The sequence below is a fragment of the Orcinus orca genome, chromosome 4 (genome assembly GCF_937001465.1).
Source record: "Orcinus orca chromosome 4, mOrcOrc1.1, whole genome shotgun sequence".
Lineage (NCBI taxonomy): Eukaryota > Metazoa > Chordata > Mammalia > Artiodactyla > Delphinidae > Orcinus > Orcinus orca.
In genome coordinates this window covers 3,704,085-3,848,263 of record NC_064562.1, presented here as the reverse complement: position 1 = coordinate 3,848,263, position 144,179 = coordinate 3,704,085, and the positions used below count along the sequence as shown (strand labels likewise).

The following is a 144,179-nucleotide window of genomic DNA, read 5'->3' as shown; positions in this document are numbered from 1 at the left end:
AGGAGAGGCCACAGCAGTGAGAGGCCCGCGTACTGCAAAAATAAAAAAAAAATAAAAATAAATAAAGGAGAATAAATCACCACCAGATAACAAACTAAAAGACAATTTTTTCTGTGTTCTGCTGATAAGCTCTATTAGCATTTATCAGTTGTTGTGTTGCTAAATCATCTCAGGAACCCCAAGCAGGAGATAAAGTTTATTACGACTCTCATAAATTCAAACCCTAGTAGTATGTTCCACATTACATATTTTTAGCTACAGCGTTTTCTGAAACTTTTCTGTCAATGTTTTACCGAGAACGACTCTTTTAACCAGCCTAGAATGATAAAGTGCCTGAAAGTGGTGTTTTTGCCTATGAGGGATCCAGAATGTTTCTTTTCTTTCTTTTCTCCCTCTGGAAGTAGTTAATAGTATCTAACAAATTCTACCTATCAAAAGTAATATTATGATAAGAAGTCAGTGTTTTATAGTAGCTCAATGTTAGTGTAGAAGCCTGACTGCAGCCATGCAAACTAAGCAAACACCAGGTCAACGAGAAGCTTAAACAGAAAGAGAGAGAAAAGGAAAAACTTCCCAGTTCCAAATTCCAACTCCTCTGCCTAGTACACCCAGTTACACTGCCTCTTGGAATGTTTCCTGTTTGTCCACAGTTCCCTTCTGACACATTAAGAAATCTTGCAATTTCAATCTACAACAAAGGATTTTTTTTTCCTTTTGGCGTGAAAATAATTATTTCAAAATGCTCATTCTATCCTTTTATTCTTGCATAAACAATAAAAAATACATAATCACATATTGCTGACATATTCTTACTGCAGTGGACCCAATACTTATGCAAGGGAAATTGTAAAATGAATACTAATTCTGAAAGAGTATTTTAATGCAAAGTCTTAGTATCAGCTGCAAAAGGTTTAAGGGCTGAGAAAACCTTTTTTTTTATCAAGTTATATAACATGAGCTTCAATTAATTTTATGCTGAAGTTAGAAATGATTGACCAAGGCCATATTATGTTGTAGCGATGAAGAATTAGGTAACACTTCTCTATGCTTTCATAACAAGCATAGATACACTCAGTTTATATAAACATATTTCTATCACTTCAATCAGTATCACTGGGTTTTTATAAAGATTAGACGGAAAATATTTGCATCGAAGGGACACCTTCTGAGGTACTGAAATTTGATCAGAGTACAAGTATCAGAGCAGCATAAAGTGAATACCATAGTATTTATAGTTTGAAATTAACTTTACACAAAGGGTAAATAGCTCAGTAGAAATATGATGCCCTGTTCAGAGGACTGTAGACAAACTAGAATTCAGGCATTTCTCAATTCAATTCAGTTTGGGCTCATACTGTACATACTAAAATAAAATCAGGAAAAAAATGTAGATATTAACATAACTAAAACTATAAAGTGAAATTCTGAATAACAATTTAAATAGTAAAACTGTGACGGGTATATGTCATTTCTTTAAGAAATGTTGAGGTGAAAAGTAAAACAATCTAAGAAACTATCTCCTCATAAATCCCCTTCTATAATGAACCCTTATCTCCCAAACCTACTTGTTCTATTCAGTTGAAGACTCTTATAATTGTCAAGGTTCTACATTTTAAAACTGTCTTTAATCTTAAGCTACACATTAGTACTAAGCATTTTGGATGATTTTTTGCAATATTATGTTAATTAACATATGAAAAATAAAACTATAATTACAAGTTGGGTTTTATTTTTGCTGAAGCAAGCTATCAATAGGATAAAAATAGCTAAATTACTGGAAAACAAATTCTAAGGATAAACTGCCAATACAAAAAAAAAAAAAGGCACGCATATAAAATTATCACACCCATTAGTGCAAATATTAAAGCACCTGGTCCGTAGGAAACTGTGTCTATAAATTTCTCATTCTCAAATATCTCTAAAAAAATATATTTTTGTAATTCGGTGCTTTGTAAAAATTTTGCTATGGTTACCAAGGGGGAAAGGAGGTAGGGAGGAATAAATTGGGAGATTGGGATTGACACTACTATATATGAAATATAAGGACCTGCTGTATAGCACAGGGAACTCTACTCAATACTCTGTAATGACCTATATGGGAAAAGAATTTTAAAAAGAGTGGATACATGTATATGTATAACTAATTCACTTTGTTGTACAGCAGAAACTAACACAACATTGTAAATCAACTATACGCCAGTAAAAATTAATTAAAAATAAAATAAAATAAATATTGGAGTTTTTTTAATTTAAATAAAAAATGAAGAAATTCACAGAAAATTGTGGTATATAATATCCTGGGGATGGGGGGATGGGGGGGATAAGACAATTTTGTGGCTATTCGAGATATATGAACAGTCACTTTTTGTGGAAAGTCCAAAACACAAATGGAAGTGGGGCACACCCATAATCCTCAGGGCCCTGAGAAAGGATCCCTGTATTCTAACCACTGCAACATGGCTTCTGCATCACCCCAACAGCATTTATTTCAGCAAAGCATTTTAACACAGAGCAATGTAGCTTTAGGGATAAATATAATAACTTTGAACATATCTAAGTTGTAGATGAAAATGAAAAATGTGTCACACCTCTATCTAAATAGGATCGGAGGCAGATTTTACCAAATAAATTCTTTCTTCTGAAATCCAAAAGTAGCGTGAGAGCAAAATTCTGACTTAAACAAGTATAATTCTATAACAAGACATTCCGCTATATGCAGTCTGCGTAACAGATTAAAAAATCGTGAAGGATACAAAGCCAGCAGTAGCATGACCCTGCCATTAAGAAAAGCATGTTTTCATTCTCCACGTTAATTTTTAAATGCCTTCATTCTATAAATTAACATTATCAAAAATGACAAAATACTTTAAATTGAAGAGTAACCAAAAATAATAGGTATTAGACTACTAATGGACACCTCTGTAAGAATCACATTCATTTTTCTCCCAAATTAGTGAAACCTGCTTTGAGAAACCTTTTAGTTTGGGGAAATTTTTAAATCGTGGGTGATTTTGAGGTTCGAAAAAAAATCGTGGGTAACCTTGAATTCAGCAACTAATTTTCCTATTGTATTGACGAGGCATAGTTACTTATGACATTTGGCAATGAGTTATTTAGAACATTAGAGAAAACCTCAGAAAATCTGAATGAAAATTGCTGGAATAAAAGAGCTAGGATTTTAATCATGTCTGGGGAATCTTCAGTAGAATTCAGTTAAAGAAGAAAAATATAATTTACTCAGTGGCCACTAACATCCCAATAAAATGTTTAAATCTAATACAAGATTTTAGCTCTGTGGAGTATATCCTCTGCTTACCTAAAAAAAAAAAAAAAAGCTTTTTCAATTTAAGTTTATTTCCTGTAATAGCATCTGCTCTGCAGATTAAGCACTTTCAGTGACTTTTTTTAAAAGGGAGGAGAACAGAGGAAGAGGAGGGAAAACACCCCACGCTCTTTGAAAAGTCAACCATACGGCAACACCTGATGGAATAACCAGGGAACAACTGGTCCTCTACAGCCTTCCTTAACATCGTCAGGGCTCCAGAACGTCTGAAAGTGTGAGTGTTTTTGGAAGAGATTCCGAGAGAATCTGGGCTCTGGCATGAATCAGCATTTTACGGTCCTAATGTCAAGGTGCAATGACCCCATCACTTTAAAGGCTTGACATGAAAGGGAAACCTCTTGAGTCAGCAGGCTGAAGTCTGCAAGACCTCAGAAAGGAATAGCACAGGAATAAATTCCTGTTACTATGAAGCTTCTATACAGTAACTTTTATTTAAATACTCAGTTTCTCACATCCTAAATAGAATATTTCAACCAAAGCCATTCTTTGATTTGTTTGGTATAATGTCTTTTCTTGAAATTCTCTTGTGATATACATGGAGTATGAAAGCTTAACTACAAAAAATCCAATGATAAATTAATTATTCTCACGTATTAAGAGCTACTTCACTCTTTGTAACTTCCAATTGCTTATAATCGAAGATTTACACCCCAGGTTGTAAGGTAGTGTGTTCTGGTACATTTGTCCCCAGTTTTCTTCACACCACAAATTCTCATAATTGCTTAAGAGCAACCAAGTTTATGAAATTTTGGCATACATTAAAGTGGGTAACTCCAGGCTCTCGTAATTACCTCGACAAAATGACAAAACATGAGAGCCCAGCCCATCTATAATTACTCAAAATCTATAATTATAATATAACTATACAAACACACACACACACATTCATGCAAAGTGTAATAAAGGTTTACCAAGCACCAATTAATGTGATGAACACAGATACACAATCTCAGTAATTCATGACTAAAATTCAATGATAATAAATATACCTTAAAATAATATCTGAAGGACCTACTGGATAGCACAGGGAACGCTACTCAAAATTTTGTAGTAATCAATAAAGGAAAATTATATATATATATATATGAGTCGCTTTGCTGCGCACCTGAAACTAACACCACATTGTAAATCAACTCTACTCCCATAAAATAAGTAAATAAATAAGATCTGAAGAGTCAAGGTTAAAGAGCCTTGATTCTCTCTCCAAGGAAAAAGTGTACTTTTAGAATTCTCTCTCGTCCAAGAGCATTTATAATCAACGATGTTCCTGCATTTCCTTCCAAATCAAAGTCACAAGAAGATTGAAGAGAATCTATTTTTAAAATAAAATCGAAGGCACTCTTTTTAAAAGGAATTCGGAGTTATTTTTCAAACACATCATTTTAAGTGAGTTTTTCCAAAATAGATGCCATTTACACATATTTCTTCCATCTCTCTAAAGGAATGGGTTTACGTTGCTTCAAAAGGCAGTGTGCGCAGCAGTTTTACAAAAGAACAGTATTTCTCCAACATCTCCATCTGCTGGCTTAGAGGAAAAGTAGATTTTATCTGGTGTTTCTTGAAATATAGTATTTTTATAATTTATTGTTATGAAATTGAAATATGAAACTATTAAATTATTTTTAAATAGCCTAATAGCTATTTGTCAAAGTCTTTCAGTAAAAAATAGGAAAGATTTTGAAGAGGACATTTACTATTTAATATTTTTAATTCCAAAGCCCTATGTGATCAAATACTCATGTTCATAGCCCTTTTATGTTGTTTAAAATAAAACAAATTTACCAAAACAAAGTTTTAGTAAATAGTACATTAAACTTTATTAAAACATTTTAGAATGTAAACATATGTAGTATTCGCCTAAAACCTGCTGTTGATTTTGTTAACCTAGACACAATGTGTGGTGTACACACATATGCCAATATCACATTTATTATTGTCACAAAAATGTTGAGTTACAGTAATAAATTGCTTTTGCAGAAAAACTACTACAATATCTCCACATCCTCAGGCTAAACTTCTTAGACAAGACCCAGCAGACAGTGCACAGGAAAGGCGTCCAGGCCAATAAGGATTTGAAAACTATTTGAAAGAGCATTGAGGGGAAAGGTTAGGAAAAAATGAATCACTCTAGGAACAGCATTCATTTATTCTCTGACATCTAGAAGACACTCAGCAAATACTGAAGGGAGCAGCGGGGAAAGAAGGAAGGAAAGAATTCTTGAGGTCCATTACTGATTCAACTGTTGAATATCAGATGCTAATTTATTTATTTTTCTGATTTCATGGATTTTCTCATATTGAAGTCTTATGTTTGAGCAACCTTCAGGGAAAAAAAAAAACACCTCACTTTAGTAGGCTCTCTAGCTAATCAGAAAGAAGGAAGAAAGGAAGTGGGGAGGGAGGGGAAAATAAAAGGAGAAAGTAAGAAATTGGAAATCTGTCTTTATTTCCTCAGGTACCCATGGAAACAAATGGGAACAAGTAGGTTCTTCCATTATTCCCACTGTGACTGTGAAAGAGGGAGTGGGAGGGAGTTCAGAGCCTGCACAGTCACTTACCCAGTTCAGAATATAATGACTTCATTTCGTTTGCATAACTTTAACCCATTCCATGGATCCTGCTGGACCCTGAAAGCCCCATCGGCCTTGAAAGCCCCATCGGCCTCAGCAGTTCCAAAGAAGTCCCTCCATCTCAGGAATACAACCAAAATTAGCAGACTAATATCTTTTCTATTTTGAAATTATATTATTAAGGTTTACAACTCTGCTTTCTTAATATATTAAATTTATACGTTACATTTAGGGTTAAATTTACCCTATGGGATTTTTACGGTTTAACTCGGAGGAAGGACAAGCTACTTTATGAACACTGATTGATGATACACATTTTAATACTGGAGTGAAGAAGCAGAATTCCTTAGATTTCTGGAGGAAATGGAAGAAAGTCGGTTGGGTTTCTATCAACAGATTTGACATTGCTGCTTCCACTTCATATAGGAAAGAATCATGGACTCCCCTGTCTGAGAAGACAAGGAAACAAAGGCTAAGGAGAAAAAGGCTTGAGCACGATTTAAGTGATCAAGACTCATCTTAATAAATTTGATATTAGAGATCTCCATTCATTTCTTGACTGCTAACTTTGTGAGTGTAGTTTATACAAGCATCTCTCTCTCTCTCTCTCTGAAAAGAGGTAAACTAATTTTACATTTTCTATTGCTCTTGGGAAAAAAAAAAAAAGGATACAAACACTCCATTTCATTTTGCAAACTCTAGATTGTAAAATTCCCAAAGGAATGAAGAAATTGAGTGCCTGGTCGATGAGTTAATGTCAACTCCAGAAAATTCTATTCAATGAGTCTCTCTTCCATACCAGGGCCTCAACTAGCTCTGCTCAGCAATCAGTAAGACTACTTATAACACGGGAGAACCAGAGACCATGGCTCTGAATTCCCGTGTCGGAAACTTGAAAATGCATTCAATTCTTCACCATCATTTGTTTTACTGTCCTAGAATAATCCATGGAGGAGAAAATTTGGGACCTGGACACATGTAACTTTTTATCTCAGCTCCATTTTCTAAGTAAAACAACAAGAAAAAAATCTGTGCAAAATGAAGATCTGATTTTCCCATTTTCTCAGAATTATGGTCAAGCAAATTAAATTGTTTTTTTTAAATGAAATCTATCTCATATTACATGGATATACTCATTCTGTGGAAATGTATGGATTTATATATGTGTTGAATATATGTACAGTTTCTGTCTACATATCTTATTTCAATTAAATTTATATTAAATAAATCTATCCAAAAATACTGAGACTGAGGACCTAAACTAGTCACCTAACCTTACCTAACCATTACTTTTTAGTCTTTACAAAGGCCCAGCACAGTCATTCAGCATTTGGAATGAAGACATATTCATTGCTTTCAGGGGACCTATCTCCTGTGCTCTCAGTCAGGCCCTGGCATGATTTTCACCAATGAGTGAACTTCTCTGTCATTGACCATATTCAAATTCTTTTCACCTTGTTTTAAAAATCTAGATCCTTCCAATAATCATAGTCTTGCCTTAGGTTCATTACTTTTCCACAGCATTTTCACACTAGTATACAATTACATACAGTCAGATACTTAGCACAATTGTGTGTCAAACTCACAATTCAGGGGAAAAAAATGGAAACCTGATATCAAATAAAATGAATAATCAAAATCTGATAGGTAAACAGGTCAAGCATAAAAAGCCTTCAAAACTTAAACTACAGCCCGTTTCTTTGTATACATACATGTATATATATAAATTTTCCAAGATATATATTATTATATTCTTCTATGGAGTTTTTTTTTTAACTGCAAATCCACTTAAGCCTCTCTCTCTCTCTCTTTCCCTCTCTCCCTCTTTCCCTCTCTCCCTCTTTCTCTCTCTCTCCTCCCCACCATGCCCAGTTGCTTTTCTCACTTAGAACCAACATCTGAAGAAAACACACAACACTGAAATCCTCTTAAACAGGTTTTCATAAACAGTTGACTTCTAAGCATCTAACAGGACCGTGATGACGACCCCCGCTCTATCGGTCAAAGCCGGTGGTTCCGTTCCTTCATCCATTCGGTGGACGGGAGCTTCAAACCGAGCGGATGCTGTTTCTGACACTACAGTCAAGCTAACCCATGGGCTCTACGATTAAGGCTTATCACGGAGCAGCGGGACGGCCACCATCTGCCTGTCTACCGTGGGGACTCCGCGGTCGGCCTTTCTCTGCGGTCATGTTCCGCGGGCTCCTTTGCAAGTAGCCAGAGTGGGAGGGGAGCCATCTGCAAGTCCCCCCGCGAGACTGTCAACTGTGCAGTAAACACTGAGAACGTCAAGTCCGAAAAGAGTCCCCGCAACCCAGCCGGCAGGAAAGGATGCCAGCCGCTGGCAGAGGGCAGGGGGTCCGGGGGCGGCCGCGCCTGGACTCGGGCCCGCCGGCCTTCCCACGGAACCGCGCGGGGACTTAATTGCTTGGGTCCCAGCACTCTGAGGCCTGGATGGAGCTCCGCGGCCGGTCCCCGGACACCGCGCGCCGCGCCGGGACTAGCAGGACGGCTGAGAAGACTAAAATGGCTGGTCGGCGGCTTCTCCACCTTCCGAACTCGGCGCATCCCGCCGCTTTCGGGTCCTTCTCCTCCCGCTGCCTCGGCGGGAGCCCCGCGACCTGCGAACCAGCGCCCCGGCCGGCGAGGGCCCGCGGCGCCCCGGGCACGCTCGCCGCTGCGCTCGGGCCGCAGCTCCCGGGGCCGCGATCCCCGGCCTGCGTCAGCCGCGCCGCGCCCCTCGGGGGGCCTCGGGTGCCGAGCGCACTGCGGGACCGCTGTGACAACGTGTCCCGTCTCGCGGGAGCATACAGGCTCACGGGGTCCGCACGGGGACCCCGAGGGGGGCCTGCAGATTTCAACCCGGGGCCGTGGCGTCTACCCAGCAGCCCGACGGCGCGCCCCGGGGCACCGCGTGCTCGCGGGGCACAGGGGTGAAGGGCTCGCCTTGAAGACTCCAGCTACGCCGGTAGCCCTGCACCCAAGGGCGTCCCCTCACCTCCGACACCCACCCCACCCAAGCCCCTGAGCGCACACTCCCCACCGCCTTTCGCTGGCTCTTCACCGCCCCCCAGGCCCCAGCCAGCGGGCGTCCGCGCGATCGCCGACACCTTCCCCCGACGCTGCCACACGCACGCGCGCGTGCAGTCACTGCGCCCCGACACCGACACGCAGGAACAGACACACACACCAGCCCGCTTTCCGCGTGCGGCCCCCTGAAAGGACATAAATATTCCTTACTCACAAGCATTGGTGACTGCGAAGCTGTTGGCTACCTCCAAATTGTCGATGTGGGGTGTCAGTCTGAACTCCGAAGTGGAGAACTGAACCATCCCTACCCGAAATGCACTGTATTCCTGATCGGCGCCCCTGGGAAACAGCCCCCCTGCAAAGAACAAACACCAAGCGGGAGGACAGTGTCAGCGCCCGGCGGAAAGCAGGGGAGCCCGCTAGCGCCCGACTGCCCCGGAGCCCCTCGTTCACACTAGCAGGCCGAATAAACACATCCACGGACCCGGGAGCCGGTGTGTGTGTGCGTGTGCGTGTGCGGGGGGGCGGCAGCATCCTAGGCCGAGGGTCAAGGCACAGGGGGGCCCGAGGGCAAGGTGGGTGGCCAGAAACGTCCTCCCTCCCTAGTGATCACAAGCTGTGCGTTCAGAACCCCTACAGAACCTGAACAAACCGGAAGATGCTGTGACGGCAGAAGGAATAAAAATCTGGGGGTCATTAATGAGAAGCCCTTTCCCTCTCTTGTATCAGAGGCATAGTCTTCTGCCCTTGCCTCATCTTAAGAAAAACATATATATTCCAGGCAGTTTAAGTCTGGAATGCAGTCAAGGTATGACATAAGTCTACATGACATGAATTAATTTGTCCACCGTGAACAAAGATTACCACCAAATTATGCACAATTCAAAAGCAGAGCACAAAGGGTACCTACCTATCTGTATGCTGTTAGAAGAGACACCAAAAATCAGTCCCCACAAAACAGGAGAAAGGAGGACAGATATATGCATAATCTTTTGCATTTCCAAGAAAAGTAGAGCATCCACAAAATACCCTTTTTTTCCCCCCTTTTCCTCCTCTTCCTTCTTTGGCCGTTCTCCTCGGCAAATTAGATCCTCTGCATTTTGAGACAGCAATGTAGCACCGAGCTGCTAGAAACCCGACGTGGTGGCAGAGGAATCCCTATTTCCAAGGTCCTGCGGGTGGCTGCCTTCCTGCGCCCGGTCCCCGCTCGCGAAGTCCGGAGACTGGCTGGATGCAGCTTCCAGCAGGCTGCCGCTGTGGTCCCAGCGCCTCGGCACACTCAGCACCCTCCCATGCACTCACACACTCACCCTCGCGCGCTTCTCCCTCTCCCCGCTCTCACACGCGCGCGCGCGCGCACACACACACACGCACACACGCGCACAAGCGCACACACACACACACACGCACGCACGCGAGTCTCAGAGACGGGTCCGGCGCGCGTGCGCGAGTCGCGGCAGGCGGGTGGGCTGCCGGGGCGCCCCTCCCCCCGCGCGCCCCGCGCGCCACGGCGTCGCGCGCGCGGAGCTGGGAGCGCGGCTCGGAGCCGGGGTGCCGCGGCCCCCGGGCGAGACCTCGGGTCTCGCGAGCTGTCGCGCCCACCGGCGCTCGCCTTTCAGCACCGCGGACAGCGCCCCCGCTCCCGCCTGCGCGGCGCGGCGCTACCTTTGTGCCGCCGCGGCAGCTGCGGCGCCGCGAGCTGCTCCAGCACGGACCGGACGCAGCAAAGCCCGTTTCCGGCTGCCGTGCGAAGCCGAGTGGCTCCGTGCTGCTGGCGGTGAAGTGTTCTCTCACCAGGCCCTGCTGCTGTACGATACAAGCAATTCTGATTTTTATCTTCCAGAGCCTGTAAAACCCTCCTAGCAATAGAGAAACGCTGCCTCCCACCGCACCTGATCCACCAGGAAAGCAAGCGAGCAAACAAAACACCCATGAGGAGGGGTTCCAAAACTGTCAACTTTATCTAAATGGGAGGTAGCCAGGATCCAGGGAAAACCCCGAGGTCTATCTTTAAAGGCCAAAGCCGCACAGGAGAAGATCGAGACTGAACCTTTGAAATACTTTGCATGGAAATCCCATCTTTACACTGTGCCCAGCCTGCTGCGTGCGGGTCCCTCTCGCAGCTTTCACTGCAGACTTCCCCCCCTTCCCCCCCAACCCCGTCGTAGAGACATGTGTAGTCTTGGCTCCGTAGAAGTATGTCTTTACACAGCTTGAAAGCAGAGGACTCCATTTCAAGGAAAGCTTCGTAGGATAAAGAAATTAAAAGATGAAGCAAGTCTGGAAAGGCCGCTGAGCTGCACACCCTTTCCCAGAGACTGAGTTAGAAACCGGCTGCTGTATCGCGTTTCGGTCGTGAGTTTTGAAAATATCACCGCCCAAAGAAAGTAAACTAAGCTCTCACCCCTTTGAACCCGCGAACTGGAGACCACTGGAGAAGAAAGATGACGCAAGGGATTAGAAGTTTGTGGGGAGGGGGATGGTGGGCAGGATGGAAGCCTGGACTTAACTGTGGGAACTTACGGGCCTCACACTGCCTGCCAAACTGATGCCTGGGACCTGCTGTGGCAGAAATTCCTCACTCCGTCTATGGCTTTTGCGGTTTAAACGAAGAAATCAAGGACGACTGAGTACAAGTGACTGTTTCCAGAAGGCGGGAGATCGGAGCCCACGATACGGAAGGCGTAGCCTGGTAATATGTCAGAACGCCAAGAGTTAGTCTATCGTGCTGCTATCCTGGGCACTCGTCCCATGAGTATCATTCGTACAGCCTCCTTGTTGACCTTGTAGGGTCTCATACTTGACCCTTAATCACTTTGGGCCTCAATTTTTTTAAAAAATGAGAAGATGAGCAAAGCGGCCTCTATGGCTCTCTAATCCTGTAATCCTGATTTCAAATCATGGTCTTTCCCTGTTTTTGATTTTCGGTATGTTTTCCTAAGCCAGGAAGTAAAAATATCCATAATCAATTATTAAGTTTTTTTATACTACAGGTAAAAATACCTCCCAATTTTGTCACCAAGAATTTATTTTAGTCCGTTAATAAACACTTCTCTGCATATAACAGGTGTTGTGAGTCAAAATGCATTTAGCCTTTTAAAAAATTAAAAAAGAATAAAAATGGAAAGGAAGACATAAATAAATATATATCCAAGTTTACAATATAAACAATAATTAAATACATCTTATCTATTCAATCACTAGTTCTGATGGAAGGCACCAAAATGATTTGAATTATTCTCTAAAATATTTTTAATACGTAAAAGGATGAATAACAGCTCAGGGCAAAATAAAAAATACTTTTTTCAGCCATATTTTTTCTTCATTCTATTTTTTTCCACAAGAAAAACTTCAACTTCATGCCAAGTAACTAGGAATGAAAGAAGAGAGAGAGAGAGAAAGTTAAATGTGGATAATTGGTCATGGTTGAAGTATGGATCAATGTAAATTAATTTTTTTTTTAAAGAGGACTTTTAAAAAACTATTTTCATCTTAATCTATTTTAAAGTCAGGGGAAAAGATGGACTTAAAATTGACTGAGTTACATTCTATAAAAACAAACAATATAAAATAAGAATTTGCTGAATCATAGAAGCACCTTTCCTAGTAAATAATATGTAATAACTCAAGGCAAGTATTACTGTTTAGTAACCAATTATAATTCATGTATAAAATGGAAATAATTTTAGTAGGCATGACTTGTAATTCAACTGTTTTTCTGTTAATGTGCCTTTCACAAGGCATGTACGTTTGGCATCATATATAGATAACATCTCCTGCAGTATTAGCATCACTGTACTTATATTATCATTCATGGAACTTTTTCAAATTCACTATAACATTTATTACATAACATTTTTCAGGCATAGAATACTGTCAGTATCAATGTGATAAATTTAAATTGGCTGAAGGAAGTGGTTATGCAAATAAATGAAAAATACTGCAATTTATTTTTAATACTTAGACACTCTGTTTCAAGAAAATACCTCAAGTTGATCAGTAATAAAATCAAATTTGAAAATTTCAAAACTACCAGGAATACAATTGAATATAAAAGCGTGCTCAAAGAAACAGTTTGCTATTTTCTGCCCTCTGCTGTTCAATTTTGGTAATTATCTAAAATGTAAGCGTTTCTGAAGCAAGGATAAAATTACAGTAAAAACGGAAGAAATAAAAATATTATCCATTCTGTCATTTGTTCGTTTGCTCAGTCGCTTTGACTGTTGCTGTTTTGTGTGTATGTTTAAATATAACTTTAGCATTAAGGCTAGAAATAAATATTATACATAAAATCTTCATTTCTGTTTTACTCAGTCTTTGTTTCAATATAGGAAATAATAATTTTCTTTTTAAATCTGGTTTGCAATGCTTAAGATGTTATATATGCGTACATATTCTGTGAAGTTTCAATTTGTGTTCCGTAATGAAAAAGCATCAAGGAAAGTCGTTATATGTGTGAGAGGGTGGGACAGGGGCAGGGGGGTGACAGCTTTGAAATGACTGGCAGAGCCTATTTTAGCTGAATTCGTTACCGAAATTGGATTATAAATGTCAATGCCCTAGTTTCCCGTGATGAAGCTTCAGTAAGGTGAAGATCATCACCTGCCTTCCTATCGATCCCCTGGAACCGTGAACATGTAGGCTATCGGAAAGGCTTGCATGCAGATGCTGCAGAAGGATCCAGGTTCCAAACCGGAGACGTTATTGGCTGAGACATAGAAAATAAAAAGAAGAAAAAACACGAGGATTTTAATCACTCAGGACAGTAAATAGAAAAAGATATTCATTCCGGGGAGTTTCAGTTCTTCAATTAAAGATAAAGAATAATATTGATATAAATAGTTATTCAGATGGAAACAATATTGATTATTCTTTTCTTTTGTGACACACTTGATCATTGATTGAATAAAATCAATTTATATGACTCAAAACATATATCTAAAGTTAAGCTTTTGTATATTTTTAAAAATGAACTTAGAATGAAGTCCAAAAATGGAAAGAATAAGTGAAGGTTTCATTTTGTTTTCTTTAAGGGCTCTGATTACATGGATTTTAATTAATTTTACCCCAATTAATAGCAATCCTATAGCAGAAATATTTATTGGAAAAGTGTTTCAATCCATTAATTAATTCAACAAATTAAACGGGACAAGGATATTCTAAATAATGAGCTTGACGTAACAGTGGATAAAACATGGGTACAACAGAAGCTTTCCTCAAGAAGTTTCCAGACTTCATTCAAGTAAGCAAATGGTTAGGACCATGTGAGAAGGGCAGTCAGAAATGAAATAAATAGGCATATGATTAATAAATATAACAAGGCAAAAGCAAAACTTATTATGCACGTTATATCTTGGAGCTCAGGGCAGAGGAAAACACTAAAGGCTGACACCTAAATTGAGTCAAGTAGAGATTAACCAGATGAAGGTTGAGATGTAGGTAAACAGAACACTTCTTTTTTTCATTATTTTTTAGCTTTATTTAAGTATAATTAACAAATAAAATAGAAATTAAAGTATAAAATGTGATTATTTGATACACGTATACATCATTGTGCAAGGATTATCCCCATCAAGTTAATTAACACATTCATCGCCTCACAGTTTTACCCTTGTTTGTTTGTAGGAACATTTCAGTTCTATTCGCTTACTAAATTTCAATTATACAATACTGTGTTATCAACAATAGTCACCGTGTTATACACTAGATCCTCAAACCTTATTCACCTTACACCTAAAAGTTTGAACCCTTTTACCAACTTCTCCCTTCCCTGACCCCCACCTCAGGCAACCACTTTTCTATTCTCTGTTTCTGTAAGTATGACTTTTTTTAAAAATTTTTCACATACAAGTGACACCATGCGCTATTTGTCTTTCTCTTCCTGGCTTATTTCACTTAACATAATGCCCTGCATGTCCATGTATATTGAGGCTGAATAATATTCCACAGTGGAATACATATATATATATATATATAATATACATAGTACATAATATATATTTTTTATATATATATATATATATATCACATTTTCTTAATCAATTCATGCATTGACAGAGATTTAGGTTGTTTCCATACCTTGACTCTTATGAATAATGCTGCAGTGAACATAGGAGTACAGATATCTCTTGGAGATGATGCTTTCATTTCCTTTGAGTAGAACCCAGAGGTGGGATTGCTGGATCATATGGTAGTTCTATTTTTAATTTCTTGAGTAAACTCCATACTGTTTTCCATAGTGGCTGCACCAACTTGCATTCCCACCAACAGTATACAGTAATTCACTTTTCTCCACATCCTTGCCAGCATTTGCTATCTCTTGTCTTTTTAATAATAGCCATCCTGAAAGGAGAAGTAATATCTCATTGTGATTTTTGATTTGCATCTTTTTGATAATTAATGATATTGAGCACCTTTTCATGTACCAGTTGGCCATTTGTGTGTCTTCTTTGGAAAAATGTCTATTCAGTTCCTTTGCCCATTTTTAATTCAAGTTATTTGTTTTTATGCTATTGTGATAAATTCCTTATATATTTCAGATATGACCCCTTATCAAATATAAGAATTGCAAATATTTTCTGCCATTCCATAGGTTGCCTTTTCATTCTGTTGGTGGTTTTCTTTGATGCACAGAAGCTTTTTAGTTTGATATGAGCCTACTGGTTTATTTTCGCTTTTGGTGTCAAATCCAAAAAAAATCATTGCCAAGACCCATGTCAGGGGGCTTACCCCCTATGTTTTCTTCTAGGATTTTTATGGTTTCAGGTTCTATGTTCAAGTCTTTAATTCATTTTGAGTTGATTTTTGTGTATGGTGTAAAATTGGGGTCCAATTTCATTCTTTTGCATGTGACAATCTGGTTTTCTCAACACCATTTATTGAAGAAACTATCATTTCCTGATTGTATAATCTTGGCTCCTTTATCAAAAACTAATTTGTCATATATACATGGGTTTATTTCTCTATTCTGTTCCATGGATTTGTCTGTTTTTAATGTCAATAACACACTGTTTTGGTTTCTAAAGCCTTGTAATATAGTTGGAAAGCAGAGAGTCTGCCTCTAGCTTATTTCTTCTTTTTCAAAATTGTTTTGGCTATTTGTGGTCTTTTGTGATTTCATACAAATTTTAGGATTTTTTTTTCTATTTCTGTGAAAAATGCTATTGGAATTTTGATAGGGATTGCACTGACTCTGTAGATGGCTTTGAGTAGTATGGACATTTTGACAATATTAATTCTTCTATCCATAAATGCAGAATAACTTTCCATTTATTTGGGTCTTCTTCAATTTCTTTCATCAATATCTTATAGGATTCAGTGTATAGTATTTTATTCTTTTTGATCCTATTGTAAATGTATTGTGTTCTCAATTTCTTTTTCAGATAGTTCATTGTTGGTGTACAGAAATGCAACTGATTTTTGTATGTTGATTTTTTATTCTGACACTTTAATGAGTTTATTAGTTCTAACAGTTTTTTGGTGAAGTCTTTGGGGTTTGCTATATACAGTAACTTGTCATCTGCAAAGAGAGACAATTTTACTTCTTCCTTTCCAGTTTGGATGTCATTTATTGCTTTTTCTTACTTAATTGCTCAGGCTAGGATTTCCAGTACTATGCTGAATAGAAATGGTGAGAGTGTGCATCCCTGTCTTGTTCCTGATCTTAGAGAAAAAGCTATCGGCTTTTCACCATTGAGTATGATGTTAGATGTGGGCTTGCCATATATGGCCTTTATTATGTTGAGGAACATTCCCTCTATACCCAATTTGTTGAGAGTTTTTATCATGAAAAGAATTGAATTTTGTCAAACGTTTTTCTATATCTATTGATAATTTTTTATCCTTCCATTTGTTAATGTGGTATTTCATACTGATTGATTTGCAGATGTTGAATCATCCTCACATCCTTGAAATAAATCCTGCTTGATTATGGTGTATGATCCTTTTAATGTACTATTTAATTAGCTTTGCTAATATTTTGTTGAATTTTTAAAATTTTAATTTTATTTATTTTTTTTATAAATAAGCATGTTCTTATTAGTTATCTATTTTATACATATTAGTGTATATATGTCAATCCGAATCTCGGGGCAGGAGGTGGTGGTGGGATGAATTGTTGAATATTTTTTAATGAATGTTCACCTGGAATATTGGTCTGAAATGTTCTTTTCTTGTAGTGTCCTTGTCTGGATTTGATATGTGGCCTCATTAAATGAGTTTGGAAGTGTTCCGTCCTCTTCTGATTTTTAGAAGAGTTTGAGAAAAAATTGGTATTAACTCTTCTTTAAATATTTGGTAGAATTCACCAGAGAAGCCATCTTATCTTGTACTTTTCTTTGTTGGTTCAACCTCTTTACTAGTAATTGACTAGCCTCTTACTAGTAATTGGTCTGTTCGGATCCTCTATTTCTTCATGGTTCCATCTTTATGCCCACTATCTTGAACTCTCTGTCGGGTAAGTCGCATATCTGCATTTCACTAAGATCTGTTTCTGGAGATTTATCCTGTTCTTTCGTTGGGAATGTATTCCTGTTTCTTCATTTTCCTTGACTCTGTGTGTTGGTCTCTGCACATTAGATAAAACGGCCGCCTCTCCCAGTCTTGACAGAGTGGTCTCGTGTGGAAGATAAACCTTGTCAATCAGCCTGGCCCGAGCTCCGGTTTGTCTCTGAAATGTTTGTGATTGTCCAAGCCACCGTCTTCATTCTTATTTGTTCTAGCAGTTGAGAACATGCCAAGACCTGTCAGTGTCCCAAAGGGGAGAATTGTAGTTGCACCTAGAGATGCAGGCTGATTGGAAGGTGGGTCCTCAGACAGCAGCTGGCATAGTAAGTAATTAAGCCCCTTCCAGGGGTAAACTTGGAGATGGGTGTTTTTCCTGCTCTCCCTCTGTGCTGGCCCCGATGTAAAGCCACAGAGGAATGGGGAGGGTGCTCCTGTACCCATTAAGACCTGCTTCTTTATGAATGCAAGCTTCTGATAGCAAGGCTGTCAGAGCTGGTGCTCTTGGGGCCTGTCCCTTAGGCAGCAGCCCCAAAGCTGGGGGTCCAGACGTGTACAAGATCCTTCTAGGGGGATACTGGCAACTTAGCAACTTAGAGAGGTCTAGAGGGATAAAACAGGGGAGGTGTCTGCTTAGCTTCCCCAGTCTCCAGGGAGGACGTTGGCCAACCCCTAGATGCGTGCTAAGTCAGAAGCCTAGTCCTCAGATAGCAGCTTTTTTTAAATTGCAGTGTCATTGATTTGCAATATTTTATTAGCTTCAGGTGTGCAACATAGTGATTCAATATTTTTATAGATTATAATCCATTTAAAATAATTATAAAATCTTGGCTATATTCTCTGTTGCTGTACAGTATATCCTTGAGGACTCAGTGGGTCCCTTTCATTTTTGCCTGCTTCCGCTGTGCGGAGCCCTGAGGGGGAGAACCACAGAGGCCTCCTATGTTGCCATCTTGCTTGACCCCAAGAACACCTCATTTAAGTGCAGTCCCATCAGGACAGGCATAAGTGCGATCCAGGAATTACACACAGTGCAGTGTTTGTAGGATGGGAAGTGTGAGACAAGGGGAAACAGGAATAAGCCAGACCATGGCAAGAAATATGTAGCTTATCCAATAGGAAAGGGGAATCATTTGAGAGTTTTAAGTAGAGAGGTGAGTTCTTAAGATTTGCATTTAAATGGAACACTCTGGAGGCTGTGGGGAGAATGTATTTACGGGGAAACATTGAATGTAGGGGAGTGGGTAAATGGCTGTATTCCTGGTGGGGCTGACTGGATTAAGAGAGTGAGACGTGCAGAGAGGAAGGAAAGGTTGGTTTCAGGAAGTATTTAGGATGGAAACTCAGTAGAACTCGTCAGTGAACTTGTACGTGCTGGAGATACAGGTGATGCAGAGACGAAGCCGACTCCCAGGACAGGAGGCTGAGGGCCCAGGAAAATGCTGCCTCATCTCAGGACGAGCTGTGGAGAATCCGGGAAGCAGGCAAGGTGGTCTGTTTACTCTCTAATGTGTTGGGTTCACAGGGTCTGTGGGACACGCCCTCTCCAGGTGTTGTGTCAGCACTTGCCAATGATTCTGGAACTCGGGGAAGAGGTCTCACACAGAGGTTAATGTTGAGAAGTATCAGCATTTGGTGTTTCATATGATAGCTACTATTTCTTTAAAAAGGCAGTTAAAGTAAAATATCTAAAACAGAGAAGACATAGGCATACCTTAAAAATCCTGCTTTCGTTTCATACGGATAAACATAAAACCTTCCTCTTACTTGAAGAGGGACCAGGCCGTTACCTTGAACATGGCTCTACTGAATAGTTTCCCATTTCAGTCTGTTTAAAGTGGGACAAGAATTTAAGAATATCTGTGGGGAAATCTTAACACTAAATCTTTTTCCACTTTTAGGGTTTTTCTAATATTATATGGTAGTCTCACTCACTCCTAACCAGAATCAAATGTTGTGCCTGTTTGCATGACTGACCCTTTCCAGAACATTCGACAGAGTTTTCAACAATTCTCCTTTCACATGGTGTCAATTTAGAAGGTATTTTAACTAAATTATGTAATCACAATATCAAATTCAACTGTCATAAAATGTTTTCTTTTTTTTTTTTTAATACATTTGGCTTTCAGTCAATGGGTGACAGCAGAAATTAGAAGGGCAAGCTGCTAGCCAAAAGTATTCAGCAGGCCTCCCCTGTGGTTCTCCTATCATGTAAGAGGGGACAAAAAGGAGAAGAAAAGAAACAAATAAATAGCTTACACCATAGCCACAACCATTTTCCAACCTGCAGATGGTTACAAGATTTAAATATGTGACCGCAGCCACCTTCTTCAAGCACTGGCTCCATTTCCACATTATTTTGTCAGCACTTCAGCTAGACGGAAGTCTTTCCTTGGTGTATGGGATCCAAACCTTCATGCCTGCAGGATCTGAGTCCCTCGTGGTCTTTTCTTTTGGGGATTTCTAGAGTTGTGTCTTGCCTGAATACTGGACAAGAGAAGACAAGAAGCAATGGATTGTTAATCACGTCTCCTCCGTCGCATGTCCATCTCCTCTCCCCTGGTTCGGGTCACGCCGTTTCTACTTCACAGTGGTGCGCTGCTGTGCGCGGACAACCTCGTGGTTCAGTGGGTCACATGACGTCACTTCTTTAGGATGGGGATAGTGGGTCATAGAATCATGTCAAATCCTCTGGACAGAAGCCCAGTCCCAGTGCCCAGTGGAAAGTCAGAAGCTACTTTTGAAATGGAAAGTAGTTGGCAGCAGCGGGGAGCAAGGTTTTACTTCAAACCCTAGGCATCTGTGCTGTGATTCCCTTATTAGAGTTTGCCACAGTCTGTGTCAGCAGCCGTCTGCCCCAGACACTTCAAATACCACTGGGTCTACTAGGTCTCAAGACTCAGGTGTCAGCCTCCTCTGCAGCCTGAAACTGCTGCTGTAGTTTATTTCTTTGGATCCAACCGGCAGCCTCGTAGGTGAGCACCAATAAACGTGACAGGGCAGCAATCCCAAATGTGGTGCACATTGCCTGCAGAATGCAAACAGGTCTACCAGACTTTGTTTCTTTCTGTGTGATAGGTGCTGAAAGGTACAGCCAACCTCAGAGCAATGATAAAAAACTCTACCTGGGGCTTCCCTGGTGGCGCAGTGGTTGGGAGTCTACCTGCCGATGCAGGCGACGCGGGTTCGAGCCCCGGTCCGGGAAGATCCCACATGCCGCAGAGCGGCTGGGCCCGTGAGCCATGGCTGCTGAGCCTGCGCGTCCGGAGCCTGTGCTCTGCAACGGGAGAGGCCACAGCGGTGAGAGGCCCGCGTACAGCAAAAAAACAAAACAAAAACAAACAAAAAAAACCTACCCAATTAACAGCCTGAGGAGACCTGGGGAAACAGTGTTTACACTGTTGAGATCAGTTTTTAGGGGACTGGTTCCCTTGCTACCTTTCCAATGTGACCAAACTAGAAATTAGTCTGATCTTCTGAAATTAATTTCTTAGACGTAACTTTATTAACAGGTGTACAATCCTAGCTTAGTACTTAGACATGAATTTGCTGTTGTTTTCAACACTGACTAATAAGAAGTGTAAAAAACATTACCCTCTGGTAGCTTTTCTTTTTTCTGGAATATAACGAACATAATCTATGCAAAGCTTTTTAAATGGGGCAGTTATCCTAAGGAGTTCTAATTCAAATAATATTAAAGAATGAATAGTCTAAATTTAGAAACTATCACATGGAGAGTAATAAGAGGATATAGTACCTGAATGGGATTGTGCAAATGCCCACGTCTGATTATCAGGTTGACTTAAATTATTTATATATTCAAAGTTTTATTTTTATTGCTCAGTTACCTTTTAATACATTCAACAAATATTTATTGGTCATGTAAATGCTGAGTACTAGAGAAATTGAGGTTTTTTTAAAAAATTAATTAATTAATTTATCTTTGGCTGCGTTTGGTCTTTGTTGCTGCGCGCAGGCTTTCTCTAGTTGCGGCGAGCGGGGGCTACTCTTCGTTGCGGTGCATGGGCTTCTCATTGCAGTGGTTTCTCTTGCAGAGCACGGGCTCTAGGCGTGTGGGCTTCAGTAGTTGTGGCACATGGGCTCAGTAGTTGTGGCTCATGGGCTCTAGAGCACAGGCTTAGTAGTTGTGGTGCACAGGCTCAGTAGTTGTGGCTCATGGGCTCTAGACTGCAGGCTCGGTAGTTGTAGCTCACGGGCTTAGTTGCTCTGCGGCATGTGGGATCTTCCTGGACCAGGGCTCAAACCCGTGTCCCCTGCATTGGCAGGCATATTCTTAACCACTGCGCCACCAGGGAAGTCCCGAGAAATTGAGGTTAATGTGATAGTTTTTGCCTTCAGAAATCACACATTCTAGTGAGAGAGAGAGACTCCTGCATTGAGTGGATAAGGTGTTATGGAAAAAAAGGGGAGGCATGATTCTCATGACAGGGAAGATAAATCTGTTTTTCCACAGAGACCTGTAGAAGTGGATCTACAGCTAAGGAAAGGCAGAGACAGCTAGATTACACTTATTTTTTTTTAAAGGAGGAGAATTGAATTTCCAGAAGCCACCCAATATAAGTGGCCCAGAAAACAGACGCAAAGAAACACAGCACAGCAGGAATCAGGATCCTACAGAGGAGATGGTCAGAAATTCATGGGAAAAAGGACATAAAGTACTTACTAAGAAATGAAGATCTAATATTCCAAGTTAGCTTGTCTTGCTAGGCTGTAACCCTCTTCCTTACCCTAACATTCCATGACACCTTGCTGTGAGGAAAAGTTCCACTTCTGCATCAGCAGAGAGCAGAGCAAAGTTACTGCAAGGATTTTGGATATTCAGAGGAATATCTACAGCCCTGTCCCACATTTTAGAAAAAATATTTTTTCAAAGGGGAAAAAATTTAAATAACTATTGGAGACTGAAGGCTACAGAAAATTTTAATCAATTTTAATATGGCAGTACTTAAGTTCTTATTATACCTGAATGGGATGGGAAGGAATAAAAGTTTCCTTTTCTACAAAGAGTTATTTGGTTGCTAAGTACATGAAGTTTTATGCAAATAGCAACAACAAAAATTCAGTTCCAACTGTCTTAAAAATAAGCTAAATATATCAATTCATAGAACTATAATCCCAGAGTTACAGTAGGATTTGATTGACCCAATCACTCTGATTTTCTTTCAATCAGTTTTAGTCTAAGATTAAGATGAAGTCTCCTCTCTCTCTCTCTCTCTCTCTCTTCTTTTTTAGATTCCTTATATAAGTGACACCATATGACATTTGTCTTTCTCATTCTGAATTACTTCACTTTGTTTAATAATCTCTAAATCCACCCACGTTGCTGCAGATGACATTATTTCATTATTTCTTATGGCTCAGCAATATTCCATTTTATGTATGTACCATATCTTCTTTATCCACTCATCTGTCGATGGACAGTTTAGTTGCTTCCATGTCTTAGTTATTATAAATAGTGCTGCTATGAACATAGGGGTGCATGTACATTTTCAAATTAGAGTTTTCTCCAGATATATTCCGTGGAGTGGAATTGCAGCATCATATGGCAATTCTATTTTTAGATTTCTGTGGAAACTCCGTACTGTTCTCCATAGTGGCTGTATCAATTTACATTCCCACCAACAGTGCAAGAGGGTTCCCTTTTCTCCACACCCTCTCCAGCATTTATTGTTTGTAGATTTTTTGATGATGGCCATTCTGACCAGAGTGTGAACTTATTTACAAAACAGAAATAGACCCACCCACATAGAAAACAAACTTATGATTACCAAAGGGGAAAGGCGGGGCGGGGGGTGGGGAGGACTAAATAAGGAGCTTGGGATTAACATACACACACTACTATACATAAAATAGACAACCAACAAGGACCTACTGTATAGCACAGAGAAGTATACTCAATATTTTGTAATAAGCTATAAGGGAAGAAAATCTGAAAAATAACCATATATATATATGTCACATTCCTTCACACCAGAAACTAACACAACATTGTATATCAACTATACTTCAGTTAAGAAAAAAAAATGAATTCTTCTCATGGAGGTAGCAACTGGTGTTTCCAGCTGAAAAGAAAGCAGTTTCCTTGCCGCTTTCCAAAAAGACATGCTAAGATTTGAGGTTTATCCTAACCAGCTTGCTGAGGTCACATTCCAGCTTTAACCCAATGCCTGTGTCTGGAAGGAAGAAATAACAGAGGTTGGATCTGGGACCCACCATTACAGCCAGGAGTTAGTGGATCTGTGGGTGCCATTACCAGTGGGAAGGAGGGAGAAAGGAGAGCTGGCGCAGAGACCAGCCTGTCCATCAGAGAGCATAAATATGGGAGAATAAGGGTAATTCTAATCAAGGAGAAATTTTATGACTTTATACAGAAACATGCTTTCTCTCATCTTAGAAACATTTACACTGATTCGATCACTTAAGTAGGATGTGCTATGACTATAGCCTTCTGTTCACTTCAAAGGCTATTCCTTCAACATTGTATAAATTCCAGTAACACTATAAACTCCTTTGAAACAGCATCATTTGCTACCACATGTACAGCTTGAGAAAAGTTCAAGGCCGTGAAAGTGCTTTGAGGCACAAATTAACCCTCAACTGCCCTGAATGCCCTCTCTGTTCCCAGCAGTTTTATAACATCATAAATATTTATGTATCTGATACCACTAATGAGTTCCATAAAAGAATTTCTGGCCCACAAACATACTAGTTCAGACTCCTTTGGGCAGCACTAATTAGGTATTTTATGTGACTGTACTAAAACACATCGTAGTTGGATAGCTATGTTTAAAAATTAAAAAACAAAATTTTATACAGTCATAACAGAAAGACAGAGTTTTGTTTTTGTTGTCGGTTAGTTTTTGTCTGTTTGCTTCCCCTCACCCGGCATGAAAACAGAGCCATGTCTGACTGGTTTAGTACCAATGACAGATTTTTGCTGCTCTATATCCTGTATGGAGGAACACATTAAATTTGCAACCAAAAAACGTTTTTCAGATGGTGACATGAAAGCAAACATTCCAGTTCGAGTACACTTCATTTCACCTATGGATCAAAGCTACTCACTGAAATAAGGAAACCAACCACCTGAAGTTTTGAAAGTTAATTGTAAATTTGCACAATCTGTCTAGTTCATTATTAATTTTGGAAAAGTACTTCTGCCAGGTTAGACACAAAAGCCTCATTCAGATGTGCCGTTAACCTTCCTTTTCACTGGAAGGCATCGCAGAGCGGACGTTAATGACAAGAAGTCTTTTGTTCTCGTCTTATAGAAGAATCCTGAAGAATGAGAACTATTTTCTTTCTCTCCCCGCCAACCCCCTTTGAAATGTTTTGCTGGGTTTTGAGTCCTAGAGGCAGATGGATGCCTTTACCCTAGGGTCAGGTTTAATGGGTTTGGGATTAAATTGTTATACGCTGAAGGGTGGAAAATTAAGGCTGAAAATGTCTAAACCACTAGACAATTTCTCTGACGTGAGGGATAGAGATGGGTGTTTTGTTTGCTTTGGACTTGATTATTTTTCATGAGAGTTGTGGAGAATGCGGTTCTTCAGAAGACATGGAAAAATATGGAAGAACTTGAGAGCTGATAGAAGCCCAAACGGGGTGGCATGTGGACACTTGGAGAGATGGAGAACCCTAGCACGACCGCCTTGGTGTTGAGCAAACATTCTGTGCTGAGGTTTGTGCAAACAGATAGAACCGCTCACACAATGTGAAGGATCACACGACTCAGAAAATGGCCTGATGCCCTGGAGACTGGAATTCTTTCTTCCATTTTCCAGGCATTGCTAAGTTCTCCAGTTTATTATGCGAAAGGGAAGGTCCCTCAAAATATGACAAAATTGAATTTCTTGCCAGCTGGCGAAGCTAGGGCATAGGCTGAGATTTAATTTAATTTATCAAAATAAGGGTACCGTGGACCTTCCTTATACTGTCTTTATGACTGTGAATGGAACTCATACCTTCTGTCTGTTGTTCTAGCTTTGGTCAGTGCTACAGTCCAACTGACACAAACCATCAAAATTTTCCTTCAGTTGCCATTTCCAAATATTAAAAGAATTTCCACCATTTGACCCTGCAATCCCACTACTGGGCATATACCCTGAGAAAACCATAATTCAGAAAGAGTCATGTACCACAATGTTCACTGCAGCTCTATTTACAATAGCCAGGACATGGAAGCAACCTAAGTGTTCATTGACAGATGAATGGATAAAGAAGATGTGGCACATATATACAATGGAATATTACTCAGCCATAAAAAGAAACGAAATTGAGTTATTTGTAGTGAGGTGGATGGACCTAGAGACTGTCATACAGAGTGAAGTAAGTCAGAAAGAGAAAAACAAATACCATATGCTAACACATATATATGGAATCTAAAAAAAAAAAAAAGGTTCTGAAGAACCTAGGGGCAGGACAGGAATAAAGATGCAGTTGTAGAGAATGGACTTGAGGACATGGGGAGGGGGAAGGGTAAGCTGGGACGAAGTGAGAGAGTGGCATAGACATATATACACTCCCAAATGTAAAATAGCTAGCTAGTGGGCAGCAGCCACACAGCACAGGGAGATCAGCTATACAGTACTGTACTGTAATAGATTTATAATACTTTTCACACAACTAATACATAAAAAACAAACACAGAAATTGAAGGAAACATTTTTAGTCTTACAGTACAGCACCTCGAAAAGTACAGCAGTGCAGCACAGCAGCTGGCCTCCAGGGGCTGGCATCAAGGGAACAGGCAGGAAGGGTTCCTGACTGGAGGAGGGATGGGAGATGGGAGGTGGTAGAGCTGAAGGATCGTCAGCGATGAGAGGCGGAGGGCAAGCTGCAATGTCACTCACGCCTGACGTTGATGGAACTCACGTTCCCACCTTTGAAAGTTCGCAAGTTGAAGGTTCATACGTAGGGGACTTGCTGTATAGGACAAGGAAGAAGAGCTTGACAATGAATGAAGCTTCTGGACTAAGTTGCCAAGCACATGCTTCCCTGCCCAGAGCCCAAAGTCATCCCCTTGGGGTTGGGGAGGGTACCCTCAAAGGCCCAAGGCTGAAAGTGGGAGGATATAAAGATGCTGAGCTAGGAAAACCAAGCTAGGGATGGGACTGCAGCCTGGAAACTGGCTGGGTGGATGAGTCTGTGGCCTCATTGCCTTTGAAGACATCATCACTGGGATAGACGTTACATGTGAATGGGACACAGGGATGATTTTCCTGAGGGGTGTAAATGAAGTCTGCCTTTGGCCAAGTTTAAATTGGCCACGATGACCGGGAACTGTGGAATCCCCTGAGCTCTCCTCAGTAGTACACGTTAAGCAAGATAAAAACCCAGAAGCGCAATGACCGATCACTGCTCTGATTAAGAACCAGTTAAAGGGTTATTTTGTTTGTCACAATCCTGTCCAGCCAGTATGTCAGGCAGGAACAAAAGGTGAACAGCAGCTGATTAAGGGTTAAATATGGTGAATCCTCTGCTTCGTTCAGTTGACTTGATATGTAAAGCAAGATCATCCTTTCATTCAGGACTCCTGTTGGCTTCTAATCACAAGGTCAACAGAAAGAAATCGAAATTTTTTAGGAGGGGATTTTTTAAAAAAAATTTTATTGAAGTATAGTTGATTTACAACATCACGTAAGTTTAAGGTGTAGAGCACAGCAACTCAGTTTTATATATACGTATATATAGTCTTTTCAGATGATTTTCTCTTATAGGTTATTACAAAATATTGGACATAGCTCCCCATGCTGTATAGTAGGTCCTGGCTGGTTATCTGTTTTAAGGAAATCTGAATTTGAATTGGGCTCTGAGCTGAAAGGAGCACTGAAGTGTTAGAGTGCTGCCCCCGCTAAGCCCTGAGGACTGAGCTGCTCCCATTACCTTGGAGTTATCTGCAGCCCAAACAGACACAGACTAGACCTTTTGGCAAGATGTGAATCAGGCTCCCCAGAGGAGGCCTCCCAGGTTTTGGATCGGAGAACTTGCTAAAACCACCGTTCATTCTCACCTGCTTGAAAGGAAAGTGTTGACTTGTTGCTGGATGCTAATCCAAACTCCCCCCACGGCAGGCAGGGTTCAAAAATCTAAGGCCAGAAATATCGATGACCACTGAGGTGACGTCATAGAAGCATCCTCACAGGGAGACAGCCACACAGCAAAGTCTTCTCATAAAATAGAAGTGGGATTAGCAGATGCACACTATTATATATAGAATGGCTACTCAAAAAGGTCCTACTGTAGAGCACAGGGAACTCTACTCAATATTTTGTAATAACCTATAAGGGAAAAGAATCTGAAAAAGAATGTGTGTGTGTGTGTGTGTGTGTGTGTATATATATATATATATATATATATATATATATATATATAACTGAATCACTTTGCTGTACAGCAGAAATTAACACAACATTGTAGATCAACTACACTTCAATAAAATTAACCTCTGCACACCAGTGGATTGCCTCAAGTTACATTTGTAAACTTTTACTTTTAAATAAATTTTTATTTACAGAAGAGTAACAAGGAAAATAGAGTTCCCTATACCTCCCCTGTAGCTTTCTCTCATGTGGACATAGAAAATAAACTCAGTATATGTATCAAAGCTAAAACAGCAACATTGGCACAGTATTGTGACTAAATTACAGCCTTCATTCTCTTTCCCCACATTTTTCGTCAATGTCCTTTTTCTGTTCCAAGATCTCGCCCAGGATACCACACTGCCTTTAGTTCTCATGTCTTTCCAGTTTCCCCCAAACCATGAGAGTTTCCTTGTTTTTTCATGACTCTGACACTTTCGAAGAAGACTGTCAAGTCTTTGGAGGAATGTCCCTCAGTTTGACTTTCTCTAATGTTTTATTATGATTAAGCCAGCGCTCAAGTTAGATTTTAAAGTAACCCATATGACATAGGCAGTTCATAAGGGACACACCTGAGGCAAAGCAACACCAAAAAGATGGAAAAATCAACAAAGAGAAAGCGACATGACAAAGTTAACATCAGGGAAAATAAAATGTAGAATTAAAGTAGAAAGGCGTGAAATGGGACTAAACGGAACCGTTCATACAAACAAATGAAGTAATTCATCAGAAAATGCCAGTCTTGCATTCAAACGTGCGCAAACTTTATATATATATGTGTGTGTGTGTGTGTATAATATATATAGAGAGAAATATTCATAAAGCCTCAAAATATAGAGAGCCAAATCTAATAGAATTATGAAAAGAAAAGGACAAATTTTAAGCATTTTTCTCATAACGTTTGGCAATCACATCTAGTAAAATAAGATATCAATAATAAAATAGATATCCCTAATGATAGCCAAACATCCATGAATTTGGATTCTAGAAGTCACACTCTTAAATAGTTTCAGGTTACAGAATAAATTAAAAATAAACTTAAAAGCATTTATAACTCTACTTCAACAAAAATGCATATAAAAATGTGTAGCATCCAGCAGTACTTAAAGAGGAATTTATAGCTTTAAATGTATTTGGAGCATATGAATGGTTGGAAAAACATGGACTAAGCATTTGAATCAAGAAGTTTAGGAAAGAACACCAAAATAAATCCAAAGAAAATAGAAGAAAGGCAACACTGAAGAGGAGAAATGAATGAAGTAGAATGCACACACATTAAATCAGAGTTGATCAATAAAAAAATAAACTGGCTCTTTGATAAGACTTACAAAATTGAAAACCTCTGTAAGTGTGATTAAGAAAAGGGAAATCACAGGAGCAGCTAAGCCCACGCGCCACAACTACTGAGCCTGCGCTCTAGAGCCTGCGAGCCACAACTACTGAAGCCCTCACATCTAGAGCCCGTGCTCTGCAGCAAGAGAAGCCTCCACAATGAGAAGCCCGCGCACCGCAACGAAGAGCAGCCCCTGCTCTGCGCAACCAGAGAAAGCCCGCGCGCAGCAACGAAGACCCAACGCAGCCAAAAATTTATTAATTTATTAATTTAAAAAGAAAGTGGTATGGATTATAACAGAGAGTTTAGATGTCCCAAGACATTATTTCATGGATAATTGTCAATAATTTAAAAACCATAAAAAATTGATAATTTCCTAGAGAGAAATGTTATCGAAATTCATCTAAGAAGGAAAGAGTCTGCATAGAACATTATGTACTTCTTTTTAATGTGCTCAGAATAATAAATGTCCCTAAATCTACCCTCAATAACAGAAGGATGGATCTGTTTTATAGGAGTTTTAGAAAACTCAAAGAACCATTAACTCCAGGCTTACTTAATTTCTTCCAGAGTCCAGAAAGAAGTAGGAAGATACACAACTCATTTTATGAGACGAATGTAACCCTGATGCAGAAACAGAATATGGATGACATGAGAACATGCTATTATTGGCCAATCTCACTTATAAATACAGACATAACCATTTACAGAACTCGAAAAACTATACTAAAACGAAAAGGAATGTACCAAAATGAATACATCACAGGCAAAACCAGTTTATCCCAGCAATTATTTCAAGTTAGAAAACCTTTTAACACAGTAACTATGTTACAGTTTATAGGAGAAAAACAACATCATGTCAATAGCTGCAAATTGAGACAATGAGTTTCTTCAGCATTTTAGCTTGGCAAAATTTCTGCATGTTAAATTCTGATTACACCACTTGTTGAATGGAGGATGGGAAATGAGTTCTTTCTTACAATCTTGCCAGGAGTGTAAATTGATACTGTTACTGTAGAAAAATTTTGTGTTATCAATTAATTTTTTAATTGCACAGGGGTTCTATCTGTAGTTATCTACTATACAGAGTCAGTCTCCCATAAATACTAGAATATACACAAGAGTGTTTATTTCAGCATTGCTTGAAATAATGAAAAATTTGAAACAATATAAATATTCTTTATTAAATAAAATGTGACACATGCATATGATGAAATAATCTGGATATCTATGTGAATAGCTCTCAAAAAACCTAATGTGAATGACACGCATAGCATTAATGTAAATTTAAAAACACTAATATTTGTACATTTTTTTCTTTAAAATATTATTAAATTTTTTGGGAAAGTACAAACAAACTGATAATCACGGTTGCCTCAAGGTATAACTGCAGAGAAGCAAGATAAAGACTTGGAGGTGATGACAATTTCAAGTTTATCTTTAAGGTTTAATATTTTTAAAAAAAGACAAAGTTATATATTACTTAATAGATAAAAAGAATAAAACTTCAATCAAATATGTCAGAAAGTTAAAGTGATTTAATTCTCAGTGTTGGAATATAGGTAATTATTATATTTCCTTCACCATTTTTCTGGCTTTTATAGACTCCCGCCCCTGTCTCTCTCCTCTCTCTCTCTCAATCTGTCTCTCTCATAGATACACACACACACACACACACACACACACACACACACACACACACACACACTTAAAAGCATAATATAGGAAGATAGTTCAAGCTCAGAAGAAAAGAGTTTTACATAGTACAATGTTGTGAATGTTTGTTACCCCCCAAATTCATACGTTGAAATGTTGACACCCTGATCCCAATGGGATGGTATTTGGAGATGGAGGTTTGGGGAGGTCATTAGATCATGAGGGTGGAGCCCTCCTGAATGGGATTTGTGCTTTTATACACGAGAGTGAGCTGGCCAGCTCTTTTCCTGCCATGCGAGGATGCCACCAGAAGACCTCTCTCTGTAAACCAGGAAGAAGCCCTCACCAAGGACCCGACCACACTGGCACCCTGATCTTGGACCACCAGCCTCCAGAACTGTGAGCAATAAATGTCTGCCGTTTAAGCCACCCAGTCTGCGGCAATTTGCGAAAGCAGCTCAGGCCAGCTAAGACACATAGGCAGAGAAATAATCTGGGAGCATAATTAGAGAGCAAGAAAAATGCTAATTCGAGTCCCACATCCCTAGATGGCGAGGGAAAATAAACAGGGGCCACTTGAAACATACACGGTTTGAGATCTAGTTCACAGTGTGAGATCTAAATTAAACAGTTCTCTGGAGCATTCTGACTAAGGTCAGGAGAGGCAGGAAAAGGAATAAAACGCTAAGGTTTTGTTTATAAGGATGGAGACCCCAGAAGTCAGAGAGGGAACGAGAGGAGGGCCGCTCCTGGGGAGGGAAGAGTGACAAGACCAGAGTAGCTGAGGTGCAGGCTGCGAACAGGCCGACGGTTCTCAGGTACTAAGATGGTACATCCCCACGAGATAGGGTATTCTGCATGCGCCAGTATGCCCTGGAGGACAGGTGTGACCTGGCGTGTGTGAAAGCTGTCAGATTCAGCCTAAACTACGTGTGAATCCAAAAGAACGAGCCCAAGTGAGCAGGGACGCACCTGGGGGTGTTTCCTTCCAGGACCGTTTGGCAAGTAGAAAAGAGGAGCTGTTCTCCATGTCTAGAAGGATGGGGCAGGAGAGGGGATGTGCCCTTTCTGAGGCGGGGCAGAGCGGACCTGGCCTATATACAAGAATGGGAGTGGTTTTCAATGATTGCTTGTAAATAAATAAATGGAACAGTCCGCTGAGGCTAAGATTTTTTCTGTGCGCCGTCTGGTTCATATCAATTAGCACACACTTCTTTGACCCTTAAATAGGCATTCCCTCCAGAGCTCCTAGTGTAACCTTCTTGTGAGACTGTTCCAGACATACATAAAATAGGTTACCCTGCAGGGCAAAAACGTAGTATGTCTTAGTCGCAGATAAAACACCAGTTAATGTTACATACTCTATGTATCCATATATACATGTACAGATATGCATATACATATACAAATATAGACCCGTATTTACCTAAACCTATTCACACACACATACATACACACATTCATATACATATACACACATATATATACACATTCATATATATATATATATGTACTTTTTAAAATCTAATATCTTCCCAGTATTATACTTAGGTTTTAAGAACAATGTTTCTTCAATAAATGGATAACTATTGTTACTATAATATAAAATATATTGCCTTAAGGAGAGTTAAATATGGTTTTATTACTTAGAGGTTGACCTCATATATTTTTAGTATGAATTCAGAATGCAATACATTTCCATTTATACAGAATTGGGTTAATTGGATATTTTGATTAATTGAGAATAACCATTATGTTCAGTAGTTGGATTACCAATCTTCAGAGAATGAGAATACAATAAACTATTTTAACATGACAATTCTATCGAAAACAATTTAGTGTTTTCTCTTTGTTTCAGGAAGAATTTCACAATCATGCAGTTTGCCAGGATGACTGTTATGAGCATTAAATATCTTTTCTTAGTACCATACACGCATGACATATAAGAGATCCTACAATACGTGCATCAGTACCATACACGCACGAGTTATAAGAGCTCCTACAATACGTGCATCAGTACCATACATGCATGAGTTATAAGAGATCCTACAACACGTGCATCAGTACCATACACGCATGAGATATAAGAGATCCTACAATACATGCATCAGTACCATACACGCACGAGATATGAGATCCTACAATACGTGCATCAGTACCATACACGCATGAGTTATAGAGATCCTACAATACGTGCATCAGTACCGTACACGCACGAGTTATAAGAGATCCTACAATACGTGCATCAGTACCATACACGCATGAGTTAATATGATCTTGATTTGTCCATGTTTAATACACCTAGGAAATTCTTTTCCTTATGTTTTTTTTTTAATTCTGAAGTATTCTCATTTATTTTTCTTTTTAAAGGATAAATGTAAAATATGACCCTTAACTAAGTGTATTCTGAATTTTGGGCATTCCATTGCCCACAACCTAATTCTTAAACTTCGGAACTCCAAGTAAATAATCTAAGGACTCCTTAACACACTCCAAGAATATTTTAATATGCAATTGATAGTTTCTGCTATTGTTCCTTAAATTATTTTATATTCAAAATTGTGTATAGCTGATTCACTTTGTTATTAAGCAGAAACTAACACACCATTGTAAAGCAATTACACTTCAATAAAGACGTTAAAAAAAAAATGAGGGTTTCCCTGGTGGCGCAGTGGTTGAGAGTCCGCCTGCCGATGCAGGGGACACGGGTTTGTGCCCCTGTCCGGGAGGATCCCACATGCTGTGGAGCGGCTGGGCCCGTGAGCCATGGCCGCTGAGCCTGCGCGTCCGGAGCCTGTGCTCCGCAACGGGAGAGGCCACGGCAGTGAGAGGCCCGCGTACCACAAAAAAAAAAAAAAAAAAAAAAAATGAGCTCAATGCAGTGCTCAATGCAGTGCAGTCAGTGCATTTTTTATTTGAAAGACAAACTTCATTAAAAGTAGTTTTAGTATTTTATTTATGATTAAAGTTTTATGTTTTAGTGGAATATTTGTATATAAATGTTTTCAACAAATTACCAAATCAGTGACAATTTATGGAACATGAAGAGCTGAATTAATAAATTCATTTGAAGAGAAAAAAAAAGTAGTTTTAGTGCTAGAAATAGTGCAGTACTAAGGGATAAAAGGACATAATAATAACCCCAATTTATTGCACAATTACTATGTGCTGGAACTCTGCTGAGCACTTTACTTAATACATTAAATCCTCACAATAATGTTATGAGGTGGTCATTATTACCATGTTTTTTTTGTTTGTTTTTTGGGTTTTTTTGCTGTACGCGGGCCTCTCACTGTTGTGGCCTCTCCCGTTGCGGAGCACAGGCTCCGGACGCGCAGGCTCAGCAGCCATGGCTCACGGGCCCCGCCGCTCCGCGGCATGTGGGATCTTCCCGGACCGAGGCACGAACCCGTGTCCCCTGCATCGACAGGCGGACTCTCAACAACTGCGCCACCAGGGAAACCCCATTACCGTGTTTCATAATTGGGGAAACTGAGGCTCAGGATGTTAAAAAAATTTGCCAAGATTTACCGTAGTAAATGGGACTCTAGCCTAGACTATGTATTTGAAAATCCTTGCTTGTAACAACTATAAAAGATAGACTTACATGTTGTAATCTGTAATTCTTAGATTATTTTTACTCCCTCTTCAGGAATAAGGTAATTGAGAAAACCGTTCTTTGACAAGGTTTGCAGGGTTGTGAAAAGCAAACCCAGAACTATAACTAAACTATAACTATAACGTATTCTTGTTCCTTCCAGCCCAAGTCTTTCTACCCTCTCCTGTTCCCTCTGTGTCTACATACTGGATTGGCTTCTGCCTTAGCGTAGCTCCTGGGATTATTTCTGTAGGATGCACCTCCCATGTAAATGCCTTAAGAAATTTCACATTTTTATTTGGACGTTTGAAATTTGAAAGCTTCCAAGATGTCAGTGGACTGATTGGAAACTCTAGAGATTTTTGAATGAAAGGGCTTTTGAGTATACAAATGAATAAACCAGAGAAGGGCAGCTGTGTTTAGAAAGAGGCTTTATAACAGTCCAAGGCAGAATTTATTAGGTATTCCCTCTAATGGGTTCCATAAAATATTCTCTCAGTTAATAAGTGAAAGATCATCTTTGTAGCTGAGAAGCCTGCAGATTCTGACTCAGATTTATTAAAAACGTTGAAGCGTGTTAGTAAGTCAGCAGATATGATGCTGCTATCGTGTGCCGAATTCTTGTCCTCCGCAGGTTTCTAAAAGCTTTACGGCACGAGGTCGTGGTCCTTGAAGAAGAGCAGCTAGAGGTTTACTATTGCTAAATGCCATGTTCCTCCTGATACGTTGCCAGCTCCATCCCTTGAGAACAGACGGTAAAGTCAGCCGAGCTTTTCAAAAGCTAAAATCCTTTGCCCCGTCATCTAGTTTACCATCTCACAAAATAGGGTTTCTCTTGCAAGTCAGCAGTGGCTTAGGGGCAAGGCAATGCTAATTGACTAATAAAATCCCTATTTGATGTGGTAATTGCTGCATTCTTGCTAAATCAAGGAGCCCAGGAGGTGACTCCTGGTCACCTCACTGTGCATAATATTAATTGAACTGCCATTGCCTCGGGCTGCAAACTGAGATTTACTGAAAATTCTTTCCAGTTATAGGATCAAGATCAGATGGGAGTTTTAGTTAAGAAACAAACAGCAGGTAAAGCGCCTTCCATCATCAGCTGTGGAAAATCTGCTTTTTCCTCTTCATTATTTCCTCAGCAATGTTAACTAGGAAATAAAATTCAAAGAGCACTTTAACTTTCCTTATGGCAATGTTTCTCCACTTTACAATTCATAATTTTTCTTTTCATTAATGTCTAGCTTCAAAATTCTATGATCTATAGTAAAATGGCTTTTATTTTACTACAGTAAAGTATACTTTACTTAATTTTCTTTAAGACGAGTCTTTTCCTTTCAAATCACTGATTTTCTTCCTTCCCTTATGCTTTTTAATGACATGCATTATGTATTCTGATTTGCATTATAGAGAATTGTATAATTAGCATACTTTTCCTTCTCACACTATTGACTATCATTTAAGAGAGCTCCCACTCTTAAATGTTTTCTTCATCTTCACGGTTTTGGGCTGACACAAGACCCTCAAAATATCAAGTACCCAAGAAGCATTTACTGATTTACATTTTTGTTGTTGTTATTTAGTATTCTACTCTGAGAGGATTTAGAAAGACCTGTTTTGGGTGTGATACATGAGATTTGGAAACTGTAAAAATACTTATGACAGTGAAAATGCACTTATTGTTTGGAGTACAGAAATTCCAACTGGAACAAAATTCACGAGTTTTCTCATTGTTCTTGCTGGTTAAGGACAAAATTTTATAATACATATGTAGGGCTTCACTGGTATCGCAGTGGTTAAGAATCCACCTGACAATGCAGGGGACACGGGTTCGAGTCCTGGTCCGGGAAGATCCCACGTGCTGCGGAGCAACTAAGCCCGTGCACCACAGCTACTGAGCCTGCGCTCTAGAGCCCACGAGCCACAACTACTGAAGCCCACGCGCCTAGAGCCCGTGCTCCACAACGAAGAGTAGCCCCCGCTCTCTGCAACTAGAGAAAGCCTGTGCAAAGCAACAAAGACCCAACACAGCCAAAAATAAATTAATTAATTAAAAAAATACCTATGTATATATGTGTGTGTATGTATGTGGAGAAAATGCAAAATGTATTAAAATACAAAATATCAAGTTTATGCATATGTGTATATAAACACCCTAAGATTATAACCAGCCTTGAATATGGCATCTATATTATCCTTTCATGTCAATCACAAGAAAGTCGGTAAAGCATATTTACTCCATTGATGCTTCCAATGCTTTGAAATAACTGGACCCTAACCTCTTAAAAGGTTACGACCAGCTTCATAAAAAAAGGTTGGGGGGAATTAGTGAATGCTAGATTATTGATAGGTTGTGTAAACATATGCACTTCATTTGAAAATATAATTGGAATAAATCTGCTTTTCTAAAACAAGATAATAAAATTTTAACAAGAAATCCTTGTTAAAGGTTATAAAAAAAGATTTCAAACTATTTCTCATCTTAGGCCTGGTACTTTAAATGTTTGTATCCAGCTATTTATGTAAACTGAAATTTTCCATGATATAGATGATGATAAATTGAATAGTTTTTAAAGCAGCTTAATTTGAACACAGCATGTGCAATGGGAAATATTTTTAATTTTATTATTCAGTAGAGACGAAACTGTATAACTGACACACGCTTAATGTTGAATAAAATCATATCAGTTAACATGAGTATGGGAAGACAAACCATCCAAGACTGACCCACTTAAAAGAAATAATGAGACGTAAAATGAAACACTAACCTAAAAGGAAAGGTACCTCGCTGAACTTAGCAATCCTGTCACTGCTAAGTGTGATAAGCAAAGGTCGGCTTCAGTTTGGTTGGAGTTTGAGATGTGAGCAATGTGAGAAACAGCTACAAGATAAGTTAAACTTTAACAAGGAGAACTTTATATGTCAGAGGGAGGACTTTTTTCCTTAGTTCGTTGGGCAATACAAAGCTCTAAAGATGTTTGAGCAGAATGCCGTGATCTCAGCTTTATTTTAAAGAAGTTAATGTCATGACAAGTAAATAAAGAATGGGATACTGGATTACATCCTGAACCAAAACAAACAAACAAGAAAAGGTGGGACAACTGGCAAATCTGAATAAGGCCTCTAGATTATAGTAATTTATCAATGTCAATTTCTTGATGCGGGTACCTGGTACTACTGTGGTTATGAAAGGATGTTCCTTGTTTAGGAAACATACATTGAAGTGTGTAAATACAAAGGGTCTTCATCATCTCTGCAACTGTATTTTAAATGTTTCAGAAAAAAAGTGTCTCATGTGAGGACACACACAGTGGGAGAGGGAAAATAAACCTAGTGTGATGAAGTACTAACCTTTGGGGCACTGGCATGAATGGCGTACAGGAATTCTTTGTAATAGTTTTGCACGTTTTTCTGGAAGTCTGAAACAAGGTAAAAAAAGTTTTTAAAAAAGAAAAGTAATACGTACACTACATACAACAGGTTAAGAGATGACCAGGCTGTGAGAGTCTGCACACAGCATCTTGGCAATCTAAAGACATTACCAGAATTTAAGATGTAGACATCTTTCAACTCAGCAACTCCACGTCTGGCATCCACTTCACGGAAATATACGCATGTGTGCACAAAAATATTTAGTACAATGCTATTTTGTATTAGAAAAGAAAAACAATCAAAATTCATGTTTAAAAAGAAGCTAAATTCAGACACATTCATGCTATAGAATAATAGGAGGCAAAAGATTTATCAGCATACAATAGATCCTCACATAGAAAGAGCTCCAAAATATAGGAGATGAAAAACAAATCGCAAAACCATACATATGGTAAAATCTCATTTACATTAAATCCCGTTACGTTATCTTTTATATTTAAAAGGTAGATAGAGGTTGTAGATGCCTAGAGGTCACTGTGGTGACCTCTGGGAAAAGAGAAAGGTTTGAAGATAGAAGGTTATGACAACGTTAAGGGCTTACGTATTTTAGACACACCTGTTTTTCTAATACGTCGAGATATTCACGTATTACTTATGCCATTACAAAATAAACATCACAAAGTAAGTTTGTAGACTGCTGTAATTGTCTGATGCATGGGAAAGGGAAACTGAATTAGGGTGGTGTCCGCAGAAATGGAGAAGCAGTGGTTGGTGTAAGGGGGGAAATTTTAGGACTTGGAACTTGACAGGGTATACCGTGTGACAAAGGAAGGCAGATGGCCCACGGGGGACTGGAATAGTGATGGCTTTACTGGAAACAGAAAATAAGAGAAGCGGCTGATTTGTAAGGAGAAGATCTTTTTTATTTTGGAAACATGGAATTTGCGATACTGACATCCAGGTAAATATACTGCAAGTTTCCTAGAAAGACATAATATGTAAAGTACACAGATCAGAACTACCCTGGGGTTAAGTGACTAAATTCTCAAGATAACAATAGAAAGCAACTGTTAGTGGACACCAATTGTACTACCTTATGATCATTGCGTAATGTTCCATTTGTAGTTATACATACACACTTAATCCTGGGATAGCTAGTTATATATATTTGGGTATTAAAATGGATCTTAAGAGGTTACAATATTGTATTACAGAAAGGAATTCATTCACATTATTTTCAAGAAATAAATTCTTATGGAATGAGAACTGTCTTCCATTTCATACATTTCCCACTTAAAACTCTATATCTAAATCAAACTCCCTAAAATGAATGAAATTGGCAAGAATGAAGAACAGAGATCATAAGCAAATATAATTATTATAACTACAAATTTAAATGGTCTAAGTATTATCCAAGACGCTTTTTCCTCTCAGAGTTTAAGATGTTATTGTCCGGGTCCTAGCAGGATGTTGAAGTCCATCAACAGGGCGACTTGTGGCATTTTTAAAGTGACTCAGGTGACTGTGCTTTTGCAACTAGAGGGTGCTGAAGGACCGCAGAGGACTAGATATATCTCGTCTTTTAAAGATTCAGTAATCAGTGACTCTTACAAATTAAAGTCTTCAATAAAATAACATCGAATTATAGATGCAATTTGCATAAACAATATGTAAACACATTTTATTATTGAATTGACAATCCAAACCCTCAGCTGCTGCAAACTCTCCAAATAATGTAAATACACTTATTTGGTCTTATGTTTATGTTACATGGATTACTGATAGTCCTAGTATCAGCTACGGAGAAATAAGAAGGTACATTGGCTCTGATATTACTAGGGAATACAAGTCTTATAGACCAGAAAGTACCTATTTTGCAAGTTGGAATAAGACCAAAGCAATTAATCCAAGTAGCCTGGACTTTTAGCAAGAAAGAAGATACAAATGGAGGTGAGATCTAACTAAGTAATCGTTTACTTAACCTTTAAATGTCTTGTAACAAAATCAAACACTATTCAAATAAGAAAAAAAGAAATTCAGGAAAAAAATTTAATTTTACTTTAAAAGATGTGAGCATTTTAATAAAATAAAGAAGTTAAAATCCTCTAATGATTATGGATTTTTCTTCCCAACTCAAGTTACTTCTAGTAAGAAGGTATTTTCCTCTTGGTTTCTTACAAATGGTATGAAATCACATATTCATTGCTATATTCCAATTCAAAATATTTATGACTCTTTTTAAGGCACAATGATTTTGTATACTCTGTATCAACAAAATAAAATCCATGAAAATATATCTAGGTTTTAAAGTGGACTAAATAGAATTTCTTTTATCAGAAATATTTAATCAATATATCTCCTTTTATTTTTATTTTATGAGAAACCAGAATTCAGCACGAATTTAGGTAAATCTAGATTTCCCTTTGTTTCAAAAATGCTCACTGGGCTTTATTATCTGGCATTTGACAACACAGGCACACTTTAAAATGAGCTGCTTTTGCAAATTAGGAATTTGTTTGAACTTTATTTCTCCACAGAGCTCATGTAGTTAGAGTTGATATACTTCTACTTATAAAGTTATACCATATGTAATATACTTTTGCTTTATCTATGATAATACCATCTAAAATTGTACAAGAATAAGATGGCTTTCTCCGAAAGTTACAAGGAAAGGGATCTGAAACACTACGTACATTGCGATGATGACAAAACAGGGTTCAGAGTGCACCCCATTTTATTATCAGAATTATCAGAATATTTGCAATTTACACTAACTGGAGAGAAATGTTCGGATTCTATTTTACGTAGTACGCTTATCCTTCATTTATTCCTAAAGCAATTATGTTTGCTTTACATAAATACATCATGATTAGAGCACAGACGTAACAAGATCATGCTGCCATTCCACATGATGAAGGCGCCATATTTGTATTACACTCCAATGGCATCCAAAATGCAATATATTGCTATGAAAGTGCAAAGAATGTTCACAGATTGGCATTAATGAACGAGGTTGTTCACAATGCAATGGGACTTGACTTTATACGAATGGAAAAGGTTTATCATAAATATATAGACCAGTAGATAATGTTGAAAAATAAGAAGCAGAAAGGAAACAACGCTCTTGCATAAAGATCGATCCTCTTCGCTGCCGTCGGAATAACGGGTTTGGCAGGAGGCGGCTTCTTGTTATTCTTGGCCTGGGATTTCCCAAGTCCGTTGTTGACCTCAATGGGTTTTCCATAGCAGTCATAATTGGACAATTCAAAATCTCTCGGTAAGCTTCCCACGATGCTGAAGTCGTTAGATCTCAGATCAGACTTGGACGTACAAACCTTTTTGCATCTGGTCTCTCCGACCTGAGAATAAAAATTAAAGACAGGATATTTAGAATTTTTCTATTTATAAAACGTCTTCAAAAAGATATTTTAAAAATCTGATGGTTTATTCAGTTGACTATTATGTCTCTTTGTCAAACAGAAATAATAGTCAACTGATTAAACCACGGAATCACCTGAACATTTAGGGCTCTAAAATGTTGCCTATACAACAAGGCTTATGTCATGGAATAAACTTTTGGTAGGTTATTTTATGTTAAGGGATCAAGGCGCAAATCATCCTTTATCTTAGGTGCTCCCAGGCTTGTGAGAGTTCTCAGTTGAAAGACTGACCAATAAATGAAAATCCAACATTTAACCATGACACAGATCATATTAGCAGAACATACAGAATACAAACGTCTTCTGGTACCTCTGACCTTTGATTTCCCCAGGGATCCTATTGCCAAATTGGGTTGTTTATAAAAGACTGAGGCATTTATCCTTGCAATGAGACAGACTGTGTCTCTAAACCACACTCACAAGTAAGAACTAAAAATGGTCACAATGATCATGAACCAAAGATTGACCAACGAAAGGCATTCCTCACTTGCCGCCTGAAGATGAATTAGCCAGAGAATCCAAACTCAGAAAATCCAAAGAAACTGTGGCTATTTCAGCCAGATCATATGCTACAGAGACTGTTCAGTTGATCATCTCTGAAGTACTACATTTGACTCAATTCCCTACAATATACAGAATAATTATTTCACACTGAACTCTCTCTGGCCGTCAGAAAAGCTCGTGGAAAAGACAGAGGCTGACCAGTGGCTTAAGGAAAGGCCACAGAAGGGGGAGCCCATGATTCCACTGCTTCATCTTTCACTGTTCTTACTCCCGACCTTTGGGATTCACCTTGGGAATCTTCACTAAAATATTTACTGTTTTACCGAAAAAGGAAACCATGTCACTGTACACTAGTACACTCTAGTTTTTGCCTTAGTTACAATAATACATTGACTACTTATGTGGATTCTATTCACATTTACTAGATTATGGCTGGGTAAAAATGATGCTTAATGTAAGACGTAAAACAAATCATTCCCCAGCAGCCCTTCAGGTACCAGGACGGTATCCTTTATCCGAACAAACACTGAGGCATAATTTCTGGGCAAAAGCCAGATGGCAGTGCTCAGAGGTGGATAGCAAAGGTAACCAACATACACTGAGTGAAAAAACGAATGAAAATGTGTCACCACATCCTCTGGCTTTATACATTTAGGTTGTTTCCTTTTTTTTTTTTTTTTTTTTCAATTTTGAACAAGTGCTGGTAATGTTATTTTTTTAAGCTGATCTATGAATGTTGGCTTTATTATTATATCTTTATGCCCCATAGATATTTGTACAATCCTATTGGGTAAGAATTTTTGAAAAAGATGTTTATGTAAATATAATTGTACAAAAGTACACAAGAAAATGTTGATAAGTAGGAATGGGGATTGAGGCACTGGAATTTCATCCTTTCTGAATGTCTTATAGGTTAAAAAAATGTGAATCACCAACATATTACAATATTTAGAAAGTGTCGATTTAGTTCCGTCCTGGTTTGACGGGACTTGGAGCTAAAGGAGGCCAGCCGGAAGAAAGAGGATTACCGTTCCCCGTTTTTTAACGTACAGTCCCAGCTTCCCCATGGTGAGGACCCATTTTGAGTGCAGCTTAAAGAGGAGCTATATCCTGACGGAGCTACCATTGGTCCGGGCTCTGGTCCACATCAATTTAACCCAGTGCCTAGGAAAATGTCTGGCAAAAAATAGGGACTGATCAATGGAATGAGACAGAACAAAGCTAGCAACGAGAATCTAAGTTATTTAAATGAGACTTTGGGAAATCGTTCATGTATATATTATATATATATATATCACGAATTGTGAAAACATATATTTAAAATTTACTTCCAGGCCTTTTATTTAAATTCCCCAATTTGAAATCTTAAAAGGTCACTTTCAGCAAGCAGTCTGTCACCTAAGCTCTGTCTCCACACACACATATACACACGTTCACACTCACATACCCTCCTGGTAAGTGTCCCAGACAGAAGACCGCATTTGAAGCTCTGGTTTTCCAGGACTGTTTGACGAATGGGTAAGTCTCAGTGTGTGTCAGCGAACTCGTGTAAAGACTGAATCACGACTTGATCGGAAGAGAAGTTGGGAATAGCCTCTCCATATCAAACCTTTGTACTATTCTCAGACTCTCAGAGCAGCCTGCAAGCTCTGGGACTCCGTGGGTGTCCCAGGCTCTCTCTCACTTAGAATCCTCTGCTCCAAGAGCACTAACTGTGCTTTAGAATCACGTATCAAAACAAAGGAGGCCTCTGGCTTCTGACAGCAACTCAGGAAGCGTGACTCCTACCAGTTCTTTTTACTTTTGCACAAAGAAGGCCATACATATTTACTACAGAAATGCATTTACTCTGAACCGTATTTTATTCATGGCTTTAGGGGTAGTTTCAGTATCTATAAGTAACTGGACAAGTAGCCCAATTTATATGATATTATAACCTAAGTCATACATATTAACACTTCAAATTTTCTAGTGTTTTGTTTACATAAACAAATTCTTAGATTCTGCCAGCAATTTTGTTCGTTTTTTGTTTGTTTGTTTGTTTTGCGGTACGTGGGCCTCTCACTGTTGTGGCCTCTCCCGTTACGGAGCACAGTCTCCGGACGCGCAGCCTCAGCGGCCATGGCTCACGGGCCCAGCCGCGCCGCGGCACGTGGGATCTTCCCGGACCGGGGCACGAACCCGCGTCCCCTGAATCGGCAGGCGGACTCTCAACCACTGTGCCACCAGGGAAGCCCTGCCAGCAATTTTAATCATTATATAATTGTACCTACACAGCTCATTCAAAATGTAGACATAGAATGTTACATTTATTCCAAGAGATTGTTTAAATTTAGGAAATAGTTAAGGGAAGAATAATTACTTCAATGTTGAAGTGATAACAGGAAAAATCACTCCAAAAACTTCAGTTTGGTTACACTAAATGCTTAATCATTTAGTTTATTGAACACTCTTCTATAAACGTATTTGCAGATTCTTATATTTGAAATGAGGTGTGTGTGTGTGTGTGTGTGTGTGTGTGTGTGTTGGTGAAGAGTAGGTCTGCTGCAGAAGTAATTTTTAATGACGTGTCAGAGCTGAATAAGCAATAAAATTAGGTTCCATACTGAGAAGTCCTCTAGTTGCTTAAACAGCTCATAATTCATCACCTCATTCGCTGGTCTCTTCTTCTGCTCATCAGAGACTTTACACAAACACAACTTTCTTTAGTTAATACTCTCCACACATCATTATCAAATCAAACATGTACATAAGAGTACAAAGAGTTTACAATATAAGTGCTATTTTAAACAATTATAATATCACATGCAGAGGGATTAAATGAGCTACTTATAAGTAAGACAGCAACCCCACTCCACACATTCTTAAAAGTGATCTTGGTTCTGCAGATCTCCCATTTATACTTTCCCCATTTTTCCTCATATGAAAATGTGTCTCATTTACTTTCATCATATAAACTTGTCACTTCTGAAAATTACTGGTAGCAAAAATGAGGTACTACGATAATGAGGCTGTCAAGGATAAAAAATGATGAAGATAAGAACTTCCAAAGGCTTCAAACTGTAGCCTCTCAGATTTTCTTTGTGGTCCTTTCCAGCTTGAATCTGCACACAGGTAAAAGCGATTCACCCGAGGCAATATTTCTGGGCCAGAAGACTTAGGTGTGACTTCACGGTGGTAACAACAGAGAACTTACTAGAAAAATGAGCAGAGCCTCACTGGTGACGTGTGGGCCTGTAACAGACAATCTAACATCTGTGTCGTCACAGTCCTAGAAGGATGGAGGAAAGGTACTCAAAGGAATAACAGCTGAAAACTTCTCCCATTTGGCAAGAAGCATGCGCCTGCATTTTTTTCTAACAAGCTGAACAAACCCCAAACTGGATGAACCCTAAAAAAAACACTCCAAAATACATAATTAAACTTCTGAACACTAAAGGCAAAAAAAAAAAAAAAATCTTGAAAGCAGCCAGAGAAAAATGACATTTTACCTAAAGGAGAAAAACAGTGTGAATGAAGCAGAGTTCTTCTCAGAAGCCACAGAGTCCAGAAGGAATGGGCACAATACTTTTTAGGTGTCAAAGGAAAAGAACTTTCAACCGAGGATCCTATTCCCAGTGAAGAGATCCTTTGGGAATGAAGGGAAACCAAGACATTCCCAGATGAAGGAAACTAGGAGGATCTGTTACCAGCAGTGCTACCCAAAATAATGGATAAAGGCAATTCTCTAAAAGGAAAGAAACAATAAAAGATAGAACCTTGGAATATCAGAATGGAAGAAAGATCAAAGTAAACAAAAATAGGCACAAATACAATAAACTTTCCTTCTCTCTCTGAGTTTTCCAAATTATGTGTGATGGTGAAGCAAAAAGTGTAACACTTTCTAATTAGGTTCTAAGAGGTATTTACAATAATTTTGTCATGTGAAGAGGAAAGCAAAAGGTGTTAAAGGGAGGTAGCATTTCTACACATCACACAAAGTGGCAACAGAGTGACATCAGGAAACTGTGATAAAGTCATGTGTATATAATGGGACACCTGGAGCAGCCTCCAAGCAAGAGAGTGACATGCTTACAAACAACACAGGAAACTCAACATGTCATTCTAGGAGCTGTTCAAGCAGTCCACATGGAAGAAGGAGAAAGAAGAAAGAGATTAAAAATAGAACAAATAGGACACAAAATATACACCCTGAGAAAACCATGATTCAAAATGACACATGCACCACAATGTTCATTGCAGCACTATTTACGATAGCCAGGTCATGGAAGCAAGCTAAGTGTCCATCGACAGATGAATGGATAAAGAAGATGTGTCACATATATACAATGGAATATTACTCAGCCATAACAAGGAACGAAATTGGGTCATTTGTAGAGACGTGAATGGACCCAGAGTCTGTCATACAGAGTGAAGTAAGTCAGAAAGAGAAAAACAAATATCATATATTAATGCATATATGTGGAATCTAGAAAAATGGTAGAGATGAACCTATTTGCAGGGCAGGAATAAAGGTGCAGACGTAGAGAATGGGCATGTGGACATGGGGGTTGGGGGATGAATTGGGAGATTGAGATGGACGTACACACACTACCACGTGTAAAACGGATAAGTAGTGGGAACCTGCTGTATAGCACAGCGAGCTCAGCTCAGTGCTCTGTGGTGACCTAGATGGGTGGGACAGGGGTGGAGAGGGGAGGCCCAAAAGGGAGGGGATATACGTACACATACAGCTGATTCACTTCGTTGTACAGCAGAAACTAACACAACATTGTAAAGCAACTATACCCCAATAAAAAATAATAATAAAATTAAAAAAAAATAGACTGAAGCCCTAAATATATCAATAAGTTCATTAAATTTAAATGATCTAAATATACAAATTAAAACGTGAGAGGGCTTCCCTGGTGGTGCGGTGGTTGAGAGTCCGCCTGCCGATGCAGGGAAGGCGGGTTCGTGCCCCGGTCCGGGAAGATCCCACATGCCGCGGAGTGGCTGGGCCTGTGAGCCATGGCCGCTGACCCTGCGTGTCCGGAGCCTGTGCTCCGCAACGGAAGAGGCCACAACAGTGAGAGGCCCGCGTACCACACACACACAAAAAAAAACAAAAAAATTAAAAAAGACCTGCAGACAGCATCACGTAAGAACAGTTTGCTTGCCTCTGTCTCTAAAACCGTGTCTAACGTTCTAGGTGTTGGTAGGAGTGGCGGTCAGCAAATGGACATGGTCTGGGGCCAGATGCAGGCAAGGTTTCCAAGGCTGTAGGATGGTCTGGACCTGTTAGTCTCTTGTGGAACTTACCATGCTACGTTCAGTGGAAATAGTCCCCTGGCCTAGGGTCTTCTCAACTAGAGGTCATCAAGTACAGGCATGCTGGAGTGAGTGGACAACTGTCCTCAATCCATGACGTGGTCTGTGGCTCCAGGATTTATCAGTACCTGAATCTAGAGGCATGGTCCGCTATTCTTAGACCCATCACCAAGTGACAAGGCAAGGTCATGGGTTTTAACTGTTCAGTTCTTCTCTAGCTACTCACTGCGCTGGACAAATCCGAAGCCATGGGCATAGTTTCCCTATGAGCCAGGCACCCAGTAAAGAAGTAGCCTGCCTGACATGAGCATTGTGAAGCTCTCCAACTTGATGGGGAATGGGTGGGAGATTGACTCAAGAACGTGGGCCCCGTAAGCCTTCAGCCCCCTGGCCATTCGCAAAGGTTTGTCAAATGAGAAAGAGTAGGAAGGTCTGTCACTTGGGCAAGGCCTCCACATTCAGTGGTGACCATCAGAGCAAAGGAATTGAAGCATCCTTAAACTCCACGGAAAGTTCTCCAGTAATTTGATAAAGTGTTGATTTTTTTCTCGGTTACTATTGGACCTAAGTGTTTTCTATTCTTTTCCAAAAAGTAGGTTGTGCTTAGTCCCTTTGCATCTGTGAGAGAAAAACGAGTGAGAACCAATTCTACCAAACCTTTCAACCCGCAGAATGCACTTTGCTGGCCGACGTCGTCCTTACCTGTAAGGTGCTGATGTGAACAGGTGTGCCCGTGCCGTTCACAGTGTTCTTCTTAGCGGCACTCCCCGCCTTCCCATCTGCTTGCTCAGCCTTGGCAATTCTGGCTTTTTCCGCTTCGACTCTCTTGGGGTTATTGAGCATCACCTGGACTACCGCGTACTCCACCAGGGACGCAAACCCGAAGAGCAGACACGCGATGAGCCACACGTCCAAAGCCTTCACGTAAGACACCTTGGGAAGTTCCGCAGCCAGGGTTGTGCACTCAGAGGCCAAGCTGAGCACTGAGAAGATTCCTGCGGGACAGGAACAGGAGTTCAAGTTGCTTTTACTCCCGTGAAATGTTCTACGATCACTGTTCTTTGATGAAATCCCCCTCCAATAACGTTCAACGCCCCTCAGGTCCCCTTAAAACTCAAAGAGTAGAAGAAATACCATGTACTTGCTTCTTATGTAAGAATTATTGAATGTGGGTGTAAACACTTAACATTTTAAAAAATAAATATTTATTTTTTATTACCCTAATAATGAAAGATGTACTTGGTTCTCTTTGCTCTTGCATTGGGAATATGGGAAACACTATATTAGTATCAATAATCATTTAAAACAGTGAAAAATATATATTCCACCAGTTGCATCATTTCAGAGGCTCCTGAAAGGTGTGGAGTTTTGGGGATTTTTTTTTTTTTAATATTGAAGAACTAAGAGACTCTCTCCTAGAAAGAAAGGCTTTTAGTAAAATATAACTTCTGCAGATTGAAACAATATTACATATATATATATATATATATACACACATATATATTATTATTATATTGTAATTATCCTCTATCCTGAAGAAAACTAATGAACAGGACTATGTTTTAAAAGTTAATATAGGTTTTAACATTTTCTAACCTGGAAGTGAAAAGTAACATAAAAATACAAGATCTTCTCAAACATTGCCCTAAACTCAGTTAATTATACCTATGGGCATTAATTTAGCAAACCATATTCCCAAGTTATTTTTTTATTCTTAATCAAATGTTATGTCAGCTTATCAATCAATCAAAAACAAGCCTTGAAGTAGCATATATTGACACCATTCTCTGTGTTTCCATAGCATTTCATGCTCATCAATAACACAGAATGTATCAAATTGTAGTAAATTTAGTAGTATACCTGAATCTTTATCCTGATATATTAGCAACTTTATGAATGAAATGGAGAATAGTGCCAGATTATAGAAGGCCTTCAAAGTCCTAGGGTGGATCTTTTATCGTATTTGGTAGAGAAATGACATTATCAAGAGAATATTTCAATAAGGTCACTCTTCTAGGGATAAAAAAATAAACTGAGAAAGAAAAATATAGGAGATGCAGAAACAAAGAATAAGAAAATGAAGGATAGGATGAATGTGAAAGGATTCTGGAGAAAACATTTTTTAAAACTTGATTACTGTTTAAAGGAAGAAGGAAAAGATTGAGACAAACTTCTAAACAGAATGACTGGGAAAATACCCATGAAATATAGGAAGAGGAGAATATAGAAAAGATGTGACTTTGGAAAGAAAACACCGAGTTAGGCCAGATAAAGGCCGAGAAACAAAGAACTGGTGACCACGACTCAGCACAGGGCACCCGGGACCTTCTTGAAGGACAGATTGGCCAGTATCGTTCAGGGGAGGTTGTGGTGGAAAGGGAGGGGACTCCAGAGAGGCTCAGGCATCAGAAAAAGGAGGTCAAAGGAGCAGAGAAAGATTCAGAATAATAGGATATTAATGGACATTTGGGAGATATTTATAATCCCAGGCGTTAAGTTAAAAACCATGGTGACCAATTCCAATAAGATCTGTATCATTTCGAAGATGTAAGAATGGAAATGGAGATCAGTTGAGAAGGAAGAGAATGTGGACCTCACTGTGTGCCTTGTCTTCAGGAAATCACATTAAAATAGGAAACGTCCACTTGTTTTTTTATCCTAAAATAAGAAATCTGAGCCAATATTTCTCCGGACAAATATTTCAGCCTTAACTTAACATGGCCTTCAGATGAGATTACATCATTGTTTAAGTAACTCATAGTGAAATGCTGCCTGAATTTTACTACATTGTGAACCAATAAAAAGAAATGTGAAACCCATCATTCAAAAAAATGGGGATATTTATAATTTCAATATTGTGTTCTTAATATATTATCCCCACTTAATGGAGCACCTCTCTAATAAATTCCAGGACTTCTTGGTATAATTTTTCTATAACGTGTTTAAAACATATAGTCCTTATCTGTCATTTGTTACTTTCTCTCCCTAATGCAAAAACAAACCAAGTCTAGATTTCAAATCAGGGAGTATGTCGTAAAATTGCTATCAACTCTGATAAACAGGCGTGAGGTCTACATCTACTAAAAGTTATGGCTAACAAATAATATAAATCAAAGTATTAATAAATTAACTACATAAAATAGTTAACCTGAAAAAAAACTTCTATAAAGAATTCAGGGTGAAGATAAAGTTGTTTAGCTCATCAATATGCAGAAAGAACTTTATAGTGATAAAATCCTTATTTAAGAGACCACTATTGATAGTGAACTCCCATTGACTATGGGATGTCCACAGATTTCTCGTTCAGACAATCTCAGAGGAAACATCTGAAAAATAATTCTTTAATAGCATATACTCTAGCAATCTATTGCCTAAAAGAGGAATACCAAAACCTAGAAGACTGAAAAAGGAAAGCAAGAAAAAGGGTGAAAAAAGAAAAGGAAAAGAAAGGGGAGGTAGAGATATTTTTTTTGTATTTCATTTATTTATTTATTTTATTTCTTTTCCTTTTGGCTGTGTTGGGTCTTCGTTGCAGCCCGCAGGCTTCTCTCTAGTTGTGGCGTGCGGGTTTTCTCTTTCTAGTGTCTCATGCAGGCTCCAGAGCGTGTGGGCTCTGTAGTTTGTGGCACGCAAGCTCAGTAGTTGTGGCGCGTGGGCTTAGCTGCCCTGCCGCACATGGGATCTCAGTCCCCCAACTAGGGATCGAACCCACGTCCCCTGCAATGCAAGGTGGATTCTTTACCACTGGACCACCAGGGAAGTCCCGGTAGTATTTTTTATTAACAACAAATAGAACCAACAGAGCAAATCAAGGAGAAATTGTGCCCAACAGCTACTGTCTAAACCTGAAATCATCTTTATCCCATACTGAGACAAACTACACTATGCAGCAAATTCTTATATGGAGTTGTGATTAATAACATGAAAATTCATTTAGAAATACTGTTAAATTATTACATCAGCATGTTATCATTGCACAGCATTCTAATCAAAGGATACTAAAAGGAAAACTACAATTACTACCATGTGGGAATCCAGAAATAATATCTGACATTTTTGAAAGAGATCCTTATAATCAAAAAGATCTTGAACCACTGTTCCAGATGATAAGAAAAGACTATAATAAGGAAGAAAGGTACTGTGTGTGACCTGCTAGAGGTCTGAATTGCGACCTGAATTATTCATCTTTTTACATTTATAATTAAAAAGTATTGTTTAAAAAAAATCCTTTTTAGCAGCAACTAAACCATTTCATGTACCAGAAAAAGAATGTGTTACAAGTAAAGTTTACATAGGGTAAAAAGTGTAAGATGTTACCTCCACAGTTACTTTTATACTTAAAGAAATAGCTGAAGACAAAGTCTACCTAAAGTTCGCAGAGGAAGCTTTGATACTTGTTAACAATGGGAAAAGTAAATCAAAAAGAGATAGGAAGAAAAATAAAACTAGAACACAAGACTGATTTTATTTTAAAAAGCAAAATGAGTCTAGGGTAAATGATATATGTTCTTCTCCTAAATTTTAGAAAATAAAAATTATAGCCCATAGAAGGAAAAGATTGGCAAATTGATTTCATAATCTTTTGGAACAATGTAGGGGAAAAAAAGTAGAAAAAGGAAAGATACACTGGGTCAAAATAGCCGTATTGACAGAATATCCTGATATTTAATCTGTCAGTAATATTATTTCTTTTTTCTTTTTAGATAAAATTATATATATGTGTGGGTCTAATCACAGAGTTTCAAAATACCTGAAGCATAATTCCATAATTAGAGTTGGGGATTTTAACAACTTTCTCATCAATAACTATAATAACTAGAAAAAAGACATAAAAGATTTTAACAGTACTATCAACCAACCTGACTCCACTCATATCTACAGAATTCTACACCCAAGAGTGACAAATATACAGTGCAAGTGACATGGGATGTTTGCCAGGAGACATATGCTGGGCTGGACCATTAACAAACTCTCAGTAAACATAAAAGGATTGAAATCATAGAGTATGTTCCCTGACGAAATTAAAAACAAATCATATCTGAGTACTCATGAAAACGCTAAATATTTGGAATCCAAACTACACATATATAAAGAATCCGTGGGCCAAAGAAGAAATCACAAGGGAAATTAGAGAATATTTTTTTAATGAAGGAAGATGAAAATACAGTATACCAAAATTTGTGCACTGCAGCTAAAGCAGGACTTACAAGGGAAATTTGTAACTTTAAATGCCCATGTTAGAAAAGAAGAAGGGTCTAAAATTGGATATCTGAGTTTCCACTTCAATCATCAAAAAGAGATCAAATAAAATCCAGACTGAGTAAAAAGAAAAAGATAAGAGCCAAAATCAATGAAAAAGAAAAATAAACAAATAGATAGAAATGAATGAAATGAACGCTGATGTTTTGAAAATACCAAGAAAACGGATAAGTCTTTATCTAGAGTGGTCAAAAAAAAAAAAAGAATTCACAATTTAACAGTATCAGTACGTAGGATTGAATACTTCACTACAGCTAGACAGGAAAAGGAAAAACAAATGTTATGAACGTGTTTGTGCTAATAATTTTATCTACTCATCTAATAGCTAGGAATCAATTGGTAAAATTTGCCAAAATAAAGGAAAAAACCATATAAACCTTTAAATATACTCAGAGAAAGCATTGAAGCATTTGGCAAAAGTCAACAGTCATGATAAAAACCCTCTGCCAACTAGGAAGAGAAGGGAACCTCTTCAACCTGATTAAGAGATCTGTAATAACTAGAGCCACTATTACACTCAACAGTGAATACTTCAACTATGTCTACCCAGAATCAGGAATAAGCATCTCTCACAACTGTATTCAACATTGTACTAAGGTCCAAGGCACTACAAGAAGTAAAAAAAATCAAGTATTTGGGGAGTATATGACACAGGAGTACGAATCAGGCAAAACGGTACCATTATTTTGATAAACACTATGCTAATATTTTAGAAAAGTTAAACATACTTTTCCTATAAAATGCAGAAATTTCATTTCTAGGTGTTTGCCCAAGAGTAATGAAAATGTATGCCCACACAGAGCCTTGTACGCAATTATTCATCACATCACGTATAATACCCCAAAACTGGAAACAACCCAATCCCCAACAACTGGTTAATGGAGAAACACACGGTGGTGTAGCCATACTATGAAATGCTACTCGGTAATAAGATAGAACCAAACATTAACACACGCAACAGCACATATAAATCTCAAAAACCTAAACATGTCCCTAGTTTTCTTTTCATGAGTCAACATGTTGACTGATCCCACTTTCAATTTACCACCACTGACCTCCAGAGGTCCGCGATCCTACCAGGCAATCAGGGTGTATTTCCCCAGTCCCTTCACCAGTCTCTCTCCCTTCAGAACCACAGTGCTTTTCCCCATCACCCTTGCGACTCATGACCTGGCTTCCCATTTCACTAAGAAAACAAAATCAGGGGCTAGCCCCCATGACCACGTCTGCCCTCGCATCTCGCCGTGTGCCCATCAGCTCTGCCTTCTCTCCTGACGCTACAGACCAGCAGTCAGTCAACCCGCTGCACCAGGCTCATCTGACCCACCGCCTGTTTTTATAAATACAGTTTTACTAGGACATATCCACACCTCTTCAGCTATGTATCGTCTAAGGCTGCTTTAGCGCTATGACAGCGGATTTCGGGGTTTCAACAGAAACGTCAAATATTTGCTATTCAAACTGTCGCCGAAGGAGTTTGCTGAGCCCGTGGACGAATCCACTGTGTTCTAGCGAAGGCCAATCCCTCGTTTCCTACCTCCCATCCCCTCTCACTGCTCCTGCACTTCTACCCACTCTCATTGTTTCCTTCACTACCGGTTGTTTTCCACCAAAAATAAACGTGTGTGGATTGTGCCCCTCAGAAAAACAAAACCAAGAAACCTCTCAGCTCCCATCCCCCCCGGCTATCTCCCCACCCTCCCCTCCTGTGGGCAGCTAGACCTCCAACAGGCCGTCTACGCCGAGGGCTCTAGGTCCCCCTCCTGCGTTCTCCTGAGTCACTCCGACCAGGCTTCCCTCTTCTCCTCACTCCATGGAGACTGTCTCTGTTCTGGATCCCAGGGACCCCCTAGGCTGCTAAAGCCAAGGGCAATCTTTAGCCCTAACCCTGACCTACAGGCAGCTGGCTGGTCACTCTCCTCGCCTGGACACACCTTCTCCACTTGGCAGGATTCTAGGAAACCACATCACATAGATTGTTCCTCATCTTCTCAATCCCAAGGCTTTAGCCCTGAGATTCTTCTACCTACACTCCACTTCGCCTCAAATACCATCTACAAGATGTCTTGCATGTGGGATTTAAGAAAGCAGAATCAGGGCTTCCCTGGTGGCGCAGTGGTTAAGAATCTACCTGCCAATGCAGGGGACACGGGTTCGAGCCCTGGTCCGGGAAGATCCCACGTGCCGCGGAGCAACTAAGCCCGTGCGCCACAACTACTGAGCCTGCGCTCTAGAGCCCACGAGCCACAACTACTGAGCCCGCGTGCCACAGCTACTGAAGCGTGCGTGCTTAGAGCCCGTGTTCCACAACAAGAGAAGCCACCGCAATGAGAAACCCATGCACCACAACGAAGAATAGCCCCCGCTCGCCGCAACTAGAGAAAGCCCGTGTGCAGCAACGAAGACCCAACGCAGCCATAAATAAATGAATTAATTAAAAAAAAAAAAAGGCTCTCGATTACTTCCCCAACCCGAGACTATTTAAGCCCTATAGAGACAGAATTTTCAAGTCTGGCTATTGGTGTTTCTATGTCACAGAGCATTAAACATCACAAACTGGAGAGCGTGGCCTAACCAGCCCTTCCTCTCTCTAGCCTCTCTTGGTGGTACAGCACACAATAACTAATGTTTAGGAAAATGATGCAAAGTCATGTTTAAAAGATAAATTCTATTACATATTCCCTGATGAACAGTATGAGACAGTATATGATTTAGAAAGATTTCTATCCAAATAGTCATTTGTTTTTAAGCTTGGCACCACTGGGGATTTTAGCCTTCCGTTATCCGTGAAAATCGCTTATTAATAATTATTTCATGAGAGTCAAAGTAGGATGGATTAACTGCTTAAAATACCCCAAGGACACAAAAAGGGAAAACTTAGTTTAATTATAGAATGCATAAACACGGAGAAAATCTAGTTCAATGTCAAGGACTGAAGGAAGTCTGAAAAAAAAAAAAAAAAGGTTGCCATCAATTCCAAAACTCACTGTCTCAAAATCATTTGGTATAATTTCAAAATTATACAGTCATTTCTATAAAGATGCAGCCCACTCGCGACCCCCCAAGAGAGGCTGGAACACGTTACCCAGGGGCACTCTGGCAGCGCTGGCATCAGGGTTGATCCAGAAGGACAGCCAGGACAGAACCACGATGAGCAGGGTTGGGGCGTAGACGCCCATCATGTAGAAGCCCACCTGCCGCCTCAGGGTGAAGATGACCTCCACGCACGTGTAGTACCCTGCCAGCAACAGACACGGGCAAGAGTGACACTCCCGCAACATCCCACCGCAAAATCACATCGTGCCCGGAAATTACAGGTCGCTCCTGCTTGAGGCAACTTCATAAAGTGAACTCCACGTAAAAAGGATGGGGGCTGGTTCTGTAAATATGTATCCTTTACGTGATCTAAGAGGACGGCATGATGAGACCTGTTTCACCTGACCTCTTGCGACTTCATTATGAGATTGACAAACAGACACCATGTGCTGCTCTGGGATGGCCAGTCCCGGCTTTTAAGTCTTTGCTCCGAGATTTTGCAGTGACTTAAACTTCCCATTATCCTTGGGTCCTCTGGGAGCAAAAGATCTAAAGAAGCCACCGGGAGCATCAAATCAGAGCAGAGCAAGTCTAAAAAGAAACATGCCTGGATTACACGTTGTCAGTATAACTTTCAGCCACGTGGACCACTTCTTATCTGGAAGGGATGACCGTCTACCAGAACTCATACGCACATTTACGCATGAAATGTGCAGACAGTCTTGGAGGTAAACACGAGCAGGGTAAGTGAGTGTTCCCAGTCTATGCAGGTAAAAGTTTGTAAAGGCAAACATCGGACATCCCAACCAAGTCTCCCCTGGTTCCACTCCAGGACCTCAAATGTTCTGGAATCGAGGGAAAGGGCTTCACTTTCACAGGCTGAGACTAAAGCAGACGTTGCCCTTACACATCATTCTAGGACTGCCATGATGTCAAGTAGTCTCTCAAATTAATCACAAATTATGGGCAGCCTCATAATAGCCTTTGCTGACTGGAGAAAGAAAATAAGTGACACAAATAGCCTCCCAGCACTGGCATACAAGAGACGTTTCCAGATGTTTGAGATGAATTTTTAAAATGTTCAATTTAGATAAAAATGTCATTTCCCATTCAACAAAAGGAAGGGTATGCATGAATTCCAAAACGTTAAAATATCTTCAGTTGCGTTCAGCTTAAACTGTACATAATTATTTAAAAATGCTGAGACAAATGAATGGGCAGTGCATAAATAAAATAATTATGGGGGAAAAAGACAATATTACCTTTTTACTGTGTTTTAGTTTAAAAAGTTGTACTTATCTAGTTTTCCGAGTTGGGAAGAAGGTATATATTTCTGATGCTAGAATAATCTTCATATTTATTCATTAATAGTATCTAGAGCAGTAATTGCACACAAATAGGGTCTTTCAAAGAATGGCTATTCTCATCCCTTTATCAAATAGCTTAGATTAGAAATCTATCCTTTTCCCAATAATCATTGATACCTCGGAGGGATTAGAAAGATGTTAGGGCTAATCTGTAACAAAAATAAATAGTTGATTTGAACTGAAGTAAATTCTAATTATGCCAAATGTTTCCATATTATATCAAAAAAAGACAAGCATGGGCTTCCCTGGTGGCGCAGTGGTTGGGAGTCCGCATGCCGATGCAGGGGACAGGGACTCCTGCCCTGGTCCGGGAAGATCCCACATGCCGCGGAGCGGCTGGGCCCGTGAGCCATGGCCGCTGAGCCTGCGCGTCCAGAGCCTGCGCATCCAGAGCCTGTGCTCCGCAACGGGAGAGGCCACAGCAGTGAGAGGCCCGCTACCGCAAAAAAAAAAAAAAAAAAAAAAAGACAAGCAATGCAGAGTGTTGTCTTTTTTAAATTTTAAGTTCATTAAAACTAGGCAATTCATTTAAATGGTGCACAGGTTCTAAAAAGATATGAAAGGCAAAACGATGGAAAATCCCCCTCCCTTTTCAGTGCCCACCTCTTATCTCAACTTCCTGCCTGGACAAATGAGAACATATGCTTCCAACTAACAACCATGTGCAAAACTTCCAAACCATAATCTTTCATAAGCCCATTCACTGCAATTAAGGAGGCCCACAGCGTTTCCTACACGCGGTTCTGCAGTACCTTGCTTTCTAAGAGTGTCACTCCCTCAAGGTAACTTTACACTCACCTAGTGCCTGTGAAATGGGGAATAACACATATGTGCTTATTATGTATCTTTAGGAGCCTAGGTTGTCACAAGGATTATAACAATTTTCTATAAAGTTGCTCACTTTCCAATGCATTTGCGCATCCCATCCACCACATTTAGATGACAGCCTACTAACCGATTGCTTCATCTGAAGCCACCCCCCGGGGAGCTTCCCAAGCCGTGGATGCATTTAGCAGTAAAATATACGCCTGGATATCATAGTGGTTTGCTCCATAAACTTTTATGAGAAACATCCCTTGATCTTTTTTGATTTCCTGGTACTGTTACATTTATGAGGGGCAGGTGGGCAGCTAATGGGTATAAATGCTCACTGGCAAATTCAATTTACTTTCTATTTCCTGTGAGCTTTTATTTGATTATTATTCACTCAGGCTTCCAATTTAAAGATTTTTCTATACTTGTGTACCCATATATTTCTCCACCTGTGTAATTTCTACTATTATAAATAAAACCCTAATTTTTAATAAAGTTAAAGCCAAATCACCATTTCGGATAATTTTGTACAAATTAAAGAAAATATTGGCCATCATTTTATACATTGCTTTCTGTATCTTTTCCAGTATTCTGCACTGTTAAGCATTTCATATATTTTGGATGTTCTATTTTCCTAGATACATTTCTAAGTATTATCCAAACATTAAAATGTTTTTCTTATATCCATATACTGATTCATATAAATACTGACAAAGCATGTTTACTGAAATATAGTGCCAATTATTATTATGTTAGCCATGAGTTTTTTCTTATTTTCTGTATCTAATGAGATATAAGCGACTTATTTATGATAACTCAAAAAATAAATACCACACACACACAAAAATCTATGAAAGATTTACTTATCGTAAATTTGAGTATATCCCCAAATACTCTCTACCACAGCACACCCTCTTATTTCCTTCTTAGGACTAAAAGAATTATATTTACTTTACTTGCTTGCCATGTAAGAATATGGATCTATAAAACAGCAGGGATCTGTCCTTTATTCACTGCTGAGTCCCCAGGTAGAGGCTTCTTTTTTGTTAAGATTGTTTTGATGTGGACCATTTTTAAAGTCTTTATTGAATTTGTTACAATATTGCTTCTGTTTTATGTTCTGTCCTTTTGGCCACGAGGCATGTGAGATCTTAGCTCCACGACCAGGGATCAAACCCGCATCCCCTGCACTGGAAGGTGAAATCTTAACCACTGGACCTCCAGGGAAGTCCCGAGACATTTTAAGTTCAGGGCTTAAAGGTGAAAAAATGAATAACCCCATGATTTTCAATACTATTACATGATTTTATACTACATAAAATTAGAAATAAAATTACTGGTTTTATTTTTCATCTCTAGATGAAGTTTAAAAAACTTCAGTAAACTCTATTTCAAGTTTCTGCAACAATTTAGAGACTATTCATTTTGAAATGTTAATCGTATAATCTGGATGTGGGTAACTATTTTCCAAATATAATAGCACTCACAGGATTGTTGTGAGGATTAAATGATAGAATTCCTGCAAAGTGCTTAAAGCAATGCCTGACAGATAGCAAGAACTCAAAAAGCCATGTATTAAATGTTTCTGTACATCAATCCTCCGAAAAACTTCTCTTGGCTTTCAAGTTTATTTTTTCCATTACTAGGTGAGAAATCCCTGAAAACTGTAGTCAGTCTCAATTTGCATGAGTCACAGAGAGGAGAATGACTGTGCCCAGGTTACAGCTGACACTGATTTGCCCTTGACATTCAGGAAGTCGTTGACCCTGCATCTCAGTTATTTTATGTGTGCAACAGAAGAGCTGACTCAGCATTAGCCGACCGATCACTTCCACATCTGACAATCAAGGTATCTACGATTTCTTCACGGAGTACTTGGATGGTCAAATTTTTAAGAGCTCTGTTTTTCCATTAAAAATTTTGATAATTCTTTCAGCAGTGTATTTGCTTATTTTGTCTCTTGTCCTAAAATACTATAAGCTCTACAAGCGAAGGGACTATTTATATATAAATGTTACATAATCTGTTAATTTAATTGAAGGTCAATGACAACAGATGCTTAAACTAACGTTATCTCTAAGTTTGCCCGTGTTGTATTTATTATTACAACAACATAGATGTGCAACTATTCACTCTATCTTTTATTCTAATCAACAGGTATGTTTTAAATCATACTTTGTCCTTGATGATGTCACGATGCAGCATTTTAGTTCAAACATCTCATCTCAGTAAATTTTCCACAATTACTCTACACATTTTTATTTTTGCAAAGTCAACATAAATGTTGCAATAAACTTAAACTTTAATTACATCTATTCCTGAATATCTTTGCCATGATTTACATCCTGATACAGAATTAGAATTTTGTGATAATTTATAAGTTAGACTGATTATTAGTGTGAATGTATTGGTCAAAAGTCATTCACCTTTTTATTTATATTGCTGAGGAAAATAGCACTATATTTAATATCTAGAGCCTTCAATAACCTATAACCTCTAGAGGAGACTCAGAGGTTGAATACTAACCATATTATGAAAGTATTGATCAGTGAGTACTGTATTTTCATTTCTGTAAAGCTTGACGTGATTTAATGCGTGAGGTTAATTTGTTGAGTTTTCATAACTGGCCGTTCCATAACCTAGATCAAGAATATTATACGGCAAATTTTTACTCATGTCCAATTATTTCATGTGTTTACTGTTTCCTGCACAGCATAAAGATCAAACTTTTTGAAAATTAAGAAAATGGGTCAACCAACAATGAAAAACTGCCCCAAAGACAGCAGACGAATATATATGGGTTACATTGTTTATATCCATAACGTTTGGCCCTAATATGAATCCTGTCAGAGCAGAATTTCTAGGCAACATCTAAGAAAACCACTGCCTGGAGAGTTCATATAAAATAAAACGTTGAAAACCTCTTGTTATCCGGAATTACATAGAGAAAAGCAAAACTATCTAGTGATAAAATAAATTTTAACTTTAGTGGATGTCATTTTATGAAAGATTTAAATATATCAACATATAGATATAATGTTTATAAATACTGAATTTATTTTTTAACTAGTTTTCTCTGTTCTGTCCCTAGCATATTTTAATATTGAAACAAATCTTTGAAATAAGACTTAGTTTTGTTTAATTTAAAGAATATTACTTACCAGTGCCTTTGTAGTATTTTGTACAGTTACCATATTCAATATCTTCCTTTTTAATATCAAATTGAGGCAAGGCAATTTTTTCTAATTGAACAGGATCCCCTGACTGCCAGATAAATCGTAAGTCATCAGTTGTGTAACCAACTATAAACAAAAGGAAATAAAATGTTAGTTTGAAATATAATTATGGACACTTCCTTAACATTTTAACATCCAGATATTAAACACAGAAATGGTAAAACAATAGGCCCTTTTATGAAACTTTTGTTAGAAATGTAAAGAGGTAAAATCTATGGCCACTAATAAAAATATTAGCACAAGTTACAGATAATTGGCTTAAAGAAAGAACAAGCTAAAATAATCAGCATATCACAGATGGTAAAAATCCTCGGGGGGCATGAACAGTAGTACATCTGTCTATGTCAGAATTCCGAACTGTCATCAATGAAAAAGTAGCAAATAAGTGATACTAGCTTTCTGAATGTACACATTTACAATCAGGCAATATGCTACCTGGAGATTTTTAAAGAAACTTAAGCACCAAAATGGGTTTTTTTGAAGAATTCACTACCAACTTCCCTAGAGGAGTTGCATGGCCAGAGGAGAGCAATAAAACAGCCCCTCAAATGGACATCACTCCATCACTAGAGCCTCCTGGAACCCACATTGTGGGCTTAGGTGACCTGGCTACAATTCAAGGGCCCCATGGGTTTACAGCATGTTGTAGCCTACCGTTCAACTCTTACATGCCTATATTTTTTAAAGCCATACTTTAGTGTATCTAGTAATAGAATTGAAGGTATATACACATTTGGAATTATTTATAAAAGATGCATATTGACACACAGGCACACGTACATACAATACACACACAGACGTGTACCTACATACATTTATATCTGCAAAATCTCACATGATAGTTAGAAAGCAAAAAATATTGTTCAAATTTAGGATCCAGCTTTAGTAAATTAAACAACAACAAGTAACCACTAAGTGACTTTAAAGCATGCCATCAAGCAGGCACCTACATTTTATAAGGTGATTTCTTTGTAGGAACAGGTCACAGTATGTGGGTATTCAGGCTGAAGAGTCCTTCCATTAGTGTTAGTTCTTCAAGTTTTATTTCCTACTTTGATTTTCACATGACAAGCTTCATAGCAAATTAATTAATAACTATATTTTAGAGATAAGCATTTCAATGACTACACCTGGTACCTCTTTTAGAAACTGAAAAATATATGATTCTAGAAATATAGAAAATCTGAAATCCAACTTTGTAAAAGATTTTTTTTTATAGATCCATAGAAAATGAATGCTTGGTAGGATTTAGATAATATTTTTCAATGTTTTCCAAATTTTCTGCTCTGAAAAATGTGGTTTTAGCATTAGAAGAGTTATTAGGACATCATTTTCTCCTTTACCTTGTCTATATTACTAACTCAAATGCAGGTGGCAATTGGAATAAGTTAGAAGGGTACACACCTACACCTACGGCAACTCAACTGAAATCAACTGGTAACAAAAGAAGTCATCTATCTTAGTATACAAATTAATACAGTAAAAGGAAAACTATAATTTCCCTAAATAACTTATTCTAACGTCTATTTGGAATCAAAAGCATTAGTTTCACCGTTATTATCTAAGATATTAGTAGCATGTATTGCCTAGAAATTTTAAGCATTTTTATCCCTATGGTGACTTAGGGTCTCATTTACATACAGCTCTCAAGTTGCATCTTGCAACGTTGTGTATCCATGGGAAACAAGGTCAAGTCCAAAGGGCACGAAAGAGTAATAGATAGCCTGAAAGCAGAAACAGACGTCTTAGAAGTTGTTTAACACATGTCTCCGTGATATACTGATTTTTAAAGGAAAATATGAATCTACAAATATTAGAGAGAAAAGAGTACCTCATGCTGACGAGGACATCTCCATCCCGAAAAATAAAGAGGAGAATATTTTCCTGGGTTACATCATGAAAATTGGCACTTTTTTCATTTGCAAAAAATAAATCAGGTTTCCACAGACACTTGTACATCGTGGGGTCCACCGTCAGGGCATCTGAGCCCCGGAAATCGCTAGGCAGCTTCAGTCTGGGGTCGTTCCACTTCTGTCTCAGGAAGATGTTGACTCTATAATCCTGGGAAAATTACGTGTGCGTGTGTTTACTGCCATTTTTAAGAATGCGTTCAGCACCAGAATAAAAAGGGTTCAATCGTTAGCAGCACAAATACGTTTGCTCTTCCAACATTAACAAGGAGCACAATAGCTTGGTATAAAAAGCCCCTCGTGTCTTTCTAAGACTCTCTACAGACATCCTCTTAGCGCTTGCGAGTTCAAACGTCATCACAGAACTTTACCAATAATTGCTTTACTGTAATACAAACACCAATTATACCAGGGGGTTAGTGGGTATTGTCAAAAAAGCACAGGAACTGCTAAATACTGCCATTATTCTTTCCCCAAAAGTAGGATACATTTTCATTAAAAATAGATAAGAAGCCAAGAAAAAATATTTCACTTGTATCTTACTAAGTAGCAAACTACAGAAATAATTTATATGTATATAAAGCTACAAGGGGGTTCGGGAGGGAAGGATTGGGAGTTTGGGGTGTGCAGATGGAAGCTGTTTATCCATAGGATGGATAAACAACAAGGTCCTACTGCAGAGCACAGGGAACTACATTCAGTAGCCTGGGATAAACCACCGTGTAAAAGAATTTTTAAAAGAATGTGTATATAAGTATAACTAAATCACTTTGCTGTACAGCAGAAACTAACACAACACTGTAAATCAACTGTACATCAATAAAAATAAAATAAAACTACATATATGTTTAAAACACATACTTGATATATACACTTGAGGAAGAAAAGGAAAAATGATCCTTGCCTACTCATACATGTAAATGATTATACAGAGGTAGTCAAATAACATTTGGATTTTGCCAGATGAGCGTACATGAAAAATGTGTAAACGTTATATTCAACTCCAGTAGGAAAAGGTTGTGAAATCCACTAAACAGCTGATTCTTTTTCTTCAGTTTTTTGCCTATCTCCAAAGTTTTAAATGTAAAACTTTGTAAAAGTTGGATTATATCAAGACATGTATATTCTAAGAATAGATGCACCTGGAAACATTGTTTAATACCTTAATACATTTTATATTTGCCAGTGAAATGAGGTTCTGGCACACATTGGGTTACTGGGGTACATACAGTCCAAAGCAGCACGGTGGCATTATGCTCAGGTTTTTTTATTTTAATTTTATATGCTGAACTCAGAATATGCACCAAAGTGCTCAAGGCATAAATGACACTGGGCCTCAGCATCCTTATTTTCAACCATTCAAAATTCACAAAATACTATCTATCCATGGCCTTTTGACATGATCAAAATGAATCAGATCATCAACTTCAAATCAAAATCCAAATATTTAAATAGGAAGAGATGATAGATTATCTTTCTTTAAATAATAAGACCTAACATATTTATATGAAACATAAATGCGCACCTTTTATTTATGTATAAAATATAAAATAAAGCATAAGCAATGCGCAGTGACTAGGAAAATTTGAGGAATTCACTTTCTCTCTCCTACGATGTTCAGATTCTATAATAGGAATCAGAGGAGGGTAAGGCACATATTGGTAGTAAATATTTCCTGAACTACAGACAGTGAAGTAAGATTTAACTTACCTACACCTAACAGCTAAACTTGATGCTTATAAAAACTGCAACACATATAACACATTGTAAATCCACTGTGCTTCAATTAAATACGTTTGATAAATAAATAAACTTCAACACATAATATAAACTGATTGCTAAAAATCATGCGCAGGTGGTCTTGACGTGTAAAAGTCAAATAAATGAAGAATCACGCAAGCCGGCACTGAGCATAGCTGAGCCACTGGCCGGGAAAACAAAGGCAGCATTTTCCTAATCACACGAACATGGAGTCAAGGAGGACGTGAAGGACACCGAGGACCCTGGAACATGAAGACCTGCACTACACAGCTCCATTAACTTTTTGTCAGATATACACATATCTTACAATTCATAATGGGACTTAAGGGGTTACCTCATACCTGATTGTGACAGCTAAAGAAATTAGCTCAAAACATGTCCGGGACATAGGCCTATCGGCTGGTAAGCCTTCCAGTGGCCACAATGCTGCTTCCTGACCAAAGTTTTTCTCATCCCAGAAAAACACGCATGGCCCCCAACTTGAGAAGAAATACACCAGAGAGCTGATCATTTTCAAATAAAATTCCTAGTATGCTAGCTTCGCGAAAGCACATGGTTGATATACACTTGCCATTACTTTGCGCACTTAACAGTATCCAATCCCAAATTATTTGCTAAAAAGCTTTCCTGTAATGATCGGCCAAAATGACTGGTATTCTAAAATTATATACAGTCAAAGCTATTCTATTACCCTCGTATACCTACTGTTTCTTATCCAGGTAAATCATCAAACACTACATCTTCAAGCTGTGGTATTTGAAATTCATGGTATTATGATAAAATACTGTGTCCTAAGTATTCACGGTATTATGATACGCATTCACGGTATTATGATAAAATACTGTGTCCTAAGGGTCAGATGAGGTTGCCGATGTATCTTTTATAAGCTTATTATTAAAGCTATGGTCCCTTATTTTGGTCAATAACCATGACATGAAAATACTGAAGATGAATTTTTCTTTAATTTTTCATTTGCTTATCCAAATACAACTATAATATCTTTGTAGAGGTATTTACTACGTGCTAGCCATATTTGGCCTAAGTGCCTTACAAAAATATGACTATGTTTGGAAGTTTATACTATGAAAATGGTCTCTTGGTGCTCATAAATGCTTCCTATTACTGGGAAGTACAAGGTAAGCTTATTGTCGTGTTTCCTTTCTGTCTGGCAGCTAGGGAACTGAAAGCTAAACCCTATAGCTAATTGAATTCATGTATAGCTCACATCCTGGTATGACTATCATGGTATGGCTCCTACACATTTAGTACTGTTTCAATTCCTTCATTGTATTTTTGTTATTATTATATACTGTAAATCCTCTCCAGAAACAGGGGGCTGGATAAAAAAATAAATAAGTTGAGACACTGCCATATACTGACAAGACTCTTTCGGTATTATTTGGGCACAACTCCCAAGCAACTTTACCAGGGTGGCTTCTAAAACTGGATGCTTTGTTTTAGCCTAATATTAGGTTTTATTACTTTGAAGAGGGTGAGAAATATGTGTAGAGATAGAAATATTAAGATCTCATTGGTATTCTTTATCTAGACCCAAGCAACTACATTTTGCTTCTTAGTAATTAATTTCTAAAGACATTATATCACTATTTTTTTAATATCAGAAAGATATCTGACAGGAATTAAAGCAACGCTAACCTTTAACTTCAGCATATTCTGCATAATTAAAAAAGAAGCCATCTTACAATGTCTGGGATGGAACTTCAGGAATTAAGCCTGCATTATGTCGCGCTCCCCTCGATATCTCCACACAGGCACACATTCTTTTGGGAGCACTGTTCTACTTCCCACCTATTTCCAAAATGGAATGGTTAACTCATCTAAAACTGTATCACAAAATTATGTTTCTTTTAAAATTTTTATAGCACTTGCAATAGTGTTTTTCCATGTGAAGTCCATTTTTCTAAATTCTTCTTGAAGTCTAATCAATGTTTCCACACCATCCCAGAATATATTCATGTCATTTATCATTTATTAAGTTCAAAGCATTTTAATCAGCTGAAAGCTGATGAAAGCCCTAGATAGTATCAGAGACCTTGACAAAATAAACTGTCTGTGTGAAAAATTACAAAATTACAAATGATACAAGAATGTTTTAATCTACAGTCAGCCCTCTTTTTATTCTATATGTCTGAGACAGGCTGGGACCTGGGACCTGGGACCTTTTGCTGCAGGGCTTGCACCTGGACACACGTTTCCTGCAGTCATAAAGAAACTATAAGGGACTAAAAATAACTGACAACAGCAAATGGAAATGAGGGTGTGGAGCAGTAGGAACTCTCACTGCTGCTGGGAATCAAAATATGACAGCTACTTTGGGAGACAGTTTGTCAGTTTCTTACAAAACTAAACATACTCGTATCATATTGCACTCCTTGGTAAGTACTCAAAAAAGCTGAAAACTATGTCTACACAAAAACCTGCAAATAGGTATTTATTGTAGCTTTAGTTATAACTGCCAGAACTTGGAAGCAACCAAGATGTCCTCCAGCGGGTGATGGATTAATAAACTGTGCTCCATCAGGCAGTGGAATATTATTCGACACTAAAAGGAAATGAGCCGTCAAGCCATGAAAAGACATAAAGGAGCCTTAAATGTATGTGACTAAGTGAGAGAAGCCAATCTGAAAGGGCTGCATACTGTATGATTCCAACTATAATGGCATTCTGGAAAAGGCAAAACTAAGGAGACAGTAAAAAGATCAGTGGTTGCCAGGGGTTAGGGAGAGAGAAGAATGAACAGGCAGAAGACAGTGGTTTTCCAGGGCAGTGAAATTCTTCTGTTTGATACCATAATGGTGGATACATGTCATCATGTGTTTGTCAAAGCCCATCAAATGGACAAGGCCAAGAGCAAACCCTAATCTAAACTCTGTATTTTAGGTGATGATGTGTCCATGTAGAGTCATCGATTGCAACCAAAGGACCACTTTGGTGGAGTAAATCCGTAGTGGAGGAGACTGCACGTCCAGGGGTAAGGGGCCGACAGGAACTCTCTACGCTTTCTGCTCATTTTTGCTGCGAACCTAAAACTATTCTAAAAAATAAAGTCTACTTAAAAAAAGGTAATGCAAAAAATTATGTAAACAAAAGGAAAGGGAATAAATAAAAAGTTAGCCAAAATTTGGAGACAGGCAAGAAGATGGCCCTTTCAATATCACACTAAATGCTATCTAACAAGCCCACCTAAGGGCTGTCTGAGTCTCTAGGAAAATGTAACTTTGTTTGACTTGCCATTTTCTATAGATTAGGGCCCAGACTCTGTACAATTATGTCATTTCAAGAAGATTACTAAATTACAAATGATTTCTGTCAGGTAGACAGACACTCCCAAAGGTATGCCTTTATTGCCCTGTAGAACATTAACAAGTATATCTAATTTAGCAACCTAATTGCAGCATTCTTTCTCTCCAGTCTCCTGAATTCTCCACTGAATCAGCTTTACTCTCTGGCTGGTTCCCTCATTAATGAGTTAAATAAATCACTGACATGTCCTTACAATATTCATGTTTTTAACTTTTTAAAAATTGTGCTTTGTTCTCAAAACGTTAAGTATAGAATTACCATATGATCCAGCAATTCCACTCCTAGGTACATGCCCAGAAGAATTAAAAGCAAGAGACTACAACTGATATTTGTACACCCTTTTCCATAGCAGCATTATTCACAATAATCAAAAGGTGGAAACAATCCAAGTGCCCATCAACTGATGAACAGATAGACAAGTGTGGTATATACATATACACACACCGTGGAATATTATTCAGCCATAAAACGGAATGACATTCTGATACATATTACAACATGAATGAACCTTGAAAACACTACCCCAAAAAATCAAGACTAAGAAAGAGTTTGTCCAATATTCCTACCTAGAGAAGGAATGCAGGGGAAAAAATAACCCTAGGGAGGGTAAGCATTTAAAGGGCTGGCTTTCTCAGAAGTCTGAGAAAAAGAAGAAAGCCCTGAGAATGTGATTTCACCAAACCAGAGTCAAAAGCTTCAAGATGGTCCCCAGCAATAAATGCCACCAGAGGTCAAGTACAGTCAAACTGAATACTTTCAGCAAATGAGGGAGACACTGATGATTTCAGCAAAACACTGTGGCACATAAAAGCAAGATGACAGAGAGTTAGGACGTGAGCAACGTTGCCTATCTAGAAGATGAAGATAATAATGATACACCCACAACACACGCTTTTTACCAGCAATAGATGAGAAAACATAAGTAAAGTATACAAAGTTCATCTGGCTATATTAAGCACTAAGCAAGTATCGATATTTTGTCTCATTATGGATAGTATATATCCTTAATGTTGTTATTCTTTTATAATGTTGGTAATAGAGGTGAATAGGCTTTTTGCCTCAAAAAAAAAAAAAAAATCAAGCCTATACCGTAATTCATTGGGTTTGCTCTGTACTGTGATCGACCTACAGTTATTCTAAACCGTAATCCATTTCTAGGTCACAAATCTTGAAACTGCTTTGAGCATCTCCTGAAATGAACTCTTCTTGCTTTCAGCCGCACGGATGTAAGCTCAATATACCGTAAGCTTTGAGTCTCTACCGTAATCCTTTTTCAAATTTTATTTCTGAGTAGAACTCCAGAGTTGTATTACAATGAGTATCACTGAAAAACTGGACATCAGTTACTTCATTGTATCATTCTTGGTCATTACGTCTTATTAGCGCATTAGGAAAGTGCTTCCAAGATGCTTTTCTATTAGTTATGCAGCTACGTAGTATTATATTCAATACAAGTTGCAGCACGCTGATGCGTCTTTTAAGAGTGTTTAAAAATTTCACAATTTAAATTAATAGCTTTGGCTTAATATTCATTAAAAGATAAAAGGTTATTAATTAGTATGCTTTGGTTCATGCTTTATGGGCATTTCTAAATAATTGCTACTTATTGGCATTTCAAAGGCTCTGTATCTAGATAACTAACTTAGAAACCTATTTATTTTCATTTTCATTTATTCAATCACTATACTTATAGCTCTATCATTTATTTTGCAATAAACAACTTCCCATCAGAAACAGACCTCTTTTATCACTGGGAAATTACTTAATTGTTTTGAAAGAACTTGGTGACAAATACTATCATTATTCATTCCAAATAGCACACTAATAGTCATGATCTGGAAAATGGATGTTCTCCAAGATTTTCAGTACCAATTAACACCCAAATTACACTACTTATTCAAGGCAATAAAACATTTCACAAGAAGGCATTAAAAATGGTTAGTTTCATTAATGATATTTTAATATTAAGAACTGTTCATCTATGTTCTGTTTTGTTGTTAGGATACCTCTTCTGGTTACTTGTAATTTTTACCTAACTCTCACATACGTGATGTTTCCTCATTTGATTTCTTTACATTACGATAAAAAAAAATGGCATTCAAGGAAATAAAGAAAATCAACTCTCATAGCATCCGGCAGCATCATAATTAAAGTTCTGTCAACAGAGCTGTTATAAAGCCTGGTGTGAAAGGGATTTAAATTTGGTCATTAGTGAGGTTAGAAATTTCATGTAAGAACTGCAAGCTACCAAAATGTCAGTAAAAATTCTTAGGTTATGCTTTATCTATTTTTCTCAATATGTGATTTTTAAGAGTTTTTAGTTAAATACTGTTTAATCACACCCTATGAATATTTAAATTTTTCTAGACCTATGTCAACATTCCACTTTTATTAGGGGTGCCTGCTAGGTGATACAATGCGACCACCCTAAACTATAAACTACATGAGTTGCAGTCTGCTGGACTGGATATCTAGCAAGTGCCCAATATATTTCTGTTAAAGACAGAAGGGAAGAAATAATTTCTATGACATTTTGACAGGTTAGGATATTTGGATAGCACTGTTTACACCATTAATTTAATTTTTCTGTACCAGCTGATAATGACAACTTTTGGAAGGAGAAGATAAAACTGGGACATTTCTCATCCTTCCTTCTTGTCTAAGACAGTTGACCCTCGTACAGCGCAGGGTTAGTAGTGCCGACCTGCCATTCAGTCAAAAGTCCGCGTGTAACTTTATTGTGTGCCCTTCTGTATCTATGGGTTCAACCAACTGCTGTAGATCGTGTAATACTGTAGGACGTATATGGTACTATAGTGACAAAAATCTGTATAAAGTGGACCCATGCAGTTCAAAAACGTGTTGTTCAAGGGTCAGCTGTACAGTCCTCTTACTTATGATGTCTGATCACCAGTGCTTCTGAATAATATAGCTAAGAGAAATAGGATACAGAGTAACTTAGTAAACTTAGTAAACTAGTAAACTTGTCTTAGTAAACTAAGACAAGTTGTAAGGAAAGAAATTTAAAGTTACATATAGAAGAAAATACATAAAATCCAATTGTTTTAAAACAACAAAGATAAGTAAGTGCCAAGAACTAGAATTAAGCTCTTTTAGCTGATCCCAAATATGATTTTCTTCTTGAAAAGGTCATGCAGCACAAAGGCATAGAAAGCTTGGCAGGATCATGGATCGTAATGCGACAATCATTCAATATAATTACAAAGCGTGTCTACACCAAAGAAAATGGATTGTATAATCAGGCTTTTATTTCCATGAAAGAGTTCTTACGTACTTCCGATGAGGCAAAGTGTCTGTGTACAGATCGTTACAATAAACCTAATACCTAATTTTCCCCACAAGTGCAACAGTTCACATTTTCAATTCTAAAAACCAACTGATGTAAGCCAGAGGTTGGAACTCAATGGAAAAATCAACAAATATTTTCAGTATAACCATAGAGCAGACGCCACCTCGCCTCTGACAAACCACTCTTTTGTTTTGAAGGTCTTATCTCAGGAGTCACCAGCAGTAGCATATAAACTGATACAAGTGACTGCTGTACCAACTTCAAGTGAGGATGATTACATTTATTTGATGATTTGGGTAATGCTGCTATTAAGTCAGTAAATATCACTTACAGCATTAACAACGATGTCTTACAGAAATGGAAGGTAGCAGAATGCCAACGAACACACCGACATGAGAAATAGGAACCATGAAGCTCAAAAATGAGATTGTGAAACCAGCTGAAGGAGCACATACATAACCGTGGAGGTTAGAAGGGCTTAAGGAGTATAATATGGCTGTGACGTTGTTTCTTCCACTACACAGTTACAGTTTGTGAACAAACGTGAGATTGATTTTAGTTTAGCGAGTTAGCCTCTGAATTATGTCCCTGCCACTCTCTCACTTCGTCCCAGCTTACCCTTATACGCTACCAAATGTAAAATCCATAGCTAGTGGGAAGCAGCTGCATAGCACAGGGAGATCAGCTCGGTGCTTTGTGACCACCTAGAGGGGTGGGATAGGGAGGGTGGGAGGGAGACACAAGAGGGAGGAGATATGGGGATATATGTATATCTATAGCTGATTCACTTTGTTATAAAGCAGAAACCAACACACCACTGTAAAGCAATTATACTCCAATAAAGGTGTTAAAAAAAAATAGCCTCAGAATTAGAAGACAAGTAAGTAGGAAGGCATGTTTTCCAAACAGAATTGGCTAAAATGTCCTTACAGCAGTGTTAATGTGTACCACCTCGATGGCTTCTTTGTTTGGTAATGAACTTTATACACTGGAGGAAAGGGCTGCCCTCCTCCTTCAGAAGTTGCCCCACCTCTGTCTGCAGTTCCTCACGCTACGCCCATCCCAAGCTCTGTGTTCTACATTATGTTTTCTGGAGTAAGCAACTGCCGGTTAAAGTAGAAAGATCTGAGCTGCAGAGGAAAGCTCTGGGCAACACTGAAGCTTCCAAATTTTAGGGCTTCCTTTATTTCAGCAGATCTTTATAGGGGAAATTTCCAGGGGGCTATTCATAAACAAAACCACAACTGTACAGTGAAGCTGCTAACAAACATAAATGGTTCATTTTCTTTAGGATGAGATTCTATCCTGATAGTGCGTTAATTTGCAAATGCATGACAATCAAAGAGTGAACCACTCCTAAGAGTTACTATGCCATGCAAAACACCGTTGCTTTATTTCTATAGTTTTTTCACTCTTTTTAGGGTGTAACACATCAAGTACACAACAGATTCCAGCACAAGCCTGTCTGATATCACAACTTACACACTATTCATCATACTGTTTCTATGAACATATATCTTATATTTAGACAAATCTAAGGCTCTCTGCTTTTCCAAACTCTTTTTTTTGGAGGCGTCTTTTTGTTTGTTTTGTTTTTAAGAAATATGCTGTCTGGCTATTTTCAAAAAGACAAGAGATCTAACACAACATTGTAAATCAACTATACTTCAATAAAATTTTTTTAAAAGACAAGAGATAAATTCTGGTTAGAATGTAGAGAAAGGGGAACAATTGTACACTATTAGTGGGAATGCAAACTGGTACAGCTGCTATGGAAAACAGTATGGAGAGTCCTCAGGAAATTAAAAATAGAACTACCATATCCAGCAATCCCATCTCTGGGCCTATACCCAAAGGAAACAAGATATCTAGAAGCGATGCGTGTATTTCCATGTTCACTACAGCATTATTTACAATAGCCAAGGCATGGAAACAACCTAAGTGCCCACCAATGGAGGAATGAATGAGGAAAATTTGGTATATATATACATATATCGTGGAATATCACTGAGTCTTAAAAAAGAAGGAAATACTGTCATTTACAATAATATGGATGAACCTGGAGACCATTATGCTACGTAAAATAAGCCAGACAGAGAAGGACAATTACTCCGTGGTATCACTTATATGTCGAGTCTTAAAACAACGTTGAATTCATAGAATCAGAGAGTAGGAGAGTGATGGCCAGGAATTTCAGGGTATGGGAAATAGGGAGAGGTTGGTAAAACGTGCAAACTTTAGGTTGTGAGATGAATAAGGTCTGAGGATCTAATGTGTAACATGGTGACTGTAGTCGATAACACAATTGTGTAATTGAAATTTGGTAAAGGAATAGAACTTAAATGTTCTCATCAAAAAAAAAAGAGATAAATTGTGGATATGCTAATTAAGTTGATGGGGGAAATCCTTTCACAATATAGAGGCATATCAAATCATCACATACACTTTAAATTTCTTACGATTTCATCTGTCAGTTATACCTCAATGAAGCTGAAAAAAAATAAGCCCACCCTGGGTGATTGGAAGGAAAAAGAAAGAAATAACTGCTCTCCACACGTGGACCCTCTTAGTTAACCTGCTGAGTCATCACTATTATTTCTGACTGGTGTCTATAACAAGTAATGAAGAGCAAGCTTGTCTTAGGTAACACTTTTTTCCCTTAGAAGACATCCTAATGTTATCTCTATATCGAGAGTAGCTTGTACCTTTCCTAACTCTTAAGCAACCAGGTATTAGGGCATCTGTTTTTGGAAAGACTGAGCAAATCTATAAAATATGACAGGCTTAAAACACACATCTATAAAACTCTGCCTTATAGGTATGCATGAAATAAACACTGCAAAAGCAAAAAATAATACTTATGATAAAACGGAACATTTAAGTCTATTTGATGAGTATGGTTCCAATTCTGAACCTTTAGGCTGTATCTTCACAACACAAAGGGAAAGCCAGGTTATCTCATCAAAAGAAACAGTAAATATAAATAATTTGGTTCCTCTGCATAAAGGTCTCTAAAACTAACCCTCTACTATTATAACATTATTTGCTTTTTTTTTTTTTTTTTTGCGGTACGTGGGCCTCTGACTATTGTGGCCTCTCCCATAGTGGAGCAACAGGCTCCGGACGCGCAGGCTCAGCGGCCATGGCTCACGGGCCCAGCCGCTCCGCGGCATGTGGGATCTTCCCGGACCAGGGCACGAACCCGCGTCCCCTGCATCGGCAGGCGGCCTCCCAACCACGGCGCCACCAGGGAAGCCCTGCTCTGTTTTTTAACCCAATAAATGTTCAACATGAGTCTATTGTTTAAATTTGCTTTGCCAATTTCTTTATGGCTACGTGGACTCACTTTTTGCTAGACAAATAGCAGAATTTATTTGTTCATTTATTTAACCGGTATTAGTTAATAATATGACATTATTTATGTGTTCACTAACTGAGGGCCTATTGTCTCCTCACTTTACAGGAAATGAAGAAGTTGAATACATTTTTCCTGACTTAAGGAGTTAATAGTCCATCAGAGATCAAAAGGAAAAGACACAAAAATACTTGCATTACAGTCAAGAAGCAATCTGGTTTAACAAACGAACGTGACAGAGCTGAAAGACCTGGATGGAAAAGGGGGCACAGAGTGAGTGGGAGTAGCTCAGAGTAAGAGGCCCTGATTACAGACGAGAGATGGAGGTTCGAGGCAAGTAGCGGCGACAAAGACGCTGCTGAAAACTGGTGGGATCTGGTCCCAGCAACGGGTGCTTTTGGGCTCGCTACTGTGAAGAGCAGGCAGGAGGACAAGAGAAGATTATGTGAGAAATTACGCAGTATTTTGTTATAATCCTCAAATAGCCTGTAAGAAAGTTCTTACTCCTTTTCTTTGTCCCCCACGTGTTTTCAGCTTGATACAGTTAACTAACTACTGATGGGACCTACAGAAGTGTAGCATCTGATATTTGGGAGGCATTCAATGTTCATTAAAGAACAGGTACATTAATGGTACTGCCTGAGTTGGGACACATATGTAGCCTTCATGCAAATGAGAAAAAACACCCCTGCATTAGTTGTCCTAAAATGCAAGATAGAGTTGGGAATGTTTCCCACAGGCTGAAACACCTCGATGGTGGTGTTTCGGGATTAGCGTAACGGTACCATGAAAGATAAAACAGGGTACAGGGAAGAGTATAGAGATCAAATAGATCCCCTGAAACTTTCACCTTGAGAAAATGAAATTTCTCACTCTTGTTAAGTGAAGTGCTTAGATAAACTAGTCATATTTTCAAATGATGAGGGCTATCCTTGTCTCCTGAGTGATATATGGTTGTCTGTCCTTTATTTCAGAGCTGTCTTCTAGTGATCTATACTATATTAGACATACAGCCATTTAGGTGAACTAAAGTCGCTGCAAGTGAATTTTGGACTTGAGTTCAAAATCTTTAATTATCCAAAACATCTACACACTGTCTAACAAAAAATCAAGTACTCAGGGCTAAAGACATGGTTCTATAAAAAATAAATAACATTCTCCTCACAATTAATATATTATATTCTTATATTAATTAATATAAAAATAGGTGTCATCATTTAAATGCAATATACAATTGCTTTTGTAACATACTATGCTGCTCCTAAGAATAAAGGGAAACATATTTAAAATCATTCTTTCTCTGGTCTGAGGTATTCCCTGAAAAACTCTACTGTGTTCTAACCATTGCTATTAGGCTTTTAATCCAAACCTTATATTATTCCTTAAGAAAAATATAAGTATCTCAAGAAAAAAGATACCAAAAAAAAAAAAATTAAGCTTTCTTTCTCCCACCTAAAGTATCATTTCAGCATATGGTTTTTCAAAAAGGGTACAAATCTAATATGTTAAAACATTAATAAGCAAGTGGACTGTACCGAATGTCTTCTAAAAGCTGAGGGGTAATTGCATCACACATGGCTCAGGGCATCTACTAATCACCCTCCACAGACATCTTTGCCCCTAACGCCCAACTCACCCTGGATGGCAGCCCCACCTCAAGCCTCCCTTCTCTGTTCCTTTCGCTCTTTTCTGTCCCTCCTTTCTCTTCTTGGCCGTCTCCTTGCCCTTTCTTTGTGTCGCATAATCTTTTCAGGGAGCTCCGCTGCTCTAGTTCAGGAAAATCAAATTTGCTTTTTACTATTCTCTGCTCCACACATCACAAAATTAGCACAAGAGAAAAAACAAAGATTCTTCTCAGGAAATTGGAAGGAAAAAAAAAAAAACTATGAACACTTAAATATTTTTGAATGCTTCTACACATAAGCATATTAGGAAAAAAATGTCACTCCAGAATATTAATTGCATAAATCCTTTTCCCAGGTGGTATCCAATTAGTCGTTCAGAGTGAGGACGTTAATTCTCCCAAGTCTGTAAGTTTCAATGCAATATAAAGACTAAATTTGAATTGCAAAATCACAAAGCCATTGAAATCACTGATTCAACAAAACCCTGAAATTTGAATATTTTATACTAGGAGACAGCTTGCATTTTTTTCCCTGAGAGTTACTCCTTATTCTTCAGTTATAATTTCTTCCACTATCCTCCAGTTAAAATCTTCTCAATTAAAAATATTAAATTGGTTGTAATCTTACCATTGTTGTCTCTTGAATAGATCCAAAACTGTTGATAAAAATGTTGACAACTACATCAACAGGAATGCCTGTCAATAAAAATTAAGGATATATTTAGTAGCTGTAAAAACCTTGCTCAGAATCTTCATTTTTTATGGTTTATGCATTTGATTTTTCTATTTTTTCCAATCCGTATGGATGTAAAATTATAAACCTATGGCTTCAGGATACCATGTTCACAGTTGCTATTGACTTATTTTTCTAAATAGGGATCAACACACAAATAAAAAATGAGTTACCTCGTACTTTATAGCATTATTTATTCAGAAATATTTCTCTCTTAAATTGTAGAAATTCTGGGAAAATACATTTACCTTAAATTTTTTTTTTAATTGGGCTGATGCGTTTACTTTAACAGATTGTAAATTATTCATTAAAAAACATCATTTTTAAAATATGGGGTTTATTTTGCATTTTATAATCATTTTAAATTGTTACCTTAAATGGTAATGCAGAATTCAATTACAATTGCTATATTTTGATTTTTAATTCATGAAAATGCAAAGTTAATCAGACATATAACAGAATCATTATTAAGATTTTTGCCTGACCTGCTGGAAAATAATTTTAAAGTTCATGGAGTGAGAACTAAAGTATAATGTTGCCAATTTCTTTCTGTTTCTTTTTTTTTTTTTTACTCATTGTGAACTGCTGCTTGGGCTAACAAAGGGAAAATGTGAATTTAGCCTTTTAGCCACATAACCTCTGACTGATGAAAAACAGGTGTTGAATCAATACAGGGTAGACATGTGACAACCCAGAGCACAGTGCTGCTGAAAGTAACCGCAGGTTCTGGTAACGAACAAAAACCCTGTTTTTATAACAGAGTCATATAACTTCACTTGACTAGAAGCAGCTGCAAGCTTTTCTTTCTTTTCTTTCTTTCTTCTTTCTTTCTTTCTTTCTTTTCTTTCTTTCTTTCTTCTTTCTTTCTTTCTTTCCTTTCTTTCTTCTTTCTTTCTTTCTTTCTTCTTTCTTTCTTTCTTTCTTTCTTTTCTTTCTTCTTTCTTTCTTCTTTCTTTTTTTCTTTCTTTCTTCTTTCTTTCTTTCCGTCCGTCCTTCCTTCCTTCCTTCCTTCTTTCTTTCTTTCTTTCTTTTTTCCATAAAGGAAAAATAATCAAGCCTTATAATGTTAATCCGATCTACATTAATACCTGTCCTTAACCAGCAACAAAGATGACAGTTTTCCAGAGATATGTTCATATAACTTTTCCTAACTCATCAAGAGGAAGCAAGAAAGGAAGAGAGAGAGGAAGAAAGAAAGAAAGAAAGGAAGGAAGGAAGGGAGGGAGGGAGGGAGGGAGGGAGGGAAGCTGTACCACCTTCCCACAACTTTTAGCTCAAGTACGGTTTTGGTTCTTGAAAGGAATGATAGGACATAATGTTTTCTTGAAGAAAACATAGTCATTTTATTCACAAAGTTAACACGCTTTTAAAAACCATATGGCCATTTTTTTTCAGTTAAAGAGTAGAGGGAATTTTTTTAATCAATGTAAAAACCTAATAAAGATTTAAAAAAAAAGAATTTAAATGTCTATCAGAGCATTCTCTATCCTCAAATGAGTATATGGCCATTCTCCTACAAAGTAGAACTTTGGTGTCTGAATGAAAGTCAGAGCGTAAATTTTAAATTATTAAAGTTAAGAATACAAAGTACTTAGAAAACCCATCAGATCGGTTAGCCTATAAATTCACAACATATCTTTTTTATTTTTAACTGGGAACTACATAAGCCTATTAGAACGAATGCTTTGCTTATCTTTAAACATCTTTGCATTAAATTGCTCTGACTTAAGCACATTACATGACAGTTAGATGTCAATTTACAATATACTCTTTTGAATAAAACAAATAAATGATCTTATACAGACAAAATTAGTTTTTAAACTGCAAAGAATGGAGATATTGGGGTGGAGGGAGACCAACCTTTGAAATTTGGTCTTATCCTGGGATCATAACTGACCAATAGCCTATTCAAGATATTGCTAGTGGAGTTGGCCGGTACTCGGGCAAGGTCCTCGGCTGACTGCTGCCTATACGAGAAAAAGCAAAACAAAGCCCTGGTAAGTATTTAGAATAGCAAGCAACAGGAATGCGTGATGTTCATTGGAGAAAAGACTTCGCTTTTTGAGACAAATTTGCAGCATGGCTTTTCCAAGTAGAGGTGAAAAGTAGTAGACTTATCAGAATCCCAAAAGGTATTTGTCATAAAAAATAAAAACAAACACAAAAAGTATTTTAGCGTTTAATTTTACCAAATGCATGAAACACTGCCCTAAATACTTCATGTTACTTTCTTTAAATAAAATTAAGCAGACCTCTCACTTGTCCTGAAGCAACATGCAGTCAAAATCTAGACAAGCACAAAAGAATGGCAGACAAGGAAACAAGAGCAAAAAATAGTTTTTGAATAATATATATAGTATTAACCTTCCACCTAAGCAAAGGAGTATGTGAATACTACAGGATGATAAGGCCAGAGGGTCCAAGAATTCACAAAAAAATCGTGCTGACTCATAAATGATATTGTCCAAGAAACACACAAGGAATGCTCTCCGTGGAGTAAAATACACCGGGGATTGGTAAAGGCAGTTCCTCAAATATCAGACCAATTAAAAGGGGAAAATACAGAGCTCCGAGATACCGCTGCCTTTTCTTTTACATGCACATATTTGCTGTCCACTATCGAAAAGAGAAAAACTGCCATTTCTTCTACTTTAATCAACTTTGAACAATGAATCTTGACTAAACTGGTAGTTGCTTGGGAGCACGTAAACGCTTCCTTGGAAGCCAGTGGAAACCGTTGTTCTTTACTGTTGGTTTGGATTCATTTACCACCTGTAAAGTCTTATGATATAATCATTTTCCCAGTCCAAAAATAATATCCATGAAAATCACAGGGAAGGTTAAAACTACACTTGGAGCATCCAGCATTGTCTATTCTGTACCGATACGGTAAAAGTGTCAATTTCATAAGTGACATTATAGGAAGCAAACAATGTCATGGGCTTGGCTTTGTTTTAAAATCCCAGCTCTGACCTATCAGGCATTTCTTTTCTGTGTTAATTATCGTACAATGTGCTGATAAGATACAACCACTACAGGTGAAATATGACAGATATTAAGAAGCGTATGAAAAAATCTAAAACTACTGTGAGTTGATACAGACAACCTTTCCAAGTAGCTCTCAGAAAGAATCCAAAACATTGGAGAAAAAAAATGAAAACCAATTAGTTAAACCCCCCAAAGGTACAGGAGATTAAGTAGATATGTTTCTCAAGACCTTATCAGCTCCCATATCCTAGCTGCAGGATTTGGGGACCAGTAATGAGATTTTTCCATTTCATTCTCCAGGATTTGGGGACCAGTAATGAGATTTTCCCATTCATTCATTTTCCATTTCATTCTCAAGAGAATGAGGTTATGTGGAAAAATTAGATATTAAGATGCAAATTAGTGTCCAAACCCATCTACAAGTTTTCTCATCCAAGGGAGGAAAACGGAACTGATGGATTACAAACTACACTTGAATTGGATCAATTAAGGACTGCTATTATTATGTCTCGATATAAAATCCTTCACAAGTACATTTCTTCTAAGCAATAGAATGAACCAGACAACATAAAGACAATTAACTATTTCTTTTCTTTTTTGACCATTGTGTCAATACATACTTTCATGTCTCTGCTGCAGGTAACCTGATATGAGTCTTTAATCAACACTTCACCTTTCTTTATATTAGAAATTCAAAGACATTTTAAAATTTAAGTGAAATCTCATGTAATTCATATTCACATGGATGAATTCAGGGATTTTTTTTCCTACCTAAATAAAAAAATAGAAATCATTCTTTTTCAGCTTGGTCAATCCTAAAATAACATTAAAGTCATCTCCACACGTTAAAATATATTTTAAAAGCCTAGATAGCTACATCACTTTCTTCAAGAGAGCTGAAACAATTTGTATATAGCACATTTTCCTGTGTTTGCACTTTACTATACACAACCTTATAATTTGGAAAGTGGCTAGTATTTATACAAAATAACCAGGAATAAGAAGAGTTAAATGATTTTAATTAGGTTCCATGCTCAATGTCTATTTCGTTATTAGAGATTTCACATTCTGAATCTCAGTCCAATGTTTTATCCATCTGATGAGGCCACTGTGTTTTCTTTCAGTAAATCTATCAAGGATTATGATATTATTACACAACAGGACTGATTTCATGGAAATATGATATTAATTTAAGACAATAACTGAGTCTACTGAGGCAAAGTCATCAAATGACTAGAGAAAATAATGTCTTTTATATCAAAAGCCTTTTTACAGCCTGCCTCTTTTGTTCACTCAGCTAAACTTGAACTGATGTCATGACTAATATGCTAAGGAATGGACCAGGCTGTATAGCTGGATGATGTAATGTTTTCCAGCACTAAAGGAAAAATCCAGAAATGTCTTTCCAAAGAGGGAAGCTCAGTTTTCCATTAATTGCAGAGTGTACTTATTTTCCATGACCCTTTAGCGACCACACAGCACTGCTGCATTTCAAAGCTGGTGTGCGCGAGCATATAGGCTTCACATCCTCCCTTAAACCAGGAATCTGAGTCAAAGGACCGTTTTGTTTTTCCAGTTATAAGTGCAGCAACCATGGTCACAGGTCTTCACAGACCTGAGTGTGGCAGGGCACTAGCCAGGTCATCTCAAGGAGGGAGCTGCCTGCTGGCTGTGAACTAAAGCAAGCACGCGGAGGGAGGAAAGAGCAAGGCGTGCGAAATGTGTACGTTGTATTATTTCTCCTCTTTACTCTAGGGCAGTGATTCTTTACCTCTTTTTTTAGCACTACAGATACCGCTGAGAATATGATGAAAGCTATGTGCTTCCCTTAGAAAATGGCCACAAAGTTTGCAATGCTGAGGGTTCCAGGATGTGCCCCACAGGTTAAGAAACCCTCCGTGGAAACAAATGCTGTTATCCTCACCTAAAGTGAGATAAGGGAAGATTTTTTTTTTTTTTTAAAGCTGATGGGACTTTGTCAAAAAGACACAGGAGCCAACTGAAAGAGCTCCCTATGGCCAAATCTAGGATGACTTGAGCAATAAAATAAAATTGTACTGGCTTATAATCCAAAGTATAAAATAAGAACGCATGAGTCCATAAAGATGTAACTAAAATGGCTGATTGAGTAAATAACTAAATGGTAGAGCACAGACGAATCTCCCGTGCAGAATTCCAAATAACTGGCATAGATCCTCTGCTCTCAAATTGCTGGGGCATCACACCCCCAGCTTGGTGTGAGCTGTGCACAGTGACACCTTCCAAAGAGCATGGGATGGAAGTTCGGGGGAGAAACCTGACAAATGCGACCTCACCCCGGTGATTAACCTTAACCTCTAACCAGGTGATAAGTCATGTTGACTCTGTGTATGTTTAATATGATGTGATGGGACTGTCATTTCTAAACGAGTGTTCTTCCTTCCCAGAACACATAACTTCAATCTAGTCCTGACAAAAACATCAGACAAATCCCAGCGGAGGGACATTCTACAAGCTACCTGACCACGATTCCTCAAAGCTTCCATGGCCACGAAAAATAAAGTCTGAGAAACTGTCACAGCCAAAAGGAGCCGAAGGAGGTGTGAGGACTGGATGTCATTTGTATCCTGACTGGGGTCCTAGAGCAGAAAAAGGACATTAGCTAAACACTAAGCAATCGAAATATAGACTATAGTCAATAACAATATACCACTGTTGGTTCTTTTTTTTAACATCTTTATTGGAGTATAACTGCTTTACAATGGTGTGTTAGTTTCTGCTTTATAACAAAGTGAATCACCTATACGTACACATATATCCCCATATCCCCTCCCTCTTGCATCTCCCTCTCTCCCACCCTCCCTATCCCACCCCTCTAGGTGGTCACAAAGCACCGAGCTGATCTCCCCATGCTATGCGGCTGCTTCCCACTAGCTATCCATTTTACATTTGGTAGTGTATATACGTCCATGCCACTCTCTCACTTCGTCCCAGCTTATCCTTCCCCCTCCCCGTGTCCTCAAGTCCATTCTCTACGTCTGCCTCTTTATTCCTGTCCTGCCCCTAGGTTCTTCAGAACCATTTTTTGTTGTTGTTGTTTTTTAGAGTCCATATATATGTGTTAGCATACGGTATTTGTTTTTCTCTTTCTGACTTACTTCACTCTGTATGACAGACTCTAGGTCCATCCACCTCACTACAAACATCTCAATTTTGTTTCTTTTTATGGCTGAGTCTTGAGTTGTAAGAAATGTGCTAAACTAATGTAAGACGTTAATAATAGGGGAAACTAGATGCAGGATATTGGGAACTCCATATTATTTTGACAATTTTTCTATAAATATAAAACTGTTCTAATTTTTTTTAATTTATTTATTTTTTGCTGCGTTGGGTCTTCGTTGCTGCGCGCGGGCTCTCTCTAGTTGTGGCGAGCTGGGGCTACTCTTCTGTGTGGTGCACGGGCTTCTCATTGTGGAGGCTTCTCTTGTTGTGGAGCGCAGGCTCTAGGTGTGTGGGCTCACTAGTTGTAGCTCACGGGCTCTAGAGCACAGGCTCAGTAGTTGTGGCGCACGGGATTAGTTGCTCCGTGGCATGTGGGATCTTTCCGGACCAGGAATCAAACCCGTGTCCCCTGCACTGGCAGGCGGATTCTTAACCACTGCACCACCAGGGAAGTCCCTGTTCTAATTGTTTTAAAAAGTTCATTTGAGGAACAAAAAAGAAGAGGGGGGACAAATAATAATAAACACCTCACCAAAGATGAGCAAGGTGGCAAATGACGTATGAAAAGATGCTCCACACCATGTACCACCAAGGAAATGCAAATGAAAACAACAATGAGGTACCGCTACACACCGACCGCAGTGGCCAAACTCCGGAACACTGACAACATCAAATGCTGCCAGGGACGTGGAGCCAGCAGACGCTCGTATCCGTTGCTGGTGAGAAAGCAAAACGGTGCAGCCACTTTGGAAGACATTTTGGTGGGTGTTTATAAAATGAAACATACTCGTACTATACGATCCAGTAATAGCACTCCTTGGTCTATACCCAAAGGTAATGAAAACTTACGTCCACACAAAAACCTGTACACGAGGCTTACAGCAGCTTTACTCATAACTGCCGAAACTGGAAGCTACCAACACGTCCTTCAGCGGGTGAATGGATAAATAAACTGGGGAACATCCAGACAGTGGAATGTTATTCAGCACTAAAAGAAATGAACTGTCAAGGCATGAAAATAAAAGGAGGAAACTGACATGCATATTTCTAAGAAGCCAATCTGAAAAGGCTGTATAGTTCCAACTATATAACATTCTGGAAAAGGCAAAACTAGAGACAGTACGAAGACCAGCAGTTGCCCAGGGGTTGGAAGTTTGGAGGAGAGATGAGTGGGCAGAGCACAGAGGATTTTTAGGGCAGTGAAAATACTCAGTATGACCCAATAATGATGGCCACATGTCACTGTGCATTTGCCCAAATCCACAGAACGCTCACCACCAAGAGTGAATCCTCGCGGAAACTATGGACCTTGAGTGGTCACGACGTAGATTCATCAACGGTAACAAATGTACCATCTGGTAGGGATGTTGATAATGAGGGAGACTAGGCCATTGTAGGGGCAGAGGGTACACGGGAAATCTCTGTACCATACTCTCTATTGTGCTGTGAACCTAAAAATTCTCTGAAAAAGTAAAGTTAAGAGAAAGAACAAGAAGGAAGCTAAAAGATTCAGAGAGGCACTCACACTTTCTTATTCCAAAATCCACAGCTGTAACTGGAGGTAAACTCTCTATACAGTCAGGTAAAACTGACATTTTGATCATACGTGAAGTCTGGGGCTTATGAAAACCCACTGCTACAAGTCTGTACATATCCCCTTACTAAGAGGTTAGTTCCCATTTTTATCTACATGGAAGAATTTTTAATTAGACGATCAGATAGACATACAAAGACAGACAAACACTTCCTAGATTCAGGTAATAAATCAGGTCAGTAGTTATTTAAGAATCCAGATAATTGTGGGGTTATTGTAGAGTACTTTTATTTGTTTTGTATTCGCCTTACTATAGTATCATTTATTATCACCTCTCTTAACAGCTTCGGTATTTATCTTCCATTCGGTTTTCCCAAATTGTGAACGGAAGGTTTATGAATACAGGGAGTGATACCTTTGACTGACTAGTTGACTTTAATTAGTTTTATATTATTTGAAAAGAATGTGTTTATGAGTGTATGTGCAGCAAAGTCTGTTGTGTTATAATTGTCCAAGAATTATAATTACAAACAGTGTTCCTCAACAACCATTTTGTCACTCCAGTTGGGCTTAAGGAACTGTTAAATCCCATGGAAACATTTGACAAACTTGTCTGTCTTCAATTACGCAATTACATTACCCATGGCTCATAGAAAAAAATATTTTTCATGAAGTAGAAACATCTATTTAGAGATGCTATATTGGACACTAGAGATTTCCAAAACCCATCAAAGACTGCGGTCCTTTTGATACAAGCCTCATGGTACAAGGAATTAAACTTAAACCTCAACCCAAACAAAATGTTTGCTGTGCAATTATTTTCCATACTACACAGAAATGGTATTCCACCCAGCCCAGCAAATCAGAATCCATAGTATTGCAATAATACCTCTGACTCTGAGACGAATTACAACTGGAACAGGACTTATCTTCTGTCAGTTTTCCGCACGTAGCATAAGTGTAAAATACTTGCCTTCTGGCCTAAGAGACGTGGTAATAAGATAAGCTCCACAGTCGCGTAATAAAGTTAAGTACGGGTATCACTGAAGACACTCTTACCTTAAGAGTGGACACTGTACTAGTGCCAGACAGACTGCGAGATTGCCACGTGACCCTGGCAAGTCACTTACCCTCGCTGAGCCTCCATGTACTCACCTTTAAATGAAGGTCTAAATGAGGTGAACTCTAAGATCCGTGCAGGTGCCAATCCAGATCCCCCTGTGATGGACCCTGGGGTGCTGCTTCCCCCCAGATCTCCCAGCACCACAGAGGCTGCCAGAAATGTGGCTGCTTAAGGCTCTGAGCTCGGTCTCTTCAGAAACAGCCTTCAGCTGAAGGTGAACCATGTCTGAAGACTCTCTGTGAGGACACCAAGCCCCAGTCCCTCTCTACTCACCGAGGCCATCCCAGCCTCGAGCTCCTGGGGCATCAACTGAAGCCTCAGTTGCAACTGCCTTGTTCCTGTGTTTGAATCTGCCTTTCTCAGCCCCAAGAGGTCTTGTTCCCCAAACAATATCATTCTGCAGGTCAATCTCCATCTCAGAGTCTGTCCCTGAGAAAACTCAACTTAGGACATTAAACAATAAGATCCCTTAAAGAACAACCAAAGCTTCACCAGCCACGCCACTACAATCTGCTGCATTTCTCTTCTACTTCAGTCATTTAAGGTTTCATTTAAGAAAGCTCTTGGCGTTCACAACACGCCATGCACAGTGCATGTGCTAGTGAGGTATTCAAGAGTCAAACACACATACGGGTGATTCTGACATGAAGGTGGTATTGAAAGCTGCAGGTTCTGATGAACGTGTCCAGCGATTCTCAGCTTCGATTGTGCACTGAGCCCCCTGGAGGAGCTCTGCAGACTACAGATGCGAAGTCGCACGCCCCACCTCCAGATTGAGTTAGTGCGGGATGAGACCCAGGCATCAGGATTTAAAAGCTCCTTGGATGATTTTAATGATTAGACAAATCACTAGTTAGGAAAAAAAAAAAGTTTACAGTGACAAAAAGGACATGGAATTGAAACACCAGGAGCCCCAACATGTAATGAGCAGATGTAGGAAGATAAGCCGACAATTGAGGCAAAGGATAAGCTGCCCAAGAAGAAGGCAGTGTGGGCAAAGAATGTTGCCGCCATATCAGTAAACAAAGGATGCTGCAGCCATGAAGCCAGCACATGACAGCCGCCCCCGGCGGTGCCCCCTGAGGGGACTCAGGATGAGAACGCTGGCCCCCGGCAGCCGAGGTGCACGTCCAAGGAAGGGTTTCAGTGAGCCCGGACTCTTGCATCTTCCCATACATAGAAAATTGCTAAATTCATTACGTTGAGATGTCTGGCTTTCGTTAATTAATGGTAATCTTTTGATGTTCCGATTACTTGGTCTTTGTTGCAAAAACTCCTCTGTGTTCTGGCTCTCCCCTTACCTCTTTGGAACAGTCCCTCCGAGCTATTCTGAGAGGCTGCATCCTGGGCTTAAGTCCTCAGTTTTGTCCGCCAAATAAAGCATAATTCTCAACTTTTAGGTTGTGCATTTTTTTCCATCAACAGAGAAAACCCACAAGTGTGGCGTCAACAGAACTCCAGGAAAAAAATATTTGATGGAAGGGTTGGTTCACAGGACCAAAGCTGCTGAGAGGTTAATAAGTTGAGGACTAAAGACTCTTCACAGGATTGAGCAAAAGGGAGAGCTTCTTTCCAGCTGAGGGAGAGACAGGAGCCACACTGGATGGGATGGTAAGATGTAGGGTGGGAGATGGAATGAAGAGTTTGATTGGAGGGACTTCAGGAGATGGAACAGGAAATCCTGGACTCTCCTGCCGCCATGGATACACCATCTCAACAGCAAGGCACGGATCCATCCCCTCTGTGAGAAATCCAGAAACTAACAGACAGGCTTCTCCACCCAACCAGCCTCAATGGCCCCGGTAGGAAAAGGGGAGACACTGTATCCCCACAATCCCCACCCCCCAGGCACCGCCCACCACAACACAGACCAGAGAGAACAGGGAAAGAGTGGAACCAGCATCCCAGCTTATTGGGGTGCCACCCCAGGGATGGGCTTCTAGCTCGCCTGCCTCCAGACACTGATGGGGCCGGTGGATACCAATCCCGTGGGGACCACAGAGATCCAAGCTGGGGCTGTAACCAGGAGAACTGGCCATGGCCCCTCCCACCACCTTAGTGCACAGTGTTGAGCTCTAAACCCCAGCTCCGGGGGACTTCCCTGGTGGCACAGTGGTTGAGAAACTGCCTGCCAATGCAGGGGACACGGGTTCGAGCTCTGGTCCGTGAAGATCCCACATGCCGCGGAGCAACTAAGCCCGTGCGCCACACTGCTGAGCCTGCACTCTAGAGCCCACAAGCCACAACTACTTAGCCCACATGCCACAACTACTGAAGCCCGTGCACCTAGAGCCCATGCTCCGCAACAAGAAGCCACCTCAATGAGAATCCCGCGCACTGCAATGAAGAGTAGCCCCCACTCGCCGCAACTAGAGAAAGCCCACATGCAGCAACAAAGACCCAATGCAGCCAAAAATAAATACATAAAAATAAATAAATTTATTAAAACAATAAAAAATAAAACTCTACCCCAGCTCGTCCCCGCATCTGCAGCTCAGGGTCCCTGCCACACTCTGCACAATAGACACTGTGTGGAAACAACCTAATGTCTATTGACAGATGAATGGAGTTTTAAAAGCAGTCCATGCATACATACAATGGAATATTACTCAGCCCTAAAAAAGGAAATCCTGCCACATGCAACAACACAGATGGGCCTGGAGGACAGGATGCTAAGGGAGATAAGCCAGTTTCAGAAGCACAAATACTTCAGGATTCCACTTATATGAGGAGCCTAAAACAGTCACACTCATAGAGACAAAGGAAAAAATGGGGGTTGGTGGGAGTGAGGAGGGAACTGGAGTTGGTCATCAACAGGTGTAAAATTTCACTTAAGTAAGATGAGTAAGTTCTGGAAATCTACTGTACAACGTTGTACCCAATGTCAACCACACTGTATTGGACACAAAATCTGTGAAAAGGAGTAGATCTCATGTTAAGTGTTCTTGCCACAATAAAAATATTTTAAATTAAAAAAAGAAACAATATCCAGTGACAACTCGCCCCAAAAGAAAATCCACACGGTATTTATACATAACAAAATATTGTGACTGAGTTATTACTCAATTTAAGACAGAAAAAAAATCAGTCAAATTACTAGTTTGCTTTTGTTTTTTTTTTTTTTAAACCAAATGGCTGATTATTTGAACTATTTCCCTAGCTAATATTCGAAAACCAAGTTTAACGTCCTGGCTTTCTTCTAAGGAAAATCTGGCCCATGAAGAGATAAAAAAAGTGAACACTAGCAAGACAAAATATCACTGGGTATAGTTCCTAAATACTTGGGCTTCAAAAATTAATAAAATAAATCTACTCTTTGTTACCACCCCCAAAAGAAGACTTGGACTATACTGACTCCAGCAAAGGAGAAAAACTGACTAGAAGCAAGTGTGGGTTTCAGAAACATGGGGGAATTTTTCTTTCCATTAGTCTGTGTTGTAAAATCTAAGGAGATAAAAGATGCAGTTGAGTGGAAAAACTTGGAAATATTAATTCCCATTTCAGAATCCCTCCCCCCCAAAACAAAACCCAGAGTCAATGAAATCTAAGACATGGGAGACATAATGAGTCCTGGATGGAGGTGGGGAGTGCCTTCTCTGAAAGGGAGAAGGTGGGGAATACAGGCAGGATCATACGCCTGGTGGGAAACAGTCAGACAGATGTCCTGTCCTCCTTGAAAGTTTCACTCTAACAATCCAGAACAATCTTCTTGTTTACCTGCCAAGAACTAAGCTATCACAGAGCACCCAGAAGATACAAAATGACATATACTGAATTGCATTTGAAAACAATTCCGAACCTTAAAGGTAACCAAAAATACATCAATGTGACTGATTTTGAAACTTACGTTTTAAAGGTATTATGATACAGTATCCAATACTGTTGCCAAATGATTCACTAATCATGACTAATATCAATTATGGCCTATCATTGTCTATATTTGTTAACACCTTTGGGGGGAAATGTTCTGTGAGTGTAAATGTTTCAAGAGTTGAATCTATTTCTCCCTCACAGAACCCATACTTAAATAGAACTACCATTCTTCGTATTCTGCACGGGTAGCATTCAACACATATTGAGTTAGCCAACTGCAGCCAGGCGTTTTCCTCCAGCCTTGGAAACGTGCTCAAAAAACAACATGCAAAAGCACCTGCCCTCCTGGAGCTCAACCCTGGACTCATGGAGTGATTGCCACCGGACAGGAATCCAAAAGCCCCCAGGTACCAGTCCTGAACGTGCACTGTTCAGTGCTAAGGTTTGCATCTGATGCGGTTTCAAATACCCATGATCCAGCCACATTTAGGAAAAGGTGGTTATCACAACTTGAAGATAAATATCTCCACTCCCAGTTCATTTGCTTTGCCTATTTTCCCACGTACGTTTCTCTGTTTACCTTTTTATTTCACGTTCGACTAAAAATTAGAAACAAAATCGAGTCCATACCATGTTAGGGACCATCCCAAGCTTTTGTATCTACCTGTGTGAAGATGGATATGCTGATTCTAAACTTCACAGGGAAATGCTACGAGCCCAGGACGGCCAAGGTGACACGGAAGGAGAACCAAGCAGGGGATGTGAGGCTTTCCACTCCCTTGATGGGGGGTGTGTCACTGCACGAGGTGAGCAGTCCCGGACCAGTGGGACAGAAAAGAGAAGCGATAACCGACCTACAGTGAATGTACACTTGCCACTTAGCAAAGTAAGGAGAGCCTTTTGCATAAATGTGCTGCCCTCACTGGATATGCCTATCCCATCATACACAAGCAATGAGCTGAAGTGGGGTACAGAGCTAAATGTGAAACACGAAACAGTGACAGCCTCTAGGAAAATAACCAAAACAGACTACTTCGTGACCTGCGTCAGAGAAAGATTTCTTAAATAAAACATAAAAGCATTAATAAAAATTGATAAATCTGACTTCATTAAAAATAAGCACTTTAAATTAGGAGTTTGGAATTAACAGATATACACTCCTATATACAAAACAGATAACCAACAAGGGCCTACTGTGTAGCACAGGGAGCTCTACTCAGTACTCTGTAATGACCTACATGGGAAAAGAATCTAAGGACACACATACACGTATAACTGAATCACTCTGGTGTACCCCTGAAAGTAACGCAACACTGTAAATCAACTATACTTCAAAAGAAAAAAATAAGCACTTCAGTTCATCAAGAGACACTGTTAAGACATGAAAATGCATAACAAAGATGGGAGAACTGACTGTAGTACAGTCATCCGGCCATATCTGCAGCCAGGATTCAACCAACCTCAGGTGGAAAACATGTGAGGAGAAAAAAACTTCCAGAAAGTTCCAAAAAGCCAAACTTGAGTCTGCAGTGTGCTGGCAACTTCTTACATAGCGTTTACGTGGCATGAGGCACTGTAAGCGCCCTAGAGATGATTCTTTGCACTGTACATCGTTGTTATAGATACTTTTTCTGTATGGTTTATGATGATTTTGAGATTGTCAGCGTATCATTCTGAGCCTTTCTAAACCATATATTAAAGGCAAGATCCCCTTCTCATCTAAAAAAAAAAAGAAATATGTAGCCCTTGACATGAGAGGCACCACTAGTGACAGCATCCTGGCTCTGAAAGCCATGCCGCCTGGGTGTGAATCCTGCTTTACTAGCAGCGTGGCCCTGGACACCTAACCCCTGTGCCTCAATTAGCTGTCTTGTAAACAGTGCTGATAATCCTGGAAAATCACTCTTTTTCATAAAAGGCATGTTTTCAGAATCAAATTAGGTGATTTACGTAAGAGCTTAGAACACACCAAATACTTGGTGTTATACATCAATCAGTGCACGATACCCTATCTTGGGTCATCGGCAAAGGAACAGAAACTGGTTACAATTAAGAAGACCCCTAGGGCTTCCCTGGTGGCGCACTGGTTAAGAATCCACCTGCCAATGCAGGGGACACAGGTTCGAGCCCTGGTCCGGGAAGATCCCATGTGCCGTGGAGCAACTAAGTCCGTGAGCCACAGCTACTGAGCCTGTGCTCTAGAGCCCACGAGCCACAACTACTGAGCCCTCGTGCCACAACTATTGAAGCCCACGCGCCTAGAGCCCTGCTCTGCAACGAGAAGCCACCGCAATGAGAAGCCGGCGCACCGCAACAGAGTAGCCCCTGCTGGCCGCAACTAGAGAAAGCCTGTGCGCAGCAATGAAGACCCAATGCAGTCAAACATAAATACATAAAAATAAATTAATTTAAAAAAAAAGAAGATCCCTAGTCAGAAAAAAACCTGTTGAAGTTTTCAGTATGTGATTTGATTCACAAATATGTAGAATATCCTGATTTCTTACACATACACATAACGTACATTCACGCATCTTCTTTTCCAAATCAACACCCTATTCCTACTGCTCCTTCGAAATTTATAGCACCGAGCTAGTAAAAGGGAGTGTTTTCCTTGCTACTACAAACAAAACTCAAAAACAAGATATTCAGTAAAGAGAGGCCAGAGCAGGGCTTCCCTGGTGGCGCAGTGGTTGAGAGTCCGCCTGCCGATGCAGAAGACATGGGTTCGTGCCCCCGGTCCGGGAGGATGCCACGTGCCGCGGAGCGGCTGGGCCCGTGAGCCATGGCCGCTGAGCCTGCGCGTCTGGAGCCTGTGCTCCGCAACAGGAGAGGCCACGGCAGTGAGATGCCCGTGTACCACAAAAAAAAAAAAAAAATTGTCAATGTTAATTTTATTTCTCTATCATTTAATTGTGTCTAGAGTAGGGATTTAATAGACTAGGTGACTCCTGAGCTGGGCTGGAAGGATAAGGAAGCAGGTAACAGGTGGAAAGGGAAGGCGGAGGGCAGATTCCAGGAGGTGGTCACAGCGAACACAGCAGATGACTAACAGAGAGACATTGAGAAGCACACCATGGCAGGAAAAGAAGGTGTGGCACATATATACAGCCATACAAAGAAGGAAATTGGGTCATTTGTGGAGATGTGGATGGACCTAGAGACTGACATACAGAGTGAAGAAGTCAGAAAGCGAAAAACAAATATCATCTATTAATGCACATATGCGGGATCTTGAAAAACTGTACAGATGAACCTCTTTGCAAAGCAGAAATAGAGTAACAGACATAGAAAACAGATGTGTGGGTACCAATGGAGGAAAGGGGGTGTTGGGACAGATTGGGAGATTGGGATTGACACATATACACTACTACGTATTAAAATAGATAACTAATGAGAACCTGCTGTAGAGCACAGGGAACTCTGCTCAGTGATCTGTGGTGACCTCAATGGGAAGGAAATCTAAAAAAGAGGGTATATATGTACACGTATAGCTGATTCACTTTGCTGTACAGTAGAAACTAACACAACATTGTAAAGCAACTATACTCCAATAAAAAAAAAAAAAGAAAAGAGAAATACATGGTTGGATATACAATGAGCATCTCAAATCTGCTGACACTAGAAAACAGCAGTTCTCAAAGAGTGGTCCACAGACACCTGAAGGTGCCCGAGACCTTTTCTGAGCGTCCAGAAAGTCAAACTATTCTCTTCATCTCCATCATCATCATCATCCTCAAAACAACATTTACTTTGTTTCACGCTGCAGACATTTGCACTGATGCTGCACAAGCAACGGTGGATAAGACTACAAGTGCACAACTCAGGAAACTAATAGTTGTACGTAGCAAGAGTGTTCGTGTCCTTAACCACTAGACACCAGCAGTAAGAAATAAATAAAAGATGTGAAAGATGGTGTTCCCATGTAATGTTCTTAAAGAAGCAGTAAAAAATATTAAATTTATTAAATTTTGCAATTTAAATCCATATTATTTTAATATTCTGCATGAAAAAAATGGCAAGTATCCAGACAGCACTTCTGCTGCACAGAAAACTGAACTACGAGAATTGTTCCAAAGAACAGCACTTGGATGACTGTTCGACTTGCTAGTGAACAAGAGACTTTTCATGCAACACTGTTTTCATGGAAGACCATGGGAAACCTATGGTGATTCAGACTTGGATATTTGGCAAAAAAAGTTTTCACAAGTGAAAGAAAAACTCAAGTTCAAGAAAAACTAATGAGAGTATTTGCTGCCGGTCTGCTGATAGGAGAATTAAGTGGTTCTACTGTTTCCTTTGTTACAACACTAATGTCTGGCTTTTGCAATTCAAAGAAATTCAAGTAAAGAAAAGGAAAAAATTGTGAATTAGAGCTGAAATTGTGGGCTGTCAGTTTAAGAAATGTGACAATGAACACAGAGGAAAAAACAAATTTGATGAAATAGGAATACAAAAAATGTGCATTTGGGACTTCCCTGGTGGTCCAGCAATTAAGACTCCATGCTTCCAATGCTGGGGATGCGGGTTCAATCCCTGGTTGGGGAACTAAGATCCCATATGCCATGCAGTGCAGCCAAACAAACAAACAAAAAAACTGCATTTTTTCAGGTAGGCGACGCTTCAGCGTAGTTTTAAGCCCTTAGAAAAAGGAGCCAAAGAAGAGAAGATATGAAGCATGGGCAAGCAGAGTGTGGTGATGGGGCGCGTCTCAGAAGGGGGTGGGGGACGGAATCCAGGACTGAGAAAAGGACGTCCCTCTTCCTCTGGGTCAGGAGTCAAGGAGAAGAGAAAGGATGATGCCACAGGCAGCTCTGGAGGGAAGATGGAGGGGTGAGTGAGCGCGAGTCTAGCAACTTCTACTTCTTTTCTTTAAAGTAGAATTTCGTATCGTAGGTGAAGACCGAAAGGGGTATTGATCAAGGACTGAAACCATTATTAGGGAAAGAGAAACATGGAGCCACTAAGGGCCAGTGAAGAATTGAGGCACCACAATGAAGACCCAGCCAAGGCTACATCAACACACAAAATAAACCAATGGAGATTCCAAACAACATTTGTAGAATGAAACCGAAAACATTATAGATATTCCAGTCAAATACATATGGAACTCCTGGGAGATATTAAAGGGTGTTGCAATACGACCTTTGGATTATCTCAGCAGCCACGTCCGTGGTGTAACTGAGAGCTGAACACAGATGCAAAGAAGGCTACGAGTCCACTCATTAAATGTGGGCCTTTTCTATCAGGTTACTCTTGGGAGTGGAGTCCTAAACTCCCCCGAATCATCAAGAATTCCTCCTACTGCTTTCTCACAGGAGGACTAATAAAGGTCAGATGTCTCACATTCTCCAACAAAGTCTATTAGTGACTGAATCATTGTTTTGCTGTTATTCCAATCAGAGCTCTTAGAAAGGTAATTTCCTATTTACATCATCTCTCAGAGGAGCTATTTGTAGGTACATAAATTTGAATAATTTGCTTCTTGAATTCTAAGTGTAAATTTCCACGTTGAGGGCAAAGGGACTCATTTATGACGTGCTCTCTGCTCTCTGGAGGACCGCAGTGATGTGCTTTTTTCAGGTAGTAGCTCAAGAAGAATACAGGAGACTTCGGCAAAGATACTCTATCCTTTACTGCATTACAGAAATTATTTACCTCCAAAAGAAAACAAAAGACAAACACAGGACACATTTTTGTAAGTCAAATTCCTCAGTTTGTGAAAAATTATAGAGTTAAGAATGGGTACAATTTACCTTGCACACATGTGATTCTTCGACTTGGGAGGATGGTTACATACCTACATTTTGATAAGTCAATTCTGCAATTAGATCCCTTAGTAATTAACTTGCTTAAGAAACAGAATTTTGTGTATTCTCTTTCCATTGGTTAGGCTTGTCTAGTTCTAAATCAGAAAATGAAAAATCTTGACAAAAACAGGAATAGTTAGCCCTGAATATAAAGGTAGCAAAACAATCATAAATAAAACTTGACTGCATCATAATAGATAGAGTTGGAATGAATGACTGAAATTAGGAAACTACTGAGATGAAACTTTTCACCATAAGCATGAGAAAATTGAGACCTAAATAAATTAAATGACTTATTGAAAGTTATAAAGCCCATCAACAAAAGTCCTAATTGAGATACCTCAGTGGGCTTTCTCCCAAATTACAAGGTTTTATCCATCTAGATTAAGCAGACATACAAAAGGAATTTTAAACAATGCATGTTTCAAGGTGATCTCTAAACATGGTCCCAGTGAGCCACTGACCCATCAAAAGATTAATTTATGATTTTTCTATTTGATCAGTCACCCATTTGATTCCATTTGATTTAGTAAGTATAAACATAGCTGAAATGCAGAGAACATTGAAATAGGCAGAATATGAAACTATATATATATATATATATGAAAGTGTGTATCTTTACGAAAGTGTGTGTGTATATATATATATTCTTCCTACTTCAAAATTCCTTGAATCAGAGCTTTATTTATGCTTACTAAATGAAAGTGTATATACTGTAATGAAAGTGGAGAGAGAGGGAGAGCCATCTCATCTCAAGTATTTATAATCTGGCTGAAGAGTTAACACAATATATACATTTCAACTAGAAAATAAAAGGTATCATAGGAAGAATATTACTATTAAATCTAATCAAGTGTCAAAACACACAGGATGCACAAAAAGGATTCTAAGAGATCAAGAAGAGGGAGTTTAATTTTAGCTCTAATCATAAGCTCGTGAAACCTTGGTGAAAAGAACTTTTAAATTCGGCAACTTCCCAGTGATACTTCGTTTAGGTAGTGTCCCTACCCAACCTTGGGAGGTTCTGGTGACAAAGAACCTCCCAAGGAAATCCTTGGATAGTTATATTGTTGGATAGTTATATCCTATCCTTTCAAATGGAAATGTCTTCCTCTATGTTTCTCTCTTTGGTCTTGGTTCTATAACTTGAGGTCTAAATATGAATTCTAGCTCCTATTATATGAAAACTCCTCACAATGGTGGATTACTCATCTACTCTTAAAGAAAATAACCCACGGTAAACCTATCAAACCACAGACTCTCATGTTCCTGCAAACGCTGATCATGATTATCTGAACAAACTCCCACGTAAATCCAATCCTCACAAACGAATGCAACCAGAATTCAACACAATGTTCCAGGTATGATATACCCACCACAAAATTAACCCTTTTTTTTCCTCTGCAAACACTGTATTTCTAACAAGGTCCAAGACCTTAATGCATTAACAGCCATAGCATGCTAATAATTTGCACTAATCTTACTTTCAGTGAACACTTCTAATCGTTTAAAAGGTTTCATCAGGCAAGGTAATGACTGAGATGAGCCCTGAAGGACTGCGTAGATTAAGCAGGAGGTTGTCACTCTATAACCATAAGCATGTCTAAGCATAAGCAGTGGCAGGTTGGCACAAGGACAGATCAGCCTTTCTAAGATGAGAGAGTAGTTTCGCACAAAGTTCCGCATGTAAATCAGAGAGACCTTTGAAAGTCAGAGTGAACAGTCTGCCCTGGATCCTTGAGGGAATAAGAAGACACTGTGGGTCTGCAACATAAGATTAACAAGATGAAAATGGAAACGGTATGTAAGATGAATAATAATGAGCGGGGAAAAAAATACGGCAAGTAATTAGGAAACTATTTTAACAGACTATGTTGAAAATGACGGTAAGAGGAGATGCAATGAACAGGACAGATACAGGAGATCATTTTAAGAGAAAACAGGTTCCATTTAAGTTTCATGCCGGAATAACTAAAATAATGAGGATTCCGATTTCAAAATCTAGGAAATTATTTGGAAAGGGAAGATCATTAATTCAGTTGACTGCAAAATAATATCATGCCATTAAATCAGAATTGTTTGTTAGGTAGTAAGAAAATACATAACTGCCCATCAATGAAAAATTTGATCTACCTTTGTTATAGTAATAATAATACTGGCAGTTTTCAATTATATCCATTGTACAGATTCTCCATATCCATTTCCAATCAGCCTTTCATTTTGGGCCAATGTATTTATCTTGAACATTTCCATTAGGAAGTAAGGAAATGGAACTAAACTGAAATCAATCCCTTCTATTAATGAATAACAGGGAATAAAATCAGAATAGGAAGAAAATGGCTAACATTATACTTAACCCAACCCTTCATACTACACAGAACTGATGTCTACGAATACTACCATTAAATGGTGGTATCTCTCTGAAGGAGACAAAAAAATCTCATATTGGTATCAAACACATTTATACACACACAACTTTTTTAGGTTGTGAAGAAACTAATAAAAAGTAGTCATATTGTTTCTCATTACACACACAGAACCATAAATCTTCATGTCATGATTTTAAAGCTAGAGTACCAACAGTTTGGAGGAAATATCATTAGGATGAAGTAAATACATGCAAACATGACCGAACAGTCATAGAAATAATAGCAGTCCTCCTCCAGGATCAATTAAGGGCTTCTTATGATGCTTCTTCACACCTAAGGTACAAGTCTGGGCCCAAAATGGGAGAAAGATTTCAAATGTAACTTGTAAGCAAATTAGTTACACTTACGGTGAGCTATCAGATGCCTGGAATTCAAACAGTCCTCAACAAATGGTAGAAAGTTCCCTAACTCAGCGATGACAAAAATGTCAGTATGTGTCAAGGGGTTACAGTCGGGCCAAATTCAGTATTAAAAAGTGTTACTGTGTCTGCTATGAGTACAAATAGAAATGACAAATAATGCTTTGGTTTTGGTTCAAACAGTTCTGTTTTGTTTTGTTTTTGTTCATTCAATCAAGAATTCCGAAAGTATATTTTAGAATGTTCTGGTTTCATATACAATAGACATATAAACACAGATCCATAAACCTAAGCCTTCTTCTCATCAGTTATGGCAGGCATTGCTCAGATAATTAATATTCGTCATCCCTCAATCATTATTTCTTGAGATTAACAGTAGCTTGACATATTTATTCCGATTGGTTTAGGTCAGAAAAGAGAACAGATGGTCTGAGTTTGAAAGGTATTCAAAAAACCTGATTACTTGTGACATTTCAAGAAGAAATGCTACCACTGCAAGTTTTTAAGTCCTGATTATTAGACCAAGGTATACTTATTTTATATGGTAGAGCTCTCCACGACAATGCACCAATATTAGCAGCCAAGCTCTTTAAATCTGGGTGGAGATTAAATTTTTAAAAGGTGATTCTTTCTATATCATTCTGCAATTGGATAATCATAAGACCGTCATCACATACAATATACTAGAGTCAAAGACTCTTAAAAATCTCACAAATTGAAATGTCCTTAAACACCTCTGTCGGGCCAAACTACCTACCCAAGGCTCAAACTTTCTATAAAGTGTGCCTGCAAGTAATTATCCCCCGTGGCTTGGGGTTGCTGTGAGCTCCACTGCCTCTGTTCCCAGGCAATTATATCTGGCAGAATGCTATTAGAAAGTTCTTGCTAATTTGGAGCCAAAAATATCCCTTCTCGAGGTTCTACTCATTAGTCCTGGTTGTAAGTATTGGTGCCAAGCAGCAAAGTCTACTTTGTCATCTGAATCACAAGTTTTCACAAAATTGAAGATAACTGTCAAATACCTCAGTTCCTTCAGCACTTCCTAATATGACATTATTTTAATTACCTCAACTATACTTATTTCTCTCCGCTGAAGGTATTGACCAGCACAGTGCAGAAATCTCTATAAGTCTTGCTTTAAATAATATAATTCTTTTAAGGCTAGTAATATGCTTAACACAGAATTGGTAAAATAAGAACACTGATTTCTTTCTTAAGTAACTATACATATAGTTATATTTAGCTGGGATGGAAAGATAGCGTACAGAGCTACTCATCTGCATCAGGTACATATATTATACATCATATTGTATTATGTCATATTATACTATACTACAGTATATTATTATTCACTTGTATTATGGTTACAACACTATTTAATATTTTTTCCAAGTGTGTTCAGCCACATTGCTTTCCCCATCCTATACTTGCACACATGATTTCTGAACCAAAGTGCAGTTTATACTTCAATCTCGTTAGATTCAGCCCATCGCTTTGGACTTCCAAGGTCATGTTAGATCCTAATTCTGTCTCACGTACCCACCATATGTTTCAGTATCACATTACTCTCCATCTGGATGTTTCCTCTGTATAGTTTATTTTAGTCATTGATATGATGTTTATCACGAGAAGGCCAAACTTTCACCAGGAAGCATCTTCCAGGCTGAAGACGCTCTACCAATAACCTAGACATTAACTCCCTTCTTCTCCTTATATTAAGACTATATGTCTAAATACTGTCCAGGGAGATCATATAAATTATTTTCAAGTACTGTAACAAAATCCAGATACAGTGACTTGTAAGGGTCAACGATCTTGAGTTTGTATTCACTCTTTAAACAAATGTTTATGGCATGTACATTTTGAACCAGGCACGATGTTGATGTCTGGTGACTAAGTCAGTAAGACAAGCCCTCGTGGAGTTTACCATCTAGTAGGGGGAGCAGACAATTACAGCTGATGTCACCACGTAGTTTTATAAGCAGGATAGGCAGTTAGGGAACCTCGAAGGCACAGAGTGTGATTGTCTAAATCAGACTGTCAGGATTAAGAAAGGTTTATACTCCAATAAAGATGTTAAAAAAAAATAGATATCCACCTTGCAAGATGGGTTATGAAAATCAGTCAGGATTAAAATGTTATAGAATCTATAATTTAACCATTTCATAATGTTTAAAAAACAAAAATAAATCTATCCTTGTACTTAGCATGTAATAAAAGAATATTATATGTAGCTGAAATTATGTTATTTAGGAAGCAAGGATGGCCTGGAGTCTTTTGCTAGTGTCTGTTTGCGCATATATTCAATGCATTATGGTGTTAGGCGTCTGTGAATAATTAAGCAAGAGTCACGTGCAATAATTCAGAAATGATTCCATTAATGGTCAGAATTTTTCTGCATATTTAAAGAAAGTAAAAGCATATGAATATGTGTGTGTATATATATAGGCATATACATGCGCACATATAGAGAGATTTCTGATTCAGCGGCCAGCATTAATTTTAATTTTTTGTTAATAGGTGGTGGAAATAGTAAACACTTTATAATATGGAAAAAAAAAAAAAAGGTTTCCCAAAGGAGGCAACAAAGTTTGAGTGTGGGGTCATTACGGGACAGTCAGATTCAAGTGTTGGATGTATGGATGTGGTGCTCTTCAGAGAGATCTGGGCCGGGCACACAGATACAGGAGTCGACAGCGAACACGTGGTATTTATCGCTGTGGATTTTCATAAGACCACTGAGGCAAGGGTTAACTCATGGAAGAAGGAAACCTCTGGCATTTTGGTAAAGGGGAGAACACTTCGGAAGTGTGAAAGAGCAAGCGTGTATGAGACTTGAGTAAGGGCGAGATCGGGATGCAAAGAGACAGACGGAGGAGTCAGAGGCCAGTTCAGCACGAGTTTTGTGTGCTGAAAGAAATCAGAACCTTTCCCAAAGGTTATGGAGTCCCTCAGGGGACTCTGAGCGCTGGAGTGGCTTGAGTACGCTGTGGAAAATACACTCTAGGGTCAGGGTGGGGTAGGAACTGGTGGAGGAAGCCAAGAAGAGGGAGACCAATAACGAGCTCACTAGAAGGGCTGGGGGGAGAAGTGACAGCGGCGTCACGATGGGGATGGAAGTGAGGGACACACTCACAAGATGGCGCAGACTCTGAACGTGGAAGTCTCGGCAACGACTGGACTTGAGAAGCTAAGGTAGAAAGAGGGGGTCCTAGGTAACCCCTAGGATCTGAGTTTGGATGGCAAAGGATGCAAATGGAAACACTGTATTAGGAGACGTGGGGAGGATTTCTGTACTCGGGTTTTTATCATTTTGAATTGAGTTTTAAGATCAAGATGGGATAACCAGGTAGAAGTGGTGGATGTATGGGTACATTCTTCAGAGAGGCTGGGCTGCATACAGCACCTTAGGCGTTAACGGTGCACAGATGGAGGTACAGCCAGAGATTTGGACAAAATCGCTGAGGCAGAACGTATAGGAAATCAGAAGACCAATAGATTCAGGTCAGTGTCAAATTCAAGCTTTAAAATAAAAAGCTAAACAGTGTCCAAGGACTTAATCTAAAACATAGCTTCTAATTTAAAGTTTACTGTGTATTTATTAATATATACTGAATTTCTAAAATTTTGGGACTCAAATTTATCAGGTAGTTTGGCAACCTGGTACCGCTGCTCCAGTTACACACCAAAAAACAATGAATAACAGCATAAATTTATCATTTTCGAGCTTCTCAAAACAATTAAAGGTTAAAAAAATAATAAAAAGCCAGGGAGAGAGTATCATACGATTCCAGCTCCACATCAACCTAGAGTACGAAGGGTCCTTTCTACATTTAGAAACAGTTTTCCTCTTATTTCCAATCTTTGGGAAGAAACGTTTCAAGAATAAAAAGGGAAGTTTCTGCTCCTGTTTACTACATGTGCACAACACATCAACTGCATATATCCATTCAACACCATTGCTCTTCAACTCTATTCAAAAAAAAATGTAAAGAAATCAGAACATCACTGGGCAAGATTTCACCATATTGAGGAGTGTATGGAAGCCTGTACGTAACTTCCGGGTTTTGTGATCTCAAGTATTCCTCTTAATCAAGATGTTTTATGCTTAGTCAGCTTACACAGGACGGGCAAACTGGACCATCCGCTGAGAAACAAATAGTCTGCAGCCCGTTATTGTAACTGAGATTCCCAACCTGGATATTCAAAGAAATTTAATACAATGGATCCAACAAAAGCCAGAGAAAACCTTAGCCTTCAGAAGTTCAGTGACCATGAACTCAAAATTCTTAGTAAAATGCTCAAACAAAAAATATGCAAATGTAATTCTCCAAAGTACATCTACTTTTTAATAAGCTGGCTTTGGGGCAGCATCACCAGGGCTCCTGTTAATAAAGCTTTATTCAGTCTCATAATTGCAAGAAAGTAAGTAATATAATCAAAATTTGAAAACTGTGGTAGAAAATTTCTAGAAAATTTAATTTCTCAACATACCTAAAACACTGCGATACGAGCTCACCACGTGTATGTTGGGCCTTCCGCTTGGAGGTTTCCATATGCACCAAAGAGAACCTTCATTGTTTCACTCTTTATCTATCAGATTTAATGTTAAAAATCTGTCCTAACCAGAGACAGCCTAAGCATATACAGTCAGTTTACATATAAGGCAAGAGCGCAGTTCTGGGAAGAAATAGGATGCCCTCTAAAAGACTCTTGTAAGGTACACGGCAGCTGTAAGGCTTGCAGTTGCCACATTCAGAGCTGTGATTCATGACATTTAACAGGATGGGGGGGGGAAGCAGGCTGGGGCGAGGGAGACAGGAGCCCCATCAGCTTCCACAGAGAGCGGAACCCGACTGACCACAGATGGCTTAACTCCACACATAGGATCAGCGCGCCTTCAAGACAAATACAAGAGTTCACATCAATATGCCAAGATTTATCCAACAAACCGTTAAAATGAAGGATATCCAAAATATGACAAGGTGTCCTTATCCTTGGGAACAGTAAGGCCTGACCATGTCCAGTTCCCGAAAACGTGAGTCCCCTGGTTGCAGCTCAAACACTCTTATCTGTGAAGATGAGTCACACTCAGTAGGGCGGATGGGGCCATCCTGTCACACCCAGAAGCCTGGCCCTGACGTCAGGCTGTGTAGACTGGAAGAAGCAGGACTATTAACACTGAAAACTAGGAGGTATTTCTTAACAGAGAGCTTTACGTACTACGGGACTTTATATGGGTCACCATACCGTCCCGAGACCTTCCGTCTCACATATTCATACAGACGTCCATTCCAAAATACCAACTCTAATATCCTTTCTTTACAAAATTTACTTCCCAGAAGGTATCTTAATAATTCTTATGAAACAACTATGAAACTATAATAATCAATATTTAAGTAGTGATGATGCTGGAATAATGTTACCTGAGATCAATATAGCACTTCGGAAATCTTAATGTAAAAATAACCAGTACCAGCAACTTAATTCTTACTCCACATTACTGCATATGTTTTCACATTATTACTTAAAAGCACATATTCTGTGAAGGTTATTGATTTATATACTGTTCAATTGTTCTAACTATTGGGTATTATTTACTGCTATTCACAAGTAATAGTAACACTTTATTTTTTTTTTAAATGGAGTCCAAACCATAAAATTTTTTTGCTGTTTTTTTTCTGAGTGGGGAGGGAGTGGGAATTGGATTTAGATTTTGTTTTTACAGGTAACTTCAAATTTAATGACATTTTTTGAGAAATATACTTATTTCCTAAGATAAATCTTTTACCCAAAGAAACCCCATTGAAATGGAAAATGGATCTACCATGTAATTCTTCTCCTGCCATGCCTTAATGTGAATTAAATAGACCTTAAAATCATAGTCTAGCAATCTGATTTTTTAAATGAGTATTCAATTTCAGTAGTATTTTTTTTTAAAGTCAACTTTTTGAACTGGCATTTGCTCAAAGCAGGGAATCTCAGTAACCAGCGAAAGTTGCACATTCAGGGTAAGAAAGAAATAGAAACTTTTTTCTACTTTTATAAAAGATGTATGAAAATTACAGAAGCCCAGGGCACGAACAAAACTTTATAAAACTTTACCTTTATCATACTGAGAATTAGCTTTCCCATTGTAAAGCCCTCTTCACTTTGTCACTTTCTACCTATGAAACAAATGGGTGCAATTCTAACAGGGAAAGTTCTGTTGCCATGTGTTTCAATAAACCACTTTGATGAAAAATGCAATAATATTTCTCCATATAAGAATATAAGACATGAAGAACATACGATGGGCATAGGTACTGCTTCTTTTTCCCCTTCCCTTTCTTTGAAGACTTCTCTTTAGAACAGGCTTCTTCAACACACAAGGAAATTAAAATAAAAAAGGCCACCGCCAATACAAACTTCATCTTGAAAAGTTAAATTTCAGGAGATCGATCTACAAGAAAGAACAAGAAAATGTTTACATTTATGAGGCAAACGGTAACTACACGACTCTTTAAGGAGTACGGCCATTACTACCCAATGGACAAGGGTGTCTTGTACATCAAGTTCTCATTGCTTGTGGCAAACATCTGTCTTGCATACAGGTGCAAACATTAAGATTTTATCATATTTTGGGGCTTCCCGGGTGGCGCAGTGGTTGAGAATCTGCCTGCCAATGCAGGGGACACGGGTTCGAGCCCTGGTCTGGGAAGATCCCTCATGCCACAGAGCAACTAGGCCCGTGAGCTACAACTACTGAGCCTGCGCGTCTGGAGCCTGTGCTCCGCAACGAGAGGTCACGATAGTGAGAGGCCCGCGCACCACGATGAAGAGTGGCCCCCCGCTCGCTGCAACTAGAGAAAGTCCTCGCACAGAAACGAACACCCAACACAGCCAAAAATAAAAATAAATAAATATTTTTTTAAAAAAAGATTTTATCATATTTTAAGCTTATTAAATATATTTAGTATAATTTTCTATTCTTTCTCTTCTGAAGAAAAAACTCTAAGTTCCATCTTTGAAGTCCACTTTTAGACTTTTAAAATCATATCATGTGTGTTTTCATGTATAATTATGTACAGTGTCTGTGATTTGTTTTACTTGCATAAATGCTACTTGGCTTTAAAAAAAATTCTCATTGCTCAAACCTACAAGATACATGGAAAGATGTTTACACGGTTTTAAGATGGTTACGATGGACTAGGTCATTTAAATCAATGTTTTGTTTTTTAAATTTCCTCTGTTCTTTGACTTTCGCATGTATATTTTTTCAAAACCAATAAAACTATTCTCGAAGAAAAGATAATTCTAAGTATTAAAGGACTGATAGAGAAAAAAGAAAAAACTATTATCAAAGAGTTTCACTGTCTAAATTCATTGTTTTTATTTATGTACATTAAATTCGCAGTTACCTTTTACCCAAAAAAGGTGCTCATTGATTTAAGTTAGCTTTTGGCTTTCCCACTCACATGATACTGACATTTATCGTTCAAATGATGATTTCTGACTCCAGAAATTCTAGGCAACATTGTATGAAATAAAATAGCAAATATAGTCAGCCTTCTCCAAATACTCTTCTTAGCTGTATTTTAATAACATTTTCCATGCTCCAGGAGAACTACATTCTTGCCTATCTGATGCATTTAAAAAAAAAAAAAAAAAAAAAAACCTTTAAGCATCTCCTAAACCCTGTAGTATTTAGACCTCTTCCGCATCTTTAATTCCCAAACCATAAACAGTGTCTCCTTCACTGTTTCCTGCACAGGAAGAGACCGGTCTACTCCTCAGCGTTCACGGAAGTCCCAGCTCCCCCTCATAATTTGGCTTCTCCTGTGTCACGTTTTTCATCTCTCTTCCTCCCAGGTAGTCTGATCTTCTCACGTTTCTCCTTCGCAGCCCTAAGCAAGCAGGAGGGGACGCCTCCCTGGTCCTCTCTCCCGAAGACGACGGAGGGGCTCACCAGGCCCACAGCTGCCCGCGGTCACCTCGCAGCACTGGACTCCCTGCCCCGCACCCCAGCCAGCGGCGGCATCCGGCCCCGACACCTGTGCCCACGGCCGCAGGGACTGCGCCCGCTTTCCCTCCCGGCGCCAGGAAGCCCGAGGCCGTCCTGGAGGTCTGAAGGGCGGAGAGAGAGATGCCACCCCGTCCTTCTGCGCCCACCCACACCTCCCGAAGGGGGCAGTGGCAGGGGCTGACGGGCCCCGCAGACCAAACGCCGCCGACTGCACCCCTGCGGCCAAGCTCACCTCCACCGCAGACTCGCGGGAGGCGCTGCGCCTCCGCCTCCCGCCGCCGCGGCGCCCCGCGCCCCGGCCAGGCCTCGCCAAAGGGGTGCTCATCCCGGACCCCCGCGCCACCCCTCCCCCCGGAGCCGACCTACCCTGGCGCCCCGCCCGCAGCCCCGGAGGACGCGCGCTCGGGCCGGACGCGCCGGTGCGGGGGGAGCGGCTGCGTCCCGTCCCCGCGTCCCCGTCCCCGCGTCCCCGAGATGGGCTGACGCGCCTGCTCCGGCCGCCGAGCCTGCGCCGTGTGGTCCGCGCCTGTGCGGTCGGGACGCTGCGCGGCCGCGGAACGGAGCGGGGACGGCGTTGGGGACGGAGAGGGGCACGGCGTTGGGGACGAAGAGGGGCACGGCGTTGGGGACGGAGTGGGACGGAGATGGGGACGGAGGTGGGGACGGAGTTGGGGACGGAGATGGGGACGAAGATGGGGACGGAGTTGGGGATGGAGATGGGGACGGAGATGGGGACGGAGATGATGGAGATGGAGTTGATGGGGACGGAGTTGATGGGGACGGAGTTCGGGACGGAGTTGGGGACGGAGTAGGGGACGGAGTTGATGGGGACGGAGTTGGGGACGGAGTTGGGGACAAAGATGGGGACGGAGTTGGGGACGGAGTTGGGGCCGGGGCCGGGGAGGGCAGGGGTGTCCCGGCCGCGCGAGCGTCCCCTCCCCACGTCTAGCGGGAGAATGTGGTCCCCGCCAGAGGCTGGAGACGATGCGGGCGGGGGTGGTGAGGGCAGGGGTTGGATCAGAAGGAAAACCCTTTCAAGGAGCTGGAATCGTTTAGGGTCTATTTCTGACCATTAGTTTGGGAAAAAAAAAAAAACCAAACAACAACCAAAAAAACCCAACAATAGACTAACAAATGACCTTCTTGGGCCAAAGCGGGTAACATACATTTTCTGTGCCTTCATCGTCTGCCTAGTCTCCTGGCATCTAACTTCATCTCGGAGTCTTATTTCCAATTTCTCAAAACCTGACCTTTTAAGCGCACTTAAATTGAGCAGAATCACTAAAGCCGTATAAACTTGGACACAGTTGTTTTCATACCTTGGCTATTGTGAATAATGCTGCTATGAACATTGGGGTGCATGTATCTTTTTGGATTTTCTTCAGATAAATACTTAAAAGTGGAATTTCTAAGTCGTATGGTAGTTCTATTTTTAAAATTTTGAGGAACCATCATACTGTTTTCCATAGTGGCTGCACTAATTTGCATTCCCACCAAGTGTAGGAGGGTTCCCTTTTCTACACATTCTTGCCAACACTTGTTACTTCTTGTCTTTTTTGAAGATAGCCGTTCTGACAGGTGAGGTGATAGTTAATTGTGGTTTTGATTTTCATTTCCCTGATGATGAGTGATGTTGAGCGTCTATTCATGTGTCTGATGGCCATCTGTATGTCTTCTTTGGAAAAATGCCTATTCAGATCTTATGCCCACTTTTTTATTGGGTTGTTCGTTTGCTTGTTTGTTTTCATATTGAGTTGTATGAGTCCTTTATATATTTTGGATATTAACTCCTTATTGGACATATTTGCAAATATCTTCTTCCATTCGGTAGGTTCCCTTTTCGTTTTGTTGATGGTTTCCTTTGCTGTGCAAAAGCTTTTTAGTTTGTGTCCCATTTGTTTATTTTTGCTTTTGTTGCTTTTGCTAGAGGAATCAGATCCAAAAAATATTGCTAAGACCAATGTCAAAGAGCATAGTGCCTAAGTTTTCTTCTCCGAATTCTATGGTTTCAGGGCTTACATTTTAAGTCTTTAATCCATTTTCAGTTTATTTTCGTAGCTGGTATGGGAAAGTGTTCTAGTTTCATTCTTTTACATGTAGCTGTCCAGTTTTCCCAGCACCATTTATCAAAGAGGCTGTCTTTTCCCCATTGTGTATTCTTGCCTCCTTTGTCGTATTAATTGATCCTGTACATGTGGGCTTATTTCTAGGCTCTCTATTTTATTCCATTGATCTATGTGTCTGTTTTTGTGCTAGCACCATACTGTTTTGATTACTATAACTGTGTAATATCATTTCAGATATGGGAGTGTGGTACCTCCAGCCTTGTCCTTTTTTCTCAAGATTGCTTTGGCTATTTGGGGTCTTTTGTAATTCCATACAAATTTTAGGATTATAAAATTCTGTGAAAAATGCCATGGGTACTTTGACAGGGGCGGCACTGATTCTGTAGATTGCTTTGGGTAGAAAATATATTTTAACAATATTAATTCTTCTAATATATGAATACTGTGTATCTATTTATTAGTATTGTCTTCAATTACTTTTATCAGTGTCTTACAGTTTTCAGAGTACAGATCTTCCACTTTCTTGGTTAAAGAAAGCATTCCTGGGCATTTTATTCTTTTTGGTGGATTGTAAATGGGATTGTTTTCTCAATTTCTCTTTCTGATATTTCATTATTGCTGTATAGAAATGGAACAGATTTCTGTATACTGATTTTGTATCTTGCAAATTTCTGAATTCATCAATTAGTTCTAATAGTTTTGTGGTGGGGTCTTTTGGGTTTTCTATATATGGTACCATGTCATCTGCAAATAGTGACAGTTTTACCCCTTCCTTTACAACCTGGATGTCTTTCATTTCTTCTTCTTGTCTGATTGCTGCGCTAGGATTTTCAATACTTTGTTAAATAGAAGTGGCAAGAGTGGGCATTCTCGTCTTGTTCCTGATCTTAGAGGAAAAGCTTTGATCTTTTTATCATTGAGTATGAGGTTAGCTGTGGGTTTGTCATAAATGGCCCTTATTATGTTTAGATATGTTTCCTCTGTACCAAATTTGTTGAAGGTTTTTAATCACAAATGGATTTTTAATTTTGTCAAATGCTCTTTCACATCTATTGAGATGATCATGTGTTTATTCTTTGTTTTGTTAATGTGGTGTATCATATTGAATGATTTGTGGATATTGAACTATCCTTGCATCTCTGGAATAAGTCCCACTTTATCATGATGTATGATCCTTTTGATGTATGGTTGAATTTGGTTTGATAATATTTTGTTGAAGATTTCTGCATCTATGTTCATCAGGGACATTGGTCTGTAGTTTTCTTTTTTTGTAGTATCTTTTCCTGGTTTTGGTTTCAGTATAATGTTGGCCTCTAAGAATATGTTAGGAAGTGTTCCTTCCTCTTCACTTTTTTGGAACAGTTTGAGATGGATAGGTTTTAACTCTTCTTTCAACATTTGGTAGAATTCCCCTGTGAAGCTATCTTTTTTTTTATTTGGAGTTTTTTGATAACTGATTTGATTTCACTACTAGTAACTGGTCTGATCAGATTTTCTCTTTCTTCCTGATTCAGCCTTGAAATATTGTATGTTTTTAAGAATTCCCATTTCTGCTAGGTTGTTCAATTTATTGGCATATAACTGTTCATAGTATTCCCCTATGATTGTTTGTATTTCTGTGATATCAGTTGTAACCTCTCTTTCATTTCTAATTTTATTTACTGGGCCCTCTTTGTTTCTTGTTAAATCTGGCTAAAGGTTTATTAATTTTGTTTATCTTTTCAAAAAAGCAGGTCTTAGTTTCATCGATCTTTTCTATTGGTTTTTACTTTTGGTCTCTATTTCATGTATTTCTGCTCTGACTGCAAGTTATTTTAATACACTTATTATCTATGAAAAACCAGAGGCTCAGAGAAGGAATTTGTTTCTCCAGGATAATAGAGTTGAAGGGGAAGAGATAGGAGTATTTCACCTTTAATGTCCTATTAGAACATTAAAACTCCAGTTTTAGTTGCACATGAGTTAATGCAGCTTATTTTTTAGACATAGACTTGGCTTGTACAGAATTCTGGCTACAGTTTAGGAAGTTGAAGTAAAAGAGGCTGTTCTAGTAGTAGATCCAGAATTTTACTTCCAATGTCAGGTTGGTCCTAAAGATTAATGAATATGTGAATTGTTTTTCACTTAATTTTTCTTTCTGTTCCATATAATAGCAATAATAATAATTATCATTGTCAGTGATTGAGGGTGTACTATTTTCCAGGTGCTGCATAAATTTATTATCTCCTCTCCACCTTTATGAGGGCAATACTCTTCTTATTACCATTCATAGATAAAGATCCAAAGGCATCATATAAGTTTTCCCAAGTTTGTTAATAACATTCCTAATACATGATTGAGAGAGCTATGCACCTAAGTATGTCTGATTTTGGAAGCTGGGCACTAAAACTATTTTTGTGTGGCTGTAAATTTTATATTTAATAGTAGCTAATGACATCCAAAATAACATTTATATACAACCAAAACACATTAACTGTGATGTAATTTTGAGAAAATAAAAGTAGAAATATGAGTAAGAAACTCCTGTTTATGAATTTGAGTATTGTATTCTGTCTCATCCAATTGAGGAAACAGTTCCGAACCATCAAAGGCCACTGTAACTTCTATTAATCCACCACAGCCCTTACCCCATAGAGAGGACCTATCTGTGATTGGAGGTGTATGGTTTTCAAGATTTTAATGTTTTGCCAGATTATTCATTATAAAAGCAGTGACATTATGTGATGCAGCTTTTAGATAAATTAGATATACTGTATGTCCTAAGTCCTTAGCAAAAGAAGAGGAAGAATTTCTCACCTCTTTGTTAATGACATGATACTATTACCATACTTTAAGAATATGCCTTAGGAAAAAGCAAGTGAACTTAATGATTATTTAGTGTTATTGTTACCAAACTAAACTTGGGTCCACTTGCCCGTGTGCAGAAAAGCCAAACTACTGACACTGGGTTGTGGTGAAGGAATGTACAGCGTTTACTGCAGGGCAAAAGCAAGGAGAATGGGCAGCTCATGCTCAAAAGTCCTGAACTCCCTAATGGCTTTCAGGGAAGGGTTTTAAAGGCCACGTGAGGGAGGGGCTGCAGAGTGCATGATTAGCTCATGCACGATTCTCAGGTTGGCTGGCATCAAGGTGAGGTTTCAAGCATCATCAACCTTCTGGTTTCAGATGGTCTAGGGTCTGCGTTCTTACAGTCAGCACTTTTCACCTGGTGGGTCTGCTTCCTATAAAAAACAACCTAGGACTGTGTGTCGGACATTTATCTGTATCTTTCGGGGAACTGGGAGTTCAGTGATTCTGCTGTGTGGCTGGTTTATAGTCTAAATTGTTACCAGTTTCCAAGCCCAACAGCTAACCTTTGTTTCTACATCTTCATATTCCTAATCCTTAGCTCTTGACCCAGACTTTTACTTCAAAAAATCAAGGACACAGGAGCTTGTACACAGTTTCATTATCAAGGCTAGTCCAATATCAAAATCACGGATTTTCACCAAAGCTCTTAACATCCAGATAGATATTATGAAGCAACTGTCATCCACAGATCAGTTTGTGTGAGTTATTTATTCTTTTTTGTTTTTTTTAAATAGGGACAGAAAGTTGTATTGAAGCCATTTTTCTGTCTAGAAGAGTTAGTGTAAATAAGGTTACAGTTAGAAAGACATAGACCTGGAATTTAAACAGTGCAGCAATCCCCCATATAGCCATTGTAAAACAGTTATCAATAATTGAACATTTGCTTTATCTGTGTCTTTTTAAAGGTAGTTAAAGGCGTTGTCATGTTATTTCAATACTTGCTCCCATATGCATCTCTGGAAACCAGACACCTTCACACATTACCACAATGTCATTTTCACACCTACCAAAATGAAGAATCCCTTAGTATCACCTAAATTCTGCCCATAATTAAATTTTCCCAGTTATTTTAAAATATATATATAAACATATTTTAACATAAACATATATATTTTTTTCACATCATGCTTCTCTCTCTCTCGTGCCCTCTCTCGCTCATTCCTGCCTTTTCTGTGTGTGTTGAGTCTTTCATTCTTCTGCTTTGCAGTTAGCATGTGATAAACCAGCTCGTTCCTATTGCTCGAAGCCAGATGCTTCTCTGAAGCAATGATGACAGTTCCTGGGGCAGAAGCAGATGGCCAGTCACTCAGGCCCACAAATCTTCCAGTGAAACAGAATCTCTTCCAGAAGTATTTTCAGTTTTTACCAAGTCTGAACAAATAGTAGCCTCTTTTGACCAGCTCTGAATGTGCCCATCAGCAGTGCTGCAAGTCTGGGAAGATCTCATGCTCTCCTCCAGGAGTTCATGCCTTAAGTGTCCTGAACAACAGCTGTCTTCCCCGGTAACCAGAGCAGATGTGTCACATCAGTTTAGAAAGCAACCCAAAACCTGTCTTTTAGAAACTTGTAAATAGTGTCAATGTTCATTTCTTTTGCTTATTACCTCTTTCTTTTAAGACCTATGTAAACAATTAATATTAGAGAAGTATTATCTATGGACAATATGAAGAATTTATTCCTCTAAGTTTTCTAATACCAAGCTACAGCAACTGGAAGTTCCAAAAATACACATTGCATGGATTCTAAATCTGTGTCTTTGTTGGAAGTGTTTTTCTATTTGCCATACCAGTAAACTCCATTTACAATTTATGTCTGTGATATGACAGATGATGACCAAGAACTGGCTTCCTATTTCAGCAATTTATTTTTTAGAATTAGTAAGTGAATGTATAATGGTTGTACAAATATTAAAAGTAAGCTATAGAAATAAAACTGTGGTATGTATCAAATTATTATGGTTTTAAAATAAGATTTAAAATCAGCCTCACCAAACAAAGTAAGCTCATCATGTTATCATTAAGAACAACTTTAGCTTGCCGTGGATTTTTTTTTTTTTTTTTTTTTTTCCGGTACGCGGACCTCTCACTGTTGCGTCCTCTCCCGTTGCGGAGCACAGGCTCCGGACGCGCAGGCTCAGCGGCCATGGCTCACGGGCCCAGCCGCTCCGCGGCACGTGGGATCTTCCCGGACCAGGACACGAACCCGCGTCCCCTGCATCGGCAGGCGGACTCTCAACCACTGCGCCACCAGGGAAGCCCGTGGATTTGGTTTTTTGGCATGTCGGAGTGTATGGCTTTATTTTATTAGTATATTAGTTACGTCTTTGTATTTTCATGACCCATCTCTCAAAAGATCATTTGAAAAACCCTGGATGCATGACTTTCTTCTCAGAATCATGTGTTCCTTCTTGGAGACAGGGATTAGAGCCATAGTCACCAAAATAATTATTCCAAAGAAGTGGGGGTGGGGGTGGGTGGGCAGAGACAATATTTTAATGATAAAAAGCAATATTGCTGGAATATTCTCTTCAGATTTTATGGTGAGCGGAGCTTCGTGGTGGTGTATATGTTTTTAAAAAGATTTACTTTGGGGGCTTCCGTGGTGGTGCAGTGGTTAAGAATCTGCCTGCCAATGCCAGGGTTTTATCATTACGACAGAAGACTCATGTATGGGGTATTCACGGCTCCCTGAGGAGGGAGTGATGATTAACAGCCTGAGGGAAGGGAGACGATTACGATCTCTCATTGAGATGATGTCTCAGTTGGGTTTTTGAGAATCAGTGTGCCAGATTGACCAAAGGGAATTCCTAACAAGTGGAAAGGTAGGTGTGGAGACATAGATATACAATACATGGTGTGGACATTTTTCCACAGAGTTTTATTTTTCTGGAACATAAAGAATTTGTGATTCAGGGAAGAGAGAGAATGACAGAAAATGAAGCTGGAGGGGTGCATGGACCAGACAAGTAAGGGTCTCATTTACAATGATGCTTATTTTATAGGTTGAAATAAAGCTGGGAAGGGTCTTAAGAGAAGGGAATTATGTAATTGGATTTGTTTTGTAGAGTGATCACTTGAACAGCCATCTGGAGACAGTGTTGGGACAGACAAGAAGCAAGAAGACACTGAGGAAGTTGTCGGTAGGTAGCGTCTCAGGAAATAAAAAGAGTCCAGAGAATAAGAGAGACATCGATGACACAGACTTAAGGATGCACGATGGACCATGGTAGGATGAGGGTCACAGAACCAAGTGTGCCGATGGCCAAAAACAGGCACGACAGGGAAGTTATTCTTGGCTTGTGTGTTTGGTTTGTTTTATTTCATTTCAGTGGCTGACAGGACGATAGAAACTGTGGTTGGGCAGTTTCGAGGAATAACTTTCTTATTGATATCCTGCACTACACTCCGATTGTCCTTCTGCTACCCCTCCTTGACAAAATTCCAATCCTGCGTGAAGCCCACGACCTGCTTTCTCCAAAACTGAGTGGACGGATTAATTACTTAACAGAACAGCTTTAATGGCATTTATAGCAGACGGGCCCTTTATGTGCTCGGCAATCTTATTACGTTTGCTCTGGTTTCCATGGTTATTTCATTCATTCTCCATGGTCCTCGAACTTCCATCACCCGGTTCCCTACTCACCCTCAACAGGTGACAAAACAGAAGGCAGCATTCACTCGACGTTCATTCAACAAACCTACCCATGATGAGAACTTTGCTTTTCTCCTCCACTCAGCTAACAGCAAACGTTTCCTCTCCATCTCTCCTCCCATCCACCACCAGCTGCATCACCTTGCTTCGACTCTCAGCATCTTTCATGTATCCAGGAGCCGTGACGCTGCCTTCCCCTCTCCCTTTCCCTTACCTCCAGCTGCTCCCTTCCTATCAACCCCAGCACTAAACATAACACTCTCCAACATTTGAAAATAAGAACCTTCTCCCCAAAGCTAAGGAATTGACAATAAACTTTGGTGTTAAATGAAAACAAAGTCGTGGGAAACAGCATCCCGCCTCTGACACTCTCCATCTGCAATCGCGCTTGCTCCTTTTGCTAGACCTTGCTTTTCTCTCCTCACGTGATCAGCCTTATTATGCACTGGAGGGACAGCATTAGGACACCTGTGTATTGAAACGTCCTTGACCCAAGGTCAGTGCTGTATTAGTTTGCTGCAGCTGCCACAACAAAGTTACAAAGACCGGGTGACGTAAACAAGAGAAATGCAGCTTCTCACAGTTCTGGGGCTGGAAGGCTGAGACCACCACCCCACCAGGGTTTGCTCTGAGGTTTCTCTGCGTGGCTTGCTGATGGCGGCCCTCTTGCTTCCTGGCTGCATGGCCATCCCTGTGTTGTACACATCCTTGGTGTCTCCTCTGCTTCTTCTAAGAACACCAGTCCTGTTGGATGAGGGCTGTTCCCTCGCAACCTCGTTTTACCTTAATCATCTCTTGAAGACCTTATCTCCAAATATGGCTACATTCGGAGGTACCAGGGGTTGGAGCTATAACACATGCATTTGCGGGATGGGGGCGGGGCAGTAAACAATAAAGTTCATAACTTTATTGACTGCTACGTATTAGGTTATTGATTTCTTCTCTTATTCTGAAGGTGGAGGGAACCATTTCAGACTTATCATAACACCTGGACTTTGGTCATAGCACCTGGAATGCAGAAGGGAGATTCATGAGTGACAGGATTCTGCCAATGCCGTTGATACAGAGAACTGATTAAATGTGGAGGATAGTGAAAAGCGCTCAAAGGCAACTCGCAGTTTTTGAACTTGGATGAGTAGGTGGCCATTGGTATATCTACAGGAAGATGGAACAGAAGAAGTGCAATGGTGGGAAGAAGGATGAAGTGTTTTATTTCAGGGGCACTGAGATTGAGACAGCAAGCCAGTGCTTGGGAGAAAGTTAGGGAAGCAGAGGTGATATCAGGCACAATGCCAACCGATACCCTGAGGGAAAATACAGAATAAGACGTGCAGCCGTGTCTGCGGGGACGCTCACACTTAGAGTAAGAATGATGGGGAAATTGTTAAAATTGATAAGGAAACGAAATTCATGGAAGCAAAGAAAGGAGAGCGTTTAAAAAAAAAGAGAGAGAGAGAGAGAGAACTTCAGAGCCTAAGGCTTCAGTTTGCCATCTTCAATGAGTAAGATGGAGCTCATGGGAAAATGGGGTTGGGGGGTCGGGGGGGAAGGTCAGGGACTCAGAACAAGCAGGGATCCGCTACCTTACACCAGAAGCTTTATGAGCTGTATCTCTGACACTGAAGGCAGGTATCGGATTTCATTTGTTTCTGTGTTAGAGCCAGGTTTGAAATCTAGGTCTTTTCATTTTCATACCCTGCTTCATGTAAATGAGTCATAGTAAATCACCTATATGGAATGTTAAAATAAATACATTTGAAGTCAAAACACAGTATTGAGCAGAAAATAGAATTGGTAAGAATAAATGATAGATAGATAGATAGATAGATACTTAGATATAGATAGACTCTAAAAAACATTAGTAGAAGCTAATTTCTACTAAGTAGCTTTTTTGACATTTTTCGACCTCATATATAACTCACCAAGTGCCAATAAGAGATCTCCATAAGCATTTATGAAGTTCTCATCAGTCAAAATTGATAGTCCCAAGTGAAAACTATTTAAACCAAGACAAAACAACTAACTGTACTTTTGATAAAAATTCTGTCGTTCTTGTGTTCAATTTCTTTTATTTACTAATTCTAATTAATTCAACTCAGTTTCCTATGCTTTCTTTGAAGATTATTGAAACCTAGAATCTGGTTATTGAAAGTTCGTGAAGGTGGAAATGATAGATGCTTAGAACAATGACATCAGACAATACTTACTTTTAGTAAGAAAATTACTCTAATTAAAGCTGAAGAAATACCATATAGCTCATTTTAATTCTATTTTTCTTTCAATAAAAACATGTTTTGGGTATCCACTATGGGTCAAACATTGTGGAAGCAACTGAAATGTAAAAACTAGTAAGAAATGGTACTTACACTAAAGTGATCCAAAGTGAGGCAAACAGATATATTTATAAAACTATGTTACGTGTTGCCACTTAACACAATGGCTGGATCATCATAGGGAAATGGAAAAACATGAAGCCAGGGAGGAGAGTATAACCAGATAATGAAGAACATTGAACAACATGCTTAAGAGTTTATTTTTATTTTATTCTGAAGACTATGAGAGCCATTGAAGAGCTTTCATTGGGAGATAAAAACGACCAGATTAACATTTAAGAAGTATGATCAGCAAAAGAACATGCTGATTTTGAATTGCTGTCAAATATTGAAGGGTGTCATTAAAATAGATTAAGCAAACAGTGTAATGAATTTGCACTGAGAGTAAATCTCTTTCAAAGTAACATATTGAGATTCCAAAATAACACAGCACCGTTATTTCAATTTTGTGCTATATTCATTACTGTTAGGTAATTTTATTAGAATAGAGGTAAAACTGATTCAAGAAGTTATTTATGGTATTTTTTTAATGTAAATCTCTCCACTAACAAATTCTGTGCAAAACTTGACTGTCAACCAATCTCTCTCCGCGATTGATAGCCGGCTCTATCCCAATGGTATGTGTTAAGTAATTTTGTACCTAAAACTTTTTAAAAATAAAAATAGTACTGGCCTAAAGGAAAATAATCTGAAAAAATATACATATATGTATATAATTGAATCACTTCGTACCTGAAACTAACATAATACTGTAAATCAACTCTACTTCTGTTTTAAAAAATAGAGCTGGCAAAAATAGTTGCTCTAACACAAATCAGTGTTACGAGGAAATTGCACCTGTGCTGCCATAACTGTAGCTGGGTTTGCTGAACCTCTGGGAGCCTGACACCCGAGCAGGCGTGGAATGCGGGTACGTGCACACAAGGGACAGGCTTGCATTGGGAATACTTAAGGAGGAAGAAGAGAGATGTTTATATCTCAGGCTGAATTTGGAGCACCACTGGGGAACTTTTTCCACTAGATTTATGAATGAAAGTTTTTATCTTCCTAAGTATTGGAGAACTATATGACACAATAGGGTCAAAATTCCTAGCTATTTAATATAAACTTCTGTCCATGGATTTTGGAAAATTTCCAGATGAATAATACATTTGGATTGCACAAGGATAAAATATTTATTATCTTTTTTCTAGTCTAGAATATAATGACATGTATGTAGGAAGACAAACATATAACAACAGATCAATATGATACTTGAGATGTGAGTCTATGCCCCTTGGAAAAGTATGGGGTAGTTTTGTTTGTGTTTGAGTGTGCTTTACAAAGAAATATAGGAATTCCAGAAATGATTCTTCATTTATTGCCATTCCATTTTGGTTAGTATAATTCCAAAGGAAAATATGTGCCACTGATTGAGTTGTTTCCATCTGAAAACCAAGACAAAAGATGTGTCCTCCAGATGTCACACCAGGTACAGTGTTACTGATGGAATAGCTGAAAGCAAGGCTCGTGGAAGAACATATTTCAGATTTTACAGTAGGGGGCATTTAGTGTAGTTCCACTGATTTCCTTGTGAACACGTAACTGCTGCTTTTAGCAAATTCGTGGCTCCAAATGGGAATTGATCAGGAAGATGAGGGAAGCCAGGAAGGAGAAAGTATGCCAAGATTTAAGGAGGTCAAAAGAAACTGGAATGTTGACACATGAGCAAAGCTCAGTAAATTTAATACTATTTCCATTGCTTTTGAGCAACGTATTTTATGATCTCCACATTGACAAGTAGGCCAAAATGTATTTCAAAAAATAGGCCTCTTCATTTTCACAATTTATCAGGATAATATTATTTTGTGAATAAATAGGGCAGTCTTGATTTGAGAATTTTCACTTGGCCAGATGCAAAATAAGAATTGAAGAGTTTTTCTAATACAAAGATATAGATACAGTTCTTTACTTCAGTTAATTGAAATGTGATGATCTCTTTTACTTATCAAGATGAAATATTAAACATTCTTCAGTCTTTGTCGGCACACATTGCTGTGTTTTAGCAGATCTCAATATAAAAGTGTTGCTTTGTCTAATTTTTGTTATGCAAGAAGATGGAGAAAAGTTAATAACCAGCAAAAGAGTCTGTAAAGATGGCTTCCTATGCTACTAATAAATCCTTTTTTTAAAAAAATTACCTCTTTAGTCATTTGAGTGTGTGTGTGTGTGTGTGTGTGTGTGTGTTCTAAGAATTTGGGGCCAAAGGCTACAGCTTAGGGAGAAGCGGGAGATCACCCTGTCTTGTAAAATGTGCTCTTTTCCAAGGGGCCCTGCAAGCAGCAGTGTCCGTCATGAGGCTGTGCAGTCTGAAAGGAGAGCCTGCTGCGGACACTAGGGTGATGACATCCCAGGCTGTGCCCTTCACAGAGGAATGCCCCTTTCTGCTTTGTGATCATGGCTCAGGGAAAAGCATAAAGCTCTTAGCCATCCAGTCCCCCTAAGGAGGACCGGCCAGGGGAACGCGAAGCCAGGAGACGAATGCCCCTCTCTGCTCCCTCCCTAAGAGCTGACAAACCTGGAGGAGTCCAAATAGGGCCACTCGACCTACGGTCAGCTTGCCAGGCCATGGGGTCCTCACCAAATGTTGACAGGATTCAAAATCCAGCTATGTGCCTTTCACAAGGAACAAGACAAAAACAAAGTCACATAGAAAGGCTAACAATAATGAAATGACTAAGGATGTATTAAACAAAAAATAATCTAAAAATCAAATAAAGTGAGCTATGACATGAAAAGCATTAAATGAGGCCAAAAACAAGTATATTTATAATGATAAAGACGAGATCGGGAGTTCCAGAGATCTGGGAAGAGCTTGGAAGTTGTTACTCCTAAGCTTACAGCAAGAAAAAGCTGAATAAACTGAAAATCAGTGATTGTTTTCTTAGACCTTTCAGAGAACTAAGTTCGTAGTGAAAGTCTCCATCCCAAAATCTGGAGCGACAGTCAAATCTAGAGCCTCATAGCTGAGATCTGCTTACCTGGAGCAGAAGCCCTTGGAGCTGTAAACAGAGAGGAACCCGTAAAGGTGATTTTGACAAATTATCGAGGCAGAGTGAGGACTAGTGTAAGAGTGAGATGCTTCTGGGGGCTGAGGTCCTAGCGAGCATCACACATCTTGGACTTTACATTTAGGGACCTCCCCTGATTGTCACAGTGAAGACTGGAGAAAAGTTCCTTAGTGGCTCTGACGGGAAGGGAAGAGTGAGCTTTGCGGTAAATGCCCAGAGACTTTGCTATCACAAGAACCTACTCCCCCCGGGGAAAGACTTCCTCAGAGCCTGGTCCCTGTCTTCCTAAGAGGAGAAGCCATACCAGAAAAAACACTCGTGAAGGTCACAGGCCAGAGATATAGGCCCCATGAAAGAGATTTAACTGGAAGTTTGTGGAATGCCCTCTGTCATCCATACCTTATTATAATAATAGTGGATTACAACTATTACAACTGCATACAAACAGACTCTCTAAGAAGTACTTAAGAAAGTCCAAAGTCAAGAAGGAAAAAAAAAATAAGGACACAAGACGAGTCTGAAGCCTTGTCACTTAACAGCCACAGCAAACACTAAGGAAAGACCAACTCCAAACCAGATTAGCACAAAACTACACCCTAAGGACCTATCACCTCACTTCCCATTATCCAGTAAAGCATGGTCAGATTTCATGAAAAAATTACAAGGCACATCAAAAAGTAAGAAAAAAACCGTCTGAAGAAACAACATGAGCGTCAGACCAGATCCAGATATGACAACAGGTATTGGCATTCTCAAACAGGGAATTTAAAATAACTGTGATTAGGGAATTCCCTGGCAGTCCGGTGGTTAGGACTTGGTGATTTCATTGCCATGGGCCTGGGTTCAATCCCTGGTCAAGGAGCTAAGATCCCACAAGTTGTGTGGCATGGCCAAAAATAAAATTAAATTAAATTAAAAAATAAAATAACCATGATGAACATGATAAGGGCTCTAATGGGGACGGCAGCAACAAGGAAGATCAAGTGGGTGATGTAAACAGACAGATGGGAATTCTAAGAAAGAGTCAAAGGAAGTGCTAGAAATCTAAAAGACTGACAGAAATGAGGAATGCCTTTGATGACCTCGTCAGGAGACTGAACACGGCAAGGGAAGAAATAGCTTACCTAAAGAATGTTTGATAATCACAAATTTTCTTGCCTCATAAGCTAGCCTTAAGGCATGTAGAGCAAAAATTTCTATTAATAAAAAGAGAAGTACACAATTCTACCATCATGGTGGGAGATTTTAATATACATCTTTCAGAAATTGTCAGATGAAGTGGACAAAAAAGGTAAAAGGTATAGAATTTGTTTGCTTTTTGCTTCTTCTATCTGCTTTGTTAACAAGATATACGATGCTCCTTGCCTCTGAGTAGGTCTGTGCTGCATGAAATATGAAGTAACTGGAATCGCCCTCCATTTTGTCTCCCTATTGTCCGTCCTCCCTCCCCCTTTCCCATCTCTGTCTGGATTGGGACCAGATGCTGAGGATAGAATTCGAATGAAACAATTAACTGATTGATCTAATACAGATAGAATTTTATAGCCAATAACAAAGGAAAAAATCACAAAGAAATGTCAACAATCCACAGATAGTCTTACCCCAGACCCTAATTCTTCGCCCCTACAGTAGTAGACATTGGCTATGTGTAAGGCCACAACGAATAACTCAATTCATTTCTGGAAGAAGAATCTATACAGGCCTCATTTTCAAGCTACAATGCAATAAACTAGATATTAGCTACAAATGACTCAAAACATATACATACACATAAATCACTACCTTCCAAAATTTATAATCCATTTCTAAATAAAACTTGAGTTAAAGAGGAATCAAAACAAATATATATATATATGAACTTTAAAACTTAATCGTGAATCTCCATATTTCAAAAATAATGGAGTTAGACCAAAGCAGTACTAAGAGGAAAATTTATGACTAGAAATACACTCATTATAATTCAAGAATATTTTAAATAAATGAATTAAACATTCAGTCCAAGAAATTACAAAGAACAAGGTTAATTTGCTTTTAAATATAGACAATAAAATCAAAAGTAAAAATTAAAATAAATAATAAGTAAATAATGTCTGGCCAAGTAGTATTTTTATCAAAATAAAAGTTGGTAGCAACATATTATTAGTAATGAGAAAACAGAAAGAAAAAGTAAATTCAGTTGCCGTAGATGATGACAGCCAAGTAGATAGATAAATGACAAGAATTGATTCAAGAAGACATAGAAAACACAAAAACACCAATACCCACAGACTATATTGAAAAGAATACTGGATTTTCTATTGCAGGGATTGACAAACGTTTCTCTGTAGAGACTCAGATAACGAATACAGTAAGTCCCCTACGTACAAACCTTCAAGTTGCGAACTTTCAAAGAGCGAACATGTGTTTGCACGTCCAGTCACGTAAGTTAGTTCACGTGTCTGGCGTACATTGTCACGTGCATGCATCCTCTACAAGTGGTTGTGCTGTTGTGTACTTTTCTGTACGGACTGTGTAGAGTACAGTAGCACAGTATCTTTATTTCAAGATCAGGATGTCTGGAAGCAAGGGTAAAAGCAGCGGTGAAGTGGCTGGTACTGCTAAGAAGCACCGGGAATTGGAGGCCCAGGGAAAGGATGAAGAGGGACAAGAGGAAGAGAAGCAACCGAAGAACTGAAGAGATTCACGACACAGAAAATGGCAAGGGGATTTTCTTCATTTGAGGAGGCACTGTTAGTTTTTGAGGCACAGGATCTGAAGGTAGAACGGTACACGAAGGTCGCAGCGTCTGTTCCACATGCAATCCAGTGCTACCATGTTATCTATGATGAGAAAAAAAGAGCTGCTACCCAGACATCACTGGATCGTTTTTTCAAGAGGGTAGATAGAACTGAATCCAGCAAGGAAACAGAACCTGTGCCGTCAACGTCAGGCGTGATTGAAATGGCAGCTGGCCCTCCGTCTCCTGTTGCTGACGATTCTTCAGCTCTACCATCTCCCACCCGCCTCCCTCCTCCAGTCAGTAGCTCTTCTCGCCTGTTCACTTCATGCCAGTCCCTGGATGCCAGCTGTTGTACTACACTATTGTACTTTTCAAGGTGCTGTACTGTAAGACTAAAAATGTTTTCTTTATTTTGTGTTTGTTTTTTATGTATTGTTTGTGTGAAAAGTATTATAAACCTATTACAGTACAGTACTATATAGCCAATAGTGTAGTGGTTATGTAGGCTAAATCTGTCGGACTTACGAACAAATTGGACTTACGAACCCTCTCTCGGAACAGAACTCGTTCACATGTAGGGGACTTACTGTATTTGAAATTTTGCCAGCAAGACTGTCTCTATTACAAATACACAGTTCTGGAGATCTATAAAGATGGCAGGATAAAGGGACATGGAGCTCACCTGCCCCCAGGGACACATCCAAAAAATCTACATGGGGAACAATTCTCACGGAAAACTAGATACTGGCAGAAGGACTCCTGTACAACCAAGGCTGAGGAAAGCCGGACAGGTAATCAGAATGGAAGGAAAGCAATCAGGTCAGGACCTGGGCCACTGTGAGGGGACTCGGAGAAAAAGGGAGAACACACAGGTGGACATTTGCCCCAGGGACTGAGCTGTGAGAGCCACAGATTGGGGGTCCCCAGTCCTGGGACCCCCTGCGGGAAGGCAAGCCCCCCTTGCTGAATGGAGGGACACTGGGACCCACAGGAGGGCAGCGGGAAGGCTGAGGATGGCCTGTGCTGGCTTGTCCCAGGCCGGAGATAGGTCTGCTCTGTGGCTGCTAGGTTTCCCACACTGGCCTCGGCTCCAGCTGAGCAAACAGTATGGTCCCAGGCACAGGGCGGCACCGGGTCTGGGACAGCCACAGGTGGGCAGAAGAATTGACCATGGGACATCGAGGCCCCACGATCTGGGGGCGGAGCCCGGGTGGGGCTGCAGTGCCATTGTGGGCGCTCGCCTTAGGGGCACATTAGAAGCTGCCGAGCCCTGGGTCGGGGGCCTCCACTTCAGCTCCGCCCCCGGCCAAGGCGGCCAGCACACCCCAGGCAAAGACACGAGTCGCATCCATGTCAAGTCTCGCCACGGGCACTGGACACACAGTCTCCGCAGGGACGCTCCCACATAAAAACTCCACCTCAAGACCTCAGCAGGTAACTGGCTCACCAAATTCATAGAGGCAGAGGAAGTTAAACGAAATGAAAAGGCAGAGGATCTGCTCTCAATCGAAAGAGTGAGAGAAAAACCATAAAAAAAATAATGAAACAGAAATAAACAGGTTACCAGGTAAAAAATTCAAAGCATTGGAAAAAATAATGCTAACTGAATTAGGGAAAAGAATGAATGTACAAAGTGAAAATTTTAGCAAGGAACTAGAAAATACAAAACAGACCCAATCAGAAATAAAGGATTCAATACTGGAATAAAAAAACACACTGGAAGGAATGAATAGAAGACTAAGTGTTACAGGAGAATGCCTAAGTGATCTGGAAGAGAGAATAATGCAAATCATCCAACCACAACAGCAGAAAGAAAATCACATTTTAAAAAGTAAAAACAGGGCTTCCCTGGTGGTGCAGTGGTTGAGAGTCCGCCTGCCGATGCAGGGGACACGGGTTCGTGCCCCGGTCCGGGAAGATCCCACATACCGCGGAGCGGCTGCGCCCGTGAGCCATGGCCGCTGAGCCTGCGCGTCTGGAGCCTGCGCTCCGCAACGGGAGAAGCCACAACAGTGAGAGGCCCGCGTACAGCAAAAAAAAAAAATAAATAAAAACATTTGAAGAGATCTCTGGGAAAACAATAAGAATACCAACATTTGCATTATAGGGGACCCATAAAGAGACGAGAGAGGATTGAAAATGTACTTGAGGAAATTCGTATTTTATCACTTTCAATCGTCACAAAACCCTTACGGTGCGCTATTATTATTTTCATTTTATAGATGTAGACTGGGGACATAAAGGAAAAGAATTTAGTTCAAAGTAATGTCTTTAACAATGATTCAATTTTAGCAAAATATCTTATGCTAGAAAACTATATTTCTTGTCATATAAATTTCCTGTGGACTATTAGGAAATTATTTTATCGATGGAAATAACAAGGTCCAAGGAAGTTAAGTAACCTGCCCCAGGTTGCATACTCAGTAAATGCGAAGTTACCAGTATTGTACAGATTTATAGTTCTGAAACACACACACACTGCCGGACCTGTATTAAAGGGGAGAAACCTGTAGATAATAGGGCATCACTGATGTGATGGTTCCCTGGATCTTTTTGGATTCTATTTCCCACCCTTCAGACACATGGGTCTTATCAAGGCCCCCAAATCACTAACCACTTTGGCTATATACCACTTTGCCACTATATACCACTCCAAATCACTAACCACTTTGGCTATATACCACTTTGCCACTATACTGTTAGTATAAGGGCATCACTATCATGGACCAATGTGATGTGCTGTGGTGCATCTAGAGGGCACAGATCTCCTTGGACCACATTGTGACACAGTGTGCCCTGGGGCAGAACTCTATATGTCTCTAAATGTCTTGTCTATTCCAAGTAAATGTGAACCATTTTTTCTTTAATTGAAGTACAGTTGATTTACAGTGTTGTGTTAGTTTCAGCTGTACAGCACAGTGATTCAGGTATAGTTCCCTGTGCTCTACAGTAGGTCCTTGTTGTTTACCTATTTTAGATATAGTAGTGTGTATCTGTTAATCCCCAAATGCTAATTTATCCCTTGCCCCTTTTCCCCTTTGGTAACCATAAGTTTGTTTTCTATGTCTGTGAGTCTACTTTTGTTTTGTAAATAAGTTCATTTGCATCATTCTTCTAGATTCCACATATAAGTGATATTATATGGTATTTGTCTTTCTTTGTCTGACTTGCTTCACTCTGTATGACAATCTCTAGGTCCATCTACATTGCTGCAAATGGCATTATTTCATTCTTTTTTATGGCTGAGTAATATTCCATCGTATATATACACCACATCTTCTTTATCCATTCATCTGTTGATGAACACTTAGGTTGCTTCCATGTCTTGGCTATTGTAAATACTGCTGTGAACATAGGGGTGCATGTATCATTTTGAATTAGAGTTTTCTCCAGATATATGCCCAGTAGTGTGATTGCTGGATCACATGGTAATTCTATTTTTAGTTTCTTGAGGAACCTCCATACTGTTCTCCATAGCGGCTGTATCAATTTACATTCCCACCAACAGTGTAGGAGGGTTCCCTTTTCTCCACACCCTCTCCAGCATTTACTGTTTGTAGACTTTTTGATGATTGTCATTCTGACCAGAGTGAGGTGATATATCATTGTAGTTTTGATTTGCATATGAACTGTGTATGATGCTCTTTGCTAGTAAGAATGGAAAATAACAAACTCATCAAATCAGTGGCCATACACCATGCACCTGTTATTCTACTCTAGCGAAGACAATCACATCTGGCTCAGGAGCTGCAACTTGGATGACGCCTTGGTGGACTTTCCAGTAGTCTGCTGCATCCTCCAGCCAGGCCGCAGACGAGCCAGCCCTGAAATCCTGCGTTAGCATCTGCTCCTTTGAACACTCCTGGCACCAGCTACCGCGATTTGGCTTCCCTACGAAGCATACTCTGAGATGAAGATGAGTTTGCCAGACGTTTGTTAAAGACTGCTCCTGGGAGTGCACGAGTGTAGAAGAGACAGAAAGGAAACGGGATTGGACAGAAGGAGAAGCTGAGCTGCGATGACGTCCCAGTGAAAGACTCCCCGGATTCCACGGAGAGATCTGGAGCAGGGATGGCCTTTCAGAGCTGCCCTGAGTTGGGAAAGAGGGGCCTGGGCCGATCGGTCCCTGGGTACAGGAGAACCCCAGAAGTAGCTGTGACCTTGAGCAGGCCAGTCTCCTTCAGCCGAGGCCATCACCATAAATGTCTGTCAGTCTGGAAGCATCTCCCAGCAGCTTTCTCAGCATCTTCATCATTCTCAGCTGCCGACAGAAGGAGCCCTTCATTTGTTAAGGGAAATACGGGCTGCTCATCAGAGCGCCCACCCCTGTCAGGTGACGGTCTGTGGGGCCTCTTCTGGGCTTTCGACTTCTCTGCACAAATATCACATTGTTCTAATTACTGCAGCTTTATAATAGGTCTTGCTATTTGGAAATGTCTAGCATTGTACTCCCAAGGCTCATAAATTATCCCTCCATTTCTCTAGTCTTTCATCTTAAGAAGGATTTTAGTTTCTAGTGCAGAGGCTTTGAACCTCTTTTGATAGATTTATTCCTAGATACTTGATGTTTCTTGATGTGATTGCAATGGTATAATTTTTTCCATTTCATTTTTGTCATTTGTTGATGGAATGCAAACGATTTTTGTAGATTGAACACATATGCAGTAACTTTGCTAAATTCACTTATTAATTTTAAATGTTTGTAAACTCTTTATATTTTCTAAGCATACAATGGCTATGCCTGCATAATGATCGTTTTATTTCTTCTTTTCCAATTGTTATGTCTTTTTCCTTGCCTTATTTTACTGCCTAAATCTCCAATACAGTGTTGAATGACATGTTGATAGTAAACACCCTTGTCTCCTTCCGAATTTCAAGGACAATCTTTTCAGTATTTCACCATTTTGTAAGATGTTTTCACTAGGTTTCTAATAGATGTTCTTATAGATTACTTATAGATTAAGATATTTCCCTTCTATTTCTAGTATTCTCAGAGTTTTTAATCATGAGTAAGTGTTGAATATTGTCAAATGATTTTTCTCAACCTAGCAAAATAATGTGATTTTTCTCCCCTCCACCGTTTTTTCTTAGTGTGGTAAATTACACTGATGGCCTTTCAGTGTTAAACTAACTTTGCCTATGGAAGGATGATATCAGCATATATATAGACACATACATATACATACACTGAATTGGAATTGCTAACATTTTATTAAGGATGTTTGCATCTATGTTCACTATTGGTCTGTAATATTACTTTCTTGTAATTTCCTTGTCAGGGTTTGGAATCAATGATTGGATGCTATTTAAAAAACAAACAAGTAAACAAACAAAAAAACACCCAAGGAATTATTCCCTTTTTTCCATGTCCTGGAAGAATTTACGTCTGGCTGGTATTTCTTATTTACATTTCTTCTTTAAAAGTTTGGGAAGATACACCAGTGAATCCTTCTGGGTCTGGGATTTTTACTATGAGGTTTTTAAATGACATATTCAGCTTTAACTTCTAGGCTATTAGGAAGTGAAATTTAAGCCCTATTTATTGAATGTATCTTACCTACCAGGCTATGTATCGAATGTATGTACTATACCATTGTGATAGAGGTTGATGATTCAGCGGTAATCCTATGAGCCTAAGATGGAGCTTGTGTTGAAAATACAAAGGTGAGATGCATGGGCCTTCTCTTCTGGAACATACTCTAGAGGAGAGACCGGCTTTTGCCAAATATACAGCAATAAACATAAAATTTCAATTTTAATGAATTTAAATAGAGGGTCTGGATGCCATGAGAGTTAATAACAAGAATATTTGATCCCTAAGCATATTAGAAACAACTTTCGTAAAGAAACACTGTGTGGGCATAAGTAAATGTTTTCAACTTATCTGTATTTATACCTGTTCATTATTCCTTTCCTCTTTAAAAACATTCTGTTGACAAGCTGCGCCCCCACAGAGCTACTTCTCGAAGATGGGCTGTAGATGTGGGCACGTCCCTCAGGAGTATCCACGCTGGGAGGAGACCCCAGCCCTCCCCTGTGGTCCTCTCCCACCCCCCTTAGGGGGGAAGCTCGGTTTCTCATCCTTCTCCTGCTGCCATTGCTTCTCCCCACCACAAGGTGTCTCTGTTGACAACTCATACTCCACAGTCACCTAGGTGATGAGTCCCCGCATCCCCAGAGGATTCTACTCTGAGAATTCCTTGGAACAAGCATCTCCCCTGCTTGGATGTGCATCCTCCAGCTACTTGTGCTCACATCTCTAAGCCATCCTTGGCCATCCTCTTGGCTCAGGGAGCACAGTGTCCACATTTTTTCCGAAACTGTCTTTGCGTTTCTGAACCTGCCCCTTTGTAGCTCTCAAAACCCAAAGGGCCCCATATGCCCCTTCTCACCAGTTCAGCCACCTACCTTTGTAAGGATGGTTAGATCAAACGTCCTGGGTCTAAGACCAGGCAAAACACAAGAGAAGCCTATGGAGCCCCTTTTTTAGACCAAGGAAGCTACTCTGTTTGTTCAGAAAAGGAGAGGGATCTATTTCCAGATCTTAAGGGAGAGTTCTCCTCCTAGGGATTATTGAGGTAACTTTCTAACGCCTCTCTCACTAGATCAAAGAAGTGGAAAACCAAACACACACACACGTTTAACTTGGGGGTATATATACAGTTAAATGCTCTTTAATTAAACACCTTTCTTTTGTTCTAGGAAACATTGTTGTGGAGAAAAAAAACAATAATTAGTTACAATCTGGTGAAAATACCTCATGTATCTAATTATAACAATCAGGCTGCCCCGTGGGCTTCTCTTCTCTATTATAAGCAACACAATTCTTCAAAACTTTGCTCAGGTTACTATTTTCTGTTCCTTTCTTCATTTTCCTCATTCCTTTCCCATCTTTTCCAGTTTGTCCACATCTCTTACAAAGCATAGTGACACGAAGTAGCCACAGAATCCTAGTAAAGAGTTCATGAATGCATAATATAGCAGGAATATTGCTTCCAAATGCCCCATGAATTATTCCTTTTAATAAATTCCAGAATCCTCACAGCTTGGGTTCAGCACCCAGACTCCAGGTTTTTCTTTTATATTTTTGTCTAGTCAAGTCCTTTCCATTTGTTTTTCTACAAAATTTTATCCTGCTTTAGAAACCAACAGTTTTATTCATGTCACTTTGATTCTCATTTTCACATTTCAGAAAAATGGCAAGTTTTCCAAACGCAAAGTTATTTCACATCGCAGCCCTTTTTTATATACGAGATTGATTATTCAATAGTTTCAATATACTGACCTTTAAAATAATTACTTTATACTCTCCCCCGGCCAACAGCTTAACATCTATTTTTAAAAAGCACAGTTTAGACAATAACTCACAATGTCCTTCTGATTCTGGCAAATTTAATTGAGTTTTCTCCAATTTTAGCAATAATGCAACAATTTTCTGCCAAACAGAGATCCATTTCTATTCAATAAAGTGCTGTTAGTAAAGAAAATATTTTATCTTACTTTTGTATGCTAATGTATCTGGAAGCAAATAGGTAGACAGGATAATTTCTCCATATTCTTTGCAGCACCATTATTTTAAGCAAGGTCATATGTATACATTCTATAGCATATCATTCCACTGTTCAGCAAATAACAAAATTCATTGTATTGTTCTTCTATGATTCATTGAATCAAATAACCCCCAACCCATGAATCTTGAAATGACATTAGAAATCATCAAATAAAACCCAAAATTAAGACTGTGAGGTTCATCCTGTCTCTGGCAGTGATATCTTCATCATCACCCAAACTGCTGGTAACTCTACTGAGTGTTTTGCATACATTATTTCATTTAAACTTCGTGACAGTCTTAGGATTATTATTTTTTTTTTTTTTTTTTTTTTTTTTGGTATGCGGGCCTCTCACTGTTGTGGCCTCTCCCGTTGCGGAGCGCAGGCTCCGGACGCGCAGGCTCAGCGGCCATGGCTCACGGGCCCAGCCGCTCCGCGGCATGTGGGATCCTCCCGGACCGGGGCACGAACCCGTGTCCCCTGCATCGGCAGGCGGACTCTCAACCACTGCGCCACCAGGGAAGCCCAGTCTTAGGATTATTATTCTCACTTTACAGATTGGGAAGCTGAGGCCATGCTTGTCTTTGTGATTTTAGAGGCAATGCCTTTAACCTCTACAGAGCCATTCTCTGTACTGTTTTCAGAGTGATCTATTGAAATAAACAATTTCTGATTGTGACAACTTCCAAGCTCTTCATTTTTCTAGTGACTGCCCCTTGCTTACAGAACCAAATCTAAATTTCCTAACATAGTATGCAAATATTGATAGATACGTTCCTGCCCATTTCTCCTGTCCCTTATGTTTCTTCACCTAGCACTTTGAAACCTCCCTACCCTACCATCCTGGATTCCTTGTAGTTTCCAGTATGCTGGCTTGTGTATCTGTGTCTTATGTTTCTTGTTCTACCTCGAATTTCCTTTTTCCTTCAACTTGTGACCTAGACTTTTTCTTCATAATAAACTCCAGTGTTACCTGCAACAGAAAAACTTTGCTGACCCTTGAAGTCACTGACCCATTTGCTTGATGGGTCAAGCAAATTTGCTTGACTTTGCTTGAAGTCACCTTGCCCATTTGCTTCTATATCATTCTATGCACACATTTACTGGAATGTTTTACCTTGTGTATCTATCCCCACTCTTACCAGACTGTAAGCTCTCTGAGAAAAGAATTTAGTTTAAAAGTGTTTAGTTCTGTGATCCTGGTGTATGGAACACTATAGACCCACACAGTAAATGTTCATTAAATGAAAAAAAAAAAAAACTATGAGGTTCAGGCAACTTAAGAGATGTATCTAAAATCAATTAGTGATCAAAACTGGATTAGAAACCAGTTTTTCTGATGCAAAATCTAAGGTTCTTTCCTCTACATAACACCATCTTCTGAGTTTGCCATTTCAATAACATTTAATGAAAGGTAGAGTTAAATGAGAGTAATATATAGAAAATTTCACTCTATGAGCTTAAATACCAAAGAATTGTAGCTATATAGCAGAAAAATCCTATTATTAGTATTGATTAATTTGTTGTAAATATACTTTGTAATTACAGCTAAATGAACATTGATAGGTGTTTTCAAATAATGTAATAAGTAAACATTGTCAATATTTGCCTGATCATTGTGCTGGGTTTTTTTACATTTATTTATTTTTATTTTTATCATTATTATATTTTACTGAAGTCTAGTTGATTTACAATGTTTTGGGTGTACAACAAAGTGATTCAGTTATACATGTATATATCTCTTCTTTTTCAGATTCTTTTCCATTATAGCTTATTACAAGATATTGAATATAGTTCCCTGTGCTATACAGTAGGACCTTGTTGGTTATCTATTTTATATATAGTAGTGTGTATATGTTAATCTAAAATTCCTAAATTATCCCTCTCCCATCTCCTTTCCCCTTTGGTAATTGTAAGTTTCATTTCTATGTCTGTGAGTCTGTTTCTGTTTTGTAAATCAGTTCATTTGTATCTTGTTTTTAGATTCCACATATAAGTGATATCACATCATATTTGTCTTTGTCTGACTTACTTCACTTAGTACGATAATCTCTAGGTCCATCCATGTTGCTGCAAATGGCATTATTTCATTCTTTTTTATGGCTGAGTGATATTCCATCATATGTATGTACCACATCTTCTTTACCCATTCTTCTGGCTGTGCTGGTTTTAAATCCATTGCATCTCAGTTCTGGATCTGTCCTTCTACAATGCACCCTGGAAAGCTGGGACTGGAAGCCTGCAGATGACACCTCACAGGCTTCCTTACCAGCATCCTTCAGGAGCGAGAGAAAGATCAGGAGATCGGCAGAGGGGCAGAGGGCCTTCGTTGTTACTGTTTGCCGGCTGTGCCGGTCGGTCACCACCACCCCAGCAGTGGCCGCCAGTTCCAGCCTTCAGCCTTTTCCACCTGTTTGTTCCTGCTCAGAGGTGTCAGCTGCAGCCCAGCCGTGCCCTGCACCCAGGGCTGTGCTCCCATGTTTTAAGTACACTAATCTCCCTCTTTACTCCCCAGACAGACTGCTACCTAACTCCTACTCTGACTCCCTGGGGTTTCAGCGTTTCCCTTTGCCCCTAAACCCTCCAACACCTGGGTAGCAAATTTCCTATATTAAATCCTCCCTGTCGGAAAGCTTCTGACCCCTAACAGATAAGGTTACCCCCATCACAAGGAATAATTGACATTTGTTTCTCTTTATTTTTCCAAATTTTGCACTATTAAATTCAGAATTCTCTACCATTAGGGAGAGCAAAAAAGGGAGAGAGAGAGAAAATCGGAAGATTTAATGTCTAAGTGTCTTCCTTCCTTGAGACAAAGCTCTGCGAGCAACTAATCATGAGAAATGACATATCTTATGCCAGAATCAGATTCTAAAGTCAGTGTGCAAAATAGAAATAGGGTTCAATCAAATTACCATTGAATATCCCTTAATAATTCATTAGTATTGCACATATAGTTTTGTGTAAAGTACTGTATTTAAAATATCTATTCAAAAAGTGTATAAAAGGTGCAGCATATTTTTAATGGTACCCATGTAAAATATAATTAAATTTTTTTAAACTTTGTCGTTGAAATTTTATAGTTTGAATTTAAATATAATGCAACTAAATCAAGTATTTGTAGAACTATGAAAGGATGTAGAAATTAAGATGTTATTACTTTCCTTAGGATGTAGTTTTGGAATCCAAGAGGCTTAACATTATTTAGCCAAGTTTTAGGTGTCTACAAATATAAGACACTTTAAAAATGCTTATATAGGTAACTACTTGTGCCAATTAGAAATGATTTAATGTACTTCCTAAAGAACATCTATTTTATAAGAAATCCTGGGAGGATTTAATAACTAGAGTGAATAAAATAAATGCTTATAATTTTAAGTAATTATTTCTAATAAGTAATTACAAACAGTATATGGTATTACTCTGGAAAAATGTAAAAACTTCTATTTTCAAAGCTACTGTTATTAATTTTTTTGCAAAAGTAGACTCTCATCATATTAATGCATTATATCATACAGATACAGAAAAAGATTTGGATTTTTTAAATGGAAGTTTTCACAGACAGGAATTTTTCTATATACTCTTTTTTAAATTAATTAATTAATTTACATTTATTTTTGGGTGCCTCGGGCCTTCGTTGCTGCAGGTTGGCTTTCTCTAGTTGCGGTGAGCAGGGGCTACATTTTGTTGCAGGGCACGGGCTTCTCATTGCGGTGGCTTCTCTTGTTGCGGAGTACGGGCTTGCGGAGCACGGGCTCTTGGGCTTCAGTAGTTGTGGCACGCGGGCTCAGTAGTTGTGGCACGCGGGCTCAGTAGTTGTGGCTCGTGGGCTCAGTAGTTGTGGCTCCTGGGCTCTAGAGCACAGGCTCAGTAATTGTGTCTCACGGGCTTAGTTGCTGGGCGGCATGTAGGATCGATCTTCCAGGACCAGGGCTCAAACCCATGTCCCCTGCATTAGCAGGTGGATTCTCTCTCTTTTTTTTTTTTTTTTGCAGTACGCGGGCCTCTCACTGCTGTGGCCTCTCCCGTTGCGGAGCACAGGCTCCGGACGCGCAGGCTCAGCGGCCATGGCTCACGGGCCCAGCCGCTCCGTGGCATGTGGGATCTTCCCGGACCGGGGCACGAACCCACGTCCCCTGCATCGGCAGGCGGACTCTCAACCACTGCGCCACCAGGGAAGCCCTATAATTAGTCTTTTTTTATGCAGTTAATTTTATCCAGGTAAATTCTTATGATTCACGCAAATGTAATTTTATTAACAATTTTGTTTTATAGATAAGTTTATTTCTCTTAGAATTTATATCACTATCAGCTCCACTTTCCATATGTTTATTCAGTTATATTATTCTTGATGTATTTATTTATGCATTTTCTGAGATGGATATTTGAAAGAATTATCAGCCGTTAACTCTGCTGATTCCAAAAATTCTAAAAATTACTTTTTCACAAATATCCAAAATAGAAAGTAAAATGGAGCGGTTATCTGAATTATTTTTACTGGGACATGAAACGTCTTTGTTGCTTCATGTCCCTTGCTTGGCATAACTTTTGAACTGAAACTCCATCTGCTTAATTAGTAAGCTGGACCCTTAAAATTCACTGAGATTCAGACTTTATGTATAGCGTTCTTGTTTGAATTAAGTCGCTGTAGCACAACTAAACAGAAATAGACTCACAGACCTAGAAAACAAACATATGGTTATCAGTGGGGGAAAGGGGGTGGGCAGGGATAAATTAGGAGTTTGGGATTCATAGATACACACCACTGTATATAACATAGATAAACAACAAGGACCTACTGTATAGTACAATGAACTATATTCAGTATCTTGTAATAAACCATAATGGAAAATAATCCAAAAAAGAATATATATTATATATGTGCATATATACATATAAACTGTACACCTGAAACTACATTGTAAATCAACTATACTTCAATAAAAATATAAATAAATAAATAAATAAATAAATAAATATAGTCTCCCAATATTATAGTCCTTTATCCATGTCTACACTGGATAAAGTTTGAGCCTCCGCCCTCCCCTCCAATCTGTGTGGCTTGTTCCCCGTACAGGGCATCCCAGGGGACCAGGCAGCCCAGAAGTTCCTCTCAGCAGCCTGGCCACGTCTGCATCCACAGGGAGCGTGCTGGGCTCTGGCTCTGTCCTTCTGTCCCATTGATCCTCAGCCACATTCCTTAAAACTGAAGCCACCTGTCACAGCTGGAGGTTAATCATGTGATAAAAGAATGCATACAGTAGAATGTCAAGGAAAACTGCCCCAGGACTCTGCAATAACAAAAAACCCTGCCGTTTGGAAATGATATAATTTGAGATAAAGTGATAAACTCCTAATGGTGAAATTTTAGTGAGTCCAGTGAGAACCAATGCAGAGAGTGGGTTCTTATGATAAATACGCATCCTTTGTAATATCCTGCCTTTCAGCATTGAAAAGTAGTATCGAATATAGAAAAGGGGAAAGATCTCTGTGCGAGCGAGGGAGTGAGAGAAAAGATCTCTGTGAGGGTCTGTGAGCCTAGAAGTTGGAAATTTTCTTTTTCACTTTGAACAGTGTTTTTGATCATTCAGATATACAAATGGTGATCTTTGAACCAAGGAAGCTGAGCCAGAGAGAAACACGTTTAATCTCACTTCAAAGAAAGACGTGGACCATCGTCTTCATCATAAATTAACGCGATTATTTGTTGTTTGGCCACCACAAAGTATATTGTATTTTTCACCAGTAGAAGATGGAATTTTGGCCTGATTTTACAGAACTTGAGCCAGATTAGCTTATTTTATTTGGGTCCTTGGTTTATCTCAAGAGATGGAATTCAGGGCCAGCCCAATTGTGAAACTTTCAAATTGTCTTCAGAGCCCGAGCTAGTCCCTATACATCTTTACAAGAACTGCTTATCTTAGAATCTCGGCATTTCATAAAGAAATGAATATTCATCTTCAAGAACAAATATTTGGGACGTAATTATATTAAAAGTATCTACCTAAGAAGACTCACAGGAATAATTCTGACGTGTTAATAATTCTCACTGTCATTAAACAATTCACCAGTAATGTAAAAAGTGATGAGATATACAATATATGCGAAGCAAGATTTTCTGAGTTTCAAAGGAGGCCACGGTGAGTGGCTTGGCGACTTTGAGAACTGAATTTTTTTTTACGATTTTAAATGAATATTAAATATCTTCAGGTAGCTATCTGTAATGATGGATATAGATTAATTATTATCCTTGTCTTTAAAATTGGGTTGAGGGCTTCCCTGGTGGCGCAGTGGTTGAGAGTCCGCCTGGAGATGCAGGGGACGCGGGTTCGTGCCCCGGTCCGGGAAGACCCCACATGCCGCGGAGCGGCTGGGCCCGTGAGCCATGGCTGCTGAGCCTGCGCGTCCGGAGCCTGTGCTCCGCAACGGGAGAGGCCACAGCAGTGAGAGGCCCGCATACCGCAAAAAAAAAAAAAAAAAAAAAAATTTGGGTTGACCCCATTACATTCTGCAGTTACAAGTATAGTTCATTCAACTCCCAGAGAGCTGCCTGTGTTAGGTGCTGTCTCCCTCATGTTGACCAAAGTATTTTCATGATTCAAAAAAAGTGTCACATCTTGATGAGCTGCCCTTTGCCTGTGATTTCCTTTTTTTCTGAAGGTCCCAATAAAATAAGCATAATTTCAGAAAGACGTGAGTGTTGGAAAAATTATAGCAAATGATTAGCTTGTTTAATTGAAGAAGACATCTTGGAATGCTGTAAACACATCATAATTGTCCTTATTATTAAAATAAATGTACAGCGGCTTAATGGTTCTTCTGGCATTGCATGATAAGAAAGGCTCAGATGGAGTTCTGACCTCTACATCTCAAAAATAAGGCATATTTTAATCTGCTCTCTCTGCAAGGAAGTTCATATTTAAAGGCAGACTCCAAAATGACCTCTTGGGGGCACTGATGTGTCCTCATATGAAACCCCAGGTATCTTGTGAAAAAGTGCAAATTATGATCCAGTAGGTCTGGGGTGGAGCCCAGGAATCCACTTTCCTAATAAACTCCCATGGGAGGCTGCCCCTGCTGGTCCATGAATGCACCTTGAATAGAAGATTCTAGAACAGTCATCCCAATAGAACTTTCTGCAAAGAAGAAAAGGGTCTCTATCTCCATGCTTTCCAACATGATAGACAGTAGGCGTAGTTAGCAAGTAAGCTTTTGAAATATGGCAAGTGGGAGTGAAAGTTTAATTTTAGTACATTTAAGTTAACTCAAGTATTAACTGTCAGGTATGTCTAGTGACTCTTGTTGCAGCTTCCCTAGACCGCCTACAAGCGAATACAGTACCCCTAGCCATTGAACTCAGTGTCTGAAACAGAGAAGTTAATTCCACAAATACCTGTGATGTCTCAGTATAATCAACTTTTCCCAACAAGAGGTGCATCTTCTAAACTAGAGAAACAAATTGACCTTTTGAGGTAAACTTTCAGAATGAAGTACATTTGCTGGGAATCACTGTGGTGATCCAAAGGAAAAAGTCTACGAAGGTTTATCTTGATTCACATAATAAAGAGATCACTAAAGTGGAATGAGAAAAAAAAAAGCAGTATAGAACAGCAAGAGAAAGGTTGAAAAGACTGGGAGTATTGGAGGGGCAGCTGTCACTCCTGAGGGTCTCTGGAGAGATGGAAAGATGAAGAAGATTTGAATAAACTTGGGAAATTTCCCTAGGTCTCAGGTATTTGTCAGGAAAACTCCTTATTCTTCTGCATGTTTTTTATAATTAGATATTGTTTTCTTTGCATGTGTTAACTCCCACTCATGCTTCGAAGGAAAAGCCAAGAAAGGCAGATAGCTCTGGTATGAGCATGTTACCTGTGTCCTCCCTAATTCTCCCTCATTCGTATCCCTTGACTCTGGAATTGACTATTTGGATATTTGCAATCTGTGAAAATTTTGGTTTAAATAATTATCACTTAAAAGGATAAGAATGTAGAAAACAAACTGATGGTTACCAGGAGGGAAAGGGAGAGGGATAAATTGGGAGACTGGGATTGACATATACACTCTACTATATATAAAATAGAGAACCAACGAGGACCTACAGTATAGCACAGGGAACTCTACCCAATACTCTGACCTATATGGGAAAAGAATCTAAAAAAGAGTGGATACGTGTATGTATATAACTGATTCACTTTGTTGTACCCCTGAAACTAACACAACATTGTAAATCAACTGTGTGCCAATAAAAATTTTTTTGAAAATAAATAAAGTAAAAGGATAAGAGTTTTATTATACCGAGTTATAAAATAAACTACCTTAAGATAGTTCTATTCTTATGAAACCTGCCTTCTTAACACTTCCTAGATCTTCAAATAGCCAGGTCTCCTGGCCTCCCTCCTTTAATTTCTTTCACAGCAGTGGATACAGAATCAGCTGGGAAGAGCACGGCTGGGCTACTGACTGCATCCCACTTCACCACACGCGTCAGCTTTTCACTCTGTCTTTTTGACCTAGACATCTCTATGTAACTTTTCTGTCCTGATAATCTATTCCAAATTTCCTGCCTACCTGTGAGAGATTTCTGCAACATATTTTACAGACTTTTCCATTCATTTGTTAAGCCCACAAAATCCCTGCTTAAAATATGACATTGGTGAAAGCTATGAAGAAAACAGCTATTGTTCAGACTGGAAATGTCTGTGGCCAAGAATAGCAGTGATTCCTCTGGTGCCATTTCTATCATCAGTATTCTTATTCCTGGCAGTTCGACATCAGCATGCAGGGAATTTATTGAACAAAGAAAAGTTGAATTAATGAGCCAACAAAAATGATCAACATCAAAGACCTGATGCAGATGGAAAAACTGAGCCAAAGAATGAGTGTGTTCAAAGATGTTAACGCATTGCGTGACTATTCTAGAGGATGTCACCTATCAACCTTTCGAATAAACAAAACACTCGTTAACAGTTGGCACTGCAACCACCTCTTCCGAGGGCAGATTTGGATGGGATCCCAGTGACTATATCACCCAGGGAGAATGGAGGATTTTCCCTAATCTCTAACACTTTAAACCCAAAGCCATTCCGTAGAATCTTCAGAGCCTTCCAATACCTATTTAGCTAATCCATTTATACCAGTTGTTGAGATTCTGCCTGTAACATACGCAACAGTTCCTACCAGCCCTAGCCAAAAGGAAAAGGTTGAAAATGTGTATTGTAAGTGTACATTAGCCTACCTGCTTAGACTGTAACTCTGATACTGACTGTGCTCTATAGGGAGGTAAGGAGTCAAAGACATGGGTACTTCTCAAGGTTCTAGCAATAAGATGAAGTAGGACTCACCACCAGGGTCCTGGAGATCCTGGGCCAAAACTGTACAGCAAAAGACAGACCTGTTAGAAAGTTATGAGTTTATGATACAATAGAATGCAATACAGTAGAATGCAATATGATATACGATATGATATGATATGATACTAGTTGAGTTGAGACACTCCAAAATGTGGTTCTGGGTGAAAATTCATATCCTGTTGAAATTTTACAGCTGGACTAGTTGTCATGGTCAAATTAAGTAGAGCATTGAAACACTTTGGGGTAATGGCCTGAGATGGTCTGATAAGTACTTGCCCCAATTCTGGGCCTCGTGGTGGAATAATAGTGACATAATGGGGCTACAGAAGAAAGAAGCTTAAGGAATTTAAAGAGCATGGAGTTAAACGGGGAAAACAACTAGAATTTCAGAAGCGTCGTACTTTAATCCAAATCTTAGGGCTCCTCCTATTTGGAAGTATTTGAAACAATTTGTATTTGCCACGGTTTTCGTCTCTGTTGGATGTGGAAAATGCTGTCACCCTAAACTTAGCAAATGAAATCATGCCTTAAAAAATGTGAGAATTACTATCTGAAATTTTGAAGGTGCGACATAGGATGCAAAGCATTTGCCGGTGTTTTTAATGGCTTTGTTTTCGTTTTAAGAGTTAAGTTTTCCTTGAGAAGGAATTTACACATTACCCTCCAACTTTCACTAGTGTGCCTTCAAATCACCCAGAGAGTGAATATAAAAACGGGCATGACCCTGGGCTCCACTCTCTGTAGCTTCTGACCTAGCATGTGTAAGTTGGACCCTCTGGTGGTTCAGGTGTAAACACTGCACTTGACCTGCCCCGCTGCAGAAATCGTGTCACTCATTTTCCATGCAGCTGCCAGTGTCCCTGATGTCAGGAGTTACTCTGTAATGAGTGGATGTGTGAATCACGCTGGCTGTTTAATGAATCTGGTTTAAGGTTTGATAAGTGTATGAAGCCTTAGGAGAAAAACTGTTGCATATTGGCCTCCCCATTGAAATCATTCTTTTATCCCAGTTACCAAATTCTGATGCCCAGTACAGGGGAACAAATGAGGTAAGTTTGATGAATGGTGAAATATTTTTCATTTATCATGTTTTTCTACACAATACATTTTCTCTTATATCTTTTGGAAAATGCTAAAAAAAATTTATAAAGCTAATGTGTTTTAATAAACCAACATCTGTTAATAAGGTGTTTTCCCCTCATTGTCAAGTGTGTGTGTTTGAGAGAGAGAGAGAGGAGAAAAAGAAAAAGTATTCTCGGTTGCAGTAGGCAAATACACAGAGAATCATACCTGAGGGCAATGCAGCTGGGACAGTTTCCACATTCTACTGCGGAACCACGTCCCCAAACATTACCAAGCTCAGGTCCAGCTGCTTTCTGCTCGAAAACCAGTACCCAAGGGGCAAGTGTTGGTGGAAAGGAAAGTTGCTTTTAATCCGAAAGCCATCAATCTGGGGAGAAGGTGGACTCAGGGTCCCCAAAATCCACCTCCAGAGATTTTGCTCGGCCATGAAGGTTTTTAAAGGGAAAAAGGGAAGTAATTTCAGTGAATCATCGAGAAGGGGGGTGAGGTTGGTCGTCATCCCCCGCTGTGGGCAGGCTTGTCAACCGCTGGTGATCTTTCTTCAGATGCTGTCTTGTTCACACACTTTGTTTGCCAGGTTACTGAAGGGGAAGCTGGGGGAGAGATCTGGTCATCTGTTAATTACTTATTCTTTATTTCTACTTTGATCTACGGAAAGAACCAACAGGTTAGGCAAAGTATGGTGTGCTTGGGCCAGAGATGAGTAGAGCATGGGGGCGCCTGGTTTAAGATGAGTGACAATGTAGCTCTGCTAAAGTAACAAGAAAAGGGGCTTCCTGCTGAGGGCGGTTTCCTGCAAAGAGCTGCTTACAAAAATAGAGGAAAACCAGCAGCAAATGCTGGAGGCCGTGAGTGCTTACCACACCACAAGTCTCTACAGGTCCACAGTGGTCAGTCCACCACTGAAAGTCCTCTCATGAGGGATGTTATAATACCCTGATATTATAATACAGAACTGCGAGACCCTGTGCCTGACGATGGTACCACAGATGTGGAAAAGCAGGATCATGCAGAGGGAGAAGAGCCTGTAATTATGAAACATCCTTGCCCTTTGTATGTGCTTAAACTTCTGGCTGGGTGGGACCATTCCATGCTACTTATTATTCAATGTTAGCTACCTGTATGGAGACTCCAGACGTTTTTCTGGAAATAAAAAACAATATATAAGTGACAATGAGACAAGGTCCTCGTCGGTGGTCAATCCCTCAATCTTGCCTTTAAGAGCAAATATGAATTTTATAAACCTCCTAAGAGGATGTAGCTAAAGAAGGTACAACATTTCCTCCATTTAATAATTCGGATATGATACAATAGCCTGAATTAGTTTATGTTGAATTTATGCTGCTTTCCTTTTAGGATCTTAGAAACCAAGGGACATTATGGTAGTTTCTTCTAAATCATTGAGTTTACTGCTCTACCAAGTTTGTATCAGATAGATACAAGGATGTAACTGCAACGAGCACTTAAAAATGCAAATGCGTGGGACGCCAGAAGACCGTGCCCTCAGGCCCTGTGGAAAAGAGCAGGGGATATTCCTGTGTGCTCTCACCCACCACTGCTCCTCTTCCCCTCACACGTGCACAGACAATATCTCCTGCAATCTTACGTAGCCCCCTTCCTTGTGCTTTCTGTCACCCTTTCTAGTCCTGGTGATAAAAATCAGTCCTCCTATTTTCATGATAATTATAAATGTGTTCATGATAAATGTGATTTACTTTTTTTTCCAATTAAAACATTTGAGGATTGTAAAGTTGTCAGCTGTACAATCAACTCTTTCAAGGCACATTTAAACATGACATATTTACTGTTCTTTAGACATGGATATTTTACAAAGTTAGATGTGGTTTGATAATTTGACAGCTTCCAGAGGAAAATATTTTAATTCATGATTTAAGTTACTGGCCAAAATGTCTTATTTTCCCTGACTTACGACGGGGCTAAGTCCTGATAAATCCACTGTAAGTTGAAAATATCGTAAGTCAAAAATGCATCGAATACAGCTAACCTACCACACATTATAGCTTAGCCTAGCCTAGCTTAAACAGACTCGGAACACTAGCCTACGGCTGGGCAAAATCATCTAAAAAACCTATTGTATAATAAAGTGTTGACTATCTCGTGTAACTGATTGGATACTGCACTGAAAGTGAAAAGCAGAATGGTTGTCTGCATACAGAGTGGTCGTAAGCGTGTCAGTTCTTTACCCTGGTGATCACGTGGCTGCCCAGCCTCACAAGACAGTACTGAACCACAAATCACTTGCCCGGGAAAAGATCAACACTCCAAATTCCAAGTGTGCTCTCTGCTGAATGCCTAGTGCTTTTGAGCTCTCCAAAAGTCAAACAATCATAAGTCAAATCAACGCAGTATGATGGTCCCTGACCATCACACTAGGAATTCTCTCTCTCTCTCTCTTCTTGTTAAGATAGGAATTTCAGTTAAGATTGTTCTTGGATTTTCAAAGTCTCCTTTCACTGAGTAGCTCAAAAGGAATGTTGAGGTCCCTTGGATTCTAACACATTTAAATATCTTAAATATTTTATAAACAGCTAATTTTCTTGCAAATTGGGAAGACTTTGATCTATGTATTATAAATTGAATTCAACTACAAAGTAAATACACGAGTAAAATAATAGAGAAATACTTAATTCTTCACACAGGTCCACGAAGAAAACAACTGGTAAAGCTAGTGTCGTGAAGCCAAGGAATTGTGTAATAAACTTCATGAGTATCAGTGGAAGGGATGCTGCATTCTGTGGTGCAAAGACACACTTTAAGCTTCTAGTCTTATAAACAGTATTTAAAAACTTTTTCCATTATTATAAATTTAAAACAAATTTTTTCTATTTTTTCCTATACATGCTCATTTCTAACAGATTTTTCTCTTCTGGATAGACTTCTGAAGACTACTTTGGATTTTCGTGTCTTCGGGCTTTTGTGTGAAACTACACTTAGAATGCAGCATCAAACCAAAATATGTCATTAATACAAAGGGAAGGAATTTCTAAAATGACTCAAGACTTTAGAAGGCTTAAGATCTTTCCCTTCATCCTACAGCTGCTTCTGTCATGGAGACAGAGACAGCATGGAAGAAACAAGGCAGTTCACCCTTAGTACTGTTACAAACTTCATGACTCAAGTTTCTTTTGGTTTACAAGAATACCTAGACATAATGCTGGCAGTTCTGTTTTACATCCCCTGAGTTTTAAACTGATGCAAACTCAGAAGAATAAGCCAATACACTCACAAACCAAGTAAACGTGGGGGAAATTTTTCCTAAATTCTCAATAACATCAATTGTAATACTTTCCTCAAGAATTCTTAGGAGGGACTTCGCTGGTGGCGCAGTGGCTAAGAATCCGCCTGCCAGTGCAAGGGACACGGGTTCGAGCCCTGGTCTGGGAAGATCCCACATGCCGTGGAGCCACTAAGCCCGTGCGCCACAACTACTGAGCCCACGAGCCACAACTACTGAGCCCGTGTGTCACAACTACTGAAGC

The 144,179-nt window shown here is 39.3% G+C and overlaps 2 protein-coding genes and 1 long non-coding RNA gene across 10 annotated transcripts in view; 1 reads left to right on the top strand and 2 right to left on the bottom strand.

Moving 5' to 3' along the window:
* The window catches only part of GRIA2 (glutamate ionotropic receptor AMPA type subunit 2), a 156,188-nt gene extending 145,824 nt beyond the window's left edge, over positions 1–10,364 (bottom strand). For 2 of the 5 annotated variants that reach the window (XR_004481470.2, XM_049709024.1), the window contains exons 1-2: positions 9,854–10,361; positions 9,158–9,298 (exon numbers count right to left, since the gene is read on the bottom strand). Coding sequence is in view for 4 of the 5 variants with exons in the window: in XM_049709024.1 (XP_049564981.1) it covers positions 9,158–9,298; positions 9,854–9,941 (229 nt within the window). In the remaining variant the exon portion in view is untranslated. Of the gene's footprint in view, positions 1–9,157; positions 9,299–9,853 lie in introns of all 5 variants that reach the window. The other 3 variants (XM_004266169.3, XM_004266168.3, XM_004266167.3) reach the window with 2 other exon arrangements.
* A 28,323-nt stretch (positions 10,365–38,687) lies between these two features.
* On the bottom strand, positions 38,688–106,549 carry GLRB (glycine receptor beta). 3 transcript variants are annotated; one of them, XM_004266171.3, is made up of 10 exons: positions 106,394–106,549; positions 104,314–104,464; positions 78,629–78,735; positions 76,664–76,731; positions 62,583–62,812; positions 62,393–62,475; positions 60,677–60,817; positions 55,385–55,537; positions 47,743–48,035; positions 38,688–41,145 (listed from the first exon to the last, which is right to left on the bottom strand). In XM_004266171.3, the coding sequence occupies exons 2-10, from the start codon at positions 104,433–104,435 to the stop codon at positions 40,849–40,851; spliced, it is 1,494 nt and encodes a 497-aa protein (XP_004266219.1). In that variant the 5' UTR covers positions 104,436–104,464; positions 106,394–106,549; the 3' UTR covers positions 38,688–40,848. The 3 variants fall into 3 exon arrangements, with proteins under 3 accessions (XP_004266219.1, XP_049564991.1, XP_033277451.1); XM_049709034.1 differs by lacking the exon at positions 106,394–106,549 and adding an exon at positions 106,260–106,357; XM_033421560.2 differs by lacking the exon at positions 55,385–55,537.
* Positions 106,550–106,983: 434 nt separating this feature from the next.
* LOC117200041 (uncharacterized) lies at positions 106,984–119,071 on the top strand. 2 transcript variants are annotated; one of them, XR_004481471.2, is made up of 3 exons: positions 106,984–112,509; positions 114,008–114,082; positions 115,550–119,071. It is a non-coding gene; the product is annotated as an uncharacterized LOC117200041 (long non-coding RNA). The 2 variants fall into 2 exon arrangements; XR_007476970.1 differs by having other exon boundaries at positions 114,008–115,868; positions 116,715–119,071.
* The last annotated feature ends 25,108 nt before the right edge of the window (positions 119,072–144,179 follow it).

Bases quoted from the DNA above. Each gene is read 5' to 3' on its own strand.
- GLRB (XM_004266171.3), bottom strand. From the start codon at position 104,435: ATGAAGTTTGTATTGGCGGTGGCCTTTTTTATTTTAATTTCCTTGTGT. The intron at 55,538-60,676 runs GTAAGTAATATT...TGTTGCTGGCAG, and splicing joins AAAATACTACAAAGGCACTG to GGTACTACACGTGCGTGGAG. The intron at 48,036-55,384 runs GTAACGTGTTCC...CCTGTCCCGCAG, and splicing joins CGCTGCCAGAGTGCCCCTGG to GAATCTTCTCAGTGCTCAGC.